Source organism: Rhipicephalus microplus, unplaced genomic scaffold (genome assembly GCF_043290135.1).
Source record: "Rhipicephalus microplus isolate Deutch F79 unplaced genomic scaffold, USDA_Rmic scaffold_14, whole genome shotgun sequence".
In the NCBI taxonomy this organism is placed as follows: domain Eukaryota; kingdom Metazoa; phylum Arthropoda; class Arachnida; order Ixodida; family Ixodidae; genus Rhipicephalus; species Rhipicephalus microplus.
The window spans coordinates 34,675,915-34,779,914 of NW_027464587.1; the positions used below are offsets into that span (position 1 = coordinate 34,675,915).

Here is a 104,000-nt window from a genome sequence, read left to right on the forward strand (position 1 = left end):
GCAGTATTTTTGTGCTGTGGCTGACGACGAAAAATTGTGCCGGAAGCTTTTGTAATCCCCACAATTCCCCACAGTGGGTATTGGCCACAGTTAATAGGTGAACAAGATGAAGCTTTTGTAAATGGTTGGAGCGTTCGACGACTCACTCATTGTGCAATTCGCATTATTTACCAACCGTTTGTTCATCCACTTTTCTATACACTTTAACGTGATTCCTTTCCCTACATGAAGCCTGCTTAAGGCCAGTTTGCGAAGAAGCTCCAAGCACCAGCATGGCTTAGTGGTGCAATACTGGGCTGGCATGCAGGGGACCCAGGTATGAATCCGATTATTTCCTCGGTGCTTTTTATTCACTGAGTTTTTTTTTCTTAGTTCGTGCAATAGTGGTTACAGACACCGGTGGCGGCGGACAACTACGGTGCGCATGCGGCTCGTTTCGTGATCTCATAACAGCTTTTGTTGTAAAACGAAGGTCAGCTCATACCTTCATTTCCATTGCTCTTAAAGGGTTTCCAAGTCTCACTGGCGCTTTTTCATAAAGACATACCTAACATCGTGAGCGCACAGCCATGAAATAGCATTGGAAATGAAGAAGCATGGCATAACAAAAAAAAGACATTCTCACTGCTTTAAAATAAAGAGAAAAATAATAAAAAAATATCCATCATTCCCAACAAGCACATCTAGAAAATGACTTGGCACTTATTAACAGCACGAAATGCTGTGAGTGCGGCAGTGAACCACGTTGGGTAAATAAATGCATATTAGTACATTACGTTGCATCAATCTCTAAGGCCCAGTTCGGTGACCTTTCTCTGTGCGTAGCTCATGACGATCATGCTGGTCCCATTAGCAACAAAGCTTCGTATTGATCCCGGGGCAAGACCGCGGTACATGGCAGTGAAGCCACCTTTCTGTCTGTAGACCGACTGCATCCTCTTGAGGAGGGACACCTTCCTGCACAGCACAACCACCTCAACTTTTTAATCAAACTTTCTATGGCAATTTAGAGATTGACTAGTGTCTAACAATTGGCACATTGCAAGAGCATATGCACTAGAAGAACATTACAGGCTACTACAAAGAAAAATTAAGCCAGACTTCACTGTACTATCAGATTATTATTCTGTATAAACACTTCATACACATACTACAATGATTATTTGCATGCAGTCACATACGATATGATCTCTACATATTTTTTGCAGTATTACTCAGACACGCTGAAATTATGACCACAACTTGCATGCTTGTACTGTGAACACAGCATGCTACCAATGCAAGACTCTTGAGCTGCCTGGAGCACTGAAGATCGTCTAAGTTATTTTGACAAAATAAATCCTGGTTGACTTGACCCATAAAAGAACACAATTGTGGCAGTTTGGGAAAGTTCGTCCGACATGATCAATAAATTTTAAGTGCACAAACAGACGAGAACCACAAAATATGCATGATGCACAGGCACTAAAATTTAGCACTTGATTGATGCCAGTGGAATGAATTATATAAGGGCACAAGTGACCTTACTTGACACCAGCGCACAAGGCATAAGATCATGAATGAATTTGGATATATCGGAATTCTTTGAAAGATGGAGTGATCGGTGGCTTGTTCGCACATTAATTTCCTAAACTACTTATCTAGCTTTTCACCTTGATTATTCGCCGAGCGAGTCTACTTCTGCTTCTTGTTACAAGTGCATCCATTGAACACTGGTAAACACTTCTTTTCCACAGGGGAGGCAGTAGTGGAATCACCACTACAGTCGCACCCCCTTACAAAATACGCTGATACTATTGGGTGTACGAGACTACTGTGCGCTTACATTAAAATTGGGGTTGATACAAAACTGCATACGTGGTACCCTGCTTATAAGAGACAACTCATATAAAAGAAGAGAACTGCTCCGTGGTTTATGTCTCTTATAAAGGGCCTCAACTGGATCATCACAACCGTCACAGTTCCTGCAGTGAACATCTAAAAACCCTCCGCACTTCTCAACAATTTGGCAATGTTCCTTGAGGCGACTGTTTACACACCTCCCACATTGTCCAACATAGCTTCTGCCTCATGGAATAGGCTAGCTGTAGTCTGTACAATCGATGAACTCCTCTATGTCTCATCTTGCAATGTAAGGGGAACTGGGGCTTGTCATTTTGCACAGTTTTCAAAGTTCCTCAGGAGCAGGAAAAAACACTTCTACAATGGCCTTCAGCGCGATTTCATAAATGATGTTATATGCCATGAATATACGGAATGACAGCAAGCTTCTTCTGATCAATTAACACCCTGGAATGCATCAGCCTGTTCTAACGACCTCTTTTGCAGCATGCCTTCAGCCACACTCACCAGTAACTGAGTGGGATAAACGAAATCCCATAGCCGAAGCATTTGCTAGTGAAAAATGACGTCCATTAGTTCTGAGCATTATTTATATCCTGGAATGTGTCATCAACAAGTAATAGGCTGAGTAATCTCTGAAGATGTAGAAAGCTACAGATCTTTGCCAGGTGTGACATTTGGAAACGATTTCCCTGAAAGGAGCGTAAGCCTTATGTGTTTTCACACTAAAAAAAAAGAAAAACTCAGCCTATTACCTGTTGATGACCTGTTCCAAGTAAAAAATTGTGAAGCAGTTTTCGACTTTGTCAAGTCTTTTTCACACAAGGGCCTCGGAGCATTTTTTGCAGAGCTTAAGGACCCATTATGTTCTTTAGTGCAACGTGACATGCTTTCCTGTGTTTAAGACTGTATTGCCAGATACAAAAATGCAGCTTTCCAGAAGGCGTGCGATAAATCGAGGGGTGCTTTTCTGGAGCTTATTAGTCATTACCTCTGATCTCCATTTACCTATACAGTTCAGCCCTTTTCTGGAAAAGTCGAAGTATGTATAAGCTCGTGTATTGCCCCCAACCTCTATGGTTTATTCTTAGCTAAAGTAGATGGAGGATACAGTGTCTGCCTGGCAAATTTCAATGCAACTAAAGCTTTCTGATTCATAGATGATTTCTTAATATTCCTTGAGGATAGCCATCACTCCTTTGAATCACTAACCAATAACTTGCTCACCCTTGTACGTGGAAGCCTAGCAGCGCTAGAAATAACTCAGAAAATGTCATGAAATAACATTATATTTCTTTGATTTAGTGACAAGTGGTTGTACCAAAAGTACGAGCCTCGTCCTAACAAACCATTGCTTCCTTATGACTCTGCCCATTCCTAGCTAGTTAAAAAAGGGGCATCTTCAAGTTATGTACAGTAAAACCTCGCTAGTTCAAAGTCACTGGAGACGAGAAAAATTTTCGGATTAAGTGGGTTTTTGAATGAACAGAGCATACAAACAATGGGAGGCAAGGAACTCACAATTATGCTAAGTAATCAGGACAGATTGTTTGCTCTGCCGGCTAGTTTGCGGCTCCAATGGTTATGTTTGCCCGCAATACCTGGCCTTAATTTTTGCAGCAAACACGGAGGAAGGGAAGTCCTTGCTGCTGCTACCAGAAAGAAAAAGAGAAAAAGATAACGCTGTCGTGATCAAATGAAATATGCACCTGCGGAAAACAAGATGCGCTTCACTGCAACACACAAGTGACACGTGGGCAGCATGTCGCCTGCTCTTTGCTGCGTCAGTACGTCATGATGTGACCATTCAGCTATTCTTTCTGTTAAAATAAAAAAAATTAATAATGGCCAGTGTGACGAAACTCAGGATATGTTTTGGCTGGAAAACATAATCTTTAAAGCTTTTGAACTTATTTTTTGAAGTAGGTGTTGCAGGCAACAACTTCGCCACCAGTGCAAGTGCACAAATTGCTGGAGCCACCGGCAATCGGATGTTCGCATACATTGAGAATCCCCTTGAACTTTCCTTTATTGAATTTCTTTACAATCCAAGAAAAAATGGGTAAATCATGACGCACTGATGCAGCCAGAAACATGCAATATGCTGCCCGCGTGTCGCTAACGTATTGCAGTGAAGATGTTTTCCGCAGGTGCACGTATTGGTTTGCCACGAGATCTTCTCTTTTAATTTTTTTGCACTGGAAATCGTGGGGCTGTGTTCCTTAAGCTGCCAGTCATTAGTATCGCAGCGATGCATTGCCTTATGGCTTTAAAGGCAGTCGTTTCCAGATTTGCGGCGAAATCGAGATTGGGTGGCATATGGCACCCAAAGTTTTTGAATAAACCAGACTGGTGCTGACCGCCGCTTCAAGTTATTATGTACGAGCATACTGGCGGGAAGAATCCCGCGGCGGCATCCTGCCCATCGGTGCTTCCACTCGGCAGCCAGTGGCACGCTGTCCACATTGGCGGCACCGCAAGAAAAGCGAGACAAGAATGGACACGTCGAGGCGCACGATGTGATGCTTGAATGGATGTATCTGGCCGTGCCGTTTAGATCGGGCGGTGGCTCACGCCACCTAGCCATAAAGTTAAGTATTATCGCTACGTGTATAAAGATTGAATTTTACTCGCGCCTTGATTGTAGCCACCAATAACTTAACCTCCTCTTTATTTATTCATTCTTTATTCAATGATTACCCCGCTTAGCCCGAAGGCGCTGCAGCAGAGGGGTTACAATGTCGAGAAAAACACATCTTCATTAATACAGCACACTTGTTCATTAGATAAGTGATTCCATTCTCTAATGGAACGAACAAAAAACGAATTAGCATACAAATTAGACCTGGTACAGTACTCTAAAATCTTGAAACAATGATCTTTTCGCGAAGAGATATGATGAGGACTGTGAAGGTTCTTTTCTTTTCGAATGCCGGTTTTACCATGAAATATTTGGTACAGGAGCTTTAGCCGCAGTTTCTTTCGACGCAATGAGGGTAATTCCCACCCTAGTTCATTTTCCATATTGGTACAACTGTCATTTCTTGAGTACCGGCTTAGGACAAACCTTGCAGCTCTATTTCGTATTTTTTCAAGTTTGTAACTTAAAGTACTTTGCCAGGGGTCCCACACGGCACAGGCGTATTCAAGCATAGGGCGAATGTATGTTGGATACGCCGTTGATTTCAAACATGCCGGCGCTTGTGTCAGGCTGCGCTGTATAAAATTTAGTGACTTGGCGGCCTTCGCAACAACTGAATCAACGTGTGCATTCCATGAACAGTCGGCTGAAAAAGTTACACCTAAATATTTATAATGCGGTTTTTGTGTTACTATACTATCACAGATTACATACTCTGAAGCTAACTTGGTTCTTTTACGCGTGAAAGTAACATGAATGCATTTATTGGCATTTAATGTCATTTTCCACCTTGAACACCATTCTTGGATGCGCGATAAGTCGCTTTGGAGCAGGGCGAAATCACTCTCATTTCTAATTTTTCTGTACAAGACACAGTCATCTGCAAACAACCGTATATTAGAATCGATTCCTGAGCAAATGTCATTTATATATATTAAAAATAAAAGTGGCTCTAGGACTGAGCCCTGTGGCACCCCTGAAGTGATGTTTACAAAACTTGATTTTTTGCCATTTAATACTACACACTGTTGGCGGCCTGAAAGGTAATTATCTATCCACACCAGAACTTCGCGGTCAATGTTTAGCGCTGCAAGCTTACTTAAAAGAAAACAGTGCGACACAGTGTCGAAAGCTTTTTGGAAGTCCAGGAAAAGGCAATCGATTTGTCTGCTATTGTCTATTTCAGATACTAAATCATAATTAAATTCAATTAATTGTGTTGTACAAGATAAGCCCTTACGAAAACCATGTTGTTGAGACGCCAGCAAGTTGTTTGTTGATAAATGTGCCATTATTTCTTTATACAGAATATGCTCTAATAACTTGCAGGGTATGGACGTCAGTGAAATAGGTCTATAGTTGGTTACGTCTTTCTTGGACCCACTTTTATGAATAGGAACTGTGTGTGCAATTTTCCAGTCGTCTGGGAGGGCACCGGAGGACAAAGACTTTGTATAGATTACGTGCAGGTAAAGAGAAATTGACTCAGCACACTGCTTTAAGACTCGAGATGAAATTCCGTCCGGTCCAATTGCCTTATTATCGGTAAGTTTGTTTAGTAATGCCCTAATTTCATTCACACTTAACTCTACTAATTGCATTTTCGGCACGGAACTTGTGCATTGCGAAGCACTAGAGCTACATTTCGGCAAGTATACGGAAAGAAAGTAGTTGTTTAAGCAGGTAGCTTTCTCAGTGTCGTCTAATAACTTCTCATTATTGAAGACAATTTTGGTGATTCCCGAGGGGTCTGCTCCATAGCCTTTCATGTATTGCCAGAACGCCTTTGAATTAGTTTTTATTTTGTTTCCAAGTTTTTCAAAATAGTGCCGCTTAGCCACCTTTATATTGAGCTTAAACTCTCGAGTCACAGCATTCAAGCTTTCAAAGTGCCCATGGCATTTAGTCCTTTTATATTTTAAATATATGCGCCTTCTTTTCCTTACTATTCTTAAGATACGAGCAGTTATACAAGGTTTGTTTCGCTTTCTAAGTCTACCGCTTTTGATACTGGGTATGTAGGTTTCAGTAAGCTCTTTGATTTTTTGTTTAAGCTTAACCCATAATTCTTGTACGTCACAGTCATCTGAGAGACATTCAAAAAGTGGCAGATGATCGAGAAGCTTCCTTGATATGCTAGCGTAATCACCTTTGTCATAGAGGTACACCGTTCTCCTCTCCTGTTTCAATTGTTTTTCATTTTTCCTTAGGGCAATGGCGACGACAGCATGGTGGTCACTTATTCCTAGTACAAGGTTTACTGAATTCACCATATTTGGAGAGTTGCAAAAAACAAGGTCCAATGTACAATTGCCTCGTGTTGGAGCATCAACACATTGGATTAACCTGCAAGAATCTACAATGTGCTTCATCTCAAGGTTTAAGGTTCCCCCCGCTGTCATCTCACAAGTTCCATCACGCCAAGATAAATCAGGCAAGTTAAAGTCTTTCGCCAAAATGAACATGTGACAAGAAGCTTCCAAAACAATTTCATGCAAAAGCTTTAACACGATTACGGACGAGTTTGGAGACCGATAGAAAGTACCTGCTACAAACGAGGAATTGTCTCGCATAGTAATTTTGCACCACACGGATTCTACTTCTTGATGACCTATATCTAATTCAGATGAATTTAAAGAGCGGCGAACTAAAAGAAAAATGCCCCCACTCGTGCGGGATCTATCTTTTCGATAAGCAGCAAAGTCGCTGGGAAACACCTCGCTATCTCTAATAGAAGGGTCCAGCCATGATTCAGTTCCGAATACTAGATCAGCTTTTACAGAATTGATAAGAGCCGCGAGTTCATCAGCTTTATTGACAACGCTTCTGCAGTTCACTGTCAGTGTTATCAGATGTTGTATTTGACGCCCCCTTTTTTCTGGCAAAGGTCATTTTTTTACAATTTGAACGACTTCTTCCTTTTCTTTGTCCCACCTATATGTTTTACCATCCACAATTAACTTATCAAAGTTCAACCTAGCTCGATGTTTTTCGTTCATGTTGTTGGTTTTTACGTATTCCCAAAGTCTTTTCCGAATATGTCTCGTTTCAGGTGCATAATCTTGCTCGACACTGTACGTCGTTCCCTTGAATTTCTTAGCTTCGGAAAGAACACGGGACTTTTCTTTGTAGGAGGCAAAGTTGACAATGATAGGCCTGTTTTTTTATATATTATAACGACCTATACGATGCGCTCTTTCCACTGACTGCAATTCTAAATTCAAATTTTCTTTGCAAATGTTTTTGAGCAGTAGTTCAGACTGTTCCCACGTTTCTGATTCAGAATCGCTGACCCCAAAAAAAGACCAGGTTGTTTCTCCGGCTTCTATTTTCAGAGTCGACGCCCTTGCCATGCAGCTGCTTAACTTCTTTTGCTATTGTCCTAATGGTGTTTTCTCGGCCGCTTAATTGTTCTTTGAGCGTAGTAATTTGACCTTCAGTGGCACGTAGTTTACCGTTAATTTCTGCCATCATTTCTTCGTGTTTTGCCAATCTGGTGTCGATGGCCTCTAACTTCCTCAAAATTGTAGCCTGACCAATTTGTAAGGTTTTAAGCAGTTCGAACTCTTGGGCATTTAGCGTACAGGGATTCAACTCAACATCACCGGAAAGTATTAACAATAATGCAAGGTACAGAACCTTATGCGTGAAAAAACGAAAGCGGTTGCTACGATACATCATCGGCTTTTGCGTTCGGCGAACAGATACATCACTTGTGGGACATGGAGCTGGTAATGCACACAATAATCCACAAATTGTAATTGGGCAATTATCACTAACCCGCAGCAACAGAAGAAACGTTAGCTGCATGTCGGCGAGTGTGCCGGCTCCAAATGCCTTGTAGCCAACGTGCCACTCGATTAAATACGGTTCATCCGTGTCACGTGGTTGTCGTCGACCCATGGCGATGTGATGGCTGTCCTTGTTGATAGTCGCATTCCTATGTGGCTTGGCGCTGATAATCGTTGGAAGTGTCCCTGTTCCACCGGCTGCTGGCGCTATCCATAGTGATCCTGTCGAAGAAGGCACGTCGCGAGCGTGTGCGATCGCTGGCCCTCCGTCCAAACTGCAACTGTACTTAGATGCAACAGCGCCAGCAACCTACAGCAACAGAAGAAATGTTAGCTGCATGTCGGCGAGTGTGCCGGCTCCAAATCCCGGCTCCTCCTGGCCGGCTCCTCCTGGTTATTTCTACCCGTTGAAAGTCTATTTTGCCTTCACTGTCCCTAAACCCCAATGCTTTAAAAAATTCAACGCCATTATCTTGGACTAAAGGGTGGAGCCCTTTACAGAACATTATCAAATGTTCAGTCATTTTCTCCTCCTGTCCACACACACTACATACCATGTCTGTGCTTTCGTGCTTGGTTCGGTACGTCTTGGTCCGCAATACTCCCGTTCTGGCCTCGAACAGCAGAGAACTACCTTGAGAATTATTGTAGATCTTTTCTTTTGCAATTTCCTGCTTGAAAGTTCGGTAGGTCACCAGGAATGATTTCGTAGGCATTCCAATCTTCCACATGTCCCTCTCTGTTTCCATCACCTTCTTCATAACCGATGTTTCCATTTGGCTTGGTATTCTGCTGTTGTCCAAATACTTGCTTGACAATTTTCGAGTTCGCTTGCTCCATTTAGTATCAACATTCTTCGCAGGTCCAAGCGATTCACACTGCACTTTCAAAACCAGTTCAAGGTGGTGCCGCCTGGGTGTTCTGCTCGTCCAGGTGACGTTTCAGCAAGTGCAGCGGCGACGAGACGCGGAAATGAATACGAGAGTGCAGATGTCGTACAAGTCCTATCCTACTCGTCGGCTGCCTCAAGGGTTGCAGAGGCTGTGATTCGTAACAGACAGTGCCGCTTACGTTGTTTGGCATGTATCTACCGGAAAATGATCACTATCGTCCTAGTTACATGCCGCTAAAACAGACACGAATGCAATCTGCTGTGTCGTCTGCTGCTGCTGCGGCCATCTTGTACTGCACGAACTCGGTACTACCTCACGAGCAGGTGCAGGCAATTCGCGAACTAGCCTTGCACGACAGCTGCACTTTTTCTAAACGAATACTGCGGTGCTGCTGCCACCCTGTTGAACTTGTGAAACGCATACCTAAGTGCAGCACCTCAGTGAAGGGCATGTGAAGGGCATGTGAAACTAATGGACCTCACGTACAAGTAGCTGAAAATGTTCCTAGTGCGCGCCCACCTGCTAGCTGCCTGCTCGCCACAGACAGAGAAGAAAAGGCATCGGTGAGGAGGCAGCACCGATGTGAGGAGGAAGGGAGGAAAAGCCGGCACTAATTGGTGGTTTGCTTGCGTGGGAGCCGGCGGCAGCAGCAAAAAAAGTCAAAGGAGTGATTTGGTTGGCGGCAGAAATGCCACAACGCTCAACGGGAGAAGAGAGAAATGCGGCGGCTCACGAGTGGTGAGCGACACGTGGCAGTGTGGCGCCGCCAGTGTGTTCGCACCATTACATTACAAAATATGGGAAAGTGAAAATATTCTGAATTAGGCAGAATTTCGAAATAACTGAGTTCAATTTGATGAGATTTTACAGTATTTCTAATGCATTACATAAATCATGTCCTGAACTAACAGGCATCAGTTTTCACGAACAGACCCTTCGCCTATGTGATTCTGGTTATTTCACAGTTATTAGTGAGTGTCGCTGACTGCATGCTGCAAAAAAGGTCGCCAAAACAGGCTGATGAGTTGCAGGCTGTTAATGACCCACAGAAGCTTGCTGTCATTCCATACATTCATGGCGTATCACATAGTTTCGAAAAAATAAGGCAGAAGGCCAATGTAAAAGTGCTTTTTGCTGCTCCTGGAGAAACTTCAAGAACATTTCAAAAGGACAAGCCCCAGTTCTTCTCTCATTCCAGGTTGCAAGAAGAAACATGAGAAGAAGTTCATCGATTGCGCAGAATTTGTCATGTTCAGCTTGCCTATTTTATGGGGCAAAAGCGAAGTTGCACAAAGCGGGACGTGTTTGTAAATAATCACCTCTGGGAACATCATCTAAATAACAAAGGGACACCAAAGAGAAACGATGACTTTGTTATATTGACAAACCGTGCTCTGAGAACTCTAATGCTACATCTTTCACTATAGTAGGTTCATTACTAGCGGAGAAAATAAAGGTTGAAGTTCCATTTTCCAATTTCGCACCAAAAACTCCGTGCATGACGTACGAAACTTCAAAATGTACTATCAATATTTCCTTGGCATTCGCTGGGTTAAATTTTATAAAATTTGGTGCTAAGTATATGTCACCCACAGATTGCAGTGTCCTTCACTTTGATCCATTGGAAGCTACGTAGGACCTAGTGGACACCTTAAAGATTTCCTACGTCATGGTGTTTGGTGCAGGATTTTCAAGGTGGCATCAACACTTGTATTTTCTTTTTGCGTGTTTTCTCGTTTACTAAGCATTGTGTAGCGGTAAGAGTGGTGTTCTTGAGATTGATGATGATGATGTGAGGTGCTTTTTGGCGCAAGGGCCACTTCATGGCCACAGAGCGCCATTTCAGTGAATAAAAATGTGAATACTGACATGATGCGTGGCTGCATAAGGGCCTTAATCTACCTCGCACTAATGTGGGTAAAAATATAAGTATTAAAATCATGACAATGGCGTGAAATATGTGCAGTGAGAGTGAATGTCGAAAGGTCATGATAATATAATAAGACAATGGCGGAGATGTAGTCACCACAGGACCTGCTACAGATCACCTTGAAATATGCAGTGAAAACTATGTACATAATTTAAGAACGTAAACAATGAGTGAATTTTAAAAATCGGATCCCTACAGATAAGCATCCCAGGGTGCAGTGGGAGCTGCTGTCAGTGGGGCAGTAAAAAGTGCTTTTTTCTTAGGGCGTCCAACTCACTATACTGGAGTTTTTGAGATTGTGAAATTTTACTTTACTAATACGGAAAAAATCATTTTGCTCTTCACTGTACCTTTAAGAAGAAGTGCAGAGGGTTTTTAGATGTTCCCTGCGAAAACTGTGTTGGTTATGATTATAGTGACAATTCCAGTACTAACTGCATTGTGGAAAAGAAGTATTTACGAGTGTTTATTAAATGCACCATTGCGACAAAAATCAAAGTTAAACACGTGCGGGAAAAAAATAGGGAGGAAATAAATGTCTGGCCAAACCGTCGGTTGTTTCATCTTTAAAGAATGACGTTATCTCCAAAGTCATTCATGATGTTATGCTTTATGTGTCAGTGTCATGTACTCTCTCTCACGTGTGCCCTCCTATATTCTGCTCCCCTGGCATTATTAAAGTTCTAAATGTGAGTGCTTGCACGTCATGCATGCTTTTTGATTCTTGTGTGTTTGCACACTTAGAATTTATTGATCATAACAGAACTACACAGTTTTCTCTATGTTGTGCAAAGCCAAAGCACTGCGAGGCGGGTCAGTCTCATGATTTCGTATAACCAGCTGCTTCAAGGTTATAACGTCATCGTCAAGAGCTTGGCGTCGCTTGCAATGCTCTCTCAGCCAAACATTGACACATCGACCAGGCTGCCCAACGTAAAACCACTGACAGCTTGACAGGATGCCATACACCACAGATGTGTTACACACACAGTATTTCTTCACATGCTTTATGTTACACATACTGCTTGTCGTGCAGAGCAGCGCAACTCTCTTGCATAGACCCGCAAGTTTTCTGGGTGCAGAACAGACCAATTGGACATGATCCTGGCTGCAACCTTTTTCAATCTGTGAAATGCCATGGACATACGGAATAACCACAAAGTTTTTCTTTTCTCGAACACCTCCATCATTTCTGTGTTCTCCAACACCACCATCCCTTCTGTGTATTACGTTAAGGGGCTTAAAGCCATGTTCAGCGACAGAGGCTATTAACGACTTCGGGTGACCTGCCAACAATCCCCTCTTTTGCTGCTAAGTCATGCTATCTTGCATTTTTTGAATGCAACTCTTAGTAACAGCATTTGTCAGACAAAGATTGATGATACCTCTTTTCACCAGCTTGAAGTGAGAGGAATCAAAGGGCAAAAGATTCTTTCTAGTCTTTGGACTTTACTTGCAGCACAGGTGAACATGAAGATGAAAAGTGAGTGTGAGGTCTAGAAATCTAATAGAATTTTCCTGCAGAACTTTACGAGTGAAACAGAAATGTCAAGAACATGCTTAATATACTGAGATGATGTTACCAATGACGTCTAAAACACAATCACTCCCCCCAACACTAAGAAAAATAATAAAATCATCAATATATGTAAAAATACGGACTATCTGGTGATCAACGAGGCTTGGGAACAAGCGTCTGTCAAAATTAGCTAAAGATATACTGCAAAGCACCGGAGTAACACAGGACCCTATGCATATACCATTTTCCTGAAAAAGAATTTGCCTTCGAAAGTGACAAAAGCCATCAACAAATAAAAGTTTAAAAGTTCAATAAAGCTCTCAGTTGCAAGGCCGCATGCACCTTGAAAAGAGGTCTCGCCATGCGATTCAATGGCCTCGTGCAGAACTGAAAACAGTTCGTTGTGGGGTACAGAATAATACAACTCTGCAATGTCAACAGAAAAAGCTGTGTTGGCTACCACCTCTTCTTCCCTCAGAGCCTCAACCAGCACACTCGAGCTGTCAATGCCACATGGATCATCAGGAACAAGAGCTATCAGGGAGCCTTCCAGAAACCTACCGACAAGTTTCTGCTACGAGCCTTCCTCAGTAACATGATTACAAGAAGGTACTGTAAAACTGCCTTCTTTGTCAGCTTGAATTAAGCCCAAAGGCCATTTTCATCAAAATACCACACCGCTGGTCACAAGGGTTTCTCCGATGAACCACTTGACACTACCAGAAGAACCACTTCCTCAGAAGTTGGTCAATACCTTCCCACAGGCGCCTTTTTTTTTTTCCAAGCTGTCAAAGAAGGTGGTTTTGTAGTACCTCCTGTTACAAAACGAATAGCTCCCATACCATAAGAGAAAACACGACATTATTCTGCGGTGGTGGCAAACAATCTGTTTTGCCGTCCCTCACGAACTCAATGTCCTCGGCTTTCTCTTCTTCCCTCCCGGTGTCGCGCGTTCTAGTTGCTCCGTTCCGGTTCGTTTTTTCAACATCATCCGGGGCAGGCCAAGGTGAATCGAAGGCTTCTAGCAAGCAAATCTTTTGTACAGGGTGATTCACAACAGAACCGTTGGCGAGACGGATGAAGCAAGCTTGCACAATGTTATCTTTTTCTGGCAATAGCTCAAGCACTCTGCCCATCTTCCATGACGTCACTGGTGCCGTGTCTTCTTGCAAGAGCCCTACATCACCAACTCGGAGCTTTGTGGTTGTATAGGTCGAGCGATTGTGTGCCTATCGCAGCAATAGCAGGTACGCTGATTTCTATCTCTTCCAAAGTTCCACTGTTAGACGCTAGTGATGACAAGCCTTTCGTAACAGATTAATGGATACGTGAGGCTCTGATGGGCACTGTTGTGGCAAAGATGTGCTGTGTTTACCCAGCCAGAAATGCGATGGAGTTAAGGGCTGTAGCTCGTTAGGCTCATTTCCAAGATAGGTGAGGGGTCTGCTGTTGATCGCAGCTTCAACCTCACACAGCACCGTTGTGAGGCCTTGCACGTTAAGACTACTGCATCCGAGTGACTTCTTTAGCGCAGTTTTTGTCGTACGAATGAGGCGCTCCCACCATACACCCCACCATGTAGCGTGTTCTGCAATAAACTTCCATTGTATCCTGATCTCCACGGCGTACTCGCGAAGAGCAGTTAGCACAGATGCAAACCATCTAGCACAACTGCGAAACGCCTGGGCGTTGTCAGAGTACACAATTGTGGGTACACCGCGGCGTGCGACAAAATGACGAAAGGCGAGCAAAGTTGTGGCGGTGGTCATATCTGATGTTAGCTCAAGGTGAATGGCACGTGTCACGACGCACGAAAACAAAAGTATGCAAGTCCTTCTTGGACAGCTTGCTGACTTCGCGTACAGCGGCCTGCAGTAATCAAGCCCAACGACCGTGAAGGGGATGGTTTCCGTAATTCTTTCGCGAGGAAGTTGGGCCATGCGTGCTGTCTCCACTGCGATTTTCCAGCGTTTGCACATTCTACATTGAAAAAATGATCCTCTTCACAGTTTGACGCCCTCTCAATAACCAGAAATGCCCTCGAAGCTCAGTGAGCATTGCTTCAGCACCACAGTGGATCGTACGCATATGTGCTGCCAAAACAAGCAAGCTTGTGAGCTTATTATCACTTGATAGTAAGATGGGGTGACGAATGTCCTGTTCAGCGTGCAGCTCTTACAGTCGCCCACCGGCGCGAAGTAGGCCGTCCTCATCCATAAACGGGCACAAACGAAGTACAGAGGATGTTGAAGGTAATGGCAGACCTCTCTGCAGCGCTTGGACCTGGATTGGGAACGAGTCTTCCTGCGTTATATACAACCAATAATGCTCAGCTTGAAATAATTCTTCTGCTGTCAGAGGACCAGACGCTGATGGCAAGCATCTTGCCCCGGCGGCTGAAACGCTGGATCTATGCAGTTACTCTTAGTAGTCTTGCTAAAGAGCTGTAGTTTTCCAGGGGCATGACACTGTGGCGAACACTATTGGCGAATGAACAAACGGATGTGATTTCTGCGGAAAATCCTCGATCATTCTTCGGTTGCTGCGGTTCGGTGAACAGCATTTTTTCATTAGATTCACTGACGTCTATACCTTTGTAAGACCTTGTTTTGTCACACAGCCAGCTTGGACCATGCCACCACTTGGACGATTTGGTAAGATCCGAAAGTGATAGTCCTCGAGTGATGACATCGGCGGGATTTTCTTTGATGCTACAGTGAAACCATTGGAAAAGTCTGGTATGCTGCTGGGTTTCAGTGACACGGTGTGCTACAAATGGTTCCAACTTGGTCACTGAACTATTTATCCAGTTGAATGCCACAAGTGAGTCCGTCCAAAAGGCAACAGTGGCCTGTTGGAAAAAAGGGATTTTTTGCACGTAGCGTATAAGCCACACCCCGATGATGCATGCCAGGAGCTCCAGGCGTGGAAGCGATACCATTTTCAAAGGAGCAAGTTGGCCCTTGCTGATCAAGAGTCACGTGAAGCACGTTTCAGGTGGCGAGTTCAATCCTACATAAATGCAAGCACCCACCGTATGCTCTATGACTGGCATCTGCCAAGATGTGCAGCTCAAATAAAAAGGGCTTATTTTTGTCTCGCAAGAATACATATCGTCGAGTAGTGACGGACGAGTTGGACAGCTCAGAACACCAACTATTCCATTCGGCCTGTTCACCTTCAGGCATTCTGGCATCCCGTGCAAGATTTTTCTTCCACAGATTCTAGAATAGCATTTTAGCCTTTATGGTGAATGGAGTGAGGTAACCCAGTGGGTCGTATACTCTGGCCAAGGTTTTTAGTGCTGTAACTTTGGTAGCCGGCTTCCCGGCAGCAAACATAGCTGTGTGCTCAGTGCCCAGGGTAAGGTGATCGCCTGAACGTTCCCAGAGAACACCTAAAACTTTCATCATTAGATCGTCTCCAGCGTCATTTTCGATAGCACAGCTGTCACGCAAGAATCTTTCTTTCAACTCATCGCAATTTGAGGCCCACTTGCGAATTTCCATGCTTGCCTCTTAAAATATTTGTTTCGTTTCTTCATATAACTTCATCGCCGCCTGCATGCTGGGTAGCCCGATGATAAGATCATCTACATAGAACGTGTGCTCCAATAAGGCTATAATTTTTGGATAGTTCTGCTGACAAGATAACAGGCAATGACGAATTGTAGTCGCCAAAAAAAACAGGCTTGATGCAGCTCCAAACGGTACTCTGGTCATCCTCCAAGTTGTAATCGGTGGCATGGGCTCTTCCTTAGTTGGCCGTCATTAAAGCGATCTTCGGGCCGAATCAACAGCTGGAGGTATGCCTTCTTTATGTCGACTGAAAGAAAGACAGGGTGGCAGCGAAAGTTAAGCAGCAGCTGGACAATGTCCACGCCGAGTTTGATGCTCTTCGATAGGACATCGTTGAGGCAGCAACGACCAGCTTCATGTGATGATGCATCAAACACCACTCGAAGCTTCGTTGTGATGGCGTCCCGACGAACTACTGCGTGATGAGGCATATAGTATACATAATCTCCGACTGGCTGCTCTTCTTGCACCTTCTCAGCATGTCCGCCATCGAAATATGCGGTAATAGCCAGGTCGAATTTCTCTAGTAACGTTGGCTGCTCTCGGAAACGGTTGATTTGACGTTATAGTCGCCGTTCTGCCAGTCAGCGATTACTGTTTCTGGCTGGTAGTCCTGGCTGTTCTATGATAAGCGGCACCTGATAACGTCTACCTTGCTTCGTTATGTTGCGCTCAAATGCGGAAATGTGGGCATCGATCTCCAACGATTGTGAATAGCTTCCATTGATTCTGTTGGCATCAAGAAGCCACATCGACGATACGTTTATGTCTGGTGGAGAAGAATTTCGGCTCGATATTAACAGTGCGCTAGACGGGTACTGGATGTCCGACGATAAGGGTCCTTGTACCATGCATCCAAAGGTTGTTTCAATCGCTGTTAGCGTCTCGTTGATGCGGTCAATCTTGCCGGTGGTCACCTTCTAACAGGTGTCAGATCCTATCAGCATGGTGATGCCGCCTTCTTGCCACGTATTCGATTGACATGCGTCAGCCACATGGTACTCTTTTTCGAGGAGCGTCTGCAAGATATGGTGCTCTAGCGGTGTACTCGTTATGAACCAGATCTCTAGAATTGTCAAAGCTTCTGACTCCACTTCAGCATCCCTAAAACAACTGCGCAGCCATACAGAGACACGGTCGATGCAGAGTCGCTTCTGAGCCTTGGAGCTTCAAATGTCATTATTGAAAGTTCTTCCCTTACAATCACAGAACACTGAAGGATTCTGGCTGCGTCTGCGCGAATATAGCTGCGCTGGCTACCCCTGTCCAACAGAACCCGAACAAGGAGGCGTTGATTTTCGGACCTTGCTCATATGTGCCCCGTCTGCAATAGTACAGCCGTACATCTGATCTGCGTGCTTTGGGCGGTTGTAAGGGTTCAAAGCCTTTGCGAAGGGGGTTTTCCCAATGCAACTGATTCGGAAAGCAGGCACTGGGTCCTGGACGACTGGTCTGGACAGGTCGCATAGAATGGTCAGGTGGCGGCGATGGCAGGAGCCCCACATGAGACTGATGGCCTTTTTTGCATGCCCTTGCGATGTGGTTGCAAGTACTGCAGCGAAAACAGCAGTTGTTATTCCGTAGCCTTACTCGCTTTTCCTCTGCTGACATATTCGCAGTGCAGGACATAATGCTGTGCTCTTGGCAGTTGCAAAGCGGGCAGACTTGATTGATCGATGCAGTGGAACTGGTAAGAGCTGCAGCTGATGGAATGAATTCCGTGCTGCCTGGGCCTTCTGTCGCCATGCTGTCTTCACCTTCGTAGAAGCGGCGACGTGGTTGCAGGCGACCTTCTTCCCGCACTTTTACTTGGATACGAAAAAATGTCAAAAGGTCCTTCGCTCGCCGCAGTCTGTGTTCGAAAGTCTCCGTCCCACTATTGGCGCCATCATTCTCTTTCATCCTTTGTCGGTACATGATAGCCAGATCCTCTGGCAAGCAGTGCATCATGACCCGATTCAGTACCACAATGTATTGATCCGGGGACACGCCGAGGCCTTCTAAAGCGCTCACTTAGAACAGCAAATTGTCGTGAAGTGTGGGAAGTTTAGCAACTTCTGATGAGCTCTTCACAGGAGTCAACGCCAAAAGATGATCCAAGTGCTCATTGATGAGGAGATCTCGCTGTCCGAACCGATCTGTGAGCGTTTTAATAGCGACGTCCTAATACTGCTTGGCTAACCGGATTTTTTCGATTGACCATTTAGTGCTACCACTTAACTACGTAAGCAAATACTTGACTTTTTCGATGCATGGTAGGTCGGGGTTTTGGTGGATCGTGGCCTCATAATGATCTCAAAAGGCCTGCTAGTTGCGTAGGTTGATGGCGTAGCTGGCCTTGTCGCTATAATCCTGCGCCGTTTTGAATTCACGGTCAATATCATCTTCACCTGCTAGCGGAAGACTTGCGTCGCCCAGTCTCGACAATGTAGGCTTCTTGTCCTTGAGATAGTCAAGATGTAGGTGAACTTCCGAGAGGTCAGGATCCGTTTGCTGCAGAAGATCCGTGAGCTAGGTTAGGGGTCGCGTGACGCCAGCCCTGAGTGCACCTTGCTTCCTCCGCAGCTGGTCCGAGTTCGCCATGGCCGTGACGTGAAGGAGTCTCTAGAGGGGCAGACCCGGGTTTTGCGGCACCAAATGTAGAGAAAAGGACGACCCGCCGTGCCCATTGCGAAACCCACTTGTCAACCTCTTATTTATTCCGAATGCACTGCTCTAATCTTCATGATGATATCACCACTCCTCGTCTTCTTCATAGTTTTCAGCACCTCTTTATGACTCCTTCCATCAAAAAGCAAGAGGAGCACTGGACTAGAACTTTACGGGTGTTGCCCTAAAATCGTCAAAAGTCAAGAAGGATGCTCTGAAACTCATGGAATAACTTCACCTCGAGACCCTAGTGAAGTTGGCGAAAAAGAGCAAAGGTGATGATCTCCGTGTTTTTTGCACTTAAGACGCATAAGCCCGAGCGCCCTATGAGAACTATTGTTACTGAGGAAGGTTCGTGGTAGAAACTTGTCAGTAGGTTTCTGCAAGGCTCCCTAAAAGCTCTTGTTCCTGATTATCCGTGTGGCATTGATAGCTCGAGTGTGCTGGTTGAGGCTCTGAGGGCAGAAGAGGTGGTAGCCAACACAGCTTTTCCTGTTGACATTGCAGAGTTGTATTATTCTGTACCCCATAACGAACTGTTCTCAGTTCTGCGTGAGGCCATCGAATCACATGGCGAGACTTGTTTTCAAGATGCATGTGGCCTTGCAACTGAGAGCTTTATTGAACTTTTAAACATTTATTTGTTGATGGCTTTTGTCACTTTCGAAGGCAAATTCTTTTTCAGGAAAATGGTATATGCATAGGGTCCTGTGTTACTCCGGTGCTTTGCAGTATATTTTTAGCTAATTTTGACAAACTTTTGTGCCCAAGCCTCGTTGACCACCGGGCAGCCCGTATATTTACATATGTTGATGATCTTATTATATTTCTTAGTATTGGGGGGAGTTATTGTGTTTTAGACATCATTGGTCACATCATCTCAGTATATTAAGCATGTTCTTGACATTTCTGTTTCACTCATAAAGTTCTGCAGGAAAATTCTATTAGATTTCTAGACCTCACACTCACTTTTCATCTTCATGTTCACCTGTGCTGCAAGTAAAGTCCAAAGACTAGAAAGAATCTTTTGCCCTTTAATTCCTCTCACTTCAAGCTGGTGAAAAGAGGTATCATCAATCTTTGTCTGACAAATGCTGTTACTAAGAGTTGCATTCAAAAAATGCAAGATAGCATGACTTGGCAGCAAAAGAGGCTATTGTTGGCAGGCCACCCGAAGTCGTTAATAGCCTCTGTCGCTGAACATGGCTTTAAGCCCCTTAACGTAATACACAGAAGGGATGGTGGTGTTGGAGAACACAGAAAGATTGAGGTGTTCGAGAAAAGAAAAACTTTGTGGTTATTCCGTATGTCCATGGCATTTCACAGATTGAAAAAGATTGCAGCTAAGATCCATGTCCAACTGCTCTGTTCTGCACCCAGCAACCTCATAGGTCTATGCAAGAGGGTTGCGCAGCTCTGCACGACAAGAATGTGAAGAAATACTGCGCATGTAATACATGTGTGGTGTATGGCATCCTGTTAAGTTGCGAGAGGTTTTACGTTAAACAATCTGGTCGATGTGTCAATGTTTGACAGAGAGAGCATGAAAATCTTCTACCCTCAAGCACCAGTGGTAACTTGCCATTGCACTGCAAGTAGTGTTGTTGTATGCCTTTCTTTGATTAGGTGACAATTTCAGATAAGGCTACGACGCAGCATGAACGAGAAATTATTAAGATATTCCATATCTAGAATACGGTTCTGACAAATGTGTTAGTGCAGCATCAGTTTATCTCACTAGGAAAGAATGTTTGTTTCTAGCACAGAAGTAATTTGCTCAGATCAGCTTGCTTGGTTTTTCAGTTTTTTTATATGCATAAGCTGTACAAACTTGGGAGGAAGGTTTTTTAGAAGTAAACGTCAGTTGTTAGTGCCACGCCTCTGTTTCTCTTTCTACTGCTCTGCTTTATCCGATATTGATGTTTTGTGGCTTTTGTAGCTTACTAAATATGTACCAACTTGCCCAACAAACAACTCTCCTGACAAAAACATGCATAGAGCTATAATGCTCAAAGCAAACGTACTCTCCATAGTGTCCTTGTACTTGGGACTTCATGTACTCCAACGGCCAGACAATCCACCAGGCGGCGGTTGCTGCCAGACCCGAGATCAGGAATGGTCCCAGCAAGGGCCGCTGGAAGTACTCATTGAAATTACGACGTCCAGAGTCCAGAAAGATGAAATAGGACGTCATGAGTCCCACCGTTCGCATCCATGTCACACCAAATCCCTGCAAGAGTGCACACACTATCCTTAAGAAAAAGTCCAAGGAGCCACGTCAACGCATAAAAGATCAGCCATCATAATAAATGTATGCCTCCTGCATTTTCTTTTATACACATGCGGGCACTGACACCTCTGAGATAAGTTTCCACAACCCTGCAATTGTCACATGAAGAAATGTGTCATTTGCATAGATGCCATCACGTGACTAAGGGTGCTGTGATGACAAATGCTAAACAGCTTTTCCAAAACCTCATGACAATTGAGTTACTGAAGTAGTAACACGTGTAGGTTTTCAACAAAAATCAATGTAAGAATTTCATGTTCCAAGCATGACACTGCAGCCAGTTTGGGAAGGATGCCTAATCTGACAACTAGAAAGTGTACCAAAAAAACTATGGATCGTTTCCCCGAAGGAAACCCTGATGGGATGCAAAGCAGCAGCAGTGCGCACAGCACTGACCCGGTTGAAACGGCCGTTGATGCGGATGCTGGAAAAACGGTTTAAAGCAAAACTCGGTGTAGCATTTACTCTAGCAAACATTTGTTTGAAACGCAAAAACATGGGAGGTGGGGCGCCTTAAACGCTTGCACTTGGCTTCCTTGGCTCGCGTCTCGTCAGTGTTACCCGTGCGCCGTCTGTATTCTCAAACGCGACCGGTCACATTTGTCGATTGCCTTGTCGATGCTGACGTTGCCATTCGCGAAGGCAATTGGCTTTCCTAACCTTCGTAACGCCGGAGACAGCTGTGAAAGGTACGCGCACAAGAGTGGAAAGCATGCCGCGATGGCATCTCGCCCGTTGGTGCGATCACGCGGCGCACTGTCCACATTGTCGGCGCCTCGAGATTCTCTAGGCACGCGCAACGTGCACACCGGCCGACTCGCGGCTTCTTTTCACCGACAGATGGAAAGAGGTGGTGCGGATGAGATGATGCCCATATGAGAAGTTGGCTCGAGCGTTGCGAGCAGTGAAGAGGGTGAAGCGAGAGAGAAATGACACGCGGCGAGCGCGCGGCAGGCGAGAGAGAAAGACGTCACAGCGCAATGCTAGGAGGGCGTGAGCTACTTGGCACCGCTCCAACACCTGCGGCGAGGGGAGCACTGCCGACGAATAGCTAGCATTACACAGGCTAATCAAAGAGATACTTCGCATCTAAATCTGACAATTGCCGCTAATAAGACACAGAAACACACACCTTAGCTGCCTGTGGAGCGCGTTTCTGTGTCTCGATTTTCATGAAGCACCATGCTCCTTAGGAAGTAAGTTCTGCAAATTATCACTGAAACACTCCACGCGATTCCAAATTATTATTGGTGTCTGCAGAGACCGATCAGTTTCATGTACAGTTCACACAAAGCAGTTGTGTGTCATACACCAATGGAATTTAATGGAGGTTGGCATTCCTCTGATTAATTCAGGAAATCATCACACACAAATGTCCCAACTTTTTTCTCCTTGTCTGTGCAGCAACAGTGTAGTGACAAACTCCTGAAGCTCTTCTTCATCCCTTGATCACTTTTAGTCAGGCGAAACGAAAAAAAAAATGGCAGTGGTTTAGCTCAGCTATGCCAGGATATATGTAGCGTTAGCAAAGGTTCAGCTGATTATTCTTAGCTTTCCAGATATCATGCTTACAGCTGTTCCAATGAATGACACACGGTATAAGTATTATGTGGCACATGTATATTTATTTTGCCGAGCAACTACTTCGGGATCCGATGAGTTAAGCTTCTCCGCTCTACTGCATCGTGGAGCAGCATTTGCACTCTCCTTCTCCATGGCTATACCACAGTGGCAAACGCCAGTCAGAGGCACTATCAAGCGGCTCCAGCGCAGTGTCAGATGGCGACTGCACAGGGAAGGCACGCGCGTCCGCGTCCATATGTCTACCAAGGCTATGACGGCACTCCTCTGGAAAGCGCACACCGGCGGCGGCGTGTCGCACGCGGCCGCGGCTGAGTGCAAGAGAGGTGCCGGCTCTGGTGCGTGACACCACTGCTGATCTGCGCAGCGCATCAAATTGTGCGCACAATGGCGGCGAGCCGCGCGCGGCGGTGGCGGAGTATCATTGCGCATGCGCAGACCAGTGCCACGCGAAATTGGCTCAGCGAGGCCAGTGTAGCTAATGCTACAAGTATATCACTGCATCTACACAAAGATAATGATGATGAGTTGGCGATGAGTGGGATTGTTCTGTGTCACTGTAAATCACCCATGACATTGCTCACTTACGCATGTAAATGAGTGACAATGCAGTGTAAATAAACCTCTACCGGGGCAACATCACTGTGTGGCGTCACTGCTGCACATGCAAGGTAGCGGTTGGCAAAACACCCCCCTGGTAGCTGAGTGAGGTACAGTTGTGCAGTGCTCTGGACAAGTTGTTTCTCACTCCTTAGGGGCAAAGTTCCTTATAGCCTAACCTTGTGACTAGTGACGTGTAACCGAGAGAAGAGTCAAGAAAGAAAAGGAGGCAAAAGAAATAGATGACCAATTCTCGTCTCATTTCCTAGATGGCATATCTCTGCCACTACTCTTTGATTGGCTGCTGAGTGCGCTTTGCCCACGAGCGCCCCTCTCGGTCTCCTGGATAGTCACTGTACGTGGCGGATCATTGGTGCAGCATGAGCGGCCCAGAGTGGCAGGCGCGTTGAAAACGCTTGCTCGCGTCTCGCGTCTTTCTTCTTTGTTCGCGTCTCGTCAGTGTTACCTGCGTGCCGCCCGCATTCTCGAACGCGATCGGACGCATGGATGCATGCAAGGACGGACGGACACACGGACTGATGGACGCTTCGCACCTACTCATGATTGTTCACTCTGTGGATATGCTGTGATATTTTTTAAAGCCTAAATTTCATCTTACCAGTCGCAACATTAGCTGTGGCATGTGCCAAAAAACATGTAGTTGTGTGGTTAACTGCTTGATGAAATATTTGCCACGCTGGCTGGCCGTTTATCTCGGAGATGTGAACACATGTGGCGGTGTTATGTGTTGAAAGGCGTCGACAATATTGGTTCACCTTTATGGTCGGTGAAGCTGAGAATATTGTGCATGGTGTGTGCAGTATGAATAACAATGAGTCTTGTTTGCGAAAACGTTCACACTCATTGTGGGCTAATGTCGGCAAGCAGTTGTTGACAGAACTTCTTGGTTTGAGAGCAAAACAGGGTTACTAAATGACACAAGCTTAAAACAGCCAAATTAAAATTCGTATCAGCCCAAACAGTCAAATGCGTGATTTCGAAGTAGCCCAAAAAATGCCTCATATTATTTGTTCCTTAAGGATTTTTCTCACGCCTATGAAATTACTTTTCAGCAGAAATTTCTGCCTGTTTTTTCGGTGAGGGAAGGGCACTGACCGCTCAAATGAAAGCCGTTTTTGCTTTCGTGCTTTTTTTTTACTGCCGTACGAGTATAAGTTGTACAGCGTAATATGTTTTTTGTTAAGACATTTGAAATGACGGTATGGTTACTGTAATACACAAAAAATCTTTATTGTCACTTGACAACACAAAAACTACCATGAAAAATGAAGAAAATATGAAAGCTTATTTACCACATTGCAAGAAATGAGGCATAGAAAGGCTCTGAGTACACTGGTGTAAAAGTTGAAGGAGCACTGACATCAAATTTCAAGATCGGGATGTGCCCATCATTCAATCGCTTGGTATGCATAGGTCTTCTTGGCCGAACGTGAACGACATCCGTCGTGTGGAAATCATTTTAATTCTATGTCAAACAGCGTAGAAAAGCTAAGGAGAAAGAATGGAAAATTGACTGCCCTGAGACATCGATACTAGCACTATGTGTTCGGTGTGATACATTCTACAAATACCATCCTGAGTGACGATGCCTTAGTAGCGATGACATGTATGATCCGAGTCCTCTTATCATGGCGCCGACTGGCTCTGAAGCGCAGAAACGCACTCACTCGTCACGTCTAATCTTCGTCGCATTGGTTTGAATAATTTGGTGAAATCATCAAAATAAAAACCACTTTTAAAAGAATGGCAAAAGAAAAGAGCATGATTAAACGTGTGCTTGTCGGTCAGCATGTCGGAGAAGTGTTGTGAGTTACAGGTGAGTGGCAGTCGTCTAGTTCGAAGCACGGAAAAAGCGCAATGAGGGTGTCCATTCATATCACGTATGTGTTACGAATCAACAGGACCACAAGCTATCAAAAGTGGAACAGCCTTTAGTCAGATATCATCGCTAACAAGTAACATGCAGGTATTGTTGAATTTTAGTTCATCTGTAGACTTTGCGTCCATGTAAAAGTGGTAGTACCGTGTCAACCGCGAGAGGTTGGATAGGTGAGGCCATCTGGAGACGAAAAAGAAAACCCGGAAAGCAGGAAACGTATTCTATTTCTCCGCCGATGTTCAATGGCGATAGCTATATCGCATCGACCCCTGTGCGTATACCTGAATTCTTCACTCGCCAAAACACACCAATATAGCTAACAATAGAGCGAACATGGCTGAAGCGTGCATCCTCGGGCACCTCTGCAGTGTTGCTTGGAACGGCATCCATTTTGGAATCACTGTTCTGCAAAAGAATGATCAAAGAAAAAATAATTCGCGATGTCTTCAATCGTGGGGCTTCCAAGCTCCAGACTATCGTATTGAACCCGAGTCGACACTTTGTACGGCAACGACAGCAATGCAGGTGACAAGGCATGACTGAATGTGTCTGCCTAGCAGACGAAATGTTTGCGGAGCAGCTTAGCCTGACGTCCCTCTTTTCTGTGGAGAAATGGTCAGCTGTGGCGTGATCTGGAGGTGACCGCGAGGTAGCGCCACTGCTGGTGCTCCCAGCGCTAAAAATGGCGGGATCGCCGGCCGTTTTGAATAGTGCTAAATACCAGTGATATAAATCAATAAAAGTGATAGTTATTCATCCCTTAGTTGCGCTTTGGGTCTCGAATCGCTGGTATGGGGTCTATAGCTACTCGCCGATGCAAAAATCTTGGAATAAGTAAATTTGATGTCAGTGCTTCTTTAAGACTGTGACCACATACAACTGTAGTCGCCAGAGGTAAAAGTTGATTTACTAGTAAACAGTGAGATATCACTGTGTACTAGTAAATAGAAAAAAAAACTAAAGAAATAATTAAATAAAGAACAAAGAAAACATATGAAAGTAGGCAAGAGCAAGCATTTGGTCCAAATCAGCTGATTTGGAAGCAGCTGTCCTTCCATGTGGCTAAAGCACCCGCAGTTGCCAGGTAGTTAGCAGTCAAAATCTCCTATGGACTGCAAGATGAGCATCCAGGCCCTACAAATCGAGCTCATCTGAAGTCCTAGAACATGGCTTTTTCAGAAAAAATATTAAAGTAATGCCACGGGTAGGGTATACTAGAACGCTCGTAGTTTACTCTACCATAGGCCCCGCTGTGGGACTAGCAGAACCCTTTGTGTTGTTTGGACAAGTCTTCTTCACTGAAGTTGCAGGCATTGAACGTGGGGTGGAAATTTCACTTTGCAAGCTAGGCATTATGATTGTTTTCGTGCTCTGCACATTAAACGCAGTTGCAAGTTAGTGCTCATCTTCTTGACCCTTTGTCCTTATTCTTGGCTTGTGCTGAAACAATCGACACGAGACCTACGAACTAGCCCAAACTGCCACTCTACTAGGCATTATGCCACACCATCCAAGGGAGATTAAGGGACGCAGTCTGTGTTTTCAAAATAATGGTGGAACGATAAATTGTAAAGCAACCTCGAAATAAAATTTTAAGCCTGAGTGGAACTTATTTTAACAAGCAGATAGTGCGGCGCAACTATAGCGAAATAGCAAACTATACAAGTTTCAGCAGAGTGAAAGAAACGGTCCCGAAAACTGAAAACATATTTTTTAAATCTGGCTTCTTTTCCCATTCATTCTTGTAGGTACTAGTAGTGTGCTCCACCAACTGCCCATCCTGGTGCGGAAGTTAGGTTTGTGATAATTTTGAAGGAGGCCACAGAGCTCCATTATCAACGAGGTGCTGCGGATGGCATAGACAGAGTTTTCATGCTGGAGGAGGCAGGGCCTGTCATCTACGTTTCCCTCTCTCAACATAATATATATATATATGTATATATCGAGAGAGAAAAAGACAGAGAGTTTGACTTCCAAGTTAAAGATGGGATACAACCGCAGCCTCTTCGTTATGAAGATGTCCACTGGGAGACTTCGCATTTATTTCTAGATTTATTCAAAGACATGGATCTACCTCGCAATGTTTCAAAGCAATAATGAGAGCATAGGCGGCTACTCGCTCACTGCATCACATATAAGATCGACTCCTACAATGCGTAGGGTATGCCTAATTTTTTTCATTGACATGCTTTAGTTTCACTTATGAATTAAACTTAAAAAAGCCAATAATAATTCTCAGACAGTATAAAATATTGCTTAACAGTATAGAACTCCGGAAGCAGGAGTTATGAATTTTTTTGGCGAACCTTGTTTTTCTTGAACGAACATTACTGTGCCAAGATCGCTGAGTGTTCTCGGCAGCTCTTGCATGTTCTGAAATCCAGTCTTTATACGATTTAATACCATAGTTTGTCATATTGTCACGTGTGTCCCGCGAAAAAGACGAAGGCGACAGCGCATACGCGCATATGCACGCTTTTATGCAGAACGCAAACACGACAAAGACGAGGAACTCTCCGGCGCGCGCGGTTAACAAAAAGACCGACCCGCTGCTGTTTTCTCAGCGTCTTCAAACACGACCTCTGTCTTCACGACGCGACACTGGTGGAGGAGCTGGGGCCTGCAACCTGATGCAAAAAGCGTTGTTCGGGACTGTACACCCAGTCCGGAGCCTCACCATCTTGTTACGACTCAAGTACACCGATTCAGCCGGTGCCTACTAGGCCTAAGTCCAGAACTCTTGACGGCATCTCCTGTTACCAACATGGGAGCCCCTTCAACGTCTGCGAATCTCCCTCCGCCCAGACGACTCATCCTTACCAGGTAACTTTTGAGACTCTTCGTGTTCCCGAAATCTTCCGTGGAGAACCGCATGAAGATGTCGAGGACTGGCTCGACCAGTTCGAGCGGACCGTTGTGATGAATCGTTGGAGCGTGCAAGAAAGACTTGGCCGTGCCTACTTCGCAATGGAAAATAGCACTCGCACATGGTACGAGAACAGGGAGCCTACTTTCCAAACCTGGGACAATTTCCGCCAAAAGTTTCTCGAGACGTTCCTGAGTGCGGACCGACGGGATCTCGCACAACAGATGATTGAAGCCCGCGTGCAAAAGCCGGACGAAAGCGTCGCCATGTTCGCTAAGGATATGGCCCGTCTATTTCGCCGCGCTGACCCTGACATGCCCAAGGCAAGGAAAGTTTGTCACTTGATGCGGGGAGTTAAAGAACCGCTTTTCGCCGGCCTTGTACGAAATCCGCCAACAACAGTGGATGAACTCATCAAAGAGGCGTCTGTCATCGAGTCGGCGCTACGGCAACGATGCCGCCACTTTGACTGCCTGCTTGACCAAACGCCTGTTGGTGTCGCCGCTCAAAATGCCGCTGTTTCCAACAACTCATTACGCCAAATGATTAGGCAAATCCTGCGGGAAGAGCTGCGGGCCCTCGCCGTTCCGTCTACCGAGCCCCCAGTTGCTTCCATTGTGGAAATCGTGCGCCGGGAACTACGGCAAGCCCTTCCATCACCGGCGCCACCACCCGAACCACGTCCACTGACCTATGCTGATGCTGTCCGCCGTCATCCGCCTGTCCCAGAAGAAGCTCCCTTTCAGCCACGGCCCGTTACCTTGCCGTGGTGGCAGCAGGAACCTGTGTGGCGACCATTAGTACGTCGGACCGACTTGTGGCGCACTGCCGACCGTCGACCCCTTTGTTTCCACTGCGGCGAACCAGGCCACATCTCGCGCTACTGCCTTCATCGAGAAGCCCGGTTTGGAAACTTTTCTCGGCCCGCTTCATTTTATTTTGAAGACCCTCGTGACCATGGTGCTGATCACCTGCCGACCAACCAAGCGTCTTCACCAAGTCGTCGCTGGCGGTCTCCCTCACCTGCACGAGGTCACACTTCCCCGAATCGCCAATGCTACGCTGACGGCGTCAGAAACAGCTCCGCAAGCCCGTCCCAGGGAAGCTAACTGCCGCGACCTCCGGGGGCAAGGTTGCCAATCGCCGAGATGCCAAAAAGACCCCCTTGCCTCTACACAAAGACGACGGGACGACGGTGATGACGAAGACGACGACAACCACGAGTACTAATGCCAATGAATTTGTACTTGCCGACCTCAGCATTATAGATAGACTCCACGTAACAGCATTGGTTGACACTGGTGCTGACTTCTCTATTATGATACAAGAGCTCGCCGACCACCTTAAGAAGGTCAAGACGCCGTAGAGTGGGCCGAGCATAAGGAGTGCTGGTGGACAGCTAATGACGCCAACCGGTAAATGCACCGCTCGGCTCGTAACCGGTGATTCTAGCTTCGTCGCCACTTGTCATTTTACCGGACTGTTGTAAAGAGTTGGTTTTGGGTATAGATTTTCTGCGCGAGTAAGGTACCGTCGTCAACATTCCAGAACGTATCGTCACCTTTTCTGCCCATCCTTACGTCGACGCCACCACTGAAGAACAACTGCAACGTTTACATGTAGCCGATGATGTGATGCTCCTGCCGAGATCTTGCCGACTTGTGTCGGTGTTATGTGAACGGCCGTGCCGTAATGAGGTGATAGCGGAGCAAATAGACACACTATTGCTTACGCAAGGCGTTTCAATAGCGAGAGGCGTTATGGCACTAATTGATGGGCGGGCAGAAGTGCTCATCACCAACTTCAGCAACGAGCGTCGTCACATCCAGAAGGGCACCCCGATTGCCTACTACGACGACGTGGACCAAGCCAGAGATTGCTTCGCTTTGCAACCGGACGACGCGACCATCCCAGCCTCGACACCTTTGTCTGTCAACATTTGCTCAACCCTGTCACCCTCGGATAAACAGGGCCTACTAGCGCTGATACACCAGTTCGAAAATTGTTTTTCGTGCACATCGAAATTCAAGCAAACACCACTGACCCGGCACCGAATCATCGTTGAGGAAAATACGAGACCGATCCGTCAAAATCCATACCGTGTGGCTCCGAAAGAACGTGAGGAGATCCAAAAGCAAGCTCAAAAGGTGCTCCAAGATGACGTAATAGAGCCTTCCAAAAGTCCCTGGGCATCTCCCGTGGTATTGGTTAAAAAGAAATACGGCAGCTTGCGTTTCTGTATCGATTACCGCAAGTTAAATCAAGTAACGAAGAAAGACATCTACCCACTGCCACGCATAGATGACTCTCTTGATCGGCTGCGGCATGCACGCTATTTCTCATCGATGGACCTGCGAAGTGGCTATTGGCAAATACAGGTCGACGAGAGAGACCGTGAGAAAACTGCTTTCGTGACGCCGGACGGTCTTTATGAATTTAAAGTGCTTCCATTGAGGTTATGGTCTGCGCTAGCCACTTTTCAGCGTTTAATGGACACTGTGCTATCAGGACTGAAGTGGCAGACATGCTTGGTCTATCTAGACGACGTTATCGTCTTCTCAGCTACATTCGAGGAACACCTAAGTCGATTATTCACAGTTCTACAAGCTATACATTCTGCTGGCCTGACTTTAAAACCAGAGAAGTGTCATTTCGGTTTCAGCGAACTTTGCTTCTTAGGCCACGTGGTCAGCCACAAAGGTGTTCAACCTGACCCGGGCAAAATCGACGCTATGGCAAAGTTTCCCGCACCGCATGACAAAAGAGCAGTGAGACGCTTCTTAGGCCTCTGCGCTTATTACCGACGATTCATCGCCAACTTTTCGTCTATTGCGGCGCCTTTGACGCGGCTCACACAAGAGGATGTCCCCTTCCTTTGGAGCGAGAAGGAACAAACAGCGTTCAACGAATTACGCCAACACCTACAAACACCTCCGTTTCTTGCGCACTTCGACCAGGAAGCGCCAACAGCACTTCACACCGACGCAAGAAATGTAGGCCTGGGTGCCGTACTGATACAATGGCAAGATAACTGCGAGAAAGTTATAGCTTATGCCAGCAGAGCTCTCTCTCGCAAGGAAGAGAACTACTCGACAACCGAGAAAGAGTGCCTCGCCGTGATTTGGGCAGTTCTCAAATTTCGACCGTATCTGTACGGCCGCTCATTCAAGGTTGTCAGTGATCACCACTCGCTTTGCTGGCTCACTAACCTGAAAGACCCAACCGGCTGTTTAGCACGCTGGAGCCTTCGGCTTCAGGAGTTTGATATGACCATTATTTATAAATCAGGGAAGAAGCACACCGACGCAGACTGTCTCTCGCGGTCACCTGTTGAGCCTGCCGCTATTAATGACGAGTCTATGGACGCCGCATTCTTGGGAGTCATCAACGCATCCACTATTTCACAAGAGCAGCGCAGTGACCCTGACCTGCTTCCGCTTATCGACTTCTTAGAAGGACGACGTGAAGACGTGCCGCGAGTTTTTGCGAGAGGAGTGCCATCTTTTTGTTTAAGGAACGACATTCTATAAAAGAAAACTTTTTTCCCACCGGCAGCCCATACTTGCTCGTCATCCCTGCATCGCTGCGAAAAGAAATTCTAGAAGCCTGCCATGACGAAGTCACCTCCGGTCATCTCAGTTACACTCGAACATTGTCCCGTCTGCAAAACAGTTACTACTGGCCGAACCTACCTGCTGCTGTGACACATCACGTCCAAACATGTGCCGACTGTCAAAAACGCAAAGCACCACCCGGCAGGCCGGCAGGCTTATTACACTCCGTCCAAGTACCAGCAAAGCCATTCGCCCAAATCGGAATGGATTTCCTGGGCCTATTCCCAACTTCTACCACAGGGAACAGATGGATCCTTGTCGCCACCCGATTACTTGTCTCGTTACGCAGAAACTAAAGCCATGCCGAGGGCCACAGCAGCAGAAGCGGCTCATTTCTTCATAGAAAGCGTCGTCCTTCGGCACGGTGCTCCAACAGTTCTCATCACGAATAGAGGAACTGCGTTTGTGGCAGAACTTTTGGAGTCAGTTCTCAGGCTCAGCGGTACAGCTCACCGGAGAACAACAGTGCACCACCCACAAATGAACGGACTAACAGAGCGGCTTAATAAGACCCTCGCAGACATGCTCTGCATGTATGTCTACACAGAACACAAGAACAGGGACAAAATCTTGCCTTATGTGATTTTCGCCTATAATACTGCCCAGCAGGAAACTACCGGAATGACGCCGTTTAGTTTAATACACGGGCGCAAAGTCACTACAACGTTGGACGCTATGTTACCGCACGAGTGTGACGACACTCATGCTGACGCCGAAAAATTTGGTCAGCGCCCCGAAAAAGCCCGACAGCTAGCCCACGTGCGTATTTGTCACCAGCAACACAAAGATGCGAAACGATACGACCTACGACATGAATTGGTAACCTACAAACCAAGCGACAAGATATGGGTCTGGATCCCAATACGTCGACGCGGACTTTCAGAGAAGCTATTACGATGATACTTCGGCCCATATCGAGTCACCCGACGATTGAACGACATCAACTACAAAGTTATTCCCGACAGCGATTGCAGTTCCAGTCGCCGACACCGCTCACCCGAGATCGTGCATGTCATCCGGATAAAACCCTACTTGTCCAGCTAACTCTCGTTTTTCCTGTGGGTGCCAGTGCATATGTGCGTTTTTATAAGTAGAGCGCCTTGGCTGCGCATCGGGACGATGCCATTCTTGGAGAGAGGCAAATGTCACGTGTGTCCCGCGAAAAAGATGAAGGTGACAGCGCATACGCGCATCTGCACGCTTTTATGCAGAACGCAAACCCGAGAAAGACGAGGAACTCTCTGGCGCACGCGGTTAATAAGAAGACCGACCCACTGCTGTTTTCTCAGCGTCTTCAAATACGACCTCTGTCTTCACGTCACGACAATATATTCAAAAAGGTTGTTTCAGTTGTTTGTCAACACCAACGAATTCTGCCTAGAGAAATTCATTTAAGGGATATTTCTAACTAAATGTTTAACTCGTCAGTGGCCCATGACCTCAACATTAGATGCCTGAAATTAAAAGAAGTGTGTACAAACAATCCCCTGCAATATAGCTGCCAGACAGGACTGTCAACAGCTCGTTGTCAATGGACAGTGACCTAAACGAAGCTCTTATATCTTAGGTGGCTCACGTGGGCTCCGCCCTCCCCATGAAGCCATCCAGAGAAGCCCGAGTCCCCTAGCTCCCTGCACTTTCCGCCTGTTACGGATGGTACCCCATGCCGAGTACGAGCTGTCTGGTAGCATGATTGGAGAGCAGCTTGCCCCATCAGGTAATGATAGTGTCATATGCATTTTAAATGCAAAGCATTTCTTAGCGAACTTTTGTGATTTTAAGTGTATCTATCTACCTAGACACCTACGACATTTAGCTCTTCTGGCCGTTTCGGTTATGATATCGATACCAAAATTGATATGGCATAATATTGTAACGATGTTGAAAGACTCAGGGTGTAATAAAATGTATGCATTAAAGGGTGAACCTGCGCCCACAACTCAAAGGGACTATGGTCGTAGAACGTTACAGCAGAACACCAAAGATGTCTCCTTCTTCTACTTCTTCAAGAGGAGTCCCAAGCGCGTGGCGCACATAAGCCGGGGCTAGCTGGGTTCTCATGCTATCATCATCGTCTCTGCGCAACACTAGACGGCGCGCATGTATGTCCCTGTGCGCGCGGTGATGGGCGCGTTGTTTGAATGCAGGCCATATGTCGTGGCATAATCCCCCTCCTCATACGCATCATCTGGATGCGTCAGGCAATGAATAGATTCGTGGTAGGCGTCACTGGTTTTCAATGATCTTTCATAGTAAGGCTTCATCCGGACTACATGTACAACCTCTGTAGGGTTGGGGCATTTCGAGCTCCCGTGTATAGCGGATCTGACTTGGTATGTTACATCGCTTACACGAAGGAGTACTCCATTAGGCCCGAAGTAGCGGCTAAGAAATTTTTCAGAAAGTCCACGGCGACGCACTGGGGTCCATATCCATACTTTGTCGCATGGTTGAAAATGCGCTTCTGTACGACGCTGATTGTACCGATAGGAGTGAATAAACTGTTGGCGGCGTATTCTGTATCTCGCCATCTGTCGTGCTTCCTCGGCTCTTTGCAGGAAGTCGTCTAGGCCAGATGGATTGCCGCTTTCATCATTCAGTGGTAACATGACATCCAGTGGAGTGGTGACTGTTCAGCCGAATACAAGTTCAAATGGTGTCACTCGCGTTGTTTCTTGAACGGCTGTATTATATGCGAACGTAATGTAGGGCAATATTTCATACAACAGTTTATCTTCGACGTCGACATACATTGAAAGCATATCAGTCAGAGTTCTGTTCAGGCGCTCCGTTAGGCCATTTCTTTGAGGATGGTATGCTGTAGTTCTTCTCTGGTCTGTATGGGTCATTCGCATCAAACATTTCATTAGTTCTGCAGTAAAAGCTGGGCCGCGATCTGTAATTACGACGCTGGGTGCACCATGTCTGAGGACTATGTTGTTGATGAAGAACTTGGCAACTTCAAGAGCTGTTGCACTGTACAGCGAGTCAGTCTCAGCGTAACAAGTGAGATAGTCCGTGGCTACCACTATCCCCCTCTTGCGTGCAGCCGATGTCGGAAACGGGCCTAGGAGATCCATACCAACTTGTTGGAATGGGGCATGCGGCGGTTCTATTGGCTGGAGGAGGCCTGCAGGTTTCACGGATGGAGTTTTGCATCTTTGATACTCACGGTAAGTTTTCACATAGCGCTAAACTGATGATAACAGTTTTGGCCAGTAGTATTTTAGATGAATTCTGGTGAATGTATGGCTGACACCCATGTGTCCAGATGTTGGCTCATCATGACATGCGTGCAGAATCTCGTTTCGTAAAGGGGCAGGTACAAAGAGTAAAACTTTTCACCATGAGGCTTGAAGTTCTTCTTGTAAAGAACCCCTTCTCGAAGACAGAACGAAGGGATCCCTCTGAATAAAGTGCGCGGGACTTTAACGTTGAGTCCTTGGAGACGCTGTATAAGCGGCAGCAAATCTGGGTCATTTTGTTGTTGTTGAGCGATTTCTAATGCCTGCAAGACGCCTAGAAATGAGAAGTCTTCTTCCCCCCGCTCACTCGTCTCTACTGGTGCACGTGACAGGCAGTCGGCATCGCTGTGCTTTTTCCCAGATTTGTATACCACAGTAACATCGTACTCTTGTAGCCTAAGGCTCCATCTTGCTAGTCGGCCAGAGGGATCCTTAAGATTCGCCAGCCAACACAGGCAATGGTGGTCACTGACTGCTCGGAATGGTCTACCGTAGAGGTACGGCCGAAGTTTACTTATGGCCCAGATGACCGCGAGACACTCTTTTTCAGTTGCAGAGTAATTTGTCTCAGCTTTCGAAAGCTTGCGGGTGGCATACACTAGCACTTTTTCTTGGCCGTTTTGCCGCTGGACTAGAATGGCTCCGAGGCAGACGTTACTCGCATCAGTGTGAACTTCAGTTTCGGCTGTCTCATCGAAGTAGGCGAGGATTGGAGAGGCTTGCAGGCGTGTTCTTAACTCATCACATGCTTCCGGTTGTTCACTTTCCCACATAAAGGGCACCTCGTCTTTTGTTAGATTAGTAAGTGGTTCAGCAATGTTCGAAAAATTTTCCACAAATTGCCGATAGTATGCGCATAAACCCAGGAAGCGACGTACTGACTTCTTGTCTTTGGGTGTCAAGAACTTCGCGATGGCAGCTGTCTTTTCGGAATTTGGCCGAACGCCTTCGGAGCTGACGATGTGTCCGAGGAATCGAACCTCTTCAAAACCGAAGTGGCATCTGTCTGGCTTTATTTTATTTATTTTTTTATTTAAAAATACCTTACAGGCTCTATTACGGAGCATAAAATAAGGGGGTACATAGGAAAGAATGCTAGTGGGTGATACTTCTGTCACAATACAAAGCAACTACAAAGCAAAGCAACTACAGAGCAACTAATAACTAATAACTAATAAACATACAAAGCAAGTAATAACATTGGAACTAATAACAGTGGTTGCACAAATGACAAAGAGGGGCTTCAAGCAACAACAAGAATTTCCCAGTCGCAAAAAAGCACAAAGAACAAAAACAGAATTCAAGGAGGTTATACAATGCTATTGAGATGTATCATTAATTGCTCGCGAAAATTTTCATGATTAGTTAAATTGACAAAGACGTCGGGTAGGTCGTTCCAGAGTGCTATGGCACGAGGGAAAGCCGATGAATTGAATGATTTTGTTTTTCCAAAGATGCGTGTGATGCTTCGCTGATTGTGAAGTCATTTAGACATGCGCAATGGTGCCGTTAGTGGGAAGGGTGGTGGCCTGGACGCGTGAATATATTTATGAAGCAAAGACAGGAGGGCAACTGTGCGCCGTATGTCTAGATGCTGTAATGAAAGGTCATGTTTTATTTGTGTGACGCTCGAGGGGCGACTGCAAATACGTGAAATGAACCATGCCGCCCTGTTTTGCACAGCTTCTAGCTGGTTAATGAGATAGGCTTGGAAGGGGGACCATATGGGTGATGCAAATTCCAGCTGTGGGCGGACAAAGGTTAAGTAAGCTTGTTTGCAGACGTTATTTGGCACATTTCGTAGGTTTCGACGTAAGTATCCCAGTGTTCTTGATGCGTTTGCAGATATGTAGGTTACATGTGCCGCCCAAGTAAGATTAGAAGTGAAATGAACGCCGAGGTACTTATACGAAGACGACCGTGAGACGTTGGAATTATTTATGGAGTAATCAAATTCAACAGTTAATTTTTTTCGACTAAAGGATATTACATTACATTTTAATAAATTTAAAGTCATTTGCCATGCACCACACCAGTTGTTAATGAGATTAAGGTCTTTTTGGAGAGCAAGGTGGTCATCGGTACTAGTTATAGAACGGTATAGAATGCAATCGTCAGCAAAAAGCCGTATTGACGAAGAAATATTAGTTGGAAGATCATTAATGTAGAATAGAAAAAGTAGTGGCCCCACAGCGCTACCCCGAGGCACTCCGGAGGTGACATCGGAAATTGGAGAGGAAGAGGTATTAACCAGAGTGAAATGCTTTCGAAAAGACAAGAAGTTACGGATCCACGATAAGGTTAGCGAATCTAAACGAAGTTCTGTTAATTTTGAAATCAGACGGGAATGAGGTACACGGTCGAATGCTTTAGAAAAATCTAGGAAAATGCAGTCAGTTTGTAAATTATTATCCATATTGAAGTGAAGATCAGTGGTAAATACCAGTAATTGGGTGTCGCAAGAAAAACCTCGCCTGAATCCATGCTGATTCTCAAAAAAGAAGTTATTGGTTTCCAAATGACAATAAATGTGCGAAGAAATGATATGCTCAAGCATCTTGCAGCAAATGCATGTTAGTGATATGGGGCGATAATTTTCTGGTGAGTATCTATTGCCACTTTTAAATAAGGGAACTACTTTACCTATTTTCCAATCAGCCGGCAGTTGTCCTGTTGATAAAGATTGCGTGAAGATGTGGTACAGGATTTTAGTTGAGCATAATGGCGTGTTTTTGAGCCCCTTAGAATTAATGTTGTCAATGCCTGAAGAAGTTAATAATTTAGGCTTTCCAATAAGATTCGCAATCCCTTCAGTGCTGACGGCAATAGGTTCCATGAATGTATAATCAAACTCGGGAACTTCTGGCACTCTGGAATGGTCTTCACACGTGAACACAGATGAAAAAAATGAGTTCAACACTGAAGCGCTGTCTACATCTGATAGAAGCATATGGTTAGCATCTTGTATACTGACAGACGTGGTAGCATTGTGAGGGGAAATTACTTGCCAGAATTTTTTTGGATTAGTATTTAACATGGAAGGCAAATCATGTGAAAATATTTAGATTTGGCTTTGCTTACAAAAGAGCAGTACTCTTTCAAAGAACCCTTGTACTTTTCCCAATCTGAAGGGCTCGAAGTGCGTTTTGCAATTTTGTAGAGCCGCTTCTTCCTTGATCTATGAGACTTAAGCGTATTGTTAAACCAGGGATTTTTATTGTCGTTAGAGATAGAAATTAGGGGAATATATTTATCAACCAAAGTAATGATTTTGTTTTTGAAGAGAATCCAGTTTTCGTTGACTGATCGGTACGGGAAAGATGGAAAAAAACCTGATCGTAAAAAGCTTCCAATTCATCATTTATACCTTCGTAATTACCTCTGTTATAGTCCCAAATTTTTTTCACAGTGCTATGTAATACGTGGGTTGGGAGGCTAAGTGTTATTTGAAGTAGCTTATGGTCACTGAAACCATCTACGTGCAGAATAGAACTAACAGTCTCATGAGTGTTAGTTAAAATTAAGTCTAAAATGTTTGTACCACGAGTCGGTTCCTTGACAACTTGAAACAGGTTATAATCTAGGGTTAGACTTACAAATTTCATTGCTTCGTGGCAGGTAGAAGTTAGGAGAGACCAATCAATCTGGGGAAAATTAAAGCCGCCGAGTAAGTATATATTATCAGGAGAGCATTGCCGAATTGCGGAATCAACGCTTTTGCGCAGCTCTTCTACAAATGAATTATCCAAGTCGGGAGGGCGATAGCAAACACCAACCAATATTTTTGTTGCTGATGTGATGCATGCAGTCCATACAATTTCAATAGTGGAGTCTATATTGACGCAAAAGGATGACAGTGTTTTTTTAATAGCTAGTAGAACGCCACCGCCTCTTTTTTTATCGCGGTCATGCCTAAATATGTTGTAGGCGCTGTTATCGGGGAGAAGCTCGTGATCGGGTATATCAGAATGAAGCCAAGTCTCTGTTATTGCTAAAATGTCAGGGTTACTATCTTCTAAGAACGAGCAAAGCTGATCGCGTTTGGGTATAAGGCTGCGTATGTTAGTAAAACATAACTGCATGAATGGTGACTTGTTATAGTAATCTGAACACTTAGGTTCCGTTGCGTGTGCATGCTTTCTTCGCTATGTTTTGTGAAGTACAACGGAATTTGTTGCGTGATCATACATGTAGGTCTCGTCATCAATGCGCAGTTTGTCCACTGACAACTTTATTGGCTTCTTTAAGCGTTTGGCAAATTCAATTAATTTTTTCCTACAATAACGTGTAGATGGCGAGAAGTCCTCACCAATCGAAAAGTCGGTACCCTTTAGTTTATGCGCGGCAGAAAGAACTTTTTGTTTGTTTTTAAAGGAACTCATTTTAGCTATGATTGGCCGCTGCTTATCAGTCTTGTACTTTCCTAGTCTATGTACCCGTTCAAAGTGGTCGTTTGTTAGTGGGATGCCAAGTTTTTGAGAACAGAAAGTTGTTATTTTTTCCTCGGATGTAGCTCAATCTTCTTTGTCTTCGTCATTTATACCAAAAAAGAGCAGATTGTCCCGCCGTTGCCTGTTTTCTGCGTCATCACATCTCATCGTTATAGACTGTAGCCTATCAGTAATATTGCGCAAAGACTCATTAGGCACAGAATCGAGTACACTGGAATCAACTGCATTCTTTGCGGTTTCCAAGGCAGTAACTCTTTCCGTCAATTGCTTAATCTGCTGGTCAGCCACATCTTGCCTTTCCCGAACACTTTTCAATTCACTGAGTATTCTGGCCTGCCCAGCCTCAAGCCTGCTGACAACCTCCAAAACTGTGGCGACCTTGTTTTCCAAGGTAGGCCCAGGGTTCGTCTCGACATCGCCACAAACGATGAGCAACAGTTCAATCAGAGCATGGCACAGGCGTGCCGGAAGACAGCATGCTCGCCTCACAGAATCGAACAATGTCGCTGGGCACGACACCGCAATCAAAAAACGATTGTGGCTCTTCACACAAACAGCGCACTCAAGGTAACTAACCTGAAAATACAGTAGTGGTAAGCGACCCATTCTCGATGCGGTGTCGTGCCCAAAGGAAACAGTTGTAGGCGGGCGCTTATAACCGGCGGTGGTGACGATATCAGTTGACGATCTCGGTAGCCAGACGAGGAAACTGTTTCCAACCAAACGTAGTTGTGCACAGAACGATGTCGACTGGAACGAAGCTGGTTCTGATTGGCACTGCTGCCAAGAATCAGGAGACCACGAGCTGAAGCCCATGAGCAGTACAGCCTGAAAATACAGTAGTGGTAAGCGACCCATTCTCGATGCGGTGTCGTGCCCCTTGGCTTGATGGTCAAGTCTGCTAAACGAATGGCTACTAATACTGTGCAAAGTTGCTCTAGGTGTTGGTGGAATGTAGCGGAAAATACGACGTCATCCAAGTACACCAAGCAGGACTGCCATTTCAGTCCCGCGAGGAGAGCGTCCATCATTCTCTGAAACGTCGCTGGCGCTGTGCACAGGCCGAATGGAAGTGCTTTAAATTCGTAGAGGCCGTCTGGGGTTATTAATGCCGTCTTTTCACGGTCGCGCTCATCCACCTCAATTTGCCAATATCCGCTTTTGAGATCAAGGGAGGAGAAGCATTTCGCACTCCGTAGTCGATCGAGTGTATCATCGATACGCGGCAGAGGGTATACATCTCGTTTCGTTACGCTGTTCAGTTTCCGATAGTCGACACAGAACCGAAGGCTGTTATCTTTCTTTTTAACAAGCACTACGGGAGACGCCCATGGACTGCTGGATCATGTCATTTGAAAGCATCTCCTCCACTTGTTTCTTGATGACGTCTCTTTCCTTTTGCGATACCCGATATGAGTGTTGGTAAATCGGTCTCGAGGTTTCTTCTGTTATAATCCTGTGTTTTACAATAGCCGTGTGTCACACCTTAGAGGACGTTGAAAAGCAGTCCGAAAATTCTTTTATAAGGACGGAAAATCGTTTCTTTTGATATTCTGGGAGCCTATGGTTGACGTTGACTGATGTGTCGACGTTGCAGGTCTCTTGTGGAGTGGTTGGCATTGTCGCTAAACTGCATAGTTCAGTCGCCATGCAGAACTCGTGAAAACAGGCGATAGCCATACCTTGCGCGATGTGCTGACATTCATTCCCGAAATTCGTAAGGAGGACAACTGAGCGGCCATTCCTTAAGTGAACAACACCCCTCGCCACGCAAATTCCTTTGTTTAAAAAGAGCCCTACGTTTCCATCCGCTATTCCTTCGTGGTCACAAAATGCCTTATTTTCAACAAGTACCATTACACTACAGCGTGGTGGCACTGTGACGTCATCATCAACAACGCGCAGAGCAGTAAGACGTCGCTTTTCCAATTCCTCCACCGACATAGCTTGTTCGGTCAAAAACGTCACACTGGATCTGCGCAGATCAATTATGGCTCAATTGGCTTGCAGAAAATCCATTCCTAGTACAAGCTTCCTTGAACAGTCCGGCAGTACGATGAAGTCAGCAACGTAAGTAAAGCCTCTTATTTCGAGCCTTGAGGTACATCTGCCAAGCGGCGTAATAGTGTGGCCACCTGCCGTGCGTATCTGTGCGCCACTCCATTTCGTCACAACCTTTTCAGTTTCTTTGCCAATTTGTGACTCATTACCGAATAATCAGTGCCGGTGTCAACTAAAGCATTTAGCTCGTATCAGTCTATTTTCAACCGCAAATCTGAAATAATCTTCGCACTTCTGCGCTTATCCTCTGTAAACATAGCATCGTCACCTTGAAACCGTGATGGAGGATCTTCGCAAATGTAGTTATGAGCAGCCTCACCTCCACAGGTCACTTGCTTCAGTTTTCCGGGTGTGGGCTTGTAGAAGGGTGCCCAGACCGTGCGGAAGAAGCATGTGGGCTGGGTGATCGGTAACGCCTGGGCGATGGCAATCTTGGCTGATGTTGGCGTGGAGTGAGCGGGCTCTGGCGCGTGGACAAGTACTCTTCAATCTCCGTTGGCCGTTCACCGTTTCGAGGGCATGGTGCGTACAACGGAAAGCCCCTTAATCCTGCCTGTCGGTAAAGGCAGAACCTATACAGGTAACCTGTTTCCCCACAATGAAAACACAAAGGCCTGCACTCATAGTCACGCCAGATGTCACTTTTCCAAGGCCTTTGATCCACGTAGCGAGCTACACCACGGGCTCGTGGCAGGTAGGTAGCCGTCAGTTCCAGTGGACGAGGTGCGCTGCGTACCATCTGTGGGCAAGGAGAGGCCATCGCAACTGCTGCATTGGTGTGCGCCACGCGTTGTCTGAGTATTTCAGAAAACGTTGGGATGCGTTGGATCGGCTGTGGCGCACGCTCCAGCTCACGTATTATCTGCCTCAGTTCATCTCGTACTACGTCGACGACAGACAGTGTTGCTGTAGTGTGAGGTGCTTGCAACTTGCTGAGCTCTTCCCTGATCACCGACCTGATAAGTTCTCGCAGGGCGTCCATGTCACTTCGCTGGCCTCCAGAGAAGACATTGGCAGGTGCGTAGTTTATGTCTCGATTGTACTGTCGAGCCCGCTGTTCAAGCGTTTTCTCGATGGCTGTCGCTTCCGTATGAAACTCCGCAACTGTTCGTGGTGGGTTGCGGACGAGAACAGCGAATAGCTCTTGCTTCACCCCATGCTTGAGGTGGCATAGCTTCTTATCTTCAGTCATATGGGAATCTACGCGCTTGAACAGGCGGATCATGTCCTCGATATACATTGCGACACTTTCGTTGGTGAGTTGATTTCTGGATTAGAGCGCAGCCTGCGCCTTTTCTTTGCGATCCACGCTGGCATAAGTCGCCAGAGCTTGTCGCCGAAATTCATCCCAGGTCGTAAAGGAGGTTTCATGGTTCTCATACCACGTCTTTGCGAAGCGCGGCGGAGCTTCTCTCTCTCGTCCCAACCGTTCAAACTTGCCACTCTCTCAAAGAGGTTCAGCCAATCTTCTACGCCTTCATACAAGTCACCATGAAATACTGGTGGCTGGTGAGGCTGATTTATCACCACTTGGGCCGGTGTTACATGACTTGTCATGGTGGTGGCTTCCATTGACTGAGTTCCTCTCGGCGTGAAGTGGAGTGGACTGAATTCTGGTGAATCACCCCGAAGACGGCGACTGGTCCTCTGATGCACAGGTGTCAGCTCCCCAGGATCAACTCGCTGGTGGTCGGGGCTACGCTGTCTTGCATTCGTAGGGCTTTGATTCATTACCCAGCGTGTCCACCAGAAATGTAACTATCTTGAAAGACTCGGGGTGTAATAAAACGTATTTATTAAAGGGCGAACCTGTGCTCACAACTCAAAGGAACTATGGTCGTAGAATGTTACAGCATAACACCAAATATGTCTCCTTCTTCTACTTCTTCAAGAGGAGTCCCAAGCGCGTGGCGCACATCAGCCGGGGCCAGCTGGGTTCTCATGCTATCATCATCGTCTCTGCGGAACATTAGACGGCGCGCATGTATGTCCCTGTGCGCGCGGTGATGGGCGTAGCCCCGACCACAAGCGAGTTGATCCTGGGGAGCCGACACCTGTGCATCAGAGGACCAGTCGCCGTCTTCGAGGTGATTCACCAGAATTCAGTCCACTCCGCTTCACGCCAAAGAGAACTCAGTCAATGGATGCCACCACCATGACAAGTCATGTAACACCGGCCCAAGTGCTGATAAATATTACTGTATGACGAGCATAATTGACTAGTCATAACATGAAAATGATGACATGTATGTCATGAATGTCATGGTTTACATTTCATGGTCTTGCTGCTCTTGCGGTGGTTTCATTCACATCACATACTGCAAAACTGGTATGATATGACATGACTGCATGGCGAACATAAGTGACAGACCATGACGAGGAAATCATGACATGCATGTCATGTAAGTAATGACTACATGCAACGCTCATGATGCGCTCGTGGTCATTTCACTAGCTTCACTTATACCAAATTTGGTGTTACGCGACATCAATGGATGACGAAGGTATATGACTGGTGCAAACATAATAATCATGACATGCGTGTCATGTATGAACATGACAACATACCACGCTCATAGCACGCTCACAGCCATTTCCCTAGCTCCACATTTACCAAATTTGATACTATGTAATGTGAATAGACGACGAAGGTAAATGATATGTCTAAACATGATAATCTAGATATCTGTGTCATGTAAAACATGACTATATGCTAAACTCATAGCGCACTTGCAGCCGTTTGGTTAGCTCCACATATACCAAATTTGGTATCACATGATGTGAATATTCGATAAAGGTAAATAGAACGTCGAAACATATGGTAATCATGACATGCATGTCATGTAAAACATGACTACATGCTACAATATAGTGTTTTCACGGCCATTTCGCAAGTTCTACATATTACATCAAGTGATACCGAATTTGATATCACATAATGTTAATAGATGACGAAGTTAAATGACACGTCTAAACATGATAATCATGACACGAAAATCATGTACGGCATAATTTACGTTTGCCTCGTAACGTTGTGCTGATTTTAAAGTGACGTATCAACATCCCTCATTAGTGCTTCGCATATCACCGATTCCTACTGTACATGGGATCAGCCAATTTTTTTTTACTGTATAAAAATGAATTTGACGCGATCATCTGCGGGTGGGTACATTTTAACGTTGGCACTGCATGAAAAAAAAAACAATGTGCATAAACTCCTGGTTAAAGAATAGGTCTATGACTACGCATGAGCTATCAGCATAATATAGCATTGCTGAATTGCACGTACCGTTCACCGCAGCAAATACACGAACCCTATGAAGGTATAACTCGTATTATCAGAAACTTTACATGTCTTAATGAAACCAGCATAGATTCTTGTTTCTCATATACCTTGTACCTTTATGGCTGGATCTATATAAAGTGGCAATGCACATTGCAAGTTGGTGTATCTGGTCTACAGGACCAATTTAGGTAGGAAAGCACATTGTAGACATCAAATGCAGTGAGCTAACTGTGCAAGATATTATCTTGCCCTATATCTTGCCTAGTAACTGCACTTCGCCACCTCGTCGATGCGGCAGGGGTGCGCCCAGATCCTGGGAAAATCCGCGTCGTTACGGATTTTGTGTTCAGAAGTTCACAAAGGGTGTTCGCAGTTTCCTGGGGCTGAGATCCTATGTCCGACATTTTGTGTGGATTTTGTTAAGGACTTCAAAAGCATTGCCTGCCCACTCACAAACCTCCTGAAAAAGGACGCATCGTTTTTCTGGGGCGCTGCTCAAGCCTCATCTTTTTCCCAGCTCAAGACCCTACTTACAACATTGCCAATTTTAGCTCATTTCGTCCCATCAGCTTCAAGTGAGGTTCACACTGACGCTAGTGGGCATAGCATAGGAGCAATGTTATTGCAACACAACACAGACATGACCATAGCCTATGCAAGCAGACCACTATCTACCGCCGAGCTCAACTATTCAATCACGGAGCGCGAGTGCATCGCTCTTGTGTAGGCGGTCGCCAAGTTTCGTTCATACTTATACGGGCACCCATTCCGTGTCGTCACCGATCACCATGTGCCTTGCTGGCTAGCCTCACTCAAAGATCCCCCAAGATGCCTCGCTCGTTGGGCCCTACGTCTACAAGAATGCACATTCACTGCAACGCACAAAACAGGGTGGTTGCATGAAGATGCGGATTGTTTATGTCGCTACCCTGTGGAAGAAGCCCCTTTACACTGACACCATTGCAGGCGTTTTGTCAGTGTCGCAGCTGCTCAACCTTGGCGACGAACAATGGATCCTGCTCTGTGAGCCATCATTGGTAAGCTTGAGTCAATGCCTCATGATGTGTCTCTACAAATGTTCCTGGTCAAAGGTCAAAGATGGGATCCACTACCGCCGTAACCTCGATCAATATGGCTCTGACTTACTCCCCGCCATACCAGCACACCTCTGTGTGACTGTCCTCAGCCAACTTCATAATGTTCCTTTGGCAGGCCACTTGGGCATTTCTCGCACATAGGACCGTGGACGTCGTCATTTCTTTCGGCCTGGTCTTTGCCGTTCTGTTCGACGCTAAGTCGCCACTTGTGAGCCCTGCCAGCACCACAGAAAGCCACGTTCCCTACCAGCTGTATGCTTTCCGTCGATCGACATTCCCACTGAACTTTTCTTACAAGTTGGTCTCAACCTGCTTGGCCTGTTTCCGCTCTCCAGCTCTGGCAACAAATGGATTGCTGTTGCCACTGACTATGTGACACAATACACTATCACACGAGAACTTCCGACAAGTCGCACTACCTATTTGACGAACATTCTGGCATAGGATATAACTTAGTACACAGAGCTCCACGCCAATTCCTCACTGAACGGGGCCTGAGCTTTCTCTTAGCTGTCATTGATAAAATCCTGCACTCTTGCTCCACCAAGCACAAGTTTGCGACTTTGTACCATCCACAAATGAACGGTCTTACAGAGCATTTCAACAGGACCACAACCGACATGCTTTCTAAATATGTAGCAGCTGACCACCAGAACTGGGACATTCATTTGCCATATGTGACGTTCGCATACAATTCCTCGCGCCACGACACTGCCGGCTATTCGCCATTCTATCTCCTATATGGGCAATACCTTGCCCTACCTTTTTATGCCTTCTCCTCTCGGTGACTGAATATGCCGGTGAAGCCATCAGGCGAGCCGACCACGCACGCCAAGTCGTACACAACCGTCTACAGGCCTCCAGGAGCACAAAAAACAGCTCTACGATCTCATCATCGAAATGCGCACTTTTTACCAGCTTCCCTTGTCCTTCTGTGGTCCCCCACTCGGTGTGTAGGCCTTTCTCAAAAACTGCTCTCACGCTACACTGGACCATACCGCGTCGTTCGCCAGGTGAGTGACATTACATACGAGATCATTCCGGCTGATCCAACGTCGTCATTGTGAGCTTCGAGCGACATCGTGCACATAGCTCAAATTAGGTCTTATCACCCTCCTTCCACCGCATGCATGTAGACGAAGCACAGAAACGGTGCTTCTACCACCAGGGGGTTATGATACAGAACAGCCACCTCAGCCTAGCTGCATGAAAGACTGACGACGACGGTTGCTGGATGTTGATGAACTGGCGCCATCTTGTTCATGCAGTACTCCGATGAATTAAATAACCTACCCGTAACAATATGTGTGGTCCTCGATAATTTATTAGTAAAAGCGACTCCAAGGTACCTGTAATTGTCAATTGTTTGAATGGGAACACTGCTGGAGTGGTACTCAAATATTATTGGGGCCATTTTGCTAGCGATTCTTAATAAAACTGTTTTCTGTACATTTATCTGCATATCCCAAGAGTGGCACCAAGAGCTTATATTATCAAATGTTTGTTAAAGCAAATATAGAAGTAATTTCTTTAAAAATAATGCGGTAATCTGCAAACAGTTTTACTGACACAGATGATGAAATACCTTCTGTTAAATCATTTATATAAATTAAGAAGAAACAAGAGCCTCAATACACTACCTTGCTGTACAACTGAGCTAACAGGAAGCACATGAGAATGGCAACCATTAATATCTACAAATTGATATCTGTTGCTCAAGCACGATGCCCTCCACTTAATAAGATAGCCCGGCAGACCAATTAGTCCAAGTTTATTGAAAAATTTTGAATGTGACACTTTCATTGAGAGCCTTGCAAAAATCAAGAAACAGCATATCCACTTCGCCACCTTTATCAAAAACCACAGATTTCATGTACGGTTGTTACTAACTGCGTTGCTGTTGACATACCTGCTTGGAACCGATGTTGATGAGGGGACAAAATGTTTTCTCGCTGAGACAAGTTCTAACTTCTTTCGCAATGACATTGTCACGGGTGAGAAAATGCCCCTCCAGCAGAGCCGTTTAACTGGCACCTAATGGAAGAAAACACCGAGACTGCTGCTGTGGGGCTCGGTCTGGGTTGCTCTGTTGACTGCCATTTTGTGCGCCCTGTACACTGTGATCCCGGACTGGTACCGACTCACAACCCCTAAATAAATACTCCCCGTAATATTTTTTTTGAGAAGGTTGCGGGTCTTACAACAACCCAGCTCTGGATCTCCGAAGCCGCTGCCACCTCGTTCAGCCACCATGCCCGAAGACGGCCCGCAGTCTTCGCAGTCTGCGCCAACTTGGACCCCTGTGATCCTTTCACACCTTCTCGACCCTGGCACCTTTTGCAGAACCAACAAAAAAGACGTCAATGTACGGCTCGCCTTGTACAAGTGCGTGAGCAAGCACTACAGGTGGAAGGAGATGCTTATGCTTGCCAACATCCTATTCTACTTACGAGGTACAGCACACGTGTGGTATGAGACCCACAAGGAAGAATTAACAAGTTGAAACGTGCGCAAACAGAAGCTTCGTGATTTGTTCGAGCGGTCGCTTGCTCGACAAATGGCAGCCAGACAGGAACTCGCTTCACGTGTTCAATCGTCCACTGAATATTACATTGTCTACATTCAAGACGTGCTCGCCCTGTGCCATTAGTCCGACAAAGACATGTTAAAGGCAGACAAGGTCAACAATGTGTTGAAGGGCATAGCTGACGATGCGTTCAACATTCTCATGTGCAAGAACTATGCCACAGTTGACTACATCATCACTGAATGTCGGCGCTTTGAGCAAGCTAAAAGCAGGAAGATTACTCAGTGCTTCAACCGCCTTCCGAACACCGCTACAACTTCCTCGCACGGAGATCCTGTGACGCCACGTCCAACTGCGAATTCTGCCACACCAGAATTGTTTGCCAGAAGCTAGAAGCCATGGCCCTTATTACCTGTGTGCCCCCTGCGCAAGACCACATGGCATTTATTTAATTAATTCAAGCCATCGTCCGGCAGGAGTTTGCCAACATGGGAGTGCTGCCTTCCCCGTCCACACGCCTTGCGCCTCAGCCTATATGGACTCCCGCCCACAAAACCCTGACCACAACGCTGCCCCGATTGTTGCTGCAGCCTCTTTGATTTCACGATTCCCCCCCCCCCCCCCCACAATACAGCCATCCATCTGAGTGACACACTAATGACGATCGACAGATGTTTTTCTTGTTTTCGGGTTGGCCACATTTTCCACCATTGCTGTAGCAGATGACCTTCCCAGCCAAGGTTTTCCAGTGACCGCCGTCAGGTTCGCGTACAGTATTCCTGACCATACTCCCCTGATGACGCCCTTCAGGACCTTCCACCTCCCTGCTCATTTACCTGATCTGAACCCACCTACGCAGACGTGGTCGCCCAGAGGAACTTCTCCAGCCGGTCGCCGTCACTTCAGGGTTGCCAATCAGGCTCTCTTCTATGCCATCGTTCTCTGTCGCCGGCTCATTCTTGTCACCCCCCCCCCCCCCCCCCCGGAAAACTAACTAGTGCAGCTCCTGGAGGTGGCGCTGCACTAACGACTCAAACCTGGAACTGTCTACCGACCCCTCCTAAACAAAATTTACTTGCTGTCCCCATCTATGGCCTGGACGTTACAGCACTGATTGACCCTGGGGACCATATATGTGATCAGTTCTAAGCTTCGATCTCGCCTCAAAAAAGTCCTGACAAATGCTGTATTTTCAACAGAGCGCATAGCTAACAGAAGCCGAACACCAGTCCTTGTCATGTGTAATGCCCCTGTTACTGTTGCCCGTTGCCAAACTTCAGTGCTCTTTGCTGTACATGCCGCTTGCCCACACGATGTCATTCTCGGCATTGATTTTCTGACTAGTCACTCTGCCCTCATCCATTGTTCATACAGTGTTTTAAGGATCAAGTTGCCTTTGTGTGGTGATGCCCCTCCTGCAAGTTGGATGCAGCTACTGGCCACGGAGTTTCTTTGACTTCCACTTCAGGCTGCTGTGTAAATCCCTATGTCGCTGTTTCTGTCAGTCCCTGATTGCGACTACTTGGTAGCTCCGCTCGTTGGTCTCACTATTTCCCGCAACATAGCTCTTACTCATACTAATGTGGTTGTTGCCAACAACAAGACGCCTCTTCCTGCCCTAAACTTCTCAACCTCAGCCCTAGTTCTTACCCTAGGCCTCACACTAGCAGAGCTTTCCACTGTCGAAGCATGTACAATTTCTTCTTTCACCCCTGCTGCAAGCACTGGGACCAAAGCTGTTATACCAACGCACAATAAAACATTCCTGGACAACATGATATCCAGTGACCTCCTACCTTCCCAAGTTGAAGCCCTTCGCAATGTTTTGCTTTCTTACAACGATATTTTTGACGTTGATGACCGTCCAGTAGGCCACACAAGCGTTGTAGCCCACCGTATCGACACCACAGACGTCAGTCCCCTTCACAAACGCCCTAACCATGTGTCGCTCGCCGAGCGCCAAGTTATTCAGAAGGAGGTCGAGAAAATGCTCGAAAAAGACATCATAGAGCCTTCTTCCAGTCCTTGGGCATCACCTGTGGTGCTAGTTAAAAAAAGAACAAGAGCTGGGGCTTTTGCGTCGACTATTACCATCTTAATCGTATCGCTAAAAAAGACGTTTATCCCTGCCTCAAATTGACGACGCACTCGACTGCCTCCATGGTGTCAAGCATTTTTCATCGATCGATCTTTGATCCGAATATTGGCAAATTTCAGTAGATGACCATGACCGTGAAAAGACAGTATTCACCACACCCAACGGCCTTTACTAATTTAAGGCCATGTCGTTTAGATTATCTAATGCTCCTGAAACTTTCAAACGCATGATGGACTCTCTCCTATGTGGTTCTAAATGGTCAACCTGCCTCTGCTATTCTGACAATGTCACTGTGTTCTCGCCCACGTTTGAGAGCAACCTCCCGCGTATGTTGGCCATTCTTGACGTATTTCGCCGTGCTAGCCTCCAGCTGAATTCGTCGAGTGCACTTTTGGGCGCCGTCACATTTAACTACTTGGCCACCTTGTCGATGCTGCTGGAGTCTAACCTGATCCCAACAAAGTCTGTGCTGTTAGTGAGTTCTCCATTCTGCGTTCCAAAAAAGAGGTCCACAGTTTACTGGGGCTCTGCTCACACTTCCGCCGCTTTGTCGTCAACTTTGCGGGCATTGCTCGACCCCTCTCAGATCTCCTCAAAAAAAATGTGGCGTTTTCCTCATGTGCGGACCAAGCACATTCCTTCGCATCAATTATTTCCACTCTCACTTCACCACCAGTGCTGGCCCACTTCGGCCCAGCTGCACAAACAGAGCTTCACACTGATGCAAGCGGCCATGGCATTGGGGCTATACTCACTCAGCTACAGAGTGGCACAAACTGTGTTATAGCATATGCCAGTCACCTTCTGTCACAGTCTGAAAGGAATTATTCCATTACTGAGCAGAAATGCCTAGCTCTGGTCTGGCAATTTCTAAATTTTATCCGTACCTCTATGGACACCCGTTTGCAGTCATCACAGATCATCATGCTCTGTGCTGGCTGTCAACACTCAAAGACCCTACTGGAAGAGTCGGCCGCTGGGCATTACGACCGTGGGAGTACATATGCTCGGTGTTGTACAAATCTGGGAAGTTGCACAGCGATGCTCACTGCTTATCCTGCCACTCGGTTTAGCCACCCGTTTCCACTGGATTGGCAGCCAACGGCTGTATTTTTGCCATCACAGACTTTCTGCATGTGGCAGATGAACAACGACGAGATCCATCACTACTCCTCATCATGCACCGCCTTCAAGCCGGAAATGCCGACCCTTTCCTCATCATGTTTTTGTAGCAAGACGTTTGTATCACTGTAATTTACACCCATAGGACGCAGAACTTTTACTCATCGTCCCACATCATCTACACAAAGACGTCCTTAAAGAGCTTCACGACGGGCCAACTTCAGGGCACCTTGGCGTGACCCGAACCTACGACCGTGCTCGACGACGGTTTTTCTGAAAAGGCCTTTATCATTCCGTTTGCCGCTACATTGCAGCTTGCAACCTCTTCCAGCACCGAAAGAAACCTACGACTTCCCCTGCCAGTCACCTCCAGACTATCATAGTCCCAGCTGAGCCATTTCATCAAGTGGGATTGGACTTGCTTGGTCCTTTTCAATCTTTAACAAGTGGAAACAAATGAATTGCAGTAGCCATGAATAATGCCACTCGGTGCGCAACTACCCGTGTGCTACCGCCCAGTTGCGCGAACGATGTTGCTGATTTCCTCCTATACCACGTCATTCTTCAGGATGGCGCTCCTTCTCACCTACTCACAGACTGTGGTCGCTGCTTCCTTTCTGAGATGGTCGATGACCTACTGCAATCTTGTGCTACTCGTCACAACTTTAGCACTTCTTATCATCCTCATACCAAGGCACTGACAGAACACCTCAACCGAACACACATGCTTTCTACGTACGATTACGATGACCTCACACATTGGGACATTGCCCTCCCGTTCGTCACCTTTGCCAATAATTCATCGCACCACGAAACTACCGGCTGTTCACCTTTTTATTTTCTTTTTTGACGTGATCTATTTGTTACTTTTTGATATCCTGCTTCCATTTGACCCAGTATCCACGACTTCATACGCTCAAGATGCCATCACCCGAGCTTTCTTCACACGCACGGTAGCCCGCAATCGCTTTCACTGTCCCAGCTTGCACAAAAGAACCCGTACGATAATCGATGCAGAGAGGCTGATTTTCCTCCGGGCTCTCTCGTTTTACTTTGGCTCCCATCTCGTCGAGTTGGCCTTAGTGAAAAGCTTCTATCGCGATACGTCAGGCCCTACCAAGTAAGATGTGTGCCAGGTGACACCTGTCACCAATGAGATTTCCCAGACAACCAAATTGAACTCATTCACCACTACTCTCAGAATCAACATAGCGCATGTCTCTCCTCTGAAGGCCTACAATGGTGACACGCCCTTTGGCGTGTCACCATTGTAGGCATTTGGCGGCAGTGCGCAACGACTTGGCCCGATACTGTATATTTTTTCACGCATCTTGACTGAGGTGTTCACCACGAAACTGCATTTTGAAACAAAAAAGCAACCAGATCCATCGGTCACCGGCTGCATCAACTGCTGGTAATGGAGGCAAGGACACAGCTCCTGCAGATGTCGCGCGGTTTCTGGACCCTGCATACATAAACGGACTAACCAACGGGTGATTTTCCAGGTTGGCAGCAGTGTGCAACGACTTTACATTGCCTGATACTGTATATTTTTTCACACAGATGAGCGTTGTTCTACTAGTGTTAAAACTATTAGAGTGTTGATTTTTGCACTGCTGCCAAACTACTCTGCCTGTGTTCCCTGACATGTCGAAGGATATTAACAAAGCACTTGATCATTTTAAAAAAGAAATTTGGGCCGAGCTCTCTGGTTTTAAACAGAGCATTGACCACTGTAGTGAGACTTATGACAATGTCAATTTGCTCTCACAAGAACAGAAGGCTTTACGCGAGGAACTAGCAACAGCACAGAAGGCAAACGAGCAACTTGTAACAGAAAATCAACAGCTACAAACAAAAGTAGAAGAGCTCGAACAATATACCCGCGCCAACAACCTTGAAATTAAAGGTGCACCAAATGAAGGAGAGCCACTTGACATCGTGAAAAAAGTCCGCGCCGCAATCCAGGAACCAATCACGGAATCTGACATTGACACCTGTCATAGGATGGGCATATCTAAGGAAGGAACTGGAAGCATTGTCGTACGCTTTGCACGACTTGACAAGCGAAATGCTGTCCTAATGAAAGCCAGAAAAGTAAGGCCCTCGGCTAGAGAAATCGGTTTCAAGACATGAGCACCAATCTTTCTCAATGAAAACTTGACCCGTCAGGGCAAACAGTTGCTTGGTGCTGCTGTGGCTAAGAAACAAGAACTTGGCTGGCGATTCGTTTGGACGCAAGGAGGGAAAATCTTTGCGAAGAAATCCGAAACATCGGAGAGACTTGCAATTTACTGTCAGGGAGATATAGATAATATGCATTATTAATTACCTGACAATTTGGGCTTTTTAATTACCCCAAAATGAACAATGCTTTAGATTGCCACTATTATGACCAAGATAAACTCTCACACGTCTTCAAAGTGCTGTCTAAACGATTCCCTGCATTACATCTAAATGCTCGTAGCATTAAAAATAATACGGATGACATCGGCCTGTTCTTGAATAATTTTGAGAGCGAATTTCATGTTTTGTGTATTACAATATCTTGACTGAATTCAAAAGATAGCCCACCATAGTTTGCGAATTATGTTCATAATGGCATCATTTGTTTTTCAAATCGGGGTGGTGGCAGTATGTATGTTAAAGATACCCTCACTAATGGCGTTATCGACAACTCTACCTGTATCACGCCTGATATCGAGTGTCTTACAATGTGTGTGTAAAATGTAATAGTTGCGGCTGTATCTATCTCACACTGGGTAAAAGTCTGAATTTTTCACTTACATACAAAAGCTACTGCATGAACTTCATTCGATGCGCTGTCCATTCCTTACCATGGACGATGTAAATGTTGACATGCTCAGTGGAGACACATCTTGCGAGCAGCTGAAAACTAATCTAAACTCCTATGCTTGTTCCAATGTCATCACGCAACCTATACTTCTTACCGACCACAGTGCGACATTGCTCGATAGTACAGTCGAATCTCTATAATTCGAACTCGAAGGGGCCCGAAAATTTGTTCGAAATAAAAGAAGTTCGAAATAATGAAACCTAAATAAACGGAGGGCTCTCCATGCAGTGGTGCATGTGCATTGAGCTAACACACGAGGGGGGAAGTTTCAGAAGACTTACATTTATTCACAAATCACAGGACATCTGTTATTGTTTGAAGTAATCGGTGATGCGTGTCTGCACACACTTACCTTGCAGCGAGTCAATCAATTTCGCACGCAGCTTGCAAAATACTTCTACTTCATCTTCAGCATTCTCCTGGCAAGAGAAATTGGGCGCCAAAATGTCCAGCGCCGACACTTTCTAAAGACGACGATAACAACGACTGCTGCGTAGCAGAGCCTGCCGCTCTCCGCTACGCAGCTCGCAGCATGGCCAGCACGTGACGAGAAAGGAAAAGTGTCTCCATGCGGAGAGAAGCAGATTGGCATTTGAGAGAAAACCAACACTCCATGGCAGCTTTTTTTTTAAAGACGATAGTGTTTCTTAGGGAGCTCCGACGAAAAAATTTTGGTCTGTCTGCCTGTACATTTGTCTGTTTGTCCGCCCTTAACGATACCTCAAATTCCCAACCCCATTCACAGCGCCCACCAATATTGCTAAAGATCCAGCGTTCATACTTGTGCGATTATCAATTAAAAAGCAATCATTGCGCATATCTGAGGTACCATAACAACACGTTGATGTTTTGTATGTGTGCCTTTATATAGTGAAGGCACACACAAGTAATTATAAGGACTGTAGCATCAAACACGCGGCACTGACAGTCTAGGCGGTGCTCAAAAAGGCAAGTGTTATCAATGGTTTGCTAAAACCACATGGTGGTGGCACCTGCCCGTCACTTTGCGTTCTACACCTTATTGCCTCCGAGAATAACACGCATCTTTCTTCGCAGGAGCGCGCCTTCCTTCGTTTTATAACTGCCAAATGGGGCTCGTGTCATTATAATCTGGATGTTCATAACTATGTATCTTTCTCTTCTTAAAGGGCCACTCACCAGGTTTGACAATTTTGAGCTGACAAGTGCAATGCCTAGACGAGGCGTTCATGATCACGGCTGCCAAAATTTGCAACTCTACGCTCCGCGGAAATGAATCAAATTTCAAGATAAACGCTGCTCCCCGTCCCTTTTTTTGGTGCGCGCCCAGAAAATGAGGGCATGACGTGCACGTAGGAATGGCCCTACGTACACGCCAATGCAGTGACGTTGGTCCTCTGGGTAGACGGCTCTGCTCTGACGTTGCAAACAGTGGCACGTGACACGGCAAGAATTATTTAACACGGCATGCGCAGTTTATGCAATTTGTTGCTTGAAGAGATTAATATAGCTCTAGATAAATAATGAGACACAATAAGGGAATGTGAGCGTCTTTTTTCCAATTTTCTCCCGTGAATTGCAACGAGATGCGGGACAAATGTGTCAGTGTTTTGCATGTGTTCATGTACCTACGGTGAGCGCATCGAGCAGACGACCGCCGTGGAACGTTCCTACGCGTTCGCACACTCGTTGTGCTAATCTTTTCTACCGCGTCTAAGCCAGCGTTTCCAAACCATCCCGCAGAAACAGGCAGAAGACCACAAAATAACGCTGGTCAACAAAGCAACGCCGCTCGCGTGCTCGGGGGTTGGACTTGTTTGGGCACGTCATGTGCACATGACTTGTTTGGGCACGTCATGCACGTCATGTGCACGTCATGTACATGTGCACGTGACGTCATGTGCACGTCTCGGATGCCTGAGAGGATGGGAAAGAGATTTGGCTGGCGAAGGCTACACGGAGGAGCGGCAAGGGTTTCGAGCTCGCCTCCTCTCATCCTCGTTTCGCGCCGCTTCAAAAACCCGTTTCTTCCGCTCGTGATGAACTGATGCAAAAAAATTTTGTGGCAAAGTGTTCATCGGACACCCAACAACTCCCACTGTCTAACTAAAATTTTGTATGGGGCCTGGTGAGTGGCCCTTTAACAACACAACACAAGCTCTCGACTGTCTCACAGTGCACTTGATTTACGTCCTGTAGCTGCGATTTACATTATCTTGCCGTCATCATAATTCATTTGTTTTGTTTTTTTCGTTCTGTGTTCAACTGCCTTATCGAGTTTTTATTGTTTGAAGTTTCTTTGTATTACAGTCACTCATTTCAGAGGTCGTGCTACGGCAGGCCTGAGTATATGAGATGAAAAGTATCTATGTCTTTTAAGAATCCTAACAGTGATTTATGTGTAAAAAGTGGTTCCTTACCGGCGAAAATTACAGGGTGAAGCGGAAAGTGTTAGGGAAAGTGTTGTTTCCTTAGTGCGTCTGTCACAAACGAGCACCCAAAAAAAAGGAGAGTCGCCGAATTCTCGCGACCAAGCGCCGGAGAGACGCCTCGAGGTCAACGATAAAAAAAAGAAAACAAGCATCCAAAGACTCCCAGGGCGCGCTGTCTCTCTCCCCTCGGAAGCGTAGGTTCGCCGACGAACCTCCTCACAACGGCGGCCGAGCAAGCCCTGGAAGGTTCTCGAGGGAAAGGGGCATGGTGATGCAGAGTTGCGTCATGTGTTGCGGACGGCCCTCGAAACATCTCGCTCTCATCGTTTTCGTCGGCGCATCGCGCCGACAGAAACTATGAGAATTCTCTGGAATCTAGCGCGAAGGGTATTTAACCGAGCAGCAGAGATTGGAGATCAGGAGAGGAGAAGGAAGTTAGCGCCAGTGTGCCTAGGGTCATTCCACCATGTCTGTTGGTGAAGGTTTTGTCCTTAGTGACAAAGCAGGAAAAGAAAGAATGCTGCGCTAGTGTGCGTAGGGTTTTTCCACCGTGAGGGCAAAGCCTTTTGCCCTCAGTGACAAAGGAGGAGAAGAACAGGATTTCCACCTGAGGAGTGAAGACTCGTGCTACAGGCAGGAGTGTGTGTCTACCGCCAGTGAGCAAAGACGTGTGGCAACAGCTGCGCGTGGGAAGCCGACGTGTTACCGGCGAAGAAGTTTGGAGCTTGGAGAGCGGCCAATTGAAGACGCGAGGTTTCCTGGAAGAGAAACTTCGGGGGCAGCGGAACGACAACAACACTGGACATTGAGCGATTCTTGGAAGAGTATCATTTAGACTTTTGTTCCAAGGACTTTGGACTGAATAAGTTTTCGAACTCTTCAGTCTTGAAGTGTCTTGGTTGTTCGATGCATGCGACTGAATTGTAGTGCGTATTGTTGTTTGTGCACATTGGTTCGAGTGTGGCTGATTGTACTGTATAATACGTTGTTTGACTGGTGACATGTCGTATTCAAGTATTGTTGAGTGTACATAATTTGTATCGTTTGATCTGCCATATTGAGAATATAATTTTGTTTTGTTTATCAGCTCTCGGCTCTGACTTGTTCTTTGGGCCACAGCTGGCATCCGCTGGCGCGCCAAATAGGACCACTTCTAAATTGTCCACGCTTTCGTGGTGCGGTTCGGGAGGCCGTTACTCTGGCCCTTGGGATTAGTCCGGCGATCGCCTCCGTAATTAACGGGACCTGTGACAGCATCTAATTCCTTGCACTGGATTAAAATGTGTAGCACTGTTAGTGATTTACCACATCTCTCACACAAGGGTGGATCGCCACCAGACAACAGGTATGAATGTGCAGTGATTGTATGTCCTGTCCTTAGTCCTGTAAGTGTTACTCCTGTGCGTTGTGATTTTGATATTGGCGGCCAATGACCAAGTAGCGGCTTGATAACGTGCAGTTTATTATGTGTGTGTCTGTCTCACGTGCTCTGCCAATAGGCCCCGAGCTTTTGTTTTAGAAAAGGTTTCAGGTCAAGTGCATAAATCACTACTGATCTACCGGCAGTTGTTTTGTTGGCGGTTGCAGCTAAGTGGTCCGCCAAAACATTTCCTTGTATCTTACGGTGCCCTGGCACCCAGCAGACTGACATGTGTGTTAAGTGCATACACTGTGCACAGGATTCAGTAAAGGGAGATAAGAATGGGGTTTGCGTTTTGAGTGTTTTAAGGGCTTTCACAGCGCTCAGGGAATCTGTGTAGATTACTGCACTTTATAATTTTAGTTGTTTTATGTGTTTAACAGCTACCAGTATACCATAAGCCTCTGCTGTGAAAACGCTGGTGTTCAGATGCAGAATACCAGTGTCTAAAAAAGATGGACAGACTGCTGCATAGGAGACAGAAAGGCGGGTTTTTAAGTCATCAGTATAGAATTCTGGGCATGAGTATTTTTGCTGCAGTTCTAGGAAATGTGTGTTAATGTGTGCATTGGGGCGTGCTTTGTGATTTGTATAAAAGATATATCGCAGTCTATCAGCTGCCACTGCCAAGGCGAGACATATACAGCGGGAGTAGCCAAACCGTGTTAAAGAAGCGGCACGCCCGTCTCTTTGGCTAGAGTCCTTACACGAAGTGCATAGGGCTGTCTTATGGCAGGGCAGTTGTTAAGCAGAACAGAACTGGACAAATCATTGATGGTGGAGTGTACGGGGTGCTTTTGTTGGCAATCACCTTGTGGAAGTAGAAAAAAGTTTGGTAGGATCGTTGCAAACGGGGAGACTATTCGTTTGAGTCAACGTACAAGCTTTCCACAGGGCTTGTGCGAAAAGTACCCGTGGAAAGACGAATGCCGAGGTGATGGACAGGCTCGAGCATCTTTAAGGCCGTTGGTGTCGCAGACTGCTAGGTTATGGCTTCGTAATTTAGGCGTGTTCGTATGAGGCTTCTATACAAGTTCATCAAACACTTTTTGTCACTACCCCAGGTAGAGCGTGATAGGATTTTTGGAATGTTATTCATTTCTAAGCACTTGTTTTTTAAATACTTTATGAGGTATGAAGGTTAGCTTGGGGTCTAAGATTAAGCCTAGGAATTTGTGTTCAGTGTTTATTGAAAGATGCTGGCCATGTAGTTCAATGTGAGGTTCAGAATGAATGCCTCTCTTTCTAGAGAATAAAATGCACGTGTTTTTTTGCGGACTCAGTCAGAACCCGTTTTCATCAGCCAATTTTAAAATCCTGTCCAAACTCAGCTGCACCTGCCACTCACACATTGCCAGGTTACGAGACTTAAAGCCAAACTGGACATCATCTACATAAGTGCAGTAAAACATACTCCTAGGAAAAAAAATGCAATGAATTCATTTTGATAATAAAAGAGTACAGCTCAGTACCCCACCTTGGTGCACCCGTCTCCAGAACAAATGGTCGGGACAAGACTGTGCCTACTCGAACACGAAACGTCCGATTGGGGACATAACTTTCAATTGTACTCAGGATTCTACCCTGTATACCTAAATCTGAGAGGTCCCGAAGTATACCAAAGCGCCATGTTGTGTCATGAGCCTTTTCGATATATAGGAACACAGAGAGAATTAGTTGTGGATGAAAGCATCTCGGATCTGTGCTTCAATATGTACAAGGTGGTCAATAAAGGACCTACCGTCTCGAAAACCGCACTTGCACTGGTACGGGTCAAGTAGACTGTTTGTTTCAAGGAAGCATATAAGTCGGCGATAATCATCTTTTCGAAGAGTTTACAAAGCCAACTGTGCGATGGGCCTGTAACTCGTAACAGAAGACCGATCGTTGCCGTTTCAATATGGGAATGACAATGACCCCTTTCCAAGAGGGAGGGTTGATGCCAGAAAACCAGATGGCATTGTACAGGGAAAAGAAGGTTTTTCAACATTTCATAGATTACACGGCCAGATCCCGGGGTGGAATCACTACAGCAATTAAGAGATGCCTGTAGCTCAGCCAAGCAGAATAGGTGATTATATGCCTCATATTTAGTACATCTTGTGTCTAGTTTATGTTTTTATACTCTTGTCTTGTAGCGTTTGAACTCTGGAGAGTAGTGTGAAGAGCTGAAAACCTGCTCAAAATGTGTGCCCAGGTAGCTTGTCTGGTCTTCCAAGCTGTTCCTTTGTGCATTTACTAGAGGGAGTGAATGTGCTCCTTTTCCTTCTACTCTGCTCACCCTGTTCCATACTTTACCCTCTTGTGTATATGAGGTGATGCCCGATAAAAATGTATGTCAACTTTCTCTTCTAGCTTGTGAGCACGTCCTCCTGCCTTGGGACTTTATGTTCTTAATGTTTATAAGATTCTCATACGTCGGCGAGTTTCAAAGCAGCTTCCATGCCTTGTTTTGTTTTTTCCGTGCATTACGACACTCTTCGTTCCACCATGGAACACAGCGTTTGCCTGACAGTCCCCTTGTTTGTGGAATACATTTGGTTGCACCGTCAACCAAAAAAGCAGTAAAGTAATAATTCACAGCAGCCTCTATGCTTAACGCACTCATCTCATTCCAGGTTAAGAGAGTAACTTTTTGTTACTGTCCCCAATCAGCTTTTTGGGTGAGCCACTTGGGAACCAGTGGAGCACTATCATTTGCAGTTGTGGTGCTGAGAACTATAGGAAAATGATCTCTTCCATATCAATTATTGATGACTTTCCATTTGAGGAGAGCAAAAAGCCATGGAGATGAAATGCTACGGTCTATTAACGAGTATGTGTTGTTAGTAATATTGTAATATGTTGATATTTTGTGATTCAAGAGACATGCACCAGAAGAGAAAAGAAAAGTCTCCCCATAAACTGTTATGCACATTGAAGTCTCCAAGCAGATGATACGGCTCTGGAAGTTCATTAATTAGAGACTGGAATTCCTGTTTATTGAGTTGGTGATGGAGAGGTATGTAAATACAACAAATTGTCGCTAGTTTGTTGAATATAACACCTCTAACAGCCACTGCCTCAAGAGATGTTTGAAGAAGGAAATATGTAGAGGCTGTTCCTTCATTAACTATAATGGCAACACCACCGGATGACGCGACCGCATCATTTCGGTCCTTTCGAAAAATAATGCAATTGCGTAAGAAGTTGGCATGTTTTGATATTAAGTTTTTCTTGCACACACAGTACAGTTGGTGTATGTTTGTGTAAAAGTTCCTAGATATTGTCGAAGTTACTTAACAGTCCTCTGATGTTCCATTGTAGTATTTGTGTTATTTTAATGTTCTGTGGTGCTCCGTGTACAAAAAGTGTTGCCTTAGGTTACAGGGCCTTTTGGGGGCCCTATAATTGGGCGTTTTTCTTTTTTGACACGCTCCAGAGTTGCGCCTATCCTTCGGCGTCTGAGTTGCCGGAGGAGTGGGACTTGTATCCATCGCCCCTTGTGAAGTGGTGGATGGTGCCTGCTCGGCGGGCACATTCACAGAACTTTCGGGCCTAACTGCATTGACAGTGGTCTGGGGTCCAGCAGACACGCTAGTCTGCTGGCCATGTTTGTCAGGTGGCGGAGCAGCACAGGCTGCTCCAGCCGGGGGCGCTGGTGGCACGACCGCGGCCACACTCTGTGTGACATTTGGGGGTGCAGACACACTCTGTGTGACATGTGGCGTGGCACCCCGGTGCATAACATCTGTGAAGGAGGGATTTATTTTATATATTTCTTTATTATTAATGTCAACCTTCGCTTGAGGGTCATAACAGGGAGGGCGTACAGTAGTAAGTACAAACAGAAAACCAAAACAACTGGTACTCAAATAGCAATGCACACAAGAAACCAAAATTGGCAGTAGTTCAATTCAACCACGACCAAAATAAGCATCAATTTCTCTGTCAAAAGATTGCACATCCGTACTATTAACAACATGATGGGGTAAACAATTCCATTGTTCTATAGCATCCGGAAAAAATGACCACCAAAAGATGTCAGTGCGAGCGTTGAAACATTTAATGGGGGCATCATGATTCAATCTGGCGCTACGTTTTCCGGGAAGGCGTATGTACCCGTCTTTAGGTATTTTTAATATCCCTTGCATTATACAATATAAGTCTTTGTTTTTGTCTTCGAATTTTCAGTGCTTCTAAATTGCAAAAATCGAGCATGTCAGTTACTGAATCCCGCTTTCTATATCTAGAGCACACAAACCTTACTGCACGCCTCTGAATAATACGTTCTAACTTGGTAAGTAAGTGTTTTTGGTGAGGGCTCCAAACCAAAGAGGCGTACTCCAGTCTAGGTCTAATATATGTTTGGTATGCAAGCAGCTTAACGTGTTTCGGTGTTTTATGCAACTTCGCTCGAAGATAACAAATTTTTTAAATGACCCAGAACAAACTGATTCAATATGATGGTGCCAAGTTAAGTTGTTTGTAATTGTCACCCCTGAGTATTTAAAGTATGTTGTTTCACACAGGGTGTTTCTCCCGATGCTGTATTAAAATTTGAGAACATTTTTCTTATTGGTAATGAGTACATAAGTTGTGTACGGGGTTGTGAAGTGATATGTGTGTGATAAGAGGGGTTGTGAAGTGCGAAACGCTTACGTGCCTCGTGGAATGACAGATTAAATTTGACCTTGAGTTTACTATTTGTTTCCCTTTTTTCCATATTAGGCATGATGATGAGTAGGCAGGGTGATCTCCTTCACAGTTCTAACAATGAGTTGCTTCTGAGGTGCATTCGTCAGATATGTGTTGATGGGATGCACACATTGCGCAAGTGGTGCGCGCTCTGCAACTCTGTGATCCGTGCCCGAAACGCTGACACTTGAAGCATCGACGAGGATTAGGAATATATGGTCTTACACGGAGCTTGGAATAGCCGGTTTCTATTGAATCTGGTAGGTGGCTTATTCCAAAGGTGATTATTACGTGTTTTGTAGGGGTCTCTTTCTTGTCACGCCTGATCCTTATTCTCTGTACCTTCACTACGTTTTCATTTTGCCATCCTTCTAACAGTTCGCTCTCGCTCAGATTTGATAAGATCATCATCAGAAATTACCCCACGGACAGTGTTCATAGACCTGTGTGGGCCTACAGAAACGGGAGTGTCCCCAAATGATACAGTTCTGGATAGTTTGCCGTATTGTGCTTTGTCTCGAACCTCTAATAGGAGGTCGCCACTTCCCATCTTTGTGATTTTGTACCCTGGGCCAACTTCTTCCGTTAGAGTTTTTGACACTAGGAACAGCGAAATCACTCGGACTTTCTTCTTTTCGTTTTGACTATGAATGACATGATACTTTGGGAAGCTCTGCTTTAGTTTGGTTAGGACGATTGCTCCTTCGGTGCGCCACCTTTTGAGGAAGCGATCAGGAAAGCGGGGAAGAGCATTTGCCATACGGGGAGTATTTATTTCTGTGGCAATGGTAGCCACCCACCACTGAGCCCAACAAGGGGACGCTAGAAGGTTGATTCACAAACACTTGGAGACGCCAGCCATGCATCGTCACTATAACCTAATGTATTTACCCAAGGTTAACTACCTACACAACGTTAACCCTAAAGCCAGGAAATATGGAAGTAAATGGAAGAAAGAAGATGACAGGACAGATAAAAAATGTGAGAGAAGGACGAAGATTAGAAAAGACAGAGATAGGAAAAGGCGACTGCCGATTTCCCCTGGGTGGGTGAGCCCAGGGGTGCCGTCTGCGTGAAGCCAGGGCCAAAGGGGTGTGTTGCCTCTGCCGAAGGGCCTTAAAGGTCCAATAAACCGGCGTCGGCTCAACCCCCAGGATCCCCTTTTCTCCGGATACAGTTAAGCCGCCCACGGCGAGGCATGGGAGGGAGTCGAAACCGCCCCGTTGGCTCGGGTCCGTAGTGTTGCAAACACCAAACACCTGCTTGCGCAGACACCCCTGCGGGGTACGACATGCGCTGCACACCCTGTTGACACACCCAAGAAATGAGTTGAATGCGAAAGAAGGCGGAGCTGTCCTCCAGAAGCGATGCCTGTGGACGAAGAGCTGCTGCCGGTGTTACGACCAGTGCTTAACGAAGATGCGTTGTGTCTGGATCACGTACTTTTATGCCAACAATATTGTGGAAACGCCCAAATGCTTCAGTGATGTGGCGATCGTGGCGTGTAAAGTGTTCAGGACAGCAGTGAGAGCGGCCACTACAACAACGTTATTGAGCAGCCTACCCAAGTGCTCGGATAGCAGGAGACCCAACGGATGATGCAGTCCCTCCGAGACTTTGTTTTGGTGAAGGACCTCTCGCTTAGCTGCTTGGAGCACCTTAATTCTCTTGAAGTAATTATGTGATGCAACCTTGTCAACCCTGTTACATCCCCAACCCTTATGTAATGCCCTTTGAGGCGAGGGTAAAGAAATGATAATGACAAAATAGTTGTGCGCAAGCTTCACAAAAAGCAATCAATGCTGACAGACTGACTTTTCTAAAAACAAGAACATAGTTGTGCTGCCTTACTTGCATATAAATATATGTTTTGACCTATTTCTTGTCAGCCAGCTTATAACAATTATCTGTTATAACGAAAATTCATTCGATCTTGGATACCGTTATAAGTGGGCTGCAACCTATTTGTTAAAGCAGAGATTAAAATGGGATAAGTTCAGTAGCTCGAATAAAATTGCAAACTGTATCAAAGATGTCCTTGTGGCAACATCCCCCAAAAGAGGCATCAATGTTTAGTAAAATTTTTGAGGCCAAGCTTAAACCCCAATCATACTTCCATTACGCCTAGCTGGTACATGTGTTTCAAGACTTTTTAAAAAGTTCAGTGAAAACCAAGACTGAGCACATAAGTATGGTACAATAGGTTTTAAATCTTACCGTGTAAACGTTGCGCAGCGTCCACGTCTGACCTATTTGGCGGCTTATCTGCAATAATTAAATGTATTAGTCACAACTACTGCAAATAACTTATTTCCCTTCAGAAAGTTTCATCACCTTAGCATACTCTAAGGGGCATTCAATGATAGCTCGGGCTGTCGACGCAATGACGCCTCCTATGACGACTCTCCTGCACAATTCAAACACACCAATGGTAAAAAGCAGTGAGCAGTCTTGTGTTACTTCATAACAAACGTGCATGGAAGAGCTTACGTCTGTAATCCTGCCGTGAGAGGAATTTGGCTGGTGCACACTGTGTTGTCTAGGTACGTGTAGCTGGAAGGAAAAAGCAAGCAACACTGGCGTGACATGCAACCCACAGAAGAATAGTTATGAGCAAGTGGCGACAGTAAAACCCAATTAACTGAGGTTTAGCTTTTACTTTCAAATTCAGTGCGCTACCAATCAAGCACTTCGGTGGGTGCTTCTGAGTGTGTAATTCTTGGGAGTCTTAGCCAGCGCAACTCATAGCCAATGCGGTAAGTGTAGAACGGTCTCTCTGCAAGAGGGTACCACATATCATGCGATAATATCACGAGATGGTCAATAAACATTTTCGTGGTCGAACAGTCTAGTGTTGGGCCTGTTGGTACATAATCGAGGAACCCAGCCTTAAAAAAACATGTACACACAAGGAGTGTGTGGTCATCTTATTTCTATCCTTGTGTACATGTTCTTGAAGGCTGGATTCCTCGCTTCAAAGCTTCACATAGTACCTAATGACAAAGTTAGAGCACTAGACGTTCAATTCAGAAATTGCGGGTCTGGGATGCACAGACAATTGGTGTTTTTTGTCCACTTTTGTTCATTTACGCTTACATCATAACTGCCACGTGACTGTAGTAAAAAGAAACTACATGTACTATCCCATATGGTTTCTTCGTCCTGAATGTAAACATTAGACGGAAATCTGTCTGGCTGGGTAGGCAAACTGGTTGGCTAGGTAAACGGCTCAACACATCAATGACTTTCAGAAGCTCAACAAAGAGCACAGTGTCGTCGCCAAACATTGAGAGATGTGTGACCACAAGATAAATTTCAACGGAACAACCATTTTGGAAAGTGAGACTAAGTGGAAGAGGAGACTATAACTCGAGTCCTGGTATATACAGCAAACAGCCCAAAACATCAATCGTTCCCTCGGAACCCTTTCTTTCCCCAGTGTATGAACATATACAGGGACTATGATCCACGGCAAAACGTGGGGTTATTAACCGCCACGTGAGCGCCGTCAAGACGTCGCTGCAATGTCGCCATAGTCCTCCCTTCCCCCCAGAGGATGCAACCATGCCAGCTCCGAAACGACTGTTTGTTTAGATGCTTTACATGGTTGGAAATAAAATAGTTTTTCAAAGTTTATATGTCTTGGATTTGGTTTACTAGGCTGCGTCTAAAGAAGGCTCAATGCATTTCGACATTTCTTATCTAAGTGATGCGGTGACAGAGTGCCAATTGCACTAGTGGTCAAATTGATTGTTATTTAGCTATAAGTGTAACAACAGTGATTGCATGTAGCTGTGCTGGTACATTTCACTTGTCACTACATGTCGCTAACCACCCACTGCTTAAAAAATTCTTATAACAGTCTTTTCTAAGTGCAGTTTCTAGATGAGATTCCCCAACATCTTGAGCTCACCTTTACATAGCACTGTAATCTTAGGAATCTGACAGATTCATGAATTTTTGCACTTTCTCGTTGCTCCCAACTCTAATTTCATAGTCTGCACTTTTTGATAATGTTCAAGCACTATACCTTGTGACTACAGTAATGGCTGACCCAGATTCAAGTGATAATATTACTAATTTTGATGAATATTTCAGATATCGCATTCACACAACAACCCTAAATCCATTAGAGATTACACAAAGAAAGACTTCGAAAAATTTCAAACAATCTCAGCCACATCATTCAAGACAACTAGGGCCTTCATTTAACTAACAGCTAGGTTCACGAAGTCTCATACACTTTCATCTTTTCAAAGAAGCTTTTCTTGAACGGCACTACACCAGGAACCAATAAGTACCATGACAGACCAAGAAATCATTGAAAAAATAAGTGATGGAGGCAGCTTGTACATCGTGTACTTTACCGGATTCGTTCAAGTAAGAGAGCGCACGAAGGTCCCTTCAATCACTGCAGAGGTCCCATTTGCGAAAAAAGCATGCTGTTCAAGCACAGTGAATTAACAACTGTGACACTTGTTATTCGAGCTTGTCCTGTGCACACGTTTAATGTGTCCTTTGTGTTCAAGCAATACGCTAAGTGTTGAGCTGCAAACGTAGCTAGTTCGCACTCATCCTGTGCCAGTTCTCTTCATGTGTGTTTTGTGCTTCAGCAGTGTGCTGCATGTTTCGATTTGCTTGCATTTCTCACAGGAAATTGCTATTTGTTGCTTATCGCATGCATTTATTTGCCTTTGCGGGAAAACTCATTTTTTTCCCCATTATTTGTCACGTAAGCTTTCCCTTCCGACATAACCGGAATGGCACATCTCCCCCGCACCTCGGTGTGCTCAGTTTCAGTATTGCCTGGACTGGGCCTCTTAGTTTCAGTTATTAATATCTGGAACTTTAACAAATAGGTATTTTATAAATTTATTCGTTTGACAACTTTTCAATATAAACAACTGTCAAGTTATTAATTAAAATTTCAATTAATGATTGCTTGTCAACTGCTCATTTGCATATAACTTTAGGTGCAGCGAAGTTCTTCTGCATCGGCACAGAGCTCATTTGCGAAGGCAGAAGTGTTAGTCATAGCAAATGTCATTTATAAAATATCTGTATCGTAAAAAAAAAAGAACACCTGGGTATGTTTGCTATTTTAGAAAAACATCTTGTTGGGCGAGTTGGTGCGCACCTGTGATGGGACTTGTGCAATCGGTCGGACAGGAAAAGGACAGAGTAAACGTAAAGAGCGCAAACTATCAACTGGTTTCAATCCTTTGGTCACTGCATATAATGCCCTTTGTTTCCCCACATCCCCAATAAATAGGTGAAAAAGAAGGAGAGGAGGAAACACATGTCAAGATCACCTCATGCCAACAAAAGCTGTGCAGAAGATTACTTTCTCTATAGTAGAGAGCAACTAAAGTGTCACGCACTTGTTGCCCATTTCCTTAATATCAAAAGCTTCTAAGAACTCTACCCTCTGTTTGCTTTTGCCTAGAATATTCACCCTTTCCAATATGGGCTTGCGTCCCATGCATGAGCTGCAATGGACGAAAAAGTTATACCTGCAGCAAGGGGAAGGGGGAACTTGTGTATTGTAAATCGCTAAAGTAGAGACATTTGCTACCCACTACCGTTGCACCCGTCTACTGCGATTCGCAACTTTCACAAATAGAAGCGCCGCCGTGCGGCAACCAGCCTATGCCAATGTTCAGTTGGCCTCACTTTGGCAATTCGCAGGTGCTTTATACTTAGTCTCTGGTTATTTTTGCGATGGCTTTCCTGAATTTTGCAGTGAACTACCGAAATCAGACAGGTACTGCGAGTTGTAGTCGCAGTTATTTACTTTGTATTGTTTTCCGATTGTGAACTACAGATACAAGAATAAGAAAGTGTGCTGGGTGTTGCCATGCAGTTAAAAGCAAGGTTTTGTACTTTGACAGAGCAGTGACCCCACAAGAGAACAGACAGAGAGAGAGAGAGAAAAGAAACACATCAGTTTGTGGAACTTCACTAGAATCATAAACATGCGTAGGGTTCGATCTCCCCCAGGTGGGGGACAAAGGTTTGTTGAAGCTGCCCTCCGCCCCACTCATAGTATGGCGGAGACATTGGGCCCCATTTTCGAGTGCTAGCCCCGCTTTGGACCCGCCTGTGCCCACACATGAGTAGAAGCAGCACATCTGAAGTAGAGGGAATTACTTTCTCTATTATGTTTTTTATCAACATGTTTTTTTTTGTAAACTGTTGTGTTTTACTTGTATTCTGTACTGATTACATAGCCTCATTTTCTTGTGAACTGTTCTTTATCGCAGTGCACACACGACGACTAATCAACAAACAGAAATTTGTTGATTAGTAAAGCAGCCTATTGGCAAATCTCTTTTCTGGTGTCCTTCATCTGTGACACTATACGTAATGAAAATAAAAATTTGATGTGAAATAACATGTTTGCGGCAATGTAATCAGTTTTCAAGCATGCCGAAAATTTTGCACACACGGCGTGCTACCTCGCGCTTCAGCTCCCAAATATAACCAAGAGCCTTTTGTTTACAAGTGCATAAAAGCAGCATAGTTTCTGCTGTGCTAGTACTAATAGGGCTCGAACAAAGAGGTAGCGACTGTAGCTATACGGTCATTCACTTTTAGCTAGATCATGCTAGCGGATGGCTGCGCTCTTCAGAGCACCACTGCTTCCTTTGTAGCCATACATTGAGGTGAAAGGACATAGGACAAGAAGTAGAGGCATCACGTTGCTCTACACCTGTTATTACCTGCATTACTTTTGCTTCCCTGCAAGGTGTCTCAGATACATTGACCCTCTGCAGAGCCTGGCCATTCGCTCGCACGATCTAGCAATGAGTGAACGACTGTGTGCATATACACCATGCCACACGCACCAGCAGCAAGTGCTTTGTTTGTGCGCAGCATTCAGGCTTGGTGAGCAACAGCTGTTTCTCTACTATTTGCAGGTTAAAAAAAAATGAAACTGCAATTTCATGAGTGTGGTCACATGCAAAGTCCGGGAAAATCCCATCAAAAAGGATACACCCCCCGCCCCTTTATCCCTAGGAAAATAAACAAACCAGTACAGTACTTGCACTTACTTTTATTGTTTTCTACAGCTTGTGTGAATATTTCCACGATTGGCAAGTCTGCAGGCACAATACTTGGATTGTGTTCACGAAGCTGTGTGGACATTACTTCACATCATACCAAATATGTGCCAAGTGTTCAAAATTTCTCCTTTGATATAATACGCCGCAACACGTTGCTGAACACCCAGCGTCGGATATAATACATGCAAGGTTCCATGGCCTTTTAAACAAAGCCTTGACAATATGGTGGCCACAGCCAAAAAAGAATATGCAGTTAAAAATGATGCACACACTATCCAGTGGCGTATGCACAATCCCCCAACCCCAATATTGGATTTACACTAGCGGCTTCTCTAGGTAGTGAAAGTTGAGAATCCAGTTGCAAAAACATGGCACTTCAAAGCATCCGCCATAGTGTGTTCGACATCAGCAGCCATCACCCCGACAATGGCAGCTGGTTTCGTGCGTCTGCAGTGTACTGCTTTGCTTTCTCGTAACATTGTCCGAAACAACAGTCCTGCATGATCACCAAAGCTTGTTGTGTTTTACAAGAAACCCCAGCATTCTGCATGAATCTCACTGTTTTCACAGCTCTTTTTTAAGTTCCCATGTTGGCCTGACCTTCAGCCCCCCGAACGTAGTTCTGATGCTTCTGTGAAAAGATGTGCCTCTCAAGTCTGCCTTGCTGCCATAAAAAACGCTTACATCACAGGCACACATGGTACAGAATACCCATTTGTCACCTTTCTACGAACTCAGAAAGCACAGAAACTCAGCTGTGTATGAGTCCAAAAACACTTGCAAGTACTTCCTTGCTTTTGACACTGCCACTGACCTTCTTACTGAACATGGGGAAGCACGTGGCACCCACGACCATGTAGTAAACAACTGACGCCCAGGTAGGCGGCGTAGGCCTAGCATACAAAATGTGGGGGCTAAGACGCACAAATTGTGGTGCCTTTATTTTTCCTTGCCTTTTTTTGTTCCGATGGCGAACGCGTCCCGCAACCACTGGCCATCAGCCACATGTACGGTAAATACATAGTGCTACTCTACGGTATGGCTACAGTGGGTATTGGCGAGTACTCTTCCGCAGCACCGCAACTGTCACTGGAAGAAAGGCTGACGCATGTATGTGATTAAAAAAAGAACAGCCTCTCCAGTGGCGGCCACTTTTAAGGACATTCAAGATAAGATAACATTCGTACAATCAAGAGATTAGGTCAAAATTCGGAAGTCTCCTGGAATATTCTAGGGCTTTGGCCAGTATGTGTTATTTAGGCACCAACTCGCCCAAGCACAGGTAAAGTGCTTGAAAAAATGTTCGCTATAAACATATTCTCAGGCATTAATTCCCCTAGGAAAATGTTATTCTACAGTACCCTGTATGTGTTTGACACAATTTATTCGGTAATAATGTCATAGTTACCCTGAAAGAAAGTGAGAAGCTTAATTAAAGAGAGTTTATGGCATGCATCTAAGTATTTATCTACCGTTACATGCTGAGCAAGCACCCGCAACTGAGTAAGTGCTCCCCTTCCCTTTTCTGGAGATCTGAAATAAGTGGCAAATAAGCACCAATGACTGGTCCAGGACCAGGCAAGTGCACCTCTGCACAATCTGGTCAGATAATTCTCCACCGCAGGGGGGCGCTTGCTCAACAACTTACAGTATGCACTTAAGTATGCATGCATGTGTGTGTGTCCTGGCTATGCCACTATGGACAGGTGGTGCTTATGATTTCTTTTACATACATGCGTGAATTTAAGTGTCATACAAAAGAGTGTCCTTGAATATGACGAAGGGACATCAAGCCATTGCTGTTGTCGATCACTTTCGGCAGTACAAGAAAGGTCCAGGACACCAAGGTACAAATAAGTTTTCCAATTGTTAATGATGGATAAAATGCAATATTAAGGGCACATTTTCTGTTTTACTCACACCATCTCATTTTGAGACCCCCTTCCAAAAATAAATATAATACAAAGGCAAAAAGCACTGTCTTTTCATAATGCCACTCACACAGCTTCAAAAACAGCAAATTGGACGGAACGGTAGATGCCAGATCCCAACAGTGGCGGGACGCAGCCTCTGTAAAAGGAAAGGCAAAGCAATTCACTCTGTTATGAAGCACTTTTGTTGGCGTACTCATTTAATCGTGTAGAAGGTCATTGATGCGGAGCCTCGCTTGTTCATTGCGCTCGATATACACATGTACATTGATGTCCATAAGTTAATACACTGTGACTGCTGTGATGAAATAGATTCTTTAATTTTATATGCAGCTTATTCACTAACAGTGTTTTTGTCACATAAACGCTCTGACAGCACCAAACGTTCGCCTGGAGAGCAGTCGGATTTTGACGTGACAGCACTAAAGAGCTCATCTCGATGATGTTACACGACATCGGCAACGAGAGAGCATCAGGTAGACGATGAAGACGATAAAAGCGACCGTGCTCGTGTTGTTGTTGCTGTTGTACCTCCATCTTGGCTTTAGCTGCCTCTGACTCTCCCTATATACTCTGTAAATATATTTATTTCATTAATTTTCTCACCACCGTGACATTTGGTGGTGGTGCGGGGTAACACAATATAACGAAAATTTGCAATGGCTGCCACTTGGATTTTTCCACCATGGCAAACCAGGGACCCGCTCCAGCCGAGCAGACTACAACAACAACTGTTGTCCTTCCGCAGCTAAAAGATCCTGGCAGGTTCTGTGGCACTGATGGTGTCGACATTGAAGAATGATTGCCATTGTACGAACGTACAAGTAAGAATGACTGCTGGGATTAAACTCTTACGTTAACCAACATCCTGTTCTACTTGAAAGGAACAGTAAAAGTATGATTCGAGAACCTCGAATATTAATTTGAAGCTGGGATGCATGGAAAGAAAAGATGCGCGCCCTTTTCTGCAAGTCTGTGGATAGAAAGGCCGTGGCGGAGAAGGAGTTGGCATCTCGTGCGCAAACGTCAGCAGAGTCCTATGTGACTTACATACAGGACATGCTCGCCCTTTGCCGAAAAGCAGACAATGGCATGGAAGAAACCGAAAAAGTAGAACACATATTGAAAGGCATTGCAGATGATGCGTTCAACCTTCACATATGCAAGGACTGCAACATGGTCGATGCCAACATCAAGGAGTGCCAGCGTTTTGAGGCCGCAAAAAGTCGACGTATCGCCCACCATTTCACTCGACTACCAAACACAGTAGCAACCTGGTCGTGCGAAGACAGGCCTGCACTACAGACGCTTGTTAACTGCAAAGCACGTGACCAAGATCATCAGACGTGAACTTGAACCTCTGTCTCCTGTGTCCACGTGCTCCCATGCCTGTGACTCTAGCCCTCAGATGGTGCCACTGGTACATGCCTTCGTGTGACAAGAGCTTTCCAATGCTGGACTGGCCTCCGAGTGCACTACAGCTCCCTCTCGGCCGATCAACCGTCGTCGACCCCCCGTTTCGTATGACCAAAGCGAAAACCTTCCGGTGCGCCCTCGCAATTCAGCCGAGTGGAGGACTGCTGACGATTGTCCGATTTGTTTCAACTGCCACTGTATCGGACACGTGGCCCGCCATTGTAACACCCGAAGGTATTGGCATCAGGCATCCTGTGGGTACACCCACCGCCCAGAGAGGAATCATGGACACTTTCAAAGTTACCGGGAGTCACCTCATGCCACCAGTGAAGACGTTCCTTCTGTGACACCATATCGTCGTCACTCTCCATCTTCGCATGCTCACCAGTCCCGTTCATCGCTCTCCCGTCGCTCGTCGTCTCGCTCACCCCAATTTCGCCGACCAACGTCGCCCACTGACCACCTGCCGCGGGAAAATTGGATGATGCAGCTCTCGGAGGTGATGCTGCATCGACCACTAGCCTGCCAAATCCTCTGACCATGCTGCCGCCTCGACGCAACCTTATTGACGTTGAAGTAGACAACACACCTATTGTTGCACTTGTGGACACAGGGGCTCACATATTAGTGAAGAATTCAGAACTTCGTTGCCGCCTTAGGAAAGTTTTAACGCCACCCACAGTACCACTCATCATGGTTGCCAACAGTGGCACTTTTCCCGTGGTTGGAATGTGCTCCGTGCGTATAAGTGTTGCCGATCGCTCCACGACAGTGCTATTTGCTCTGCTCGAGAAATGTTCCCATGAACTTATCCTCGGCATGGACTTTTTATCCGCCCACTCTGCCCTTATTAATTGTGAAAACGGCATGCTTCAACCTGATTTACAATGTTACCATGAAGACCCAACACCAGCTCAATTACGTCTGTGTTCTGCAGATCACGTTTGCCTAGCACCTCAAGCTATTACTTACGTGAACCTGAGATCTGTCGCTCCTGTTCCTGACTACATGTTGACACCTATTGCTGACATTCTGCTGGCCAAAAATGTTGCCGTGCCTCACACACTTTTGACAGTCACGGCAAATACAGCATCTCTTCCGATCCTAAACTTCAGCTGGTATGCTCAAGTTATCCCAGATGGTATGACTTTGGCAAAAGTTTCTTCTATAGATGCTTCCATTTCGGCGTTCATTGCCGAATCTTCTTCGTCCTCTGCTCTGTTCTGCTCTTCGAAGAGCCTAGCGGATGCCACCATCGACAAGATGATCGCCCCTGACCTTCTTCCAGCACAGACAGCTGATATCTGGCAGCTGCTGAAATCCTACCGTGACATCTTTGATTTTGATGACCGTCCTTTGGGTCAGACATCCTTTGTAACTGATAGAATTAACACTGGAGACGCCAGCCCCATTCGACGATGTTCTTATCGCGTGCCTAATGCTGAGCGACAAGTTATCCAGCAAGAAGTTGAAGAAATGCTCACAAAAGACGTCATCAAACCTTCCTGCAGTCCATGGGCATCGCCGGTCGTGCTAGTCAAGAAGAAGAATGGCAGCTGGCGCTTCTGTGTAGACTACAGTCACTTAAACCAAGTAACATGTAAGGACGTGTATCCACTGCCACGGATTGACGATGCTCTCGACTGCCTACATAAGTCTGCCTACTTTTCATCTATCTACTTACCATCAGGATACTGGCAGATTTCTGTTGATCATAGAGACCGTGAGAAAACCGCATTTATTACACCGGATGGGCTTTTCCAGTTCAAGGTTATGCCATTCGGATTGTGTAATGCCCCAGCTACATTTGAAAGAATGATGGACTCTCTCCTGCGTCGATACAAATGGTCCACGTGCCTGTGCTATCTTGATGACGTCATCGTACTTTCACCTACATTTGAAAGCCTCAGTCGCCTATCGGCTGTTTTTGGGGTTTCCCGGACAGCAGGACTTCAGCTCAACTCTTCCAAATGTCGCTTTGGCCATCGGGAAATCACTGTGCTAGGCCACATTGTCAGTGCTCGAGGCATGCAAAGTGATCCTGACAAAATTCGAGTTGTCAAAGATTTTCCCTTACCACGTTCCGCAAAAGATGTACGGAGTTTTATCGGCCTTTGTTCTTACTTTCAACGTTTCGTGAAGAATTTCGCTGACATTGCCTGACCACTTACAGAACTACTGAAGAAAGACATGCCTTTTTATTGGTGTACTTACCAAGCAACTGCCTTCAGAACCCTTACAACATTACTTACTTCCCCACCCATCTTGGCCCATTTCGACCCGTCAGGCCATACTGAAGTTCGTACCGATGCCAGCGGAGATGAAATCGGTGCTGTTCTCGCCCAGCAGCAACAAGGACAGGATCAAGTCATCGCTTATGCCAGTCACCTCCTTTCTCCTTCGGAGAGCAAGTTTTCTATTACAGAGCGTGAGTGCCTCGCACTAGTTTAGGCAGCTGGAAAATTTCGACCATACCTGTTTGGCCGCACCTTTTTGGTGATTAAAGATCACCATGCCTTGTGCCGGCTGTCGTCCCTTAAAAATCCTACAGGACGACTTGGCCGTTAGGCCTTGAAACTACAAGAATACAGCTTTGACGTGACATACAAATCTGGCCAAATGCACCAGGATGCCGACTGTCTATCCCGTCACCCCGTAAACCCACCCGACCTTTCAGTTCATAATTCTGACCCTTGTGTCTCCGCCATGTCGGCTTTCACCGACATACACAAAAAAGAGCTCAGCGATGTCCACTTGCGGTCTATCATGCAGAGTCTTCGTTTGCCCCACGTAGACCCGTCGCTACACTTGTCCGTTCTACGCGATGGCATTCTTTACCGATGCAACACCAGCTTTGAGGAACCAGAGCTACTACTAGTAGTTCCTGCGACACTCCGTATCGCTGTTTTTGAACAGCTTCACGACACCCCAATCACCAGACATGTCGGGGTCACGCACACCTACGATCGCGTGCGGCGTAGATTCTTCTGGCCAGGCCTTTACCGTTCTGTGCGCCGATACGTTGCTGCTTGTGAGTCCTGCCAGAGCTCCAAACATTCCACCTTGCCACCAGCTGGTCCGCTACAACCAATAGACATACGCACCGACCCATTCTACCGCGTCGGTCTTGATCTCATTGGACCATTTCTTACTTCTCTCACTGGAAGCAAAAGGACAGCCGTAGCGACTGATTAAACCACAAGTTACGCTATCACACGAGCGCTACCGACAAGCTGTGCCACTGACGTCGCGGACTTCTTGCTTCATGATGAAATTGTCATGGCGCTTATCGACAGCTGCTGACCAATTGTGGCCGCTCATTTCTTTCAAAAGTAGTAAGTGACATTCTTCGCTCGCGTTTGACGCGTCAGAAGCTCACTACGGCCTATCACCCACAAACAAATAGTCTTACCGAGTGCCTAAATCGAACCTGGACAACAATGCTCTCCATGTACGTTTCCAAAGATCACCTTGATTGAGATAGTACTTTGCCTTACGTGACATCCGCATACAATTCGTCACACCTTGACATCGCTGGCTTCTCCCCCTTCTTTTATTGTTCGGCCTCCATCCAGCGTTAGCCTTCGAGACTCTCCTCCCATCAACTATGCAAATGGTTACAGAGTACGCCCGGGATGCCACTGCTCGGGCTCGAGTGGCTCGCCAAATCGCACGGGAACGTTTTCTTGGCTCGGAGGCCCCCTACGATAGGCATCACAGAGTTGTTTCCTACTCTCCAGGTTCATTGGTCCTCCTCTGGACACCATACCGCCACGTTGGCCTCTCTTCGGAGCTCCTGTCTCGCTACCCGAGGCCTTACAAGGTTTTACGCTGGCTTACCGAGGTCACATACGAGATAGCTCATTTGGACAGTCAATCGTCGTCGTCTGCACCCGCCACTGACGTCGCCCACGTGTCCCGTCTGAAACCATACATCTCCGCATATGATCCTACTCTCCTTTAGGCGCCAACACGGTGCTGCCAGCGGCGGGGGGTTATATTGTTACACGATATCGGCAACGAGAGAGCATCAGGTAGACGATGAAGACGATGAAAGCGACCGCGCTTGTGTTGTTGTTGCTGTTTTACCTCCATCTTGGCTGCAGCTGCCTCTGACTCTCCCTGTATACTCTGTAAATATATTTATTTCATTCATTCTCCCACCCCGGTGACAATATTATGGTATCGGCCGTGCCAGCAGTGTCGGCGTCTTTCGTTCCCGACAAAACAGCAGCGTTGCCTGTGAGAGAAAATTCGAAATGTTTGCAATAAGGACAGCAGCCCAAGGGCAAAGGCATGCTAGCCATTAGGAAAAAGATAGTCAGTGTGTGTGTGTTTGTGCATATATGCCTGTGCGTATATGCCAGTGCATGTGTGCCTGCATGTGTGTGCGCGTGAGTGAATATCACTGTTGCGGTCTGGTTGCTTAGCAAAATGAACAAAAAACTTTGTCAGAAAGATGTTAATAATGTTTCACGAAACTTACACGTGTTCTACTAAGAACCTAAATCGACACACTACCCTTGCCAGTCTTACTTTAGCGTCATGCAGATGACTCCATTTCGGCTTCTGGGAGTGTAAGCAGCATCATATGGTGGGAAGAACTTCAGTGGGTCCCGAAGGCCGACCCTGGGTTAACCCGTACCGCACCCATGTTGGGACTGTTGGGCCAGTGCCATCAGCCATACTAGCGCTATTTTATTAAGCCGCATGGTCTTCACCTATATTAAGTGCTTATCAGACTGAAAGCAAGCATACCACCTAAAGCAGTGTAAGAATACTGTTAAGACGCCACACCGGGGTGATGCAACCGTTTAATGCGCCGAACAGCAGCGAGACAGCAGTCAGTAGTTTCAGCAGCAGCTGCAGCAGCACGAGCCTCTGCCACAACAAACGTCTTCTTCATCGTCTCTAGCAAGCCCGTATTTTTGTCACTACATTGACTCCCTGGTGCAAAAGGAGCCATCCTGGCGACCTATGGCACAGACACGACTGGTGGATCGTAGTGAAGTTTTAGACGGTCGACGTGAACAGTTTCACGCCCGTGACGCCGTTGATCTGAAGGTGGCTGAATACGTTCAACCATGTAGTTGACTGATGATGCCTAGCGCAAGATCCTGTACGGACCGTCATACTTGGGGGTGAACTTTGAGCAATAGCCTGGGGCAGACGATGGCACGCGGAGTCACACGATTGTTCCAGGCGCGTATGACAATGGAGATGAGCCTTGGTCATGGGAGTCCTTCTGGCGAGCCTGATCGTGCGTAGTAAGCGCACGTGCGAGCTGCCGACATTCTTCGGCATATGTGGCGGCTTCGGCCAAAGTCGTCCATTCTGAAGGGTCTGGGTGGTACAGAAAGATAGTGTCCAAGAACTATGAAGGTTCCTGACCATAAAGAAGAAAGAACGGGGAGAATCTAGTTGTAGATTGAATTGCGCTGTTGTAAGCGTAAGTAACGAAGGGCAGTACGCGGTCCCAGTTCGTATGGTCATCGGAAACATACATGGACAGCATGTCACCCAGCGTGCGATTAAATCGCTCGGTCATCCCGTTGCTTTGGGGGTGACATGCGGTGGTTATTCGATGCACGATGTTGCAATCGCGTAGGAGGGCTTCTACAGCTTCCGACAAGAAGGAACGCCCATGGTCATTAAGAAGCTCACTGGGTGCACCATGCCGAAGGACGAGGTTGTGCAGAATGAACAAGCCGACTTCACGCGCAGTGGTTTTGGGAAGCGCCGAAGTTTCGGCGTAACGCGTGAGGTAGTCCACGGCTACGATGACCCAGCGGTTTCCATTTGGTGTGTATGATAGGGGACCGTACAAGTCGATTTCGATGCGGCCGAAAGGACGGGAAGGACACGGCAGTGGCTGGAGTGGTCCTGTGGTTGTGCGAGAGGAGCTCTTTCGGCGTTGGCACAAGGTACATGAACGGACGTACTGCCTAACAAAGCGGTACATTCCGCGCCAGTAATATCGAATTCGTAGGCGAGCATACGTCTTCACTACACCTGCGTGGGCGCATTTCGGATCCGCGTGGAAGGAAGCACAGGTGTCAGAACGTAAGTGGCGAGGTATCATCAGCAACTATTTGCGGCCATCAGATAGGCAGTTTCGCTGGTACAGCAGACCGTCACGGACGGTAAAATGGCGAGCAGTTCGTCAAAGTAAACGGTTGTCGGTACTTGGAGACGTCTGAGACAGGTACTGTAAGAGAGACGCTATCCATGGATCCTGGTGTTGCTCAGAGGACATGTCGACATGTTCAAGTGCAGAACATTTGTAGCGGGAAACAGACGCTGTAACATAATCGTGAGGAAGTGGCGAGCGAGAAAGAGCGTCGGCGTCCGAATGCTTGCGGCCTGACCGATAAATTACACGAATGTCGTAATCTTGGAGACGTAGTGCCCAGCGAGCTAGGCGACCAGATGGGTCTTTTAATGATGACAACCAACACAACGCGTGGTGATCAGTCACGTCAAATGGGCGGCCATATACGTAAGGTCGGAATTTCGTGATTGCCCAAACAATGGCAAGGCATTCTTTCTCGGTGACTGAATATAGTTCTTTTCCGCTTTAGTAAGGGTGCGATTAGCGTAAGATACAGCATACTCATCGAAGCCATATTTACACTCAGCAAGAATAGCGCCGAGGCATACTCCACTAGCGTCCGTATGGATTTCGGTTGGAGCGTCTGGATCAAAGCGGCGTAAGATAGGTGGTGATGTCAGAAGATGCCGTAACGAGGCGAATGCTTCATCGCATGCTGGGGACCACGCCGAGATGTCTTGGCTGTCAGCAAGTAGTTGCGTCAGGGGTGCGATTATGGTGGCGAAATTGAGCACGAAACGGCAAAAGTATGAGCAGAGGCCGATGAAGCTGCGGAGTTCTTTTAGTGTAGCTGGCCTGGGAAAGTCGGCGACAGCGCTAAGCTTGGCTGGATCAGGACGAACACCATGCTTGCTAACAACATGCCCTAATATGGTAAGCTGGCGGGCAGCGAAGTGGCATTTCTTCAAATTCAGCTGCAGTCCAGCGTCCGAAAGACAAGTCAGGACGCTTGCGAGGCGGCTGAGGTGGGAGTCGAAGTCCTTCGAGAAAACGACGTCATCCAAATAGCACAGGCATGTGTTCCATTTAAAGCCTCTAAGGATGTTGTGCATGAGACGCTCGAAGAAGCAGGCGCATTACAGAGGCCGAATGGCATGATGTTGAACTCGTACAATCCGTCAGGCGTTACAAACGCAGTCTTGGAGCGGTCAGCTTCATTCATAGGGACCTGCCAGTAGCCGGATTGAAGATCTAAAGAAAAGAGCTCTGCTTCTTGCAGGCAATCGAGGGCGTCATCGATTCTTGGCAGCGGATAAACATCTTTTCTCGTGATTTTATTAAGACGCCTGTAATCAACGCAAAATCTTATGCTACTATTCTTTTTTTTTTTACCAGTACAACAGGAGAGGCCCAAGGGCTGTTTGAAGGTTGTATTACGCCACGTCGAAGCATATCGTTCACCTGATCATCAATGGCACGGCGTTCAGCGTGAGAAACTCAATATGGGTGCTGGTGCAAAGGTGCACGGCTGCCGGTGTCGATTTGGTGAACGATTGCAGATGTGCGACCCAAAGAGGGTTGGCTATGGTCAAATGACATCTTGAAGCGATCTAGTAGAGCCAGGAGTTGGGTGCGCTGAGCTGCGGGAAGTTTAGGGTCAATCGATGGGAAAAAAGCCTCCGGAGATGAAGTGGGAGTGGTATCAAAGGTAATGGTGTTTAAGTGAGATAATGGCAAGTCGTCAGGTAGGCAACTGGACGAAACAGAATCAATTCCCTCAAGGTAACCGAGGACTTCGACACGGAATAATATGGCTGGGGAAGGAAGCGAGTTCATTATATAAATGGAGCCACGCGAGTTTTCTACAGTGACAACTGCGAATGGGAAAAGGAAGCTTTTGCGAGAGCCAAAGGCATCGGAGGGGTAAAAGAGGGCGGTGACAGAGGGCACGTCGTCGCAGAAGAGTGGCACAAGAACGCAGAATAGAGGAGGGATGTGAGTGTCAGCGGCCACGGTTACTCGGGAAGATAGCGGCTTGAAAGGTCTTTCAGGCGTCACGCTTCACACAGGGGCAGTTAAGACATCGTCGACAACTCTAGTTTGGCACGCGCACAGTGAACGACAGCATGATGAGTGCAGAGGAAGTCCCAGCCTAAGATGATATCATGCGAACATGGGGAAAACGCAACGAATTCGACTACATACAAAATATTTTGGATGACCAGTTGAGCTTTGCACGCCGCAGAAGATTGTATGTGATGCGCAGTGGCCATGTGTAGAGAGACATCGGAAAGTGGCAGTGTAAGCTTCTTCAACTTGCGGCACAGTTCACCACTTAGCACAGACACGGCAGCACCACTATCAACGAGCGCTTGCACCGGTACACCTTCAATGTGCACAGTTATTTCATTAGCAGGTAGAAACAGAGGCCTTGAAAGTTTTGATATGTGCGCAGCTCTTGCCTCGGGAACTGCGGTGGTCAGATTTCCGTTTGGGTGGGTGCTGATCGAGGAAGCATAGGAGAAATCGAACGGCGCCATGATGAAGGCGACCGATCCCTGTCGAAGCCGCGGCGACGTGGCGGCGACTGTTCCGACGTGGGGGGGGGGGACGAAGACGACTGTGGTGGCTCTGGACGATAGCCGTAAGTCGCCCCACCAGCAGTTGGGTTATAATCCCGACGACGGCAGTAGCGTGCTACATGACCGGTAAGATGGCAGAAATAGCAAATCGGCCTGTTGTCCGGAGTGCGCCAAGGGTTAGTCGATGGTAGTGCGGGGTGGCGAACAGGAGGTTGGTGGGGACGGACAGGGGAACTTGCTGCGTAGATGGGACGGGGCTGTCGAGCAAGATCCGTGGCATTTGATAGCGACGGCGGCGATCGTCTGGCGGTCTCAGCGTAAGTGAGAGGCACGGAGATAGGCGAAGAATGGTATGTAGAAGACAGGGCATCAGAAACTTGCTCTTCGATTGTCTGGCGGAGTGTTGGGGTCAGCGTGTCCGCACTGGCCGGAACATGCGGCACAAGAGACAATTGGCGCGCCACTTCTCGGACGAACTGCTGAATTTGCTGCATTAAGGTGCTTTGTTCGAATGAAACAGCGCCAATGGCTAACGCAGATGTAGAGCTCGTGTCGAGGTTTGAACGTCGAGTAGAAGCGCGCTTTCTCCAAAGCTCGTCGAAACTTTGACAGTGCTGAATAAGCTGGGCGATGGTTTGTGGGTTTTTTGCAACGAGCATGTGGAAGGCATCGTCCTCGATACCTTTCATGATGTGCCGTATTTGGTCAGTGTTAGACATGTGGGAAAGGATACGACGACAGACGTCCAGAATATCCTCAATATGCGAGGTAAAGGTCTCGCCAGAGCGCTGTGCGCAGCCGCGCAAGCGCTGTTCGGCGTGGAGCTTGCGAACAGCGGGTCGGCCAAAGACTTGTGCAAAGCGCGTCTTGAAGGTTGACCAAGATGGTATTTCCGCTTTGTCGTTGTTAAACCACAGTTCTGCCACACCCGCCAGATAGAAATGAAGGTAAGCAAGCTTGTCTGTGTCATCCCACTTATTGTGGGCACTTACCGCTTCATACTGGGACAGCCAGTCTTTGGCGTCCTGGTCGTCGGTCACGTTGAAAATCGCTGGATCTCGCTGTCGTGGCATTCTGGAACAGGTGACAGATGGGATTATGACTGCAAGTGGCTGGGTCATGTCGTCAGGCATTGGCGAGGCGGGGGGTTGAGGTAGAGTCCGGGAACGGAGTTCCAGTTTGAGACAACGAGCACCTCCACCAAATGTAACAATACTGTTAGACGCCATGCCGGGGTGATGCAATCGTTTAATGGGACGAACAACAGCGAGACAGCAGCCAGCGGTTTCAGCAGCAGCTGCAACAGCACGAGCCACTGCCACAACAAAAGTTCTTCGTCGCCTGTAGCAAGGCCTTATTTTTGTCAATACAGCAGTATATTTTGTGCAGCTTACACCTTACAATGTCAACATAGGACGCCGACAATCATATTTCGTATTTGGTGAGGCCTCTTTAAATATTTAAGGCATTCACCTTAATAAACGGTGTTGTGTCGTAAATACGATGCTCAGAAGTGTGCCTGCAATGTTGCAAGACAGTGACAATGCAGAGCTAGAGGTATCTAAAAACGAGAAAATCTGGCTTGACGGCATCAAGTGTGGCAAACATCACTAGCATGGCTATATTCACGTGAATATAGTGAACGTAAAAAAAGCATGGTTGCATCACAGAAATAGTACATACAATGATTTCTGTTCACTGCTTATTCTAAATAATTTATTAATGTTGGTCCTAATCGGCATAGATGAGGCAGCTCAAAAAAGTGGCATCTAGATTTAAAAAACAAGAAATTAACAAAGTGCTTGATTGCGCTGGTTGGTGCTGCACGGTTACTTTTCCGGCGTGATGACGAACTGAGTCGGCAGCACATAAGCCCACACTACGAGTGTCGCCTTGAGAAGCATATTCTCCTCTTCACGTGAAGGACACCTACTGCTGCTGAAGTCAAAGTGCTGCCTTTTCCATGCGTGCCTGTTAATTCATCATCATCATGGTGTGGAGTCTCTGTCTCTACGTGCAATAAACTTGTGTACTTTCTACCGTCGTTTGACGCACTTTAAATGCTGTCGAACCTTTTGGCCCCCGTCACTTCCGAGAAGGCAGCAGTAGAGCCAGCTGCTTTCGCAGAGCTTTCGTGGTTTTTTCCTGCATGGTCCCGTATTTTGGGGAGCCCAGTAAAATGGTAGCCAGATCATCTGAAGTGAGCATAGATTTCTTTGGTGCTGCAACAGAACATTTACCTTTTATTCTGCATATGTGGCAGAGGTCACTTCTTCCTTGAAATGCTTCGCGCATACATGTTCAGTAGGCTGTAAGGCTCTGTTAGGCCTCTGAATTGCCCGTCACCACTTATCCAAGTGCATTGGTTCACTCAGAGTCTTGAAAAGCGTCACATGCTCCGTACAAGTCCGATAGTCCGACTTGCAATTCGGGATTAAACACTATTTGCCTAGGCCGCTAACACGTAATCAGAGTCATGTGCAGTGTCAAGGTATACGTGCACTGATTTACAAGGCACGAGTCATCAAAAGAAATGCATTGGCATGGCTTACAGGCACATGGCAACGCATTTCTTAATCATCAAAATCCCATGAACACAAAGCATTCAAGAAGTTTTCTTGCGTGCGAATTTGAAAATGAGCGCCACTCGAATACCTTGTGCCTCATACAGTAGCACCACCTGAACTAGCGCAATGGAAACTACTGGTAGCTCAATGTCATCGGCAAACACAATGTGCTCGTGCCCTCTCCTTACCCAAAGCGGCGAGTGTCAGCACCAACTTATTCTTACACCGTGGTAAAGGGGCACTAGACAGGTACCGAAGGTAAGCGAGTAGCGATTGTGTGCAGCACTGGCACATCCACACACGTGATTGGTGGCTGAAGGGCTTGTGGCATGCAACCCAAGCCGTGGTAGGAAACCAGAGAGGAAGAGTCAGCATTGTTGGGTGGAAGTACGGACTGAGAAGGTCATGAAAGACAACATTGCATGACGAAATAAGCAGCAGTCACCCTGTTCTGGAGGATACGGAATGAAGAACCCGGGAAGTGGCCTTCGGAGACACCGAGTGAAGCTGCCCGGACTTTTCGTCCTCGTCAGAGCAGTTACTGAGGTGCCAACAACGGCCCCCACCCCAGTAATCGCAGCGCCCTGTCATCACTTGGGTAAGAAAGCATAGAATAGTAGCCAATGACGAGTTAGGCCTAACTTGGCCAAGCCGAAGACGACTGGGACACGGGCGATCAAGACGAGAAGCTCACTGGGCGGAAGTGACCAGCAACGACGAGCTCAACGAGACACCAAAGCTACTTGCATACCTTTAGCACATGCCTCTATCATGTCGCTTTACTGATAATACCTTTGTTGTTTTTTTGTTGGGTACATCCAATATGTGTACGAAATTGAAGTAAATCTTGACGACTACAGAAACTTAAAGGAAGACCAGCTGGCAATTCATGCGTGAATTCTAGCCTAAAAAAAGCTTTTGTGAACTTCTGTTGAAGAGTGCACCGAGATGTTTCGTGATGGGAAGTTTAAAAAACAATGTGAAAGTAGTATGCAAGGTTTAAGTGAACTTATAAAACTCTACCTGCAATCATTATTTGTTGAATACGGAGGTATGTGTACATCGAACAAGACAGAAGTGGTACAGGCTAGCTCTTTTCTTATGCGATCTCTTTATGGCAAAGAGACAGATATTTATTGATGTTTATGAATGAAATGCATGTACAGTAAATGCTTGCTTTAGACACACAGATTATCTTATTGTGTACTATATAAAAGAGCGAGCTCTGTTAATGTGAAAAAAAATCTAGCAGAAGTTCACGCAAATTTTTTGAGAGCAAGAATTCACACATGAATTGACAAATGAGTCTTTCTTAAAGTTGCTAGATGTCCAGATTTACATGAATTTCAAGCATACATGTTAGATGCATTTAACAAAGTGAACAAAGACCATCATGAGATAAAATTCAAAGCTAATAAAAGAAGAGTAGAGTTCTTTTGTCTAAAACAATGTGTGTGAAAATCCTGTTCACATAATATAGCAAGAAGTGTCAACATGTAAAAAAAATGCCGAAAAACAGTTAATTTACCGACTGCATGATCGCGTCAGAGGTGAAAAAGTGGTTAAAGGCAATTAACAGCAAGAGAAATTGTATATGTGAGCAATCCACTATTGACAAAGCAAGACCAATAGTTCTGCCACATATCCCCACACTTTCACATAAGCCAAAACTGATTGCAAATGTACACAACGCTGAATTGGTTTCCCCAGCTGATGATATGTGGGGCTTAACGTTCCAAAACCACCACATGATTACGAGAAATGCCATAGTGGAAGGCTCCCGAAATTTCAACCACCCGGGGTTTTTAACGTGTACCCAAACCTCAGCACACGGGCTCACAGCATTTTCATCTTCATTGAAAATGCAGGCGTCGTAGCCGGGATTCGATTCCACAATCTGCAGATCAGTAGCTAAGTACCTCAGCCACTTGACCACCACGGCAGGTTTAGTTTCCCCAGCTTTGCAAAAATTTATTGCAATGAGTTTCCCTAGCTTTGCAAAAATTTATTGCAATGAGTAGAAGAGTAAACGGCTGGAAGGAAAGAAGTCAGCTGAACAACTCTGGTATCAAGCACATTGGAATGTTTGTGGATTACAATAAGGAAGTCGTGTACAATATTCCCTTACATGTGCAACATGTTTGAGCGATAGAAAGATGTTCAAACACAAGATTAGTAGAGCATGAAAATAAGTGTCAGCTAATCATGCACCCGCGGGCAACTTAGCAACATATGTGTGCTGAAAAGGACGAGCCGCTGTCCCCATTGCGAAGCACATCGTCCACCTCTTGTTTATTCTGAATGCACTGCTCCGATCCTAATGATGATTGCCAGTCCTCATTTTCACACAATTTGCAACAATGTGAATTGCAGTGCAAATGACACAGCTATTCGAAAAAAATGCGATTTTGTCACAGGTTTATACCAGACTGGCAGTGAGTTTTTATCCACTTTGAAGACATATTTACACTGCACAAAGAAGATATGGCATTATACACACATAACATGCACACATTGCACCTCGTATCAATATGCACACACTGCGCTTTGTGTGTGTGTCTTCTATGAGTCTAACATGTCTTTCTTGTGCAGTTTAAACATGTCTTCAAAATCGATTGACAACATGCATTACTTAACTTATATATCTTGCCTAGGGCTTTTTTTGGGATGTCTGCCTTTGTGTACATAAATCATGAAAACGAATGAAAATATACTAGTTGTTATTCAGAGCCCTGTGTTTGTGCTGTACTTGGTACGTGCCTGTACGTTAAAAAAGCAGGATTACTCAATATGTACAACCAAATATTATGCCCTTATTGACAACAAACATGCTGTTGAAAGCTGGTTTGAGGACCTATCGCATGCTTTTGATTAATGGTCTAGAAAAGTAACAAATGCGCGAAGAGGCCACCCGTTTTAGGAGGGATTACACTAAATAAGTGCTTCCATTATACCAAGAATGTGCCCCCAGAAATGCGGCGGGACCGGTGCCAAACCATTCTAAACTGGAAGATCTTAAAGAAGAAAGTCTGCTACAAAAACAGAACAGCTCGACTCTATGCGAGAGCACGTTGGACGACGAAGTTGAGATTGCAGCAAATCCTACCCGCGACCTTCTATTTTTTTGTTTTGCATTACTTTCCATCGTTCTCACAAAGACGGCTACAGCATCAAGAAGATTTTGCCCTTACCGGGCCCATTCCGAGAAGACACGACCGGAAGAAGGGTCCGATTTTGGGACTTCGGCCATGGCCCAGCCATGCCATGCAAGCGATTAGGACAAACGCCTCATCCATCCCACATGCCATCAAAACGACCAGACTAACGAACGGGCGAACGTAACTGTGGCGACACCAATGAACCTACAACCGATGACGACGCATCCACAATACTGGGACTCGGCGAGAAGGTAGACGATTGGTCTGACATGGAGGGGAACAACTTCAAGATGGAAAGCCACTGCAAAAGCAGAGCTGTGGGTATTCCAGTGATTATATCACCTGTAGACCGCTAAAAGGACTTAAGACAGGTGAACCCTATTGCTTTACATTCTGCGGTGACATCAGTCATTGACGCTGAGCCAGTTCGGAGTTATTTCACTGCTCAAGGTTTGCTACTACTTGACGTGGCCACTGAAGAGCAAGTAAATGCGCTTTTCAAATGTGGCAAGCTGTGTGGTGTAGAAGTTAGTGCTCGTCTTTCTAATGCCTACCTGCAAAACACCTGCTTGATCAGAGGTGTTTCGAAGTGATACACAGAGGTCGATCTTCACGGATACACGAAACCCCGAGGCGTGATTCACGTCAGGAGGATTGTTAGAAGTTTCTTCTACGAATTAGTGGAAAGTTAGGCCCACGGACGCGGTGGTACTTGCGTTTACTCCAAACGCCGAGCGACCTCTGACTATTAACCTTGGCTTCACTCGACATGAAACTGCTGAATATACGGAGCCACCACCGAGGTGCTTTAAATGCTAACGTTTTGGTCACATGGCGAAATTCTGCAAAGGAGAGCTGCGATGCAAACGCTGTGGAGGTCCACATGACTTCAAAACTTGCAAGGCGGACTTTACATGCACTAACTGCAATAGTGACCATACCGCCAGTCATAGTGAGTGCCCATTCCGAGTGAGTGCGCTGCATAGACGAAAAGCCTTTTTACGGGGCCTAAACCAACTGAGCCGACTACTGCCCGGTCAGTTGCTCAATCACCTGAGGATTTTTCTCGATTGGTGAAAGAAAGAATATCAACTAGTCCAAAGAATTTACGTGAGGTGCAATCAGAAGAATGCTTCCTGAAAACACTGGGTAATGCGAGTCAAACAAAACAAGGGGCCATGCCAACCGAGTCTACTCAGAACATTTCTACACAAGCTACCTATGCCACAGTACAGAGACAAGAATTGGAGCAGAAGACAAAGGGACATGAAAAAAATATCCATGACACCGCGGAGATTGTTTGTGTTTTGTTTGCCGCTCTACATTCTCACCTAGCAACAATGCCACTAGGTACAGCGAAGACCAAGCTGCAGGCTGTGCTGGGTCTAGAATCAGTGCTGGTTGGTCGTTTCGGGCACAACCAGCAGTAGGATGCCGAAGGCCAAGCCTCATTGCACGTTAAATCACCAAAAAGTGCCTTTCATAATGCAGTGGAATTGTGCCGGTATTGTTTCTCGCATGAATGAACTACACCTGTTTTTGAGAGAATATCAAATTCCAATCTTGGCTCTGTCGAAGGCCGGATCACCGAGACAAAGATCAATTACTGGATACGTCACTCACAAAAACCCCACCATAATGACTTTCCCAAATGGAAACGCCGCTGTGTATATACGAAGAGAGATACCACACGTAGCACTCAATGTGGCGGACTTGTGCACAGATGTTATAGAAGTTTGTGCAATCATGGCACAGATAGGAAACCGCAAAGTTAGCATTGCATCGGTGTATGCGTCTCCTCACAAGAAAATTTCCATCGAAAAGTTTTTGGAAGACCTGTGTCATCGTTGCCCAGCTCCGCGCATCACATGTCATGGGGTGACAAGAGTTCGGATGCACATGGACGTTGCCTGGGAAAGGCTATTGATAAGCTAGACTTACGCATTGCAAATGATGGCAATGTAAAATTTTTTAGGCCCCCAGCTTGTACAAGTATTATTGACTTGATGCTGCATTCAAGTGACATTCAACTCACGTGTTGCACAGCTTCAGGCAGAATGGGCAGTGATCATTTCCCTATATTGATCAATGTTGCTGGCTACCATTTGACGCTAGCTAAATCCTGCAAAGTAACTTATTGGGATCGCTAATGAGAGCATCTAGATCACCGATCAGGGGATATGTTTAGGATATGCTGGCGAGCAAAGTGGCTGCAACCACTATACTCAAGCTGCCTGCACATTTTCCAGCCCCAGACTTAAAGCTCCGTAATTTGTGTGCGGCCAGAAGAAGGGCAGAGAAAAGGCTTATGTGAAGAAATGGTGAACCTGCTAGCAAAACTCACTTCAACAGACTTAATGCAACAATACGGAAATACAGCAACAAACTTCGGAAAAAACAATGGGCAACGTTTTGTGAGAGTTTAAGTGTATTTACTCCACTGTCAAGGATATGGCGAGTAGTAAATAGGGTTGGAATCTCGCCCGAGCCTTTGAGAACGTTTATTGCCCTCGCGTTATTCAAGGATACATCAATACTGTCTCTAGCCGATGAATTTGCTGACGTGTATGTAATTGGAAGAGAAAGTAAACCACCTTACTCACTTCCACCTCATTCTACATCTGCCATCGAGGCACCTTTCATGCTGCGGGAACTTACGTCAGCCGTAAGTTGTCTCCGTCTACGCTGTGCTCCTGGACCTGATGAAATTACAAACTAAATGATCTTAAATCTGCCTGAAGAAGTGAAGAGCAGACTTCTGATGCATTTCAACTATGTTTGGGAGTCGGAAAACATTCCTCAAGCCTAGAAAAGGGCCTGGGTCGTACCAGTGCTGAAGCCAGGTAAAGACAGAACAGATCTGGCATCATACAAACTAGTATCACTAACTTTGTGCGTAACGAAGATGATGGAGAATCTGGCCCGTGTTCGGCTGACATGGTGGACAGAGAATCACAAGGCTCTTCCAGCATGTATGACTGGGTTTCGGCAACGGTTGAGTGCACAGGACATCATCTTGGACTTCGTGAGTCACATAGAACACCAACGAGCATACGGCAACTCTGGCAATATTCCAGGACGTTTCAAAAGCATACGACTACGTGTTCCAAGGTGCGATAATTTGTGGTTTTGCATCTATGGGAATAATGGGGCACCTTTTACGCTTTGTTCGGGAGTTTTTTAGTGATCGCTCGATGCAGGTGATGTTAGGGACAGTGCTCAGTAGCTCAAGGAAAGTCACCAGAGGAGTGCCACAGGGCAGTGTCCTGTCTCCAAGGTTGTTCAATGTGGCTATGGCTGGTTTACCTAATGCTTTCAAGAATGTGAGCAAGGCAGTACAAATATCAATTTATGCCGATGACATATGCATCTGGCTGTCTGGATATCAGCATAAGCGATTGGAAATGATTGGCCAAAGAGTTCTACTCTCCGCACAAACCTATCTTGAATCTATTGGACAAACAATATCAGCTGAAAAGTCTCAATTCATGCTATTCCCAGGTATGCGAAAAGGAGAAACAAGGATGAAAATATTACTTCCTGATGCATCAATTAAACAAGTTAAGCACATGAGATTCCTTGGAGTCACACTAGACACCAGGATGAATTGGTGACAGGCAGTAGACAAGACAATGTCAGCACTGTCACCCCGTGTAAACGTTCTTCGAAGGATGGCAGGAACAAGCTGGGGGAGCCACCCAACATCAATGATAAAGTTACACGAGGCAGTAATTGTCAATCGCGTGCTTTTCCAATTGCCTCTAATCTCTCCGAGTGAGTCACAGTACGAATGGCTAGAAAAACTTTATCGTAAAGGCCTCAGAGTTGCTTTGGGAGTGCCAAAGTTTGCAGCGAGCGTAAAGGTGCTTCATTTATTTATTTATTTATTTATTTAATATACCTCAAAGGCCACCCAACAGGGGGCTTTACATGAGGGTGTGGGCAAACAATATAGGGTTAATAAAACAATGATTCTATGGCATTTTTAAATCTATCCGTGTTGCTATGATGGATGACACTTGGAGGAAGATCGTTCCAGTCCCTGGCTGCTTGAGCGAAGAAGGAGTGATGGTGGGCTGTGGTACATGCAGGAGGTGGGTACACGGCCTTGTGGTGGCTTGTGCGGGCTGAAGTACGATGAGCTGATTGAATGGGACAGTTGTAATGAAACGTATGATACATTTTGTGATACAAGGATAGTCTGGAAACCTTACGGCGTAGGTCAAGGTTAGGTAGATCTGCTATTCTTTTAAGGGTGGTAACACTGGTATGATACGAGTAATCTGAGTAGATGAATCTAACTGCTCGGTTTTGAATTAGTTCGATGGACTTACTTAGGTTAATTTGGAATGGGTCCCAAATGGCGGATGCGTACTCTAGTTTTGGGCGAATTAGTGTTTTGTAGGCTAGTAATTTGACTGATGGAGGGGCAAGATGCAAGTTACGACGAAGGTAACCGAGAGCTCTGTTAGCATTGTTAACTATTTTACTTACGTGAAAAGACCAGTTTAGATTCTGTGAAATGTTAACACCGAGATATTTAATGGAACTTAGGGAAGAAACTATGGAGCCATTAATATTATAGTTAGTGGTGGGTAAGTTTTGGCGTCTGTGAAATGAAATAAGTGCAGTTTTATTAGTATTTAATACCATGAGCCATTTGCGACACCACTCGTCCAGCTTTAGTAGGTCCTGCTGGAGAGTAATTGTATCTGAAACGTTAGTAATAGGTCGGTAGATTACACAGTCGTCGGCAAAGAGGCGGATGTTAGATGAAATGTTATCGGGTAAATCATTGATGTAAATTAAGAAGAGGAGGGGTCCTAGAACTGTACCTTGTGGCACACCGGAGATTACGTTGGAAAGGGAAGAGGGCGTATCGTTAGCTTCAACAAATTGCTGACGGTTAGTGAGGAAGTCCTGAATCCAATTATAGACAAGTTGGTTAAGGCTTAATTGGGAGAGTTTTAGTAGTAGGCGGTTGTGGGGAACTTTGTCAAAGGCTTTCTCAAAGTCAATAAAAAGGGCGTCAACTGGTATGTTAAGGTCTACACTAGCGCTTAAGTCATGGATGAATAGTGCAAGCTGAGTATCGCATGAGAGTCCCCTTTGGAATCCATGTTGGTTAGGGTGAAAAAATTTAACTGAGGTAAGGAAGTTAGCGATTTGTGAATGAATTATATGTTCCATTATTTTTGAACAGACGCTGGTTAAGGAAATTGGCCGGTAACTAGATGAACCAGGCTTAGGAACCGGAACGATCTTACCCACTTTCCAGTCGTGAGGAACGATGCCGGATGAGAGTGATTGCTGAAAAATATAGGAAAGAATGACACTGGTGATTTCTTTGGTGTTTTTGAGCACCTTAGCATTTATACCATCGATGCCGCAGGATGATGTAAGTTTTAATGACTCGATAATTTTCTGGATGCCCTGAGGTGAAAAAATGACGTCCGGCATGGTAGGGTATGTTGGAAATTGTTTGAACCTCCCGCGCGAATAGCGCGCGCACCAAGAGACGGAGAACGACGAGGAAGAGGAAGAGACCAGCCGAAATAGAACACGCTCTTTTACCATGGATGCTGGCGTTTGCGTCTCCTTCATTTGGTGCCTTTAAACTCCGAAGCGTGGTTTTCCCACATCGATTTTGGTGCCGACGACCCGGGAATCAAGCCTACAACGACCCGAGCCTTTCATTCCTGGTGTGGGTGAGCTGCGCTGCGAGCTAGACCGACATGGAGCGAGCGAAGAGCAAGCGGGCCTCGCGGCGATCGATGAACACGAGAATCATCAACGAGGTCAACCAGGTGCTCCAGTCCAATGAGTTCGAGCTTTCTGGACTTCGAATGCTGCACGGCCGCCTACGCGCCAGCAACGTGGAACTTAAAGCCTTGAACAACGAGGTTGAAACCCTGATCACTGACGACCTGGCGGCAGACGACTATGAGGTGGTCATGCAATACGATGACGCCGCTAACAGTACTCTGGCGTTGCTCGAGCACCACATTGAAGTTCTGAAGACTTCTGCTACGCCGGCGTCGTCTACAACTCCAGCCATGGGCGCAAGGACCTGTGAGGGTGCACCGAGCGAGCATGAACGACTTCCACAACGTGAGTTCGGCGCACGACTTCCCAAGCTGGAGCTTCTTCGTTTCGATGGAAACGTGATCAAGTGGCAACCCTTTTGGGATATGTTCCTGCACTCCGTGCACGAGAACCCAAGGCTGTCCAACACAGACCGGTTTCACTACTTGGCCTCACTTCTAGATGGACCTGCAGCTCAGGCCGTCGCCGGTATTCAGGTGACAGATTCTTGTTACGATGACGCGCTGGAAATTTTGAAACGTCGGTTTGGAAACAAGAAAGTCATTGAGCAGAAGTACTTAGGAAATTTGCGCACGCTCAAACCAGTGAAATTAGCGAGTGATGTCACTGCTCTGCGCAAGCTTTTCGACACAGTTCAACTAAACAGGAGGGGACTGCGTAGTCTTGGAATCACGGAGTCATCCTACGCGGCTATGCTGAATGAAGTTCTGCTCAAAGTCATACCAGCTGACATTGTCGTAGAATACTTCAAAAAAGAAAGTATGGAGAACACGACGGAAACGAGCCAGGCTTCATCTGATCAGGAACTTGAGCAGCTGATGAAATTTCTCCGCATCGAAGTTGAATGTCGAGAAAAGAGTTCTTTAGTGAACAATTTGCCAACGACATCGAACAACAGCGTACCTGTATTAAATAGATCATTCAAGAAGCAGTCCGCGACTCCTACAGCATCCGTTCTTCAAAACAAGACACTATCTTCCCCCTCGTCCTGTTTTTTCTGCGCTGCTACCGATCACAAGACAGAGGACTGCACGAGTGACATGACTCTGGCCGAGAAGCGCAACAAACTTGTAACAGACGGTCGATGCTTCCGGTGCACGTCAAAAGGACATCTGGTCCGCAATTGCCGGCGGAGAGTGCACTGCCAAGCATGCAAGCGCAGACACGCCTCCTCGATGTGCAATGCTAGTAGTTCTGAAACACCATCAGTGACTAATGCTCAGAAGAAACCGAATGCTACGGTGCAAGTTTCCACTCAGAGAGCTTCAGTTCCCCGACTCATCAATGATGTTCTTCTCCAGACTTTTCGAGCTTGGGTAACGACTTCATCTCATTGTTGCTATATACGCGGTGTTCTCGACAACGGAAGCCAGCGAACGTTCGTCACTGAGAGCGTCGCTTCCAAGCTAAGTCTACCTGCTGTTGCCGAGACCGAACTCGCCATCAGTGCGTTTGGTAGAGCGAGCGACCCAACCCGACGATTCAAAATGGTCAAGATCACGCTCCGCAGTCAGCACGACGACCTAACCATTGACATTGAGGCCATAGTGGTGCCCTTTATTTGCGAGGAGATGATTGAAGCACCAAGGCAGAGTCGTCTTCTTCAAGCCATCGCAGTGGAGGGGAAACATCTGGCTGACGCAGTCGTTTACCCGAGTGTAGATTGTGAGCCAGGTGTGAGTGTCCTCATTGGATCGGACCAGCTTTGGAAGTTGATGCCCAACACGAGTGAAGTGAGGTGGGATGAAGAAAACCCTGCCTTACTCGCCATTAACACAAAGATGGGCTGGACTCTCCAAGGCCCCTTATCTGGTGGTGGAAGCACGAGTAACAAAGCAAGCACCCAAGTATGTGTTCTTCGAACAGGTTCCCACGAAGACGACCAGATCGCCTTCCCATTACAAAGATTTTGGGACCTCGATGCTATCGGAATTGCCGACACGCCGACGTCTCAGTGCAACGCAGATATTTTGGAAGAATTCAACAACACTACCAGGCTTCGGAAAGGACGCTATGAAGTTGCGTTGCCATGGAAATCACCTCTCGTCGACATGGCCGACAATCGCAAAGTAGCCCTTTCGAGGCTCCATGGACTCGTCAAGCGGCTGTCACCAAACGACGAAGCCATGAGAGCCTACGATAAGGCTATCAGGCAGTATGAGGTGGACGGTCATGCTGAAAAAGTTGAAGATGCCCCTTATTGTACACAGCACCTATACTACATGCCGCATCGAGAGGTAATCCGCGAAACATCTACGACGACGAGACTTCGCGTAGTCTTCGACGCATCATCGCATGCATCAGGAGCTTGTTCTCTCAACGAACAACTCGAAAAAGGTCCTAATCTGAATGCTGACCTTTTCAAGGTTTTGATCCGGTTTCGCCTTTTCGCCATCGGAATTACAGCAAACGTGCAGAAGGCGTTTCTACAAATCAGCATTCGAGAAGAAGACAGAGATGCTCTTCGTTTCTTGTGGTTTGAAGGGCTACCAATGTCAGGCAGACCACTGCCAAAAATACAAGAAATGCGAATGACCAGAGTTCCATTCGGCACCTCCGCAAGCCCTTTCCTATTATCTGCAACGTTGAAATACCATTTCGATCACGTTGAACAAATTTACCAAGTAACGGCCGCAAAACTGAAGGCAAGCTTCTACGTCGATGACCTAGTTTTCGGAGCTTCAACGACAAAAGAAGCGCTACAACTCTACGAAGAGACGAAGGCCATAATGGAGCTGGCCGGAATGAAAATGCAGAAGTGGTCAACAAACTGCGACCTGTTAAGAGAGAAGCTCAAGCAAGCAGGAGAGACGTCAGCTGAGCAGGTCACACAATCTAAGGTTCTTGGGCTATCCTGGAACTACACCGACGACACCATTTCGGTGAAAATTGACGCTGTGACGAAAGTCTTAAAAGCGGGACTTTGTACCAAGCGAACTGTGCTTCAGGCTTCATCACGAATTTTCGACCCCTTGGGACTGCTAGCACCGTTCACCATTCGAGTTAAAATACTTTTTCAGAAGATATGGATGCAAGGACTCGATTGGGAAAGCGTTCTCCCCGAGACATTGAAGATCGAGTGGGACAAGTGGACTGTCGAACTTCAAGACCTCAAAGACTTTAGAACCAAGAGGTATCAACTAGACAACAGCAGCCCTGATAAAAGCACTCACCAGCTGCATATATTCACGGACGCTAGCCCGTGTGCCTACGGAGTAGTGGCATACATACGAGTGGAAGACAGTACCGGAGCGGTTCGACTCCAGCAGCTGCTCGCCAAGTCTCGGGTCGCTCCAATCAAGGGTCTCACTTTACCACGCCTGGAACTCGTCGCTGCGGTTCTTGGAGCTCGACTTCTTAAGCTACTTGTGGATACTTTGCCACACACAAATATAGAATACTTCTGCTGGACCGACTCCCAAGTTTGCTTGAGTTGGATCAAGTCTACAGCCACCAAGTGGAAGCCCTTCGTTTGTAACAGGGTAATTGAGATCCAAGGGCTCACAGACCCGAGTCGCTGGAGACATTGCTCTGGAAAGACAAACCCAGCCGACTTAGTTACAAGAGGGATATCAGCGCATCACCTTTGTACTAGCGATTTATGGTGGCATGGGCCTGACTGGCTATCTGGTACCCAAGAAACGTGGCCGGCAAGTGAAGCTGGTCCTCATGAGTCAACGGATGAACTATGTAGATCAAACGACGAAGACACAACAGTTTTGGCTTGTCAATGCTCGCAAGCAGAGCCACTTTTCGAGCTCGACAAGTACAGCAGCTGGATACGAGTTGTTAGAATCACAGCTTGGATTCGAAGATTTATTCACAATTGTCGAGTGCACACCAGTCGTCGTCTGATGGGCCCACTCACTGCCCCTGAGATAAAAGAAGGCGAGTTTACATGGATGAAGAATGCACAAGCGGAAGCCTTTAGTATAGAACTCGCCTCATTGTTAAAAAACCAACCATTAGCTAAGGCATCCCGAATTCGTAATCTGCATCCATTCCTGGACAATGATGGGATTTTAAGAATCAAGACCCGGCTTGACAACGTAAAAACATCAGAATACGTGAGGTGCCCGATTCTACTACCAGCTGACCACCGCTGCACATACCTCATCATCGACCGCACGCACCGGCGCCTGCTGCACAGTGGTGTAAACGATACCCTTTCAGAGCTACGCGAGTGTTTTTGGGTGATTAAGGGCCGCCAGTGTGTGAAAAAAGTGCTCTCTAGGTGCAAAGTGTGTGCTAGATTCAAGCTCCAACCTGCAACAGCCCCTACCGCACCACTGCCGACCGACAGGGTTAAGAGATCACACCCTTTTCAAGTTGTGGGTGTTGACTTTGCTGGTCCCGTTTTTGTGAAAGGAACCAGTCCCGTGAAGGCCTATATCGTTATTTTTACGTGTGCCGTCGTTCGGGCGATCCATTTGGAGTTGTGCTCCGATATGACGGCGGGGTCATTTTTAATGGCTTTCCGTCGGTTTGTGTCGCGACGCGGCTTGCCTAGTGTTATTTATTCCGACAATGCTCTAGCTTTTCATGCTGCCAGTCGCGACTTAAAAGTGATGTACAGAGCTTTGAGAGACTTCCAAGTACAGGACTTTTGCTCTAATAACCACATTACCTGGAAATTCATTGCAGAACGTAGTCCTTGGTGGGGTGGATTTTGGGAGAGGATGATTCGCACTGTTAAAAGCTGCCTACGGAAAATTCTAGGGAAAGGTTGCTTTGATTTCGAGCAGCTTGTGACCATTCTTGCCGAAGTAGAAAATGTAGTGAATTCTAGGCCATTAACGTACCTCTCCGCTGACGCTACCGATCCAGCTGTACTTACACCTTCGCACTTTCTAACCGGTAGGAAGTCTACTACACTGCCTAGTGCTAATACTGCTGAAACGTCGGGAACTCGCTCCGATACTTTAAAGCATTGGAAGTACAGGCAGCAAATAGTGGCTGATTTTTGGAAGCGTTGGTATAAAGACTACCTCTTGTGCTTGAGGAGTGCACACATTAGGCGAGTACAGCCTTGCAACCAGCTTAAGGTTAACGATGTAGTCGTCATTAAGGAAGACAAGGTGCCCATAACTTTTTGGAAAGTTGGTAGAGTTACTGACGTGTACTTATCAAGTGATAATCACGTTAGAGCCTGCAAGATTGTCTTGGCAGGAGGTACGGAAGTTACGAGGCCAGTACAACTTTTATGCCCGTTGGAGCTGGGCGATTGAACTTTCGGGCGCGGAGGATGTTGGAAATTGTTTGAACCTCCCGCGCGAATAGCGCGCGCACCAAGAGACGGAGAACGACGAGGAAGAGGAAGAGACCAGCCGAAATAGAACACGCTCTTTTACCATGGATGCTGGCGTTTGCGTCTCCTTCATTTGGTGCCTTTAAACTCCGAAGCGTGGTTTTCCCACAGGGTAGTTGTGGGGGGAGACATCAGGGAGGTTTTCAATCGGTTCTCTGGTGAAAACGGAAGAAAAGGTATGGTTTAGTTCTTCTGCTACTGCATTATTCGCGATAGGCTGTCCAGTTGGATCCATTATTGATATGCATTTGTTTTCGTTTCGCGGGTTAATCACTCTCCAAAATTGTTTTGGGTTAGTGCGGAGTAAGTTGGGCAAGGTGGTATTATTAAACAGCCGCTTCGCTTTATCGATGGCAGAGCAGAATAGTTTCGTGGTAGTCTGGTATTTTTGCCACGCCACAGGATTGTTGCTGTTTTTTGCGGCGCGAAATTGTCGTTTCTTTTTGTTTTTGAGCCTCTTGAGTTCAGGATTAAACCAGCGGGATGTGCTACGTTCACCAATCGTAATTGTTGGAATGTAAGTACTAATAAGCTCATGCATTTTAGATTTAAACATTAACCAATTTTCAGTGACAGATCGTTTGTTAAAATCTTTAACTACAAACTGACAGAATTTTGTTAGTTCTTTATTGAAATTATTATAATCACCCTTATCGTATAAGGTAAGCTTTTTCCTTGTTTTGTCTGGGCGCTTCAGCCTACATTGGAATGTGCCATGAATGACCTTATGGTCGCTGATTTCGTCGAGGTACGAAAGCGAAGTGATTCTATCAGGATGGGTTGTTAGTACTAGATCAAGTATATTGGCTGAGTGTTTAGATTGCCTCGTTGCTGCATTAACAATTTGAGTTAAAGCGAATGTTAAACATGTATCGACGAAGTTGCTTTCAATGTTTTGTTTCGATGTGACAAGGACGAGGTCAGACCAATCTATGTTCGGAAAATTAAAGTCGCCGAATAGGACAACTGGTGCATTAGGGAAATGAATCTTTAGTGATTGTAGCGCGTCATGAAACATTGGTATAAATGTACTGTCGGAATCAGGTGGGCGATAGCATGCACCTAAGACTACGTGGGGTTGAATGGCTTTACAGCACACAAACACCATTTCGAGTGAGGTTGGTATATTGATACGATAGCAGCCAAGGTCACGGTGAGTAGCAATGAGCACGCCACCACCACGCCTGCCATCTCGGTCGGTACGAAAAATATTGAAATCTGGATAAGAAGGGAATATTTCACCGCTGATGACAGACGAGTTTAACCACGTTTCGGTTAGCACTATAACGTTGGAATCTGAAGAGTCAATTAAACAGGACAAGATATCCCGCTTTGGTAGTACGCTCCTGATATTAGTAAAAAGAAACGATAAATAGTCCTTGGGACCGTAAGGGCAACCACTAGCTAACTGCTACGGCGTGCGAAGAACGACTTGTTGATTAACCGGGTCATACACGTAGGTGTTCTTCCCTGCTACAAGTTTGTTATGACGAAGGCTGCTGGGAAAAGTTTGAGTTTTTTTGAACTCGACCAGTTTTTTACGGGCTAGGCGTGTGGCTGGTGAAAAATCTTGCACAATGTTAACATTGGGATGCTTGTGATCTCTACTAGCAGTTAGTACCTTTTCCTTATCTTTGAAATGGGTGAATTTTACTAGAACTGGTCTAGTTTTATTCGGCGAAAAGGTACCGAGTCTGTGTGCGCGTTCTATGTCTTTCGGAGCAATAGTTAATTTGAGGTGCTCGCTTGAAAACCTGATAATCTTTTCCTCAGATTTTGTCCAACTTTCGTTAGACTCATCATCTATCCCGTAGAACACTAAGTTATTTCGCCGCGCTCTATCTTCGGCGTCATCAGTGCGTGCAGTCAGCTGCTCAATCTGATGCGCGTTTGCCTCTGCGAGTGCATGCACACTCTTCACGTCAGCTTTGATCGCCGTCAGCGATTGGCACTCCCCTTCAATTTTCGTAAGTCTCTCTTTTATGTCTTTCAGCATTTTATCGTTATCAGCCTGTTTATCTCGGATACCTTTGATTTCGCTAAGTAGTGCTGATTGGCCTGTTTTTAGTTCGCGCAAGGCTGCTAACACATCTGAATGGTCGTCACCGGCAGAGGCACGAGTGGCAGGCCCTGGGTTTAGTTCGACATCGCCAGACAGTTGCAGGAGACTCATGATGATATTCACACAGTCGCAAAGAATGGCAAACGCTGCATGTGGGCCCGGCAGCACTAAAAGACCACGGTAACGCGTGGGTTTAGTGAATAAGGAAAAGCGGTTTGTTACCTGCACAAAGGTAACTCGTCTTCCACCATTACGTCTTCACGCCTCTCAACGACAGCTGACATAGCTTTGCTGACTTGGCGAATCGAGCCAAGGATGAACACTACTCAGTCGCCTTCAGCGACACACGGAATCTCGAGCTTTCGTGGCCCTCAACACCCTTCGCCATCTTATCATCAATTTCCCCAAACAAAGACAACTTCGACAAGACCCACTTTGGTCACATGAGGATGTCGACTGTCAGGTGACGATTCCACGGATACACAGCAAGCGCTCCACACCCACAGCAGAAGTATGTTCTTTGGTACTTGAATATATTGAAGAAAAGTACGCCGATCATTTGAAAGTTTTCACCGATGGATCAGTCGACATAGTGCGTGAAGCATGTGCTGCAGCGTTTGTGATCCCGGATCTAAAGGCGTCCTGGGCAGCGCAACTCGAGTGCGCTGTTTCATCGACAGCATGTGAAAGGGTGGCAATTCAGGCAGCCCTGAAGAAACTGAAGCTTTGTAGGCAGCAAGAAGTCGTGCTGTTTTCGGACAGTAAGCCCGCTTTGCAGCGGCTAAAACATGGATTGCTTTTGGATCGATGCACTCAAAGATCGCTGAGAATCATTAAAGACCTGCATGGCATTGGTATAAACATTAGGTTTCAATGGATTCCATCACATGTGGGTATAGCGGGAAATGAGGCGGCCGACAGACTTGCCCGGAGTGCTCTGGAGCTTACACCACCGAAGAAAGCTCCCAAAGATAATCAGCGTATCTTACGAGAGGCTGTAAATAAGCATTTTCACTCGTTATGGCTGACGCCTCACCAGCCATGTGTGACACAAGGGCTATCAAGGGAAGAGGCCTGCTTGCTTCATCGCATCCGAACGGGATCAGCGCTTACACCAGCATGGCTCCACAAGATCAGACTCTCCGCGACGCCCTTGTGCTCAAAGTGCAAGGAAAACGGTGATATAGAACACTAACTGCTTAAATGTCGTGAGCTTAAGAAGAAAAGCCAAGGTTTATTTGAGGAACTGCAACAGTTAGGCTCACCATGTGACAGCGTGACTGATATTGTGTTTCCGCGTGGTTCCTCGATCTTCAGGAAACAGGTGTCGCGACTTCTCTTGAAATTTTCGATTGCTACAGACCTCGCATGTGACTGGTGATAAGTGAAAATTGTGTTTGGGGTATAGCGCAGCGAGATAGCGTACCGGCACAATAGTGCACGTGGAATAGTAAAAAGGCCGTCGTCTTATGCATGGTTACGTCGCACTATGCACGATTTTTATTTTAAAAGCCTGCTCGTGCTTAGTTAAAAACAAACAAAGGACATTGGCTACAATTAGCAAAGAGGAAACCGGGCGGGGCAATTGCCTGCAAATTATGCAAGGCTAGATCCGCCAGCTACCTACAACATCCTTAACCTTAACACGGTGTATTCACTGAATACGTGTGTACTTTTAAACTGCGACATTATTCATCCTGCGCAAACCCACAAGCAAACCCGGGTGGAAATGTCAAAGCCGAAAAGACAGGGTAGATAGCGTACTCCCTTTTAAACTGGGCATGCTTCCCTGGAATGCCGCGTTTCCATTCACACTTGCGTGAGGCGATGTCACTGCGAGGCGCACACTCACATACCTGTACAGCCCAACGACGCCACCGGTTCTGAGTGTTTTCCGGAAGGACTGGTACATGCTGCAGCTTTCGAAGCCCGCTTGAGCCTGCATTTTCGTTTTGATCGTGTCGAACGGATGACCGACGCAGACGTTGGTGACCCCATACAGGACGCCGACTGCATCGAAACACAAACACGCCGTTTACGCGGTGGTCACGGACGAACCTTCAGTTGGCGGTCGTATGTCTCTAAGAATAACAGAAAGCCAAACTGGTCGTCGAGTATTCATTCCAAAAGTCAGGTCGTGCAAACACGGACACGAGAAAGAAGCACGTCGACGTCTTGACTTCTCGTGGCCGTGTTTGCACGCCATGTGTTCTAGAATTACGTGTCCTACACTGTACATACGCACACAGTTGAAATTACGGCCTTCTCGACGGAGCCTAATACGTTTGATGCCACGCAAACGCACCGGCCACGGAGCAACGAATTCATTGGGCAAGCTCCCCTACATTTTAAAACGAGTCTGGAAAAACTCACCGCCAAGGCCGATGGCTCCTTCCTTGAACCAGTGAGTTCTCTCTTCGTTGTGTGTCATCGCGAAAATGTCGTGCAAATAAGCGCAGGATCTGACTTAGCAGCGGGAGATTCGTAAACGAGAATCGTGCACTTGTAGCTTGATATCGACGGACAGCCCCCTCGTCCACTGCCACCGGACACTCCTCGCTGCACGCAGTTTCGCCGACGGCCAAAAGCGCGCCACTTCCGTTGAACAGCAGTCGACGGAAGTGGCTTGCTCTTGGCCAATCGCAGAACCGCTGCAAATCGCTAGACTCATACCACCTCCTTCCTCGGTGACAGTCACGGAGGAAGGAAAGGCAACTCATACCTTTCCTTCCTCCGTGCTACAGTCCGTGCATACAGTCGACCACGGAGGAAGGAAAGGTAAGGAGGGGCCCTCACGTGCAGTCGACTGATGTTGACTTTGATGCTGACATCTTCTCACAAGAAAATTTTATGCCAATTACGTTAGCTCTACATCTATCAACTAGTCCAGACTTATGTTATTTCTTAGCCTCCTATATACTTTCTGTGCCCGCTAGATCCTCGTACTTCCCATTCTATTGCAACGTCGCGTCTAGTTCGAACCGAGGCGACAGGGGTCGCCAGCTGCCCTAGGCTAGAAGGGGACGAAGCTATTGAATATATAAAAACAAGGGTGACAGAAAAATTTTAACACAGAAGTGCTTTA

The 104,000-nt window shown here is 46.2% G+C and overlaps 1 protein-coding gene across 2 annotated transcripts; it reads right to left on the minus strand.

The window, feature by feature from the left end:
* Positions 1–453: 453 nt before the first annotated feature.
* On the minus strand, positions 454–103,485 carry LOC119181426 (mitochondrial substrate carrier family protein S). 2 transcript variants are annotated; one of them, XM_037432670.2, is made up of 8 exons: positions 103,289–103,485; positions 102,772–102,925; positions 72,015–72,083; positions 65,437–65,499; positions 65,281–65,353; positions 65,164–65,211; positions 20,868–21,073; positions 454–957 (listed from the first exon to the last, which is right to left on the minus strand). In XM_037432670.2, the coding sequence occupies exons 1-8, from the start codon at positions 103,344–103,346 to the stop codon at positions 783–785; spliced, it is 846 nt and encodes a 281-aa protein (XP_037288567.2). In that variant the 5' UTR covers positions 103,347–103,485; the 3' UTR covers positions 454–782. The 2 variants fall into 2 exon arrangements, with proteins under 2 accessions (XP_037288567.2, XP_075739078.1); XM_075882963.1 differs by lacking the exon at positions 72,015–72,083.
* Between the last annotated feature and the right edge of the window lie 515 nt (positions 103,486–104,000).

Coding starts and splice junctions, on each gene's coding strand:
- LOC119181426 (XM_037432670.2), bottom strand. CDS start 103,346: ATGACACACAACGAAGAGAGAACTCACTGGTTCAAGGAAGGAGCCATC. Junction 72,084..102,771: donor GGCGTCGTTGGGCTGTACAG/GTATGTGAGTGT, acceptor TTCCTTTTACAG/AGGCTGCGTCCCGCCACTGT. Junction 65,354..65,436: donor CTCACGGCAGGATTACAGAC/GTAAGCTCTTCC, acceptor TGAATTGTGCAG/GAGAGTCGTCATAGGAGGCG.